Source organism: Phallusia mammillata, chromosome 1 (genome assembly GCF_965637545.1).
Source record: "Phallusia mammillata chromosome 1, kaPhaMamm4.hap1.1, whole genome shotgun sequence".
NCBI lineage: Eukaryota > Metazoa > Chordata > Ascidiacea > Phlebobranchia > Ascidiidae > Phallusia > Phallusia mammillata.
In genome coordinates this window covers 21,492,102-21,610,083 of record NC_137252.1, presented here as the reverse complement: position 1 = coordinate 21,610,083, position 117,982 = coordinate 21,492,102, and the positions used below count along the sequence as shown (strand labels likewise).

The 117,982-nt window shown below is 36.6% G+C and overlaps 12 protein-coding genes, 2 long non-coding RNA genes and 1 pseudogene across 21 annotated transcripts; 10 read left to right on the top strand and 5 right to left on the bottom strand.

Moving 5' to 3' along the window:
* Positions 1 to 3,184: 3,184 nt before the first annotated feature.
* LOC145204835 (galactokinase-like) lies at positions 3,185 to 9,352 on the top strand. Its single transcript, XM_080077433.1, has 8 exons — positions 3,185 to 3,589; positions 3,848 to 4,037; positions 4,280 to 4,399; positions 4,623 to 4,761; positions 5,020 to 5,201; positions 8,279 to 8,429; positions 8,784 to 8,946; positions 9,036 to 9,352. The coding sequence occupies exons 1-8, from the start codon at positions 3,422 to 3,424 to the stop codon at positions 9,099 to 9,101; spliced, it is 1,179 nt and encodes a 392-aa protein (XP_079933559.1). The 5' UTR covers positions 3,185 to 3,421; the 3' UTR covers positions 9,102 to 9,352.
* A 3,014-nt stretch (positions 9,353 to 12,366) lies between these two features.
* LOC145209307 (uncharacterized) lies at positions 12,367 to 14,890 on the top strand. Its single transcript, XM_080079573.1, has 8 exons — positions 12,367 to 12,411; positions 12,845 to 12,931; positions 13,002 to 13,140; positions 13,471 to 13,625; positions 13,815 to 13,919; positions 13,999 to 14,218; positions 14,439 to 14,537; positions 14,775 to 14,890. Coding segments are annotated over exons 3-8 (624 nt in total). The 5' UTR covers positions 12,367 to 12,411; positions 12,845 to 12,931; positions 13,002 to 13,138; the 3' UTR covers positions 14,818 to 14,890.
* Positions 14,891 to 20,001: 5,111 nt separating this feature from the next.
* On the top strand, positions 20,002 to 20,647 carry LOC145237263 (uncharacterized). The gene is made up of 2 exons (XR_013861970.1): positions 20,002 to 20,054; positions 20,330 to 20,647. It is a non-coding gene; the product is annotated as an uncharacterized LOC145237263 (long non-coding RNA).
* A 1,575-nt stretch (positions 20,648 to 22,222) lies between these two features.
* LOC145229995 (uncharacterized) lies at positions 22,223 to 38,898 on the top strand. Its single transcript, XM_080095349.1, has 20 exons — positions 22,223 to 22,465; positions 23,448 to 23,532; positions 23,608 to 23,748; positions 24,220 to 24,307; positions 24,594 to 24,742; positions 27,702 to 27,860; positions 33,159 to 33,198; positions 34,591 to 34,650; positions 34,863 to 34,974; positions 35,034 to 35,095; positions 35,467 to 35,616; positions 35,689 to 35,746; positions 36,432 to 36,472; positions 36,579 to 36,631; positions 36,689 to 36,889; positions 37,106 to 37,323; positions 37,444 to 37,567; positions 37,811 to 37,891; positions 37,957 to 38,106; positions 38,587 to 38,898. The coding sequence occupies exons 1-20, from the start codon at positions 22,272 to 22,274 to the stop codon at positions 38,683 to 38,685; spliced, it is 2,265 nt and encodes a 754-aa protein (XP_079951475.1). The 5' UTR covers positions 22,223 to 22,271; the 3' UTR covers positions 38,686 to 38,898.
* An 853-nt stretch (positions 38,899 to 39,751) lies between these two features.
* LOC145230006 (uncharacterized) lies at positions 39,752 to 48,226 on the top strand. Of its 2 annotated transcripts, none has more exons than XM_080095364.1 (8): positions 39,752 to 39,856; positions 41,381 to 41,653; positions 43,616 to 43,799; positions 44,032 to 44,106; positions 44,179 to 44,258; positions 44,458 to 45,052; positions 46,083 to 46,211; positions 46,948 to 48,226. In XM_080095364.1, the coding sequence occupies exons 2-8, from the start codon at positions 41,396 to 41,398 to the stop codon at positions 47,589 to 47,591; spliced, it is 1,965 nt and encodes a 654-aa protein (XP_079951490.1). In that variant the 5' UTR covers positions 39,752 to 39,856; positions 41,381 to 41,395; the 3' UTR covers positions 47,592 to 48,226. The 2 variants fall into 2 exon arrangements, with proteins under 2 accessions (XP_079951490.1, XP_079951486.1); XM_080095360.1 differs by lacking the exon at positions 39,752 to 39,856 and adding an exon at positions 40,931 to 41,158.
* Positions 48,227 to 49,390: 1,164 nt separating this feature from the next.
* On the top strand, positions 49,391 to 51,648 carry LOC145207549 (PITH domain-containing protein 1-like). Its single transcript, XM_080078703.1, has 5 exons — positions 49,391 to 50,178; positions 50,399 to 50,524; positions 50,817 to 50,999; positions 51,061 to 51,169; positions 51,233 to 51,648. The coding sequence occupies exons 1-5, from the start codon at positions 50,087 to 50,089 to the stop codon at positions 51,332 to 51,334; spliced, it is 612 nt and encodes a 203-aa protein (XP_079934829.1). The 5' UTR covers positions 49,391 to 50,086; the 3' UTR covers positions 51,335 to 51,648.
* LOC145207528 (putative 3-methyladenine DNA glycosylase) lies at positions 51,121 to 52,364 on the bottom strand. Of its 2 annotated transcripts, none has more exons than XM_080078692.1 (3): positions 51,931 to 52,364; positions 51,726 to 51,868; positions 51,121 to 51,671 (listed from the first exon to the last, which is right to left on the bottom strand). In XM_080078692.1, the coding sequence occupies exons 1-3, from the start codon at positions 52,253 to 52,255 to the stop codon at positions 51,438 to 51,440; spliced, it is 702 nt and encodes a 233-aa protein (XP_079934818.1). In that variant the 5' UTR covers positions 52,256 to 52,364; the 3' UTR covers positions 51,121 to 51,437. The 2 variants fall into 2 exon arrangements, with proteins under 2 accessions (XP_079934818.1, XP_079934814.1); XM_080078688.1 differs by having other exon boundaries at positions 51,925 to 52,361.
* An 8,938-nt stretch (positions 52,365 to 61,302) lies between these two features.
* On the bottom strand, positions 61,303 to 62,883 carry LOC145215171 (uncharacterized; annotated as a pseudogene).
* Positions 62,884 to 65,140: 2,257 nt separating this feature from the next.
* LOC145215181 (splicing factor 3B subunit 6-like) lies at positions 65,141 to 66,322 on the top strand. The gene is made up of 4 exons (XM_080083838.1): positions 65,141 to 65,291; positions 65,378 to 65,496; positions 65,818 to 65,956; positions 66,049 to 66,322. Exons 1-4 carry the CDS (start codon positions 65,262 to 65,264, stop codon positions 66,136 to 66,138), a joined length of 378 nt encoding a protein of 125 aa, XP_079939964.1. The 5' UTR covers positions 65,141 to 65,261; the 3' UTR covers positions 66,139 to 66,322.
* A 56-nt stretch (positions 66,323 to 66,378) lies between these two features.
* LOC145215155 (membrane-bound acylglycerophosphatidylinositol O-acyltransferase MBOAT7-like) lies at positions 66,379 to 73,797 on the bottom strand. 2 transcript variants are annotated; one of them, XM_080083813.1, is made up of 9 exons: positions 73,453 to 73,797; positions 72,974 to 73,208; positions 72,774 to 72,903; positions 70,743 to 70,902; positions 70,366 to 70,552; positions 70,143 to 70,301; positions 69,908 to 70,078; positions 69,613 to 69,771; positions 66,379 to 66,783 (listed from the first exon to the last, which is right to left on the bottom strand). In XM_080083813.1, the coding sequence occupies exons 2-9, from the start codon at positions 73,186 to 73,188 to the stop codon at positions 66,585 to 66,587; spliced, it is 1,380 nt and encodes a 459-aa protein (XP_079939939.1). In that variant the 5' UTR covers positions 73,189 to 73,208; positions 73,453 to 73,797; the 3' UTR covers positions 66,379 to 66,584. The 2 variants fall into 2 exon arrangements, with proteins under 2 accessions (XP_079939939.1, XP_079939948.1); XM_080083822.1 differs by lacking the exons at positions 72,774 to 72,903; positions 72,974 to 73,208; positions 73,453 to 73,797 and adding an exon at positions 72,432 to 72,639.
* A 5,011-nt stretch (positions 73,798 to 78,808) lies between these two features.
* LOC145215145 (membrane-bound acylglycerophosphatidylinositol O-acyltransferase mboat7-like) lies at positions 78,809 to 86,096 on the bottom strand. Its single transcript, XM_080083803.1, has 8 exons — positions 85,015 to 86,096; positions 84,147 to 84,276; positions 83,832 to 83,988; positions 80,700 to 80,886; positions 80,465 to 80,620; positions 80,115 to 80,312; positions 79,443 to 79,604; positions 78,809 to 79,311 (listed from the first exon to the last, which is right to left on the bottom strand). The coding sequence occupies exons 1-8, from the start codon at positions 85,227 to 85,229 to the stop codon at positions 79,107 to 79,109; spliced, it is 1,410 nt and encodes a 469-aa protein (XP_079939929.1). The 5' UTR covers positions 85,230 to 86,096; the 3' UTR covers positions 78,809 to 79,106.
* A 482-nt stretch (positions 86,097 to 86,578) lies between these two features.
* On the top strand, positions 86,579 to 89,260 carry LOC145208898 (uncharacterized). Of its 2 annotated transcripts, XR_013854958.1 has the most exons (4): positions 86,579 to 87,221; positions 88,152 to 88,212; positions 88,300 to 88,341; positions 88,502 to 89,260. It is a non-coding gene; the product is annotated as an uncharacterized LOC145208898 (long non-coding RNA). The 2 variants fall into 2 exon arrangements; XR_013854957.1 differs by lacking the exon at positions 86,579 to 87,221 and having other exon boundaries at positions 87,228 to 88,212.
* A 9,157-nt stretch (positions 89,261 to 98,417) lies between these two features.
* LOC145204323 (uncharacterized) lies at positions 98,418 to 102,159 on the bottom strand. Of its 4 annotated transcripts, XM_080076831.1 has the most exons (10): positions 101,900 to 102,159; positions 101,474 to 101,666; positions 101,307 to 101,412; positions 100,392 to 100,559; positions 100,161 to 100,322; positions 99,998 to 100,089; positions 99,825 to 99,935; positions 99,624 to 99,747; positions 99,196 to 99,352; positions 98,418 to 99,107 (listed from the first exon to the last, which is right to left on the bottom strand). In XM_080076831.1, exons 1-10 carry the CDS (start codon positions 102,124 to 102,126, stop codon positions 98,960 to 98,962), a joined length of 1,488 nt encoding a protein of 495 aa, XP_079932957.1. In that variant the 5' UTR covers positions 102,127 to 102,159; the 3' UTR covers positions 98,418 to 98,959. The 4 variants fall into 4 exon arrangements, with proteins under 4 accessions (XP_079932957.1, XP_079932948.1, XP_079932975.1 ...); XM_080076822.1 differs by having other exon boundaries at positions 100,161 to 100,559; XM_080076849.1 differs by lacking the exon at positions 100,392 to 100,559.
* A 3,886-nt stretch (positions 102,160 to 106,045) lies between these two features.
* Positions 106,046 to 106,948, top strand: LOC145212263 (rRNA-processing protein FCF1 homolog). The gene is made up of 2 exons (XM_080080342.1): positions 106,046 to 106,125; positions 106,261 to 106,948. Exon 2 carries the CDS (start codon positions 106,282 to 106,284, stop codon positions 106,882 to 106,884), a length of 603 nt encoding a protein of 200 aa, XP_079936468.1. The 5' UTR covers positions 106,046 to 106,125; positions 106,261 to 106,281; the 3' UTR covers positions 106,885 to 106,948.
* Positions 106,735 to 107,973, top strand: LOC145212255 (phosphatidylinositol N-acetylglucosaminyltransferase subunit C-like). The gene is made up of 2 exons (XM_080080315.1): positions 106,735 to 106,798; positions 106,948 to 107,973. The coding sequence occupies exon 2, from the start codon at positions 106,982 to 106,984 to the stop codon at positions 107,828 to 107,830; it is 849 nt and encodes a 282-aa protein (XP_079936441.1). The 5' UTR covers positions 106,735 to 106,798; positions 106,948 to 106,981; the 3' UTR covers positions 107,831 to 107,973.
* Positions 107,974 to 117,982: the final 10,009 nt, after the last annotated feature.

The following is a 117,982-nucleotide window of genomic DNA, read 5'->3' as shown; positions in this document are numbered from 1 at the left end:
TAAATGGGAAAAATTTGATGTCGTATAACGCAGTGCTTATTTCTTTTCTTCTATTTATCGCAATGTGTACATAAATTCGCCATATACAAATAGATAGGGTCAGCTTGCAAAAATAGCCAATTGTGGCTCCAGCTGCACCCTTTTTGTTTCAACGCTTGTTTTATATGTTTAACCGTATGTTATTCGTCTTTATTATTGTACGTGGGCGCTGAAACAAATAAACTAAATTGATTGATTGATTGATTGTCAAGTTAGTTCCGAACGTTGGAAAAAGTCACTTCAACACTGATAAGTTGCGAAAAAGAAGGCTTTGCGCGCACAGAGCCACGTTGCCAATATTCTTGTAAACTACGCATATGTCGCCCAGAAATTGTTGATGCACTAAAAGTCAAGGCAATCTCTGATGCGAAATTAAGAACAAATAAAAAATGTACTGCCGACTATATAGCACAGGGGTGGGGAACCTTTTAGCTTATAAAGGCCACGACACGGTTTATCGATACTCGTTTAGGCCGCATAGACTATTTCTTAGGCCAAGGGCAGAGGTGTTCAAACTTTTTCATTGAGTTGTAGGACTTACGGCCCAAGCTGAATAAAATTCCTCACTACATTTCCACCTTTACTACAACATTCAGGATTTATTTTACCTGTAAACTCGCTTGTTTACGAATAATAATTATCTAAGCAGGTTCTGACATCACAGACAAGTTTAAGACAAACGATAATGCGCAAACAATTGTTCCTTTGAAACACAAATAAGATTGTAGAAGTTGGGCTCTTAGTAGTCCTGCGGAAATCGCTTTGTCGACCACTGGGACCATTGGCTCCTGTTTGAAAATGCCCTAGAACTAATCAAATAGTAATGTGGAATAAAGGTCAAAAAACACGTTTTTGTCTATATTTCAGCGCCTGGTGCAGTCCGTATTATCAACATCCCGAAATGTATTTTGACATCAAAGGCCGCACTTGGTGCCCTAAAAGGCCGCAGGTTCCCCACCCCTGATATAGCACAAGCGGTCACCAAACTATGGCCCGCGAGGTCATTTCATCCCGCTCGCGACCCAATTTCTGGTTTAAATTTGTTACATTCAAAAATGAATCTACTACTTGCGAAAGTTTACTGTCACGACATGTAGAATTAATATTACCTTACCTACTTTCATGAGATTGCAACGGCCAGATGGAGCAGTTTTGTCACGTCACAGACAAGACACAAAGTGTTAATTGTGCGCAAACGATTGCCTTATTTTGTTACTTGTGACGTAATATACATGCATTGCTTGTAAGATGAGACTAACTATGCAATTTAACAGATTTTAAATGGATTTTTAGAACGACCATATCTTGGCGCCCATATAAAAATCGCCTCGTGGGCTGGACATTCATTTCACAGTAATGAAGAGTCTACTTTAATTTCCAAACAATAAGTTCGAAATCAGCGCCGACATAATTCCTATGCATTCATTTACAATTGATTGAAGGTGAAAACGTTGCAGTCAGATTGTGCTGCGCCCCCCTTGCGAACCCCTCACGCCGCCCTAGTGGGGCGAGCCCCCCAGTTTCAGAACCCCTGATTTAGAGCTATTAGCTTACTGTGCAAATCGTTGGATCCTTATGTTGTTATTTAAAATTTAATCTTGGAAAAAAAGAAAGATCGGTGGTGAAGCTAGTGTGTCCCAGAAAGAATTGATAAACTCCTTTTTTATAGAAATGAGGGAAAAACCTGTATGCCTTGTTTGTTGCAGATGTAGCAGCAAATACAAATAAAATCAGGAGCGTTGAAATATAAAACCACTTGAGTGCTCTCGGTATTTGATACGGAATTAAAAAAAAAATTGGCCCGCCCCAAATGTTGTGCAATTCATGCGGCCCGCAGTACTAAGTAGGTTCCCCACCCCTGGGCTATATCTCTTAAAACTGGGTAGAACTACTAACACTGTAATTTGGCTGGCCCCTGGTTAAACGCCACGCTGTTGCACCATTCCTTGCCTGATGCACCGACTGCTGGTACTAGCGATGCATCACAGCATTCCATCCGGGCTGTTCTCCAGCAATTTATCAATAATACCTGGCGCCCATTGGCATTTAGGCTATAGCAAACGCCTGCGCCCACCGGAGCTGAAATACAGCGCGTTTGATAGGGAACTGCTCGCTTTGCATCTCGCCATTCGTCATTTTCGCTATTTTTTTTAAGGTCGCGTGTTTACCGCCTACACCAGTGGTTCTCAATCTTTTCCAGGTCGCGTACCACCTGACAATTTTTTGTGTCGCTGCGTACCACCTAATGTCCTAAATCCTGTTTGAATGGGTATACCAAGAAATAAAACCCATTTTCTCAACCTGGTTGCGCTAGCATATTTAGTAATTTAAAAAATGTCAAAAATACGATTTTCGCCCAAACCAGGGCTGATCAGTTGGGTCAGTTGAGTTGCAATTTTAGATTTGACTTAAATTAGGTATCGCAGAACTAGCGTACCACCTGAAAAGTTCCGACGTACCACTAGTGGTACGCGTAGCCTACCACAGTTTGAGAACCACTGGCCTACACCGATCAAGCCTCTGACCTTTGCTTTTAACAAAGTGTCCGCTCCGTGGTCAGCACGCCAACAAAGTCATTTAAACGCATTTCTGAGTTTACCACGGATGTGCGGCACATCGAAGGTAAACAAAACCACGTGGCCGACGCGCTCTCCCGCGGTCCATTGATGCTGTTCGACTTCGACTCCCACTTGACTTGGATTATTCGCCACTGGCAGCTACTCAGGTCGCCCCGGAGGTTCAAGCATATTTGCCTCATTTACGTTTTTTAAAGGTCGTCACATTTTCTTTGTTTCCATGCTGTTGTGTAGCCTGATACGATATATCCCTGCAATTGTGTATTTGTCATAATTTGACCCCCCCTGGAAAAATCCTCTGTCAGACGCGATTTTTGTCTTCAACAATACATAGATTGTCAATAAATGTTATGTTTTTGCAGTGCAACTACAAGCTAATTGCACATAACAAAGAGCTGCATCTCAAGCGAAATGAAATAAAAAGCGTTATAATAAAATAATATGCCTAAACACACAACACAATAAAAAATATTTCGCTTGTGCTTTTGCAAGGACGCAGCAAAGAGAAGTCACTGGTTGCAGCTTGCGGGCAGTGGTGGGATTAAAATTTTTTGTCAGCCGATTCGATGATCTCATGAAATCAGTGGTGGGATTCAAATTTCCATTGGTGAGATTCACATTTTTGTCATGCTAATTGCTAACTAACCGATTGGCTGATCTCATAAAATTTCGTGAGACGGTTCTATAGAACTGGTGCGAACCGACTGAATCCCACCACTGTTTGCAGGCAACACCCAGTGAAATGCACCTATGGTCTAAATTCGAACTGATTTTGCCCACAGACTATATTGCCTCTTGACCTTAATATGGCTGTAGCACAAGTTTTTAGTGTATCTGAACTGACAATTCAGGCAGAAGAAATCTTTGCTAAACACTTTGTAGGATTTCAGCCAACTGCTAAAGCATGTGCACCTGGACGGGTCAATCTCATTGGGGAACACACAGATTACAATCGTGGATATGTATTACCCATGGTAACATTGTAAAAAAAATAGTTTTAGACCTGTTTGTGTTCTGCTTGTACCAAGTTTAGGTCCTAATGATTATATTTCATAAAACAGTTTGTGTCCGCAAACTTAACATTCTATGTGTTGAACCATTATATCTTTTACTATGAGTTAGTTTATTTTGTAGTGTATTTAAATTACTGTTACGGATTTCCAAAAAAGCTATTGGAGCCATGTTTGTAAACTATTTACTACATGTTAAAGTCCTAAATTGAAGTTTTTTAGGCCCTCCCCCTTGTGACTGTGGTTGTTGGATGCAGAACAGATACCCAGGTTATTGAAATAGTCACCACAGCGGAATCAGCTGATGAACCTAAAACAGTGCAATTTCCTGTCCCTACTGAAAACAACCCTCTTACTCCAGGAAAACCAGCATGGGCTAATTATGCCAAAGGAGTTGTTCAAACTTTTAAAGGCATGTATACAGAGATTAAATCGCAATCATAATAATGACACAATTTATAAAACTAACTCCAACTCAACTCAATTTACCTTGGTAGTCAAATTATTCACAATCCACTGAACTAAAAATTGAGCCTTTAAATCATTGAAAATCAGACATTATCTCATAGCTTTGTTATACCATTTTAGATTGTTGCTTTCAGCAGAAATTTATGCTGTGGAATCAATTGGTAAAATATAAAAACGTTTTTGCAGGTGCAGCCATACCAGGTTTTAAGGCAGTAATAGTGAGCAGTGTTCCCCTTGGTGGTGGTCTTTCCAGCTCAGCTTCAATAGAAGTTGCACTACATACATTTTTGGAGTCAATTACTGGCGGTACATTAATTCAGCTGGAAACTTCAGTGATGTTGCTTGTGTGCCTTCAATATTTTCAATAAAAACTCCAAGTTGTAACTAGTTTGCTACTCTCATGTAATGATTTGAAAATGAGCAACTTTTCCAATTTTGTATCTGGCCAAAAAAATTGCTGGTTAGACATAATGTGATACTGATCACTTTTACATGTATTGTGTATGTATTTATATATATTTTATTTCAGAAAAGTCAATTGATCTAAAGGTTAAGGCGCTTTCATGCCAAGAAGCAGAACATAAGTTTCCAGGCATGCCATGCGGAATTATGGATCAGTTTATATCTGTCATGGGAAACAAAGGCTATGCTCTTTTAATTGACTGTCGGTAAGAAATTCTACTGTGTTTCTAAAAACATCTTCCTTGTCTTGATTAATTTGCTTTCTGAAAGTGAATGGTCTTAGATTCTAAAAAAACATGTACAGTATTTTTAATGTTCCTAGTTTGCCTTTAACACTTGTTTTTGCCAAATTCAGACAAGACATGAGGCACTTTTTTAAATCTCTTTGTAAAATATTTTCGTATTTCACAAACCTGCTTTACAAAAATTGTTTATTTCAAAAAATATTTTCGATTAAAATTCAGTTCAATGGAGTCTACACTTGTTCCAGTGAATGATCCTAATGTTACTGTGCTGATTGCAAATTCCAATGTTCGACATGAACTTACTGGAACAGAATACCCCTCTCGCAGAAAACAGTGCTTTGAAGCTGCATCCATTTTAAGTGTTAAAACGTTACGAGAAGCAACCCTAAAAAGTTTAGAAGGTAAGTGCTGTTGATGGTGCTTATTGTGAGACGTTTTAGTAAAACTGGTACTTGTCACAATGGCTGTGTTGTTCTTAACAAACCTATATAATGTACACAAAACTTGCATGTATTTCAACTTTACAATTTTTGAAAGTCAACCATTTTTGTGGGGTATGTATCTACATAAACTTTATGTTAGGATGGAAAATTTATTTATTAAGCTTGGGGGACCCATGTTGTTTTTGTAAATATAGTTTTATTCTGCACAGATGAAAAAAATATAGTTCTGATTAATCACAAATATATTTGCTGTACTGGATACCTACTTAGGTACAATATTCACAGTTTTGAATAATCTGGGCACAAAAATCAGAGGCAATATTTGTGTATAAAACAAGACTACGTTTTGTTCGTAATTTAGTACGTATTATTTTCTGTCTAACACTGTTTTGTCCCATGTGTTTGATCAGAAACCAAACTTTTTTTAAATTTATGCACATGTTAGTTAGATATCCATACTTGATACCAAAGTTTTACCCCATCAGTTCATCCACAGGTCCCTAAAACACACAAAAATAAAAATGGCTATATATATATACTTATTAAAGAACATAATCCAAGAGACCCAAATTCTGAACAGTTTTTGCTATGTTGCTCATTTTTTGAATATAATTGCTGCAAATGTGTGTGAGTTTGCTTAACTTTTTTCGTCAAAGACTTGCCATCGTATAAGACCAGTGAAAGTATTTGTTGATAGCTTTATACTTCACTGGTAAGATTTTTGCTTCACACATCAGAGCAATTGCATCTCGACAATGTTCTCACTGTTTCAAATGAACTATGTTGTTAGTTGTGCTCAGTACACTGACCAAACTTAGCCTATTTTCTCACTATTTAACCCATTTTTCTCAGATAGAACATAAAATAGAAAAACCTTGAAATATGTATGAATGAAATGAATTTGAACAGCTTGTACTCCATATATCATACATATTTATACCCAGTACCGATCACTGTGTTTGACAATGCAATATCGAACTTTCTCATAGTTGTCCCATTCGTTTCTGCTTGCTTAAACAACCAAGGTTATAAAAGACAGTAGATGATAAAATAAGTGTAGGAAATATATTAATGTTTTAATATAGGTTATAGTTAGGGATGTTCAAAGTGGAATATCGAATCCTTTGGATTCGAATCCATCTTTGCCGTTTAGTTCAGGTAATTGGAATCGATATAAAAGTGTGCTCTCGCCGTTGGTAAAAATGTAAACACATGCGTTACGTTTTTACGTCGACGCCCGGATCCAAACCAGTAAGCGCTATTACAACGCCCAACTCCAGGTCACGAGGCACTATTACAACGCTATAACGACGGTGGTGCATTTGAGGCATATTGAACAATTGGCGCACTTGTTTTTGCGCATCTGATGACGTGACTACGCTTATGTCATTTTGACCTGCACATTTTGGCACCTGCACATTTCGACCTTCACATTTTGGCGCACATTGTGCAAATTCTTACCGTAAGCCCTGTTGATTTCTTGACCTCAGATAAACATAAAAATGTAGTGGGTAAACGCTGCAAATTTCACGTTTTGTGTTGTAAAAGGTAGTTTAATTGGGATTTGAAAATTAATCACCCAATGTCCCAACTTTGTTTGCTAGGGTGCCTGTTTTTGCAGTTGTTATGGGTTCCCTTCTATGAAGGGGACACATATCGTTTTTGTCCGTATTTTTTTTGTCTAACGCTGGTTTGTGATACGCGTTTGGTTAATTTGGTTAAGAAAGAGTGCTTTAAATTTATTGAAATTCGCACAGATGTTAGTTATTAACCCGAATTTGATCCTCCTGAAGTTTGACCCCGAATGACCCAGCAGTTCACCCACAGGCCCCCTAAACGTATTTTTTTAAATGGCTATACTGACTAAAGTACAGCATCTCGGAGTTATATGCTTTGTTGGTTGGTGCAATGTAAGGTTTTTTAAAGAATTTTGTATCTTTTTTTCGGATTCACCCCTTAAACCCAAAATATTCTTTTCTGTCTACTGCTGGTTTGTTGTACGCGTTTGGTCAAGAAAGAGTAAACAACAACAACAATCCAATGTACACGGTAACCGTGTCAATCATGCATAAATTGAGCAATACGGTATTGTTAAACATTACGGACTGCGTGCTACTGAAAACGGCGTCTAAAAAACCAGTTGTTTTGTATACCTTTGTAGCAAATGGCTTGTTAATTTATAGTGTCTGTAATACAGTGGTTAAGGCTTTCTAGGAAAATTTGTGTTAAAAAACTGACCGAAAATATTAAGTTCAAAAAAAGAGATTAATAGAAAGTACTTTTCCCGTTCTATATTGCTGTTTTTTCTAATGATATGACAATAATGATACAAAAAGAATACGGAAAAAACTTTTAAAGTTGGCTTAATGCTTTCCAAAAAAAATCCTCGGGAATCTAACCATAACTGCAACATTTGTTTACCGCAAATATGCACAAACACGCATTCGTTTTTGTTGTAAAAACAATCATATGTGTAGATCAAATTATGTGTAGGCCTATAGTAAATTGGTAATCAGAAAGCCACCTTTCTAGTTTTAAGTTAACAAACATTATATATTTGTACACTAGGGAGTCTTTGTCAGTCCTCTACCATCAGATAAATCAAATTACCTCAGCATACTTATAACATAGTTACTCTTACTGAAGGCAATAAAAATCACTAAATAAAATTGTTACTGTTAATTTTTAATGTTATGCTAATTCTTCTGTCTTAGTGGATTTTGGGGCATTTAGTTTCAATGCAGTTGTGCAAGAATTTATCCCAGTGGTTTTCTTTATTTTGGTTGGTTCCTTTTTTGCATTATAAATGAAAAATATGTTTTATAATGTATTAAACTGGTCTACTTTCGTTGTTGTCAAGATTAATGATTGCACAGTCAAAAATAATATAAGAACTGGATTCAATATTCTAGATTTGAAACCATTATTCTAGAATAACCAGTTATTCTACTTTGAACATCCCTAGTTATAGTGTATACACAAGAGCAATATGTGCTAAGCCACCCCTCTAGTTACATAGGATGTTGTATTTACAGGACTTACCAGTCAGATGGACCAAGTAGTTTATAAACGGGCAAGGCATGTCATATCTGAAATTGACAGAACAACAAAAGGAGCTGAGGCATTGAAGATGGGAGATTACAATACATTTGGAAAGCTCATGGTCTTAAGCCACAATTCACTTCGGTATTTCAATTTTATAGATTATATTTCCTTAATTGCTTCCTTTATTACTTTTTTTCTGAGCCATAAGGGAAATTAATATTTTTCTTATTTGAATTTAAGGTTATGTCAATAACTTTAAAAAATCTAAGCAGAATAAAATTTGTTTTGTGGTAGCATAAGATTAAAACTTGCAGCTTGGATTAAAGACTATATAAACCATTAGCAAATTATTAAACATTTGGTGCTCAGTCAATTGTTTGAAAAAAAAAATTACACAAACAGTCAGCAATCTTACACAAACAGTGTGTGTTAGGACCTAAGTGGTTTCTTTGTCTTAAAAAAGTTATTTTGATTTTTCCTACTCTTATGTTTTAGTGATGACTATGAGGTAAGCTGCAAAGAACTGGATGAATTGGTGGAACTAGCTTTGCAGTGCGATGGTGTGTATGGAAGCAGAATGACGGGTGGGGGTTTTGGTGGTTGCACTGTAACATTGCTACAAGCTGACCAAATACAAAACGTTGTGTCCCATATACAGGTGCGAAAAATAAAAGTTTTATGTTTTGTTGCTTTGTTATACAACTCTTGAATTAAAACAAAACTTGCTAAACGCACGTTTTTGTTTAGGCAAAGTACCAAGGAAAAGCAACGTTTTATGTTGCCTCGCCATCAGATGGAGCCAGAGAGTTGTAATCCCATTTTGAGCAAAAGTTCGCATTGCAATTAGATTTAAATCGACATTTTTTTTATAATTACACGGCCACGCAACGAAATATTAAGCATATTGTGTTTCCTTCAAAAGCGTTTTTACTAAAAATTACTATATTCAAGCCGTTATTTTAATGATGTTATGTGCAATTGCCTTTTATCTTCAATTAGCCGCAGTATGATTGCAAAATTCGGTGCTAGGCGACTTTACCTCAATAAACAATTCGAAATAGTAATCGATGTATTTAATGCTGACATCAACTGTGTCGTTGAAGCAGGGCTACAGTGAGCATAAAAAATGAAATAATTTTTTAGGAAACACGTCGCCACTCGGTTGGCACATTTCATCACAATGGCTGTAACACAGACAAGGGGTCGATTTCACAAATCATTTTTTTAAATCGTACTTTTTAGGTGCAAGCAATTAGAATAAAGCGAAGCAAGTATTCGGAAATTTGAGCAGCATTCGAATCAAACTAATGAAACTTACGAAAAATTACGTTTTAAGATCCAGCAATTTGAAATAATACCTTAAATCAATAGTTCTCAAACTGTGCGTCGCGACGCCCTGGTGCGTCGTTTCAATTTTCCAAAGGCGTCGCAAAATAATTCCGTTTCGTGGCTTTTTGTTGTTGTATCAATAAACACAACTTAAATAATAAGTTTCCTCATCGCAAGTCCAGAAAACTTTTCCAGGGGCGTCGCAACAAAAAAAGTTCTAGAACCACTGCCTTAAATGATCGAAAATCAACTGTGCATTAAGGTCAAAAACCCACGAACATTCCAACGAAACCTAACATTAGTGTTGGTAAATTTATAATTTATTGATAAAATGCGAACAAGTGAGAACGACTTGATACAGCCTATAAATAAATACAGAGCAGTTTCGTTTTACTTGCAACTAACATTATCATCCCTATGTTTTGGCTAGCCAAGATGTTTACATTTCGAACATGACACACTTGCCCTCACAAACATTAAATGTCTGGGAACAACTTGATACTTCCTACTGGCACTGCAATTGCGTTGCGTCACAGTTAAAACTCTCCCCTGTAACGTTTCGCAACAACAAGATCTTATTGTTTATTTATGAGTTAGTACAACTATAACATTATTTCAAAGGCGTGTAAATACGAAATATAAATTGCGGGAGGTTTCTGGCTGAGGGTTTACGGACCAGATTTGGAAATTCCAGGGCCATATGGTAGGCCAGGGGTCGGCAACCTTTTAGGCGACGCGTGCCAATTTACTTGTTATTTCGATGTGTTAATGACTCCGCGTGCCAACGTTTTTCTAAATAATAGTGGTTCGTGCTAGCAGGTATCAATAAATAGAGAAAGCAGAGTGTTTTGTGCGTGTAAGGCCAATTTTAAGACAATGGCATGATAAAAACTGCAAACAGGCAGTGTACCAGGTTAAACCGTTACTTCAATATAAGCACGCAAATCGGTTGGCGTGCCATGAAAAACAACTTCGCGTGCCAACCTTAGCACGCGTGCCAGGGGTTGCCGACCCCTGTGGTAGGCTATGGATTTTTGTGTTGACCTACATCCGGTGGATCTTTGTTTAGATCAGTGGTTCTTAACCTTTTTACAACGGCCGAACCCCTGCGATATTCTTCAGCCTTTGGTCGAACCCCAAAGTTACATCCTAGGTTTTTATCCCATTTTGTTTTGTAGGTCATTATTAGTTTTTGTTCAAACGTAGTGGTAACAGTTACTGTTTGTCATTTTGTTAAATTCTGACATCCTAATACAAGCAATTTGTTTCATGATTGCGTTAATTCCAGCAACTTTTAGTTTTTACCAAAATGAAGCATTGTGTTTTTAGCATCTGTACACAAACATGAAAAATATAAAGTAACAAGTTTTTGCTGCCAACAAAATTTCGTTGTTGTTTTGCTTATACGAACAACGCGAACAAAGCTCTTTCTTACGTGCAAAAAAGAAAATAAAACCTTAGTGCAGGGGTGCACAATCATTTTGCTAGGACGGTCGCATCGCAGATTCTTATTTCACCAACGGCCGCCATTTACCTGCTTATTTTTGTTTTAAAATACTTGGTTTATATCATGTAACCATCTAATAGCGCCCAAAAAGCCCAAATTAATTTCTAGCTCGGTGCACAGATTGAGCTGCACAGCGAGGACATCAGTCTTACGTCTATGATGTCATCATCTATATTGTGATGCTTGTGGTACCTGTTTTGTTCGCATTGTTGGCACACAATAGGTGTACAAAAAGTCTGACACATATTGTTATTAGGCTAGTAATACTCTTTTTAGTACCACAAAAACTGGTTAGAGCAGTTTAAAAAAAAACCTGCCTAAGTTTAGCCTTCCAGTGTTTTGATATTGAGCAACTACAAATTGCCGTTTTAAGCGACTATAGACACTAAAGTTTGACAAAAACAAGTATTTGTATTGTACTTCAAAAAGACCTTCGTCGAACCCCTGATTTGGCGTTGCCGAACTCCTGGGGTTCGATCGAACCCCGGTTAAGAACCACTGGTTTAGATATGTGTGCGAAATTGATTACTTCAAAAAACTATAAATTTTGTACACAATTTGTCAATTACTGGCAATCAAATGTAACATTTGCCGTTTTCTGTTGACCAGTCTCAATATGAGAGTCACGTGACTTTTTGCTAAAAAATAAACGCGTAGCATAAAAATAATGGCGTAGATCTTAATACGTGTATCAAGTTAATTACAACACCATCAAGTTGTGTGAAACGTATTATTGAGCACAAAATCTGTCACGATGCAACACTCGTGACAAAAATTATTCGAGGCGTGTTGTGTTGGCAAATTTTACTGTCGGCTCCCAAATTGTTTTTGTTTATGCGTTATATTACACGCACACCTTTTCTTATAGTTACAGCTACGTCGCATCAGAAAAACTACATTATACTAAAAATTCGCACTAATTTATCGTTTTGATGCTTTATTAAATCCGGTGCTTTAACGCCGAAAATAATGACTCGTTATAATTGCCCTACAATTGCGCGCACGAGTGGCGAGGCTCCATGACGGATGCGAAGGCGTATAATTACCACTTATGTGCTTGATAATATGCGAGTCGCCTACTTTTTGTGTTCCATATACTTCAACGCCTGACATTTACCGTAAGCCTTTTACAATAATGTACACAAGGGTGTTGGGGAAAACTTGTTGTTGCTTTTGTTATCCAGCTGTGGCATACTGCTCATTTAAGTCTTATTTTAAAAGTCTCTTACTGATGAATTGCACCACTCAAGATTCACAAGATTCCGTCGAGTGACCTATGCTTGAATGGTAAGTGTTACTTTTGCTTATGACGCTTCCATATTCAATGACCCAAAGTAAGTTTACCTGAAAAAACACCAGAGCAAATTATAGTTGAAAATATACTGTGACAAAGTAAAAGGTCTGTTACGCATGGGTTTTCCAAAACAGAATCTAGGCAGTCAGCAGGCACCATACAAACATGTTGACATTGAAAGTATTGTCACTGCTGACGCTTGCATCGCTTTTTTTCGCCACGATGTGCATAGCAGGTAATAAACACAAAATATGACTGTGATGTATTGCTGATTGGTACGATCCAGCCGGTCGACATCTGCAAGTAGTGATTAAACTTTAGCGGAACTGTAGCCTCTTGACTCTGGCAAACATTGAACAAGCAGTCACTAGCAATTATACACAACACAGAGAGGCTGCTTCAATTAGCGAGTTTCTTGTTGTACAGGGCCACCAGCACTTAACAGTGATCCCAAGGCAAGAGCAGTTTCAAGTACAAATTCGTGCGGAGGAGTAATAGACGATCGCGTGCGGGGTAAGCTTCTGTAAATGTTTACTGCTTTGACAATGTCCACAAGTTCATGTAAGACCTATTTGTATCGAAGGCATCATTGAATCTCCAAACTATCCGTTGAGGTACCCGGCAAACCTACATTGCAGTTGGATTATAAAGGCACAGCACTCTACTGATGAGATTCAACTGACGTTCGTGGACGTACAACTCGAAGAATCTAACAGTTGCATGTAATTGCTTAGTTTGTTTAAAGCTGATGTACATGACAATTAAAATTATTTTCAAATAGTACGCGTAAACAACCAAAATTAGTAGTAGGTTTAACAAAATAGCCTGTTACGCCTAAAGCTAGTTACTATTCGATTTAATATTTTGCCCAAGGTACTGTTGAACAACTCACTTTAGGGTAAAAAAATATGTACCGATCCAAACTTTAGTTGTGGAATAGCTGTTTATGTCAAACGGAGGCTGTGTTTGTCACCTGCTTTGATCGTGACAAACATGCTTTGACCGTGACAAACAAATTCAAGGCCACAGAAACTTTTCTTTTTATTAAACAGGTTTGATTACATCGAGATTGTCTTATCTAGAAACAAGACAAAATACCGCATTTGTCAAGATAGTGATACAATTTGGAAGTTTAAAGGATTTGCAAAAGTTCAATTTCGAAGTGACAGCACCAGCGAAGACGCCGGATTTCGATTGGCTTATCGTAGTAAGTTTTCATGTATGTTATTAGGCTATTCCATATTTTGACTAGATATGTCGACAGGCAGTTTAACTGCTTGTTGGCATCGTTAGCGGTTTGAAGAAGCCACAGGTATCGGTTGACAGCAAGAGAGATTAGCTGTGGATTAATTCGATGTGACGTAGTTAATCCCCACACAACCATCCTTTGTTTTAGTCACGCGAAAAAGTGAACTCATTCAGTCCAATCCATCATTGACAACAAGGTACCTCACGGCGAAACCAGCAACAGTACAATCGACGGCGAAGACTCAAAATACAGGTACAGTTGTGCAGTCGTTTATGACAAAGTATATGCATATCGAAACATTGTTGATGAGTTGAACTTGCAAAATTTGAAGTCAAGCGTTTTGATGGGAAGCAGCGGCACTGGACTAAACCTGATGAAAAACTAAATCATCAGGAATTTACTGCAATTCAAAACGCAACACGGACTACCAGCATTCCAAAAACAATAACTGGTTTTGATAATTCGGATGAGAATCAACCATTTTCGGCAAGCAAACAGGCGACCAATCTACCTAGCGAAAACCCACCGGAGATCAGTGAATCAGAGAAAATGTTAGTTACATTGTAAAGATTTTACTGATTTTTGTGCTGTTTTTGGTAAATTTTATTTTATACCACTTCATTGAAAATGATTTTTGGAATCCCACAGACGTATTGAAAACAGTTTAAAAGTAACCCACATACTATTTGTAACACGACATCGTTAATTCCTTTCCAGGTCCATAGAATTGTATAGTCAAGGGCTACGATAAAATTAACTGAACATTTACAGATCAAGGCTTAGCATTTGGCAGTCGGCGATCATTGCATTTACCGGCACATGTTGTGGAATTCTGATTGTTTTCTCGGTAAACATCTGGTGCAACGAAAGGCAAGTAAACTGCATGTATACAAAGCAAATATGCATAACTTGTGAAAGATTATAGTGTCTGTAGCATTTTGTCGCGATATGCATCAACAATGCCAATAAAATATACCTCTGTCTTGCTCTTTCACGTATCGTGTACGACGCTAATGTATCTGAGTGTAAAGTTTCAATCCAGCAGTAGTTAAAGTCCATGTTTAGTTTTTAATTGATAATGTTTTAATTTTTGTGCACATTGTTTAGGAAAGAAAAACTTGATCAATCGATTCCACTCGACGGCGTTTAGAATGGAAGCCTCTCAGACACGGACCGCAGCCCAAAACCTCATGCTGAATGGATTAAAAGACCCAAAACAGTTTTCAGCGATGACGCCTATAACTGCGACAGTCACCTATGTGTGCATTGCTTTAGGTGTCGTTTTAATCGGATTGTTGGTCCTATGGGCGGTAAGTGCATGCTGCGAACATAAAAAGCCCAAGAGGAGGCGGATACTCAGGTCTCCTATGTCAAATATAAATGGTCATTGCGACCACCACTTATACGGAAGCACTGCTTGCCTATCCACGGCTACCACAACCTCGTTTGGTAATGAATCGGAATGCCAACTTGTGGGGAACAGACCTATCGGGCGAAACATAAAGCTGGGTGCTCACCCCATGTCAAATGGTTTCACAACGTTAAGCAAAGATGAGCCACATTGTCACAGCGATTTTAGTCTTGTATATTGTTCATCGCACTGCACAAGGTGCGACAAAAAGCTACGCTCACTGAAAACGGTTGAATCGAAACGACTCAAATCCGGCCGTAAACCGCTTAAACGGCATTCCTCCGAAAAGTCGAAGCTCCTGCGAAACACCAGTCTGTACTATCACACCGATCCGAGAAACAAAGAACTCAAGCGCACTGCATCACAGTACAACAATTACTATCCAAAAAATTACAAGCATCATCATTTACCCACGTCAGGAGGGCGAACTGATTACTTCAGCGAAAGTTTGGATGAACGTTCGTTTCCACGTATGCAAATGATTCCTCGTGCAAAACTTGACAGCAACACATTGGAAAACACAGCAACAGTCTCCAACAACAGTTATCCAACTATAAACACTATATCGCAACCGAACGACAGTTTGCCATCAACATACGCTGCCAAATCAACAGCACAGAACTCAGTCACAGCAAATGCTGCAACGCCCACTAGCGAACAAACACCAGGAACTTCTCCTTACCCCTGTACAGTGCCAACCTTGCAATAATAGTATCCGTCTCGCCAGTACAGCGCCCTACAAATGCCGAAAAGTCTTATGTTGTATATCACCGCACATTACAATAAATCAAGTAAACGAAGTGTAAGTGTGTCATGTCACGAGACAAAGTGAAAGGATAAATGTATTGCGATTTAGACAAATTAAAAATGTTAAAGCTTGAAATCTGCACCCAAACTCGAAATAAGTATCTGAAAAGTGAACTCTAATAAACATACCCTCCTTTTAAAAGATATGTAGCCTAATATACATAAATTGAAACACTGAAAGTAGCCAGTCAAACGAAATACAGCAAAAACATTGGCCCACTTAACTTAAGTGCAGCAAAGAATACTGCCATGACATTGCTGTCTTAAATTGTGCATATAGCTCGTTTGGCAACTGTATAATTAGCCACAAACCGCTGAGCATTCTCACACAAGTATAAGACTGCCAAAGGATGGGCGTTCTCACACAAGTAGAAGACTAACAAGGGATGTCATCTGTAGCAGAGGTGGCCAGACCTGCATCATGCTCGAGCCGCATATCACAAAACGTAGTTTAAAAAGAGCCGCAACACAAAAAATCGAATTTATTCACACTCAAAGAAGTGATACTGTAAGTCTCCATGTGGGCTGCAAGGTGTTTGAAATTAGGCTGATATGATGGGAAAGTTTTTGTGTTTAGATTCGTAATGTCGCTTTAAGTTACTAGTTTTGTGATGGTTGAGAGAAGCTGGACAAATAAGACACACAGGTTTACCTCCATTATCAATGAATGCAAACTGCTCCTCACATTCTGTTTTAAAAGTTATATTTTCCTGTTATGTTTCTTTTTTTTGCAATTATTTCTCAACGACCTATTTGGCAAAACTTTGCTGTGAATGCTGGTATAAGGCGCAATGCAAATGTAAAAAGCTTTTAATGTCAGCCCTGACTTATAGCCTCAATCTGACAAGAAATTTGACTACAATGCACAAGCTAGCACGCTTCTGTTTCATAATATTCTTTGCGTTTTCGGAATAATATTAATAACTTATTACAAACAGTCAGTCTTTTGTTAACACGTGATAGAATACATTGTTTTATAATCAGTTTAAACCAGGGAGTCGAACCGGAACTGAACCCGAACCCGCGAACCGGTTTGAGCGGTTAATTTCTTTAAACCCGAACCGCTAATTACGATTTTCTAAAAACCTGAACCGGAGTTGAACTCCATTATTTGTTTGGCGTTGGACCCAAACCGGAACCGAACCATTAAAAATACAGTCTGTTATATATTTTGTAATTTTTTTTCAAAACAGCGGACTGAAGAATACGGGAGATAAAGGGCGTGTCAAAAATAACAGCGCAGAGGCAAAATTATTTTGGAGTTTGATAGAGTTTGATAAGGCCAGATAGATGATGGGTAGAATTAAATTGAAACGAATAAAGATTTGAACCGGTTTAAAAACCGCAAACCGGTTCAGCCTGGATAATTTGCCCAAACCGGAACAAAACCCGAACCCGAAAAAAAAAAAAAAACGGACCTGAACCCGAACCCTTAAAAACAAAACCAAGTGAACCCGAACCGAACCTGAACCCATATGACAAGCGGTTCGACTCTCTGGTTTAAACAACTTGGCAATGGGGAAATTGCATGTGCAACATTAAAGAGTCGCAATCAAAGGCTCAAAGAGCTACATGCGGCTCGGGAGCCGCAGTTTGGGAACCCCTGATCTGTAGTGCTTTTCGAATCATAGTTTAGGGTTGCCATATTTTATGATACACAATCCCTGACAAAATTTGGTGGTTCTCAACTTCTTCGTTATTTTCTCTAAACGGCCCCTTTTGCCGTTATTTCGAGGGCTCGCGGTCCTTAAGCCTGAATGTGTTTTTTAGAAAAAGGTAAATTGATTGCAGGATTTTAGCTAGTTATGTAAAATTCTACATAACAATGATCCAAATCTGACATTACAGACAAGACAAAAGACAACTAGTAACAGGTATTGTTACGCGCGCATACACACTGCGTGTCGCCAGTTCACCTCTTTACGTTTCATGGTATAGACGCGGTTGTAGCTAACTACTAGAAATTTTCTCTGTTGGTACATTAATTTCAAATGTTTGTGTATATTTTCTTAAATTCATGAAGTTTAAGCACATTTTCACATTTCTCCCTGACGCAGATTTAAACACTAAATTCCCTGACATGTCAGGGAAAATCCTGACGTATGGCAACCCTATCATAGTACATGATAACTTTCAGGTGGCCAGCACAAAGACCACGCAATCTGTGGCCCGGTCTGGTCTCACACTAGGTAATTGCACCACAACGGATTTGACGTCACAAAGTCAATGTTGCGTCAATAGCAATGCCAGGACGATATTCCCGGCACCCGAACATAACAGCTCGGCGCCACCAGAGGCAAGAAATCTTATACCATGCCTAAAAACTATGTTAGGGTTGCCATACGTCAGGATTTTCCCTGACATGTCAGGGAATTTAGTGTTTAAATCTGCGTCAGGGAGAAATGTGAAAATGTACTTAAATATCAGGAATTTAAGAATACATATATATACATACTATGAAATTAATCTACCAACGGAGAAGGTTTCTAGTATTAGCTACAACCGCAAGTGGGGTCGCCTAAACTTTTTCTGGGATCGCTATTAATTCAATCTATCGGCTTTTAAGTTCTTTACCAAAAAAATGGCACGTTTTGTCCCAGTTCGCAACCTTTGCTCATGTTTTGCAGTACATCTTAGTACCCGTGTCACAATCTAATCATTGTGATGCAATAGTCTATATAACAAAAACGTTATCCAACCCATTGTTACGCGATAAAGACTCATGAATGGCTTGTTGTGTCCAAAATAGTACAGCGGGTATATAGGGAAAAATACATAAATTAACTGATTTCTGCAAACTGGTAAGGCCAAATTTAATAAAACTTTTGGGTTCTAACATTTGAGCGTAATAATGCACACTGAATGCTAATATTTGAAGTCTACTTGAAAATTAAGCGGGCATATTTACATTAAAAATAGTTTCAGTTTCGGCATTACCCCCATCGGAAAAAATGGGGTCGCGTGTAAATGCTGTTTCAATTTTCTTTTAAATTGGGGTCGCTTTCAAAAAAGGTTGAAGACCACTGCTTTAGGGCATTTTGCGGGGACCGCGAAAAGGTGGAAGTATTTCTATATTTATATTTGGCGTCAGTTTGTGCAACTGAATAAGTTTAAATCAAAGTGAAAGTGAGAATCGACCGTCTTCATTACTAAACAATACACTCTAAAAAAACTTCATTCATTTTTGTGAATCTTTTGAAAGATACAAGTCTTTTTCAATCTTTCACGGCGTCGTTGTGTGATGTTTTCATTCACACTGCCGAAATTGCGAGAAAACAGTATTTTAGTGGGTGCGAGATTCCCTTTTTTACTACTATGAATTTGCGCGCCAATCGTGGAGAAATGAGAAGGCGCTCCGATTGGCCAGTTCGTTGGTGAGGTCATAATTGAATTATGGCTAACAATGCATTCCATCCTCACGAACTCCCCTCGCTCAAAAGTTGCCCAGCATGCCTTAGAATCTGGCAGCCATTATATCGCGAAAAGTGCGCGAATATGCTGCTAAACGGTTTTCGGAATTGAAATAGGCTATTGCTGCCAGGCATAAAGTTTAACCGAGTATTGCTCTTCCAGCAGTTTTATTGTAAAAAAACGTCGATTATTTACAATAAAACTGCTGGAAGAGCAATACTCGGTAACTCAGTAATTCGGTATTGTTGGTGTTATAGTCGGTAAAATGAGAATGGTTACATCTAAGTCAGGGGTCACCAAACTTTTTTGACTGCGGGCCGGATAAGTCTAAAAATAATTCGCGCGGGCCACATAGTTTACATGTCTTAGCGCCGCCTTTCAAAACTTAGCCCGCGAGGCGATTTTTCTAGGTGCGCCAAGATTTGGTCTTGCTACAATCCCATTTAAAATCTGGTGATGCGACTGTTAAATTGTATAGGTCGTCTCTTACAAGCAATGCTTGTATGTTACGTCACAAGTAAAGGCATTTGTTTGCGCACAATTGACATTAGTAGTCATGTCTGTGACGTAACAAACTGACTTTGGATCAATCCTGGGCGTTGTAATCCTATTAAACTAGGTAATATTATTACATTTTTCGTAAGAAGTAGATTATTTTTTGAATGATACAAAGTTATCAATACGATTTGGCAAACCAAAAAATGTGGTCGCGGGCCGGATCCGGTCAATTGACATGGCAATTGAAGAAGAGATGAAAAGTAAGATACTTTTTGTTTGAAGTTTTGGCACTAGTGTTCTGTGTGTATTGATAAATAGATGTCTAACCTAATATCTACCTGTTTTAAGCGTTGATTTAGCAATGATGGAAAAGGGTTATGAAAACATCTACAAAATAAGCACTGCGATAAACTTTAGCATAAAATGTTGATTTGTACATTGTTATAACAATATGTGTTGTGGGTTTGTGACAAACTATTGTTTGAAATATGGGAGCATTTAGCACTAACCAACTGCTAATATTTTGCTTTTACAGAGAATCTATCAGCATTATACCTATTCAAATGCGACCCCTAAACATGAAACGACAAGATGATACTTTTCTGCGATTTGTTTTGGTATCGTTGGGCCAAAGGTTTAACCTGACGAGTTCTTTCTTAATTTGAAATCACCAGTGACATTTGGCCAGAAGGGTCAGACTTGTTGTGTGCATTTGAAAAAATGTTTGCTTCCTCTTGATGTGCACTGTTTCAAGTTTTAACACAATGTGCTGTGATCACTGCCTCTCTGATGTGTCAGTGTACACGTGGTGTGATTTATGCATTTCGTTTCACAATAAAAAGACACCACTGAAGATTTCAGTAATTAAAAGATTTTTTATGTGAGGTTTCAACTATTCTAATCATTCAAAAATCTCAATAAAACAAATCATTCAAAAAAAGATTAAAAACTGCCGAATTCAATCTTTCCATTCATTTAAAAAAATGAATCAAGTGAATTATTCAAATCGGTTCAATCTTTGAAAGGTTGGCAGGAAATTTCATTCAAACTTCATTCATTTTTTTAGAGTGTAGGCTTTATTGCGTGACAACCAACAAAAATGCAATTGTTCGCGCACAATTGTAATGCTTTTGTCTTGTCTGTGATGTCAGATTTGGATCATTGTTATGCGCAATTTTGCATAACTAGCAAAATGCCTGCAATCAACTTTCGTTTTTCTGAAATACACAGTCAGGTTTGGGGACCGCGAACCCTCGAAATAATGGTAAAGGAACCGTTTAGAAAAAATAACGAAAATGTTTGAGAACAACTGGGTTAACGCAACCGAGATAAATTTTGTCAGGGATTGTGTATCGTAAAATATGGCAACCCCACTCTAATATCAAAATCACAATTGTGAAGATAGGCCTACAGATGAGCAAGGTGTTTAAAAAACAAATCTTGCAAACTGTGCAAGTTTAGGATAGCCTGCGTCGAAAAAATGGACGGTTGGAATAAATATCTTACTAATTGTGTTTAATAACTTACCGTACATGAATAGGCCACATTTGGATTCAAGTGAAATAAATGAAGAGCATTGTGGTGGCGATACGAATAAAATGATATACTGCTGGTCGATTTTTTTATTGGTTGATTCAATTCACGATCAGGAAGATCGAAGTCAAAAATAAGACGAGGCTAAACTGCGTTTAAATATAACTTCAGATCAATAAATGCCAAAAAAGTACCGGAGCAGTAAAAAACAGAAATAAATATTTTGTGTATCATTGGGATGGCTCACAAGCTACATCAAGTATAGGAACAAACTGGATTGAAAAATGAAATATTTTTGTGGCCATTTTTACAACCTGAAGTATTACAGCTCCAAGAGGCAATATAAAATTGTACAAGTTGACAAACACTCTGATCTCTATCAGTGGACAAACAAACAGGGGCACTGTGTTCGTTTTTATTTTGGGGAATTCCCCAAAATCTAAATCAATATTTTTTTGTCATGTGTCGATTTCGTTTCATACAACCCTGAGAACTGAGATATATTGTTTTCAACATTTTTTTAGATCGCAGGCCCCTCAAAAAGATATGTGGCTGAAAATGGTAGTAGGGTTCGCAAAGCTACGTTGCATTGTTATAAACATGCGCATATTTGGCCCAGAAATCATTTGAATTCCTCGCTAAACGCAATGGTGCTTCAATTCCGTTTTTCAATTTCCCCCACACACATTTCATAAATATGAGCTACCATATTTCTTTACCAACAAGCTCTGTCAGATGAGATTTCAGTGCCTGTAGAATGCTGTAAAAAACTTGTAAATGTGCCACAATTGGATGCATGCATTTGATCATATTTAAGTTGATAATATTTTGTTGGGTTTAAAATGCCACCTAAATTCCATCGCTTGCTATCTAAACATTTTTTTTAACTTTTCATTTCTTCATGTAAATATGCAGACACACAATTTTACATTTGCAAAAGGGAAATGAGCAAAATGACAGAAAATCATCACCTAGTAATTTTAAGTCAAATGTGTCGAGTTTGTGGTTGTATCAACCGTGATATTAGTTGCCGGAGGCCTGTAAAAGAAACAAAAACATTTGCACAAGACCTTTTGCAGTTTGGTATAGATGCTGTGAAAGATGATCCAAATGTGCACCCTCAAGGCATTTGCAAAAGGTTGGCCATGAAAGCTAGAAACTGTATTACAAATGTTTTTTGTTCTAGTATTGGTTGTGTTAGCTGTAGTTTGTGTAATGTTTAATAGCCTAAATCAAAACACTTACGTGTTTAGTAAATATTTGCAATATTGATCTATGCCAGGGGTGGGGAACCTTTATTTTTATAAAGGCCACCAAACGGTTTGTCAACATTCGTTTGGGCCGCATAAACTATTTCCCAGGCCAACGACACAGGTGTTGAAACTTTTAGACTTACAGAATGGTCTATTCCCTTGTAGAGTTATAGGACTTACGGTCCAAGCTAAATAAAATGCCTTACTACATTCCTGTCTTTACTACAACATTTAGGATTTTTTAACCAAGAAACTCGCTTGTTTACAAATGTCATTGATCTAAGAGCAGCTTATGACATCATAGACGAGTTTAAGACATTCGATTATGTGCAAACAATTGTTCTTTTGCAAAGTAAGATTGTAACCTTGGGCTTTTAATAGTCCTATGGTATTTGCTTTGTGTACCACTACGAGACCATTTGGCTCTAGTTTGAAAACTATTGCCCTAGAACTAATCAAATAGTAATGTGGAATAAAGGTCAAAAAATACGTTTCTGTCTGTTTTACAACGCCTGGTGCAGTCTGTAATATCAGCATCCTAAAATGTATTTTGACATCGAAGGCCGCACTCAGTGCCCTAAAAGGCCGCATGCGCCCTTTAGGCCGCAGGTTCCCCACCCCTGATCTATGCCAAGAGCGAGAAACTGTTTATTGCAACAGGCCCCAATTTTTATTTATAATGATTTAGGCAATAAACCAACACTTACAGGTTGATAAAAACATATATTTACTGCACTGGTTCCCAATCGGTAGTTCACGCCCTCCTTAAGGGTCCATGGGTTGGTTCCAGGGGTCTGTGAAGGCAAAACTCATATAGTTGTAGCTGTTAGCTAACAGTATCAAAAATGTTTTTGTTGCAAAATTTAGCTGCAATGCAATAGCGAAGATGTCATCTATTGAAGAAAATGCCAGGAAATTGGACTTTTATAACTTTCAACCACACTCTTCCATGGTAGGGGCTACTTTGATTATTACACTATTCATTTGAAAAACCCAATTAAAAATTTGTGAATTATATTTTTTGCAGGATATTTGTCATATTTGTATGCACCCATGTCCTGCTTGCCTTCTTGTCCCAACTAAATCACTGCCTACAGATGGGTACTTGCGAAAACCCCTTGCAAATAAGGAAGCAAACAGTGTTCGACACAAGGCATTGTTAAAATCAGTGAGTTGTTTTGAACACTTTTTTTCAATCTTGCAATTTCAAAAAGGTGGGAAATAGTTCAAGTCAAGTCATTATCAAGAACTTCTTTTGAATTAATGCTTAATCCAGCTTTAAAATTAACCTTCGGACACAAACCTAAAGTTGGAAAACAGTTGTACTGTTTTTATTTGTTATCTGCATTCCATTGTCCTTTTTAAAACATCAGTGTGTTGTATTTCATTTTAACCACCAGCCAATAATATTAAAAAGTGTTATAAAATGAACAAAGCCAATTCAGAGGTGCACAACCTTTTCACTATTGAAAGTAGCATCAGATTCCTATTGAGCTATAGTTAAAAAGTATCACATTTATTGCACCAAGAAAGTTTTTTCAACTTGTATACAACATGGCCTAAAAACAAAAATAGGTTAAATTGCAAATTCAACTGAAGGCAAAAAACAGATCATTAAAAATAAATATGTTTATTACAGTGTAGTCATGTCTGTGAAAGGAACAAGCATACCCCTCCAACACTTTCACAGAAATGTTTGTGTATTGATGTATTAATGAAATACCCTGGTAAGTGCAAATTTATCAACAAACGGTTGTAATAAAGTACAAAATTAGTAATTTTTATGATGACAAACATAAAACCATGTGGTTTTATTTGAATCTATGGACTTGGAGCAGGGTTGAAGAAAATATTTGCTTGATAAATGTTTTGACATGCCATTTTGGTCTCTCAACACCCCTATGTGTTGCAAATTACAAAATTTAGACAATTCATAGCTCGTAGTTGTTTGTTGTTTAGTTTTTGACTACTTAAAAATTTGTTATAAATCTTATTGTTTTTTGATTTTTACAGAGCATGGTGAGAACTGTGGACTTTGTTCATCAGCCTGTCATCTGTGTGGTGAATGTTTATCTTCTAAAGCAAGTCGTATTTTCTCCATACAGTATGTTGAAACTCCTATTGAGGAGCCCAAAATTGGCAAGTGGGCAATGAAAAGAAAGGTATGTTGTAGTACGTTTTATGTTTGGCACAGAAATTTATTTAAAAAAGTGTTCAAATATACACACACACATATAAATGGATATTGGCAGCATTATCAGTATCTTATTAAAATAGAATCTTTCTCTGACACTGGGAGTTTCTGACCCAGACCTGTCCAACTCCATCTAAACCAGTGGTTCTTAACCGGTGGGTAATTACCCACTAGTGGGGAATTTGAGGATTTCAAGTGGGTAATTTGAAGTTGGGTTTGTTGTTCCATGTGTACTCCACTGGTTCTTAACCGCTGGGAAATTTCCCACCAGTGGGAAATTTAATGTTTTCAGAGGGAAATTATGTGAGTCGGGGGTCACCAAACTCGGGCCAGCGGGTCGAATCCGGCCTTGAATTAACCATTAAAAGTTAATTTAATCCAATTTTTTTCCACAACAACATGTAAGATTAATATCACCTAGTTCTACAAGACGCAGAAAATCAGAAATTTGATTGTTACGTCACAGACATTACTAAAAGTATCAATGACTGTGTTGTTGTTCACGAATAAATGCCTTTCCTCTGTTGATTGTGATGGAGTAAATGACTAATGCAAGCACATGAGACTCTCCAATATTTCACACAAATTTACTTCCTCACGAAAGCACAATTCAAACTTAATTAGATTGCAGTGTACCTGTAACGTCCCGACCAAATTGCTTCAAAATTATTTCAATCGAAGAATACTGTTTTGTTAATGTAGATCACAGTACGCCAGGCCCATTGAAGGCGCTATACCGAAGCTTCAGGGCTGATCCCAGTTATGAATTTATGTTCATCTTAATTGTTAATGTAGGACACAAAATATCAGCATAAAAATAACAGGGGGGAAATTTGAACTTGATGATTGACTTTAGTGGGAAACCACACCAAAAAGGTTAAGAACCACTGATCTAAACCCAAAAAAAGATTGTGGGTTCTAATCCTGTCTTTACTACTCTGTTCCTGAGCAAGAAACTTAATTCCCATTGTTCTGACACAGAGCAAACAATAGGGTTGACTAAAATGAAATCACCAACTCCCTAAAAATTAAAACACAACCATGGTAAACTGGCAGTTTGGTATAGTACTTATTGTAAGCATAATGCTGTTGGGTATTGCCTGTTTACCAATAATTTACATTAAGGTAAAAGCAGGGTTTGCATGTAAAATTGCAGTCAATCACTTAAATAAAATCTAAGAAGGTTGAATGAGTGGGTGGCTTCACCATATTGTATTGTCATTTCAGCAGTGTAAATTTTAAACAAGGGCAGTGCTGGGGTTGACCATTTTATTATGGGTCTCCTTCCCTGAAGGGGATACATATTGTTTTTGTCTATATATTTTTTTTCTTTTTTTCCGTCTAACGCGGATTTGTTCCCAAGTTTTGATCAAGAAAGAATGGTTCAAACTTTTTTAAATTTACACACATTGTAGATATTGGTCTAAAGATCCATGTGAATTTTAACAAATTTTGGTCCATGTGAATTTTGACCCTGTTTGATCCCTCAGTTCACCCACAGCCCCTCAAAACGTGTATTTTTTTTAAAACGGCTATACTTGCTAAAGCAGATGATTCTGGAGTTTCAGACTTTTTTGATTGGTACATTGCAGCATATTTTAAAGTATTTTGTAACTAGAAGTTATATATATCCATTTTCACCCCTTTACCACCTAATATTTGTTTGTTCACATGTTAATGAGGTCAGAAATACAAGACTTAACCTGCTGAAATTTTAAACAGCCGTGAATAGGGTGCTCCTTGTTGGCTGTTAAAAATTTCAGTGCAATCGGCTCAGTGATAACTAATAACTCTTACAGGCCTAAATATGTTTTAACATGCTGTCTTTTGTCAAATTTGTGCTCGCTCAGTGCCCAGCTGACGCAATGGGAGTGATTGACGATAGTGGTGCATGGAAAAAAATGCCTCTGCTTCACGCATGAATGCAGTCGTCACTTGACCATTTTCTCACTGGCTGGAATTAAGATGTTACGATGTTAGATATATTGCGCTGTAAACGTTAATGTAGGTCAACTTATTCGTGATTCGAAGCGCAGAGCGACAACGCAGCACGATTTGTTACACCTGTGTAATGTTACTTCTCAAACTGAAAGCATTAATAAAACTGTTTCAGAACAGGTTTTGGACATAAAAAGCCCAGCTAAGCAATTGTATTGTTGGTATGTAAAAAAAAATTGGTATGTAAAAACTTAACGGTGCCAGGGAACGCTATGTGTGGATTAAAAATCATAATTCAACAAACAAATGGCTATTAAGGAAAAAAAATGTTGAAACTTTGTTAAAAGTTTGAATAGTTGGACTCCATTTTCAACCTCATGAAAACAACGCGCAACTCCATGTCGAAAAAAAGCCCAATTAGGCGCGAAAAGCGCAAACCTGCCCACTGAAAAGCGAATATCTCGGCCTCGCGCATAACTGGACGTGCTATCAGGCAGTCTTTTTGCACTCTGCAATTAAGATATGTTTGTAGATCATTTAAAAACGTTAGTTATGCAATTGTTGTATCACGCAGTTTTGCGTCTTATGGCGGTTAACGGCAGGCCCCTCCTGCTGCGATCGGCGCCATATCTTTATCTAACAACATTTGCACGTCGCGAGACAATGATCGCTGATGGAAATGAAACCGTGAAAAATCGACGCTAACCTGTGTTGTCTGGAGCTTTTACCAAATCATGTGTGGGGACCCATTAGATTATGCTTGCAGAAACAATTATGTTATAAAGTGCCAGGAAAAAATAGGGACCCAATAAAATGTAGGTGCCAAATATATATCCATTATAAATATAGTAAATGGTATATGTGATACATCGTTAAATATGTTGTAGTATATATATACTGGCAAATATAGGAAAACCACTATTCTAGTTTTTTTCACTGTTTGATTAAAAGCCTCCACAGTGCTAAATTATAATTACCCAATTTTGCAGATGGCAGAAAGAAGAAACATGTGGAACAAAACTATTAAAATTCAATCTGGGAACCGTGGAATACTTGCTGTTCAAACAACTGCTGCTTCAAACATCATTGCCCAGGCAACTGCATCAAATAAAAAAGTTCTCACAAGTATTGTCTACCAACCAAATGCAGTAAGTATATTATGGGCCCCCTTCCCTGAACGGGACACATATTGATTTTACTCAAATTGTTTGTTTTTTTCTGTTTTTTTCTTGTTTTTTCTTTCATTTTTCTTCTCCCCAAAGTTTGTCCGACTCGTTTTTCCATCAAATGTTTGATGGATTTGGCTGAAATTTGCACAGATGGTAGATATAATTATATAGATGTGCATCCCACTTTGTTTTTGTTGATAACCCCAGTATTTACCCCGCTAGCCCCCTAAAATGGGTTATTTTCTTCCCAAAATTTGTCCGACTCGTTTTTCCATCAAATGTTTGATGGATTTGGCTGAAATTTACACAGATGGTAGATATAGTTATGTAGATGTGCATCCCACTTTGTTTTTGTTGATAACCCCAGTATTTACCCCGCTACCCCCCTAAAACGGGTTATTTTCTTCCCAAAGTTTGTCAGACTTGTTTTTCCATCAAATGTTTGATGAATTTGGCTGAAACTTATACAGATGGTAGATAAAGTTATGTAGATGTGCATCCCACTTTGTTTGTCCAAATAACCCTAGTATTTACTCCGCTACCCCCTAAAATGGGTGAGTTAGTAAACAGTGTCAGAATTGGCTGAAATTTGGATAGCTTATAGAGCAGTGGTTCTCAAACTGTGGTACGCGTACCACTAGTGGTACGACGGAACTTTTTAAGTGGTACGCGAGTACATTTCTGTGATACCCAATTTAAGTCCAATTTAAAATTGCACCTCAACTGGCCCAACTGCTCAGCCCTGGTTTGGGCGATACTCGTGTTTTGGACAGTCTCTTGAAATTGCTAAATATGCTAGTCGGGTCGAGAAAATAGGCCTATTTCCAGTGGCGTAGGCAGCTGAAAATTTTAGGGGGGCCAAATATTTTGTGACTTTTAACAAGTTAAAGAACATCCAACGAAAACAAAAAGCGACATAGTTGTGCCCACAAACATGATAGCGAACAGTTCACCCAGCAATGTTTTTGAGGCAAATTACACAAAAAAGTTATCATCATTGCTTTAGCTGCACACAACGTTATGATTAAAAGTCCATTCTTCGCCTACTACCAGCCATATTTGTCACAATCTGATTGATCTTCTCCTCGCTGATTCTTTCATGATGACAATGTAGCACACATATATCTGAAAGGCGATTGGAAGTCATCGTTGAGCGCAACCATGTCTTGACCCGCTTCATACACCAAAAAGAACGTTCAGCTTCAACAGTTGTTGCCGGCAACGCCATTATGATCTGGACTAAGTTGCGAACGCTTGGATAATCGTTTGCGCTCAGAAGAAGTTCATGAAAACATTCGGGTTTGAGTTGAGAGCTTATAGAGAAGATCTCCACAGAATAACTTCGCTCTCAAGGTTATCTAAACAATGCAAGCGCTCAATCTCATCTAACTTGGTTGGTTTGTTGGGTGGAATGATCGATAGCAAATTAAAAAATGAGGAATTGTCACTAAATCGTTCGTGAAGCGAATTACTCAGACCTTCGATGTAAGGAATATACACTGTACGATAAAAATACTGCGGTCCAGATTCTGCGTTGACGTTGTCGCCATAAACTTGTTTCTCAGCTATTCTGGGTGTAGTCACTAGTCAGCTGTTGTACATTTAATACTTCGCAAGCTTCTTTGTAAATATCCAACGCAGTGTCCGAGTTTATGCGGTTTTGCGATAGAACGTTCTGAAGAGAAGTGACCAAGTTTTTCACATCTGACACACATACTCCGACAGCCTGAAGCTTCCGCGCCAATGGTATAATCACCAGTTCAACATCATATTTGTTAAATATGCAACCTGGTGGACGAAAACGCCTGTTCAGCAGGTTCAATGAGTGCCGAAAATCGCCCAATCAAACACACGGCGTAAGTAACTTCCAGACTTTTCCAGAGCACATTTTAACGAAAATGCTTTTGCTCTTGTATCACCGCTGGAATCACGCTCCAAGGTGCCAAGTGATTCGAGTATACGTTTAAAATTACATTTGAAGATTCGGATGCTTTTGTATTTTTCAGACCATCTGGTAGGGCAGAACAACGGGATGTTAAGTCCTAAACATGTGCGTCTTTTAGGACTTTCTCTAAAAAAACGGATAGTCTCTCTAATAATATCGCAGGTGTTTCTAATGGTTGGAACTTTACTTTGATCATTTATAGCCAAGTTTAAACAGTGCGCAGCACAGTGAACAAATAATGCACGCGGGTACTTGTCGCGAATTCGCTTCTGCACACCACTCACGTGACCTGCCATTGTTGACGCTCCATCATAGCCCTGTCCGACAAGTTTCTGTAAATCCAATCCTGTGCTGGTAAGGTGAGACAAAATACTTGTAGAAATCGATTCTGCTGAAACCGAGTTCATTTCAACAAAACCGATGAAACTCTCATACACTTCTGTAGCTTTCGTGTATCTCAACACAATACTTAGCTGTTCCTTTCCTGATATATCACAAGACTCATCGGCTTTTAGACCTTTTGCTAAACCCAGAATTTCATTTTGTATGGTCGGGCTAGTGTATTTAGAATTACCAGCCATGTGAGTAAAATGCCTTTTTAAAGTTTGGTCCCCGGCGTCGATGCGAAATTTAAGAAAGGTTCATAAAGTTTCCGTTGTCTACCGAATGGCCTCGCAAAGATATGTTATTTGAAGCACAGAACATCACCGTTTTAACGATGGAAGCCATTATGTTTCGATTTTCCTTTATTTGTCTGGAATATACTGAATCCAGGCTCGCAGATACATTTTGGTTAGTTTCCATGCTTCTAAGAAAACTTTTTGCTTCTAAATTTGCTTGTCGATGGTAACTAGCATCTCGATGAGCAACAGCCTTTTCGATGAATTTTTTGAAGTGAGTGCAAGGTTTGTTAACAAAAGCAGCGTTGGTGAGATTGCCATGTTTTAAAAGTACTTGCATTAGAACACATATCTTGCACAAACCTCCCCCATCAGAACATTGAGTGTAGACCAACCAATCCGAAAACCTATCATCATCGAGCCAAACTTTGAGAAACTTGCGCCGACCTTGCCTAATAGTATCAAGAAGCGGGACGTTTTTTATACCATCAGATGTTAGAAGTCTGTACCTCTCATCATCGGCTAACCGCGAATGGTGTTTCATAATAAATCCAAGATCGTCTGTTGTTCTTATTTCCTGAGTAACTCTAACACTGCTAACACTGGGCGTAACAGATGTTTCCTCTAAGGACTGCTGATCTTTATTTTTGGAAGAAAAAGATGCATCCAATCTTGCTTGTTTTGGTTTAGACATCGCAATATACTATAATACTTGGTATTTACTATTAATACTATCTTGCTATTTCTCGTATGTTTTGCGAAATTACTTCAACAAGACTATCACCAAAGCCAAAAACTGTTTGGAACTAAATACAAGTCACTACTACACTCATTAATGCCAAAGCCAATGTGTAAATGACCATTGTTGTTCGATAATAACCATTGTTTGGCAATTTAGTTAATATTCCCTCGGTTATTCAGTCATAAACAAACAATCAAAAAATCGAAATAGCACATTTATTTTTGAAGAGTACAATTTCAAAAAAATTTGGGGGGGCCATGGCCCCTTAATTGGGCCAAGAACACTGAACAGTTACTTTTTGTGATTGTTTTTTCCATTGTGACATCATAACACACGTGGACAAAAGACTTTATAGGACAAGTGTTGTGTCAAGTTAAATAAATATACCAGAAAGTGTATCAATTTGTTGTGTTGGCCGCTGAAATTAAAGGACTGTGAAGATGGAATGAAAATGCTTCAAAAGCATAATAACGTATTATGCAAGAAACGAGAATCATAAAAAGACCTGTTTGAAATTACATTGGAGGTCCGCAGGCTTTAAATTTATAAAATGGGTCCGTCACTACAAAATGGTTAGGAAACACTGGTTTAGGTGGTACGTTGCGATAGAAAAAGTTTTCAGGTGGTACGCGATCCATACACGTTTGAGAAACACTGTTATAGAGTATGCCATTTATAGATGTCGATTGGTGTGTTCAACCCTGTAGCCCCAACATTTACCCCACAAGCCCCCAAAGTGTAAAACGTTTGTATGTTACTGGGCACCACAAATGAAAGATTTCTGTTGCTCAATAGTATTACAAGGGCAAGCAGTTGTATGTTACTCGTTTGTGACTTTGTGGATTGCTTGGTGAACATTTTTGTGCCATGGCAGTTAGGGGGTTGTTAACAGCCCTATGATGTAAGAAACATTAACAATTGTTGCTGCTCAAAACACCTCTAGTGGTCGAAATGTTAAACATTGGCGGATTGGGCCGAAATTTTGCAGTACTATTGATTAAGTCATTGAGGTTTTTTTTTTTAGTTTGTGTGTTGGACCCCATTAGTTACCCTACTAGCCCCCTAAAATGGGTCAGTTTTTTAAACAGTGTCGGGATTGGATAAAATTTGGGTAGTATGTGGACTATGCTATTTGTAGGTTTCAATTGATGTGTTTTATCTTGTAGCCCCAACATTTACTTAACTAGACCCCTAAAATAAATGAATTTTTGAAAAACTACCTAATTATATGAAATTCGCAAAGTTTATTAAACATACTAAGTCCTCAAATGTTATGTTTTGCCCTGTAGCACCACAACTTAACCAAGTAATCTCTAAAATGTGTAACCCTTTTCACAATGTTCGAATTGAATGAAAATTGGACAGCTTGTAGAATTTGCTATTCATTTTTTGTTTTACCCCATTATGCCACTACTTATTCCTTCGTTTCTTTGAAAAAGATTGTTAAATAGGACATACTTCAAACAATACCTGGGGTAAATCTAAATTTGTATAGTTTGTTCTCTACATAGTATTAATATTTAAGCCCAGTCCCGATCACTGTGTTTTACCTTACAACACTAAACTTTCACATGGTTATCTCTTGAATGCATTATCTACAACTTTGCATGTATGGGGACCCATGAGTTTCTGCTTGCAGAAACAACTAAAGTTATAAAAGACAGTGGATGGTATGGGACCCAATATAAAATAAGCATAGGAAATATATCAATGTTATAAAATAGGTTATAGTGTATATGCAAGGGCAATATGTGCTAAGCCACCCTTCTAGTTTTAAACAGCATTGCTTTTTTAGGTTGTTGAAAATGTACAATACATCCAAAAAAATTTTGGGGAAATAAAAGTGGCACAACAGTTTTTTTGTTTATCTTTGAAATTTATACAAGTGTTTACAGCAGTGGATTTTAACAAACTGTTCGTTTTCATGAATTTGTATTAGTAACGAATAAAAAACATTTTTTAATTTGCAGACTGTTGCTGGTAATTCTGAAGGCATTGTACCAACTTCAAGTAAGTTCAACTTATAGTAAACTTCCAAGTTTTTTTTCTATTGATTCTGGTAAATCAATTTGTAAACCGATGAGGGCCAATTTGCAAAAGAATGGTAGGCATTTATTTTTTTTTTACTTTAATTTGACTTTCCCATCAAAGGTATTTGGGGTCAGAAATTCAAATGTGCTAAAAATTTGTTAGCTCAAATGATAACTTCAACATGGTTAGCCCAAATGATATAAAAAATTGTTTGGCAAGAAGCTTTAAAAGATTTTGTTAAATGTACACCTAATGGATTATAACAAAGTTTACATTTACTTTGCTTTGTCAGTGTGGACAAATGTTTTTTTATTTCACTGCAATCAGCTAATTTGCCTCACAGGCAATTCTACACTTGTAAATACAAGGAAATTTGTTAGACGTATTTCACATGGACTACATTATAGCTGTGTCGCCTCTTAGGTTTGGTTTAATGCAGTGCTGCTCTTCATCTTTTTTTCCTGTTAAGTCTGTGCCTTGCCATATGGAAATGCCTGGCAGACCAGCTTGAATCGGTATGGCACCTTCAGTGGGCCTGGCATACAATGATTTTTTTCTTGTTGTACACCTTTTATGATTTTCCAGCAACTTTGTATACCTGGACACACAAGGCATTTTTTTAGTTGTACATAGAAGGTCACAAAAGTCAACTAATATAATCAGTTGGTTGGTGAGATTATATTACACTAAAAAAAATCACAGAAAATTTAGCACTCAAATGTCGGAAAAACGTTAAAAGTTGAATTTATCGCTAGCTTGTTGCTGCATTGTTTTGGCAATTTAGACATAACTTAGCATTTACTTGTTATGAATAGCGTCCCTCATTAAACAATCAATGTCTAGCATTGATTTTTTTGTGGGGATCTCAAAAAGACTGAAAAATCCTCACCCAAGATACCAATGACCCTTTTATGTTCTGAAAAAAAATCTTAAGGAAACTAGCAATATTTTGAGGCTGAAAATATCGAAACAAGCAATATCTCAAGTACAAACAAAAATGTAAGAAGAACAAACAGTTGCTCCTGTCATGTGCTTATTGCTTCATAACCATATTTTCGTTTATACTTCATAATGCACATTTCTGATGTACAATTCCAAATTCCCACAACAAGCAAGTCAAAATTACATTGGTTAGTGCCTTCCTCAAGGCATTCACAAAAACACAATTGTGACCTTCAGTAACACTGACTTGGGCTGTATTCCCTTCATACACCATTTTAGTTGTATACCCTAGTTTTGATATGGTCAAAAATTGGGTATACAGTAACACAGTATACCTGGTTAAAGAGCCATGATTTAATGTTAACTGTAATTGTACTAATATAATGTTGAAGGAAAGACGAAGTTTATGGACATTTGTTTTATGTTTAGCTCATTCAGTTCCATCCCCATCAAGTCCTATGAGCTCTTCTTCAGTTGACATCAGCAATGGTATGTTGTGCTAAAATGGCAAATCAACAGACAGTTTTGTAGAATCTCATCAAAAAAAGCATTACAAGTCTGTGAAAGAACAAGACTTTAATAACATGAAAATATTTTAAATTATCAACAGTGATCTGTAATAAATCTTTGGGTGCATGCTATGTTTCCCATTGTTGTGTGTCTACTCACATAGTTGCATTATGAGTTAATGTTTTTTACAGACTTGATGCCTATTGAGTTTGGTTCTGCACCCCCAAGTGTTGCTAAATATTTTCTTGAAAGAGTGGCTCGGTTTGGTTCTCTTGCTAAATGCATTGCAAATTTATTGGAAAAGTATTGCATTGGTTAATAGCTTTGTTTCAAAACTCAACTATAATCCACATTATTTTTAGGACTACCACCCTCTTTTTTAAGTACAAGTTCACTGAATCACACAACAAATGTGTTTTGTTGGGTAAGCTATTTAGTGAAAGAGCTGTTAGCAAACAAACAATTATTTATTTTGAAATTAAGTACTTATCTCAGTTTAAAAAGCAAAAGTTGAAATTTAAACAGAACAATTGCAGCATGTCTCCACTGTTTTATCACAAGTTAAAATGTGATGTTAAAGAGCATAATTTAACATATTCCTTGTTTGACCATTTACAAAGCCATTTTTTGACAAAAATCTGCAGTCAGGATCGTCGCAAATACATTATTATTTAAGTCATTGATTTGTTCAAAACCCCAATATTATTTGCTAATTTTGGAAAGATTTGATAATAATTTGTGCTTTAATGTGGTACAAATATATCCTGCATTTTAAAACTATTCATTCTGTAATAGGTGTTCCCACAAGAAATGATGACACTCAAGAAATACAACATCAATTAAAAAAGTTGGATGAGTTTGTGACAAACAACAACTTGGCCTCAAGAGCTGCTGCTCTGGAGGAATTGATGTTCTCAACTGACCAAAATGAATCTCATGTTAATGGTAAATAACTACTGCTGTTACTTATACTGTATTGTATAATATATATAACAATGACAACTTGTTGTATTCTAGCCATTCTTCATGAGGCAAAAGTTTTACAGCCCAAAACAGTTTCTATGAGCAATCAAAGGTATCAACACATACTAGTTTAAAGTTTGAACATTTATTGTTTGTGATAAAATTCGTGTAAGTTTTTCCTTGATTTTGTTCACTATGTTATGTGATTCTTTAAAAATAAACACAGAAACAACTAGGGATGGGCCAAAACTGCAAATGTTCTGTTTGGCCGAGCACCGAACATCTCACTTTAATGCTCGGTGCTCGGCCGAGCACGCTCGGTGCATTATGACGTCACAAAAAATCCCCTTTCTACGTTCTTGCTCTACAAGGTCTCTTACGTCACCAGCGGTGTATTATAAGCTGTACATGCCCATGAAGTACGCGTTTTTCCACCATCTAATACATTTGAAAAATCATTTGTTTTTGTTCATAGACACCCTTTCGAACACTAGTTACGTATGTTAGCAGGGCATGAATGTGCAAATTTAATGCTCGGGTCAGTTTGTGCAACTGCTCGGCCGAGCACCGAGCATCAAAAACAGCGATGCTCGGTACCGAGTACTCGGGTTCTGGCTCGGCTCGGCCCATCCCTAGAAACAACCCTTGCTTGAAATACTGCTTTTCTCGTTTTTATTCTCACAGCTCAAGGGATCAATGAAAGTTGATAATTCTTAATCCATATCTTTTTTGTTGTTGTTAAAGCTGGTTTGAATAACTTCAAACTATATATGTGTTTGCCTACTTGTGTTTTACAGTGATTCTATTGAACAGACAGGCATTGATGAAAAAATTATGTGTAAGTACTTCTGTAAAGTAGATAACTGTCAGTTGTGTAAAAGTAGTTTAAAATACATTTTGATTTTTGCACACACTAATTCAACTGTTTTGGCTTTACCTTTTAGTTATAGGCAACAGAGAAGATTTTGTTCATCACTTGTACCAGTCATTTCAGTTGGTAGGAGCAATTTATTAGCAATCCAAAATTCTATGCTAATCTCGTTTTGGCTTGTAGACATATGATGTTAACAGCAAAGAGCCAGTTAGAAAATGTTACCTTTGTCACAAGACTTTCCCCAATCAGAAACAAATTGTACAACATTGCTGGAAACACTGCCAGTACTTTGACTTTACTTGTGCATGCTGTAAATTTCATTTTCAGTCACCTTCTGACATGTACCAACATGTCATGAAACAAGTTTGTGTAAAAGAAAAGGTGTGTTAATTTTTATTTATTGTGTCTATGAACAATCGTGTCAAAAGTATGCACTTAGATAGAAATTACATACATTGTAACCAAACGCCTAAAAGAAAACTGTTTGGAGATATGAAATATGATTGTAGATTTTCTGGGTTTTCCTTAAAATTTGCTTTCTGATATAGTCATAAATTTGTATGTGTTTAAAGTATTACTAATACCTAACACTTATAGGTCATTGAACTGCCAACAGAAAAAACATGTGAGGGGCCTGTGTTGCACCCACTACCCTACAAATACACTGGCATCATTCCCCAGCATTACCGCCCCTTTACTGTCACAAAAAATGTAACTGGTTCAGTCAAAGCCTCATGCATGTTATGCAAATTTACAAGTAGTGTGAATGGATTATTATATCATGCCAGGCAACATATTGGTGACTTTCCATACAGGTCAGTTTCATGTAATATTTTGTCCTATGGTGCTGTATGATCTCATTTCTCTTGATAAAGTTTTTGTCAGAATCTTTAAAACTGTGAATTCTTTACCTAACAAACGTATATTTGTTTAAGATGTTCAGAGTGCAAGTTTTTATCAGTTTCTCCTACTTATTTATTCAAACATCAAACTTTTACTGGACATACAGAGTATACATTGCTCTGCAGGAAAGAACCATTATCTGGACAAGAAAAGCAGGTATAAAAAAAGTTTTTTTCAAACATAGATGCACAATGGTGTTTAGTTAGACAAACAAGTAAACATGCAAGTCAGCATATTTGAGCGCATATGTGTTATTTTTTAATGAAAACAGGAAAGTGGTTTGACGATTTGTTATATGTTTTGGTTTAATTAATATACATATAAATTAATCTATTTAATAATTTGCCCATCCCATGTTCTGGGGGTGTTATTTGAATTTTATTGAAAACACATGTTTAGGAGGTAATGGCAAACCTTCAAAATGAGTTGGAAGGAATTTTTCTAAAAGGCTATGTCGATACCCAGCAGAATGTGGAACAGGTAACAGGAAAACAAATTAATATGTTCTTCATTACAGTTGAACATGTCTAATCATATTTCTCTAGTTGCAAGAAGTTAATGAGTTAGGTACTGAAACTGTTCAAGATCACATCAAGTCAACCATGTGGATGTTTTGTCAAAATTGCAATTCAGCATTTTATGATGATTCTGCATATGAAGTGCATGTTAAAAATTGCGGAATGCCAACCATCTTGGTAAACAAAAGTTTTTACCTAACATTTAAGTACCACGCATCAAACAAAAAATTATCACTGTGATGTATTTGTTTTAAATTGTATCATTTTGTCTGAGAAGGGTAAGTTTTCTAAACCTTTCACCAAAGCTGTGGGTCCATATACTAGTTAATCACACGTTAGCTAACTGGCAAATCTGTGGTACACACTTCAAGCCTTTTCAAAGTGTAGAAAGAAGACTTTGTTGTGGTAGCCTGTTTTTGTTAGTTATCACCAGTGGTTGGATTCAGCCAGTTCGCACCGGGTCTATAGAACCATCTCACGAAATTTTATGAGATCAGTGAACCAGTTAGCATTACTGGTTTCTGTCAATGGATTTACTGCCAATGAACCGGCTGAAAAATATGACTTTTGTAATAGAACCGGCTGTCAAAAAAATTTAATTCCACCACTGGTTATCACCCATGAATTTATTATATACTGATAGTTTATAATGAACAGGAAACGGATCGGAGAGATGACACTTCATCAAAGGAACTAATGCATCTTTTGGTTAAAACTGAAATAACAGAGGGCAGATGGAAAAACTGTAATTCATAACACCGTTATTGCAACTTCATTCAAAAATTGTGCTCATTATTTGGTTGTTAAGTGATCGTTCTGGAGCAAGTTTTCAGAGGAAAGGAATTAAAAGAAACAGAGGAACCCTAATGCGCTTCAAAAACTAAACTGTATGTCTGCTAATTACTACTTAAATCACACCATGAAAGCATTCTCCCAGCGCAAACACCAATAAACGAAGCAAGTAAAACATTTTGTGTGTTACATTATATACAAACAATAACATGGTAAAATGGTCTAATGTGCAAAGCACTTGATAAGGAAGCGGTTGATGGCGCGGTTTGTTTTGTACCACGGCGTTCTTGCAAAGTGTGTCGCACATACCCGTGTACATTTGAAAACAAGCAAAATGTATTGGCCCCGAAGCTTTCTTGTAAATTTAGTACCTACTTATAAGTGCTAGTACATCTTTACACACAGAATACGTACTGTCAACGCCAAGTGGGATATGTCACTATTAGGGAAAAATATATCCAGGCATTTAGTGCTCCGTGTTGTATATGGCGGTTCAAGAAAGACATGTTGGATTTATTTTTTTGTTATCCAAGAACAATGTTTGCAACTTAGTACGCCAAACCAACTCTTCAAAAATAAACTTAACAAAAAATCCTCATGTTATCAAGCAAAACATATTTTTCAACCCCTAAAATAAATAATTTGTCGAAATTCTTGATCGACGTTGTTTGTTTCGACCAATCAGAAACGCGCTAGAGAAAGCCTACATTACTACAAGTAGGGAATGCCCCAAAATGGAAACGGTGTCGATCGAGCAAATTTCTTGTGCCTGTTTGAAAATCGGTCGATACATTGGCGTTTTATTTTCAGTTGGTACATTTAATTTGCTTAATTTTCTCAGAAATATGGAAAGACGCAATTTAATTGTAAAATTTCCTTGGTTTTCTGAAGGTGTAAACGCTATGTACAATTGGACTCAGATTTATGTTGAAATAGTCTTAAAGGCAGATTTGGAGAGAAATGTTTGTGATTCATGTATTTTTTGACTTATATTGATTTATTTATTTCTTACTTTCATCTTTGTTACAGTAATGTTTCAAAAAATGTTTTTGACATTTTTTTTCTGATGAGTAGACTTTTATACATGTTCTAAAGGTGCTGATGAAACAAGGAAATCAAAAACACATGAACTTTAGTAAATGCAATTATTAGTCCTTACTATTTCCTTATCCTGCTTTATCTTTTAAGTTAAAGGGGTGTATTCTGTATACTTAATCAAATGGCAATATTTTTGAGTGTCAAAGTTACATTCTTTGCAATACACACTACTAGTCTGAATGATAACTGAAAACTATTTTTGTACAGTTTGTAAATTCAACTATATCTCATCATTTAATTGTCATGGAAAAGAATTCTGCTCTAAAGTAGTAATTCTGTAAATCATAAAGTATATTCAAAGGATGGCCGATAACAATAGTTACATAAACTATTTTTCATTCCAAATTGCTACACAACTCGTTTGTTGGTAAGGTAGAAACTAAATGACAAACTCACAAGTATTGTGGTATTACAATCGTAAAATCCTAATATGCCAGAATGTTTATCTTATCTCTCGTAAAACATGAAGTTTGAAGAACTTTTTACTTACTGAGTTTAATTACATATTTACAGTCACGTTTTCACTATAATTTTTTTAATCGCCGTTAACAGGTTATTTCCTTTTTTTAGTGCTGTGTGTTAATCTGAAAATTTAAGGTGTTTAACGAGTGATGTACTTTATATTCAATTTGTCAGATCAGCGATCTTTAAAAGATTCAATTTTATCTAAAAGTTTATTTTAATGCGCCCAAAACCTACATTTTACAAACCTTAAAATAACATATTTGAAAACCAACACTAGTGTCCATGCATTAATGCTTTGGCACATAATTATTCTGTGTGCCTACTTACGGCAACAATATTGTTAATTAACTTAACAAGAGACATGGTATAAGTATTTTTGGGATGCTCCTTTGTTGAATTGTTACTTAAAAGAAAAACACAAAGGTCTTAAAGTTTAGATTAGTTTTGTTGTTACACCTGCCCATTGTGTCAACTATTGTTTATCAAAGCATTTCATCCATAACTTCATCCACTGACGGCAAAATGTTAGTAACTTATTTTGAAGCTGGCAGCAATGACCAAGCCAACCTTAAAACTAGAGATAAACCGGCATTGTTTTTTTTAAGGCTGATACTGATCATTGGTATTTTGTTTGCAAAAGTAAAAAGCCTATGTTTATACCTTCTCTAGGGAAAAAAAACTGCGCTGTTGTTTAAAATGTGAACCTTGGGTGATTGTGCAACAGAGTAACAAAAAATTGTAGTGCAAAGGTTGTGCTTTGATATATCAAAAAACAAAACTAACGAATCAGAGCATCAAAGCTTAATAATATGCCGAACCTAGCTGAACCTACAGACAAACACAATAATACTAAGCTGTTGTAAGCAAAACGTGTGTAAGTATGTTAAAATCATAACATGCAGGTTATCATGACATTTCAACTTGTTCTGTAATTCAGTTAAATTTGTTTGTGAATAGCTGCCAAATTTTCTGTTTTATTTCTAACTTGCTTTGGAAAATTCGATACATCACTACAACGACAACGAAAATGCCCAAAACAAGATTTTGAAACAAAAATTAATAGTAAATCCAAAATTTTGTTTCTTGTTTAACACAGTTAGCTTAAAAGACCATGACATCTGAGACAATATCCTGCATTGTGGAAGTGGGAAGTGCTAAACCTGATGAATCAGATGAAGAGGAAGAACAGGAACATAATTCTGAGTTCAAGCCTCTACATCTTCAATTTTGCCCCTGGTTAATTCAACAAATCTCCAGTGGAAATTATCTTGACCTTGAATGGTTAGATGCTGAGGAAAAGAGCTTATTTAAAATTCCCTGGACTAAAAAGTTTTATCCACATTGGGAAGAGCATCATGAAATATTCCGGGTAAATATTATGTTTTACTAATTGTTAAGTGGCTAAATCTACATAAAGAAGGCCTTCACATACCTTTGATGCAGCTTACCTGATAAACCTACATCTACATGTGTATTGGCACAAAACTAGCACATGTTTAATCACATCTATGCTTGTGATTTCATACTGAAACTCCTTTTCAGTGCAATGGTTGAAATGTACAGTGGCTGGAACTGAGTAAAAAAAGTTGGTAGTTGGTTTTCAGCATTTAACAACCTGATACTAAGCAGAAAATACCTATTCTTGCATTTGCTATTGGTACATCAGTTGATTTTTACATCTACACTAGTGCTCCAATGGATCCCTTTTGTCCAGTTTTAGTGCGTTGATTCTTAACCTGTGTGCCACTGCACTCCTTTGCACTGCAGGATGTACCTTAATATATTAGGTTTTTATAGTGCTCATGTTCCAAGTTTTGGAGCTTGGATGGTTTTACGGTATACATGACAAAATTTTAACCTTACTAAAATCATTGCAAGTCATGTTGTTTCAGCCAAAAAGCTTATGCCCAGAAAAAAAACACAAATTGCTAATGTGCCACTGATCTGGTGTATTAGTGTGACAATCCATATTACCATGTACCATTTACTTCACCAGCCTTACTTGCCCCAAACAGTGGAAATGTTAGCGTTGTTAGATTTTGTGTGTTACAGATTGGTTTTATTGTGTTTTGATTTGGTATATATATGAATTTGAGGTTTAAATGTTTCTGATTTATAAAACCAAGAATAATATTTTACTAAAGAAGGTTGTAATTTGGAGTATACTGTCACAGCTTGTTGCTTGTGTGTATTTGATCTAAGGGTGGATATTTGAGGTCAATTAAAATCTGGTCAATTGACAGGTCAAATACTATGTACACTATTAGAATGTATTTTTCATTAATATATCTCAGTTGTAAATTGGAGTATCAAAATATTTTTTTACTTTATATTAGCATCTAGTTTTAACCTGAGATTTATGTCTACTTGGCATGTAGAAAACATCTCGGAAACCAAAAAATCCTTTGAGAGCAGTTGTAAGCAGTGGTGGGATTCAAAGTTTTTGTCAGCCGGTTCTGTTACAAAAAGTAATATGTCCATTGACAGTAACCAGTAATGCTAACCCGTTCACTGAGCTCATTAAATTTCGTGAGACGGTTCTATACAACCGGTGCGAACCGGCTGAATCCCACCACTGGTTGTAAGCCAAATATCTGCAAAGATTTTTTAATGAATTACAGACTATAGTGCTATAGGCCTATCTACATAAACTTTTTACACTGTAACTGTATTTACTTATTTTTTTATCTGTTAGTTAGAACATGCAACTTTTGTCAAAAATGTCAATCCTACAGGTAAACAAATAATAACTTGTTACCTTATCCATTCCCTAATTTACAAATCAAACTAATCTTATGTACTTAATCCTATACATATCTACAATGAAGAGTAAGTAAAAAGTTCATTAACAAATGGGCTACATATGTTATAGCACACAAAAACAAACACTGCTAGATGTTTTCTACATTGTTGTAAATGTGCTGCAAACCAGTTTGCCTGAACTTAAATCAGATCTTAACTGCAAATGAAGAGTGGGCCCCGATTGTTTTGGGCATATATTTCAAATGAACAAAATAAATCTATATTGACTTTCTAAACAGTTTGACACTAAATAATGCGTTATAATTTTTTACCTAATTGCTACTTTTACTCTTTACAACAAACACAAGCCCCGAAAATAAAAATATTTAAAAAAAGTTTAAATAGTATATAACCGCTCAATTCACAGGTTTACCAATCTTAATTTTAAGTATGGGACATTTTAAAGGAAAAAGCTCCACACAAAAATACATATATTCTACCCTGCAGCAGTAGTGTAGTATTTTTGTAGCATTATGTACGTTTTTATTTATGTCCAAAATCAAAATGCATACAACATACTTGATTACAGGCATGGGCTGCATATAGAGGAAAACATGCTGTTGAAACTCTTAGTTTGTGTCAAATGAAAAGCAACTTTCGGACTATTCTTCGAAAATGTGGTGTAATTGAAGAAGTTCCTAATGCTCACCAGCTTGGTTTGCAAACAGGCAATTACAAGGTTTATAAAGTGTTAAATCCACAGGAAGCACAAGGTATGCAGTTCATATACATGTAACAATTTAAATTATTCTCATGCTAGTTTAATAGCACATGTGCAGCTATGTATAGACTTAACAATCCAGATGCATGTATACTCTGCCCCCTGTTTGCATGTGTCAGCGTATAAGTGAAGACGAATTGGAGTTGGTGGGGTTATTGAACTACTTTTTACAAATATCTGATATGTACAGTACGAAAACATTTTGAAATATATTTAATTTTTAGAGAAAAAAATTCAGATGAAGGAGGAATTGAAAACAAGAAAACCACCGAAAAAGCGTAAACGAAGAAACCAAACTGGTATATTTATTGCTTATGTATACATACTCGCATTAAGAGATAATAATTCTATTGTTTTAATTGCTGTTGCAGCATTGTCAGAAGTAAAAAATAAAAAATCTTCGCAAAAAAATCAACCAATAAATTTGGAAGATGATAACCAAAGAGCAACTGTAAGTAAATTTAGGCATAGAAATTGAATCATGGAGATTAAACAATAAGTGTGTAATTTTGTTATGTTATACCTAACTTCCGCATCTACATTTAGTACCAATTATAGATATTTATTGGCTGAATAGAATTTTTTTTGAAGCAAATAAAAAATATTTAACATTCGCAGTTAGTAAATTGCATAACCATTTTTTAATATAGCAAAAACTTCCAAAAAAGATAATGGAAAGAGAATTTTTGGAAGACAAAGTGCAGAACAATGACAATGCAATAAGCCCACTTACAGAGAAATTTGGCAATACAAACCCAAATGTTTCTGTCTCTACAAAATCTACTCCAGCAGAGAAGGATGACATGAAGAAAAATGACATTTCAATTATAGAAGACACATCTGGAATGGTACAATTGCACAAAACCGTACTAACAAAAGAAACATTTATGAAACCAAAAAAACCTCAAGCATTCCATGATCCCATACAAATTATTTCCAGTATAAAAAGCATACTTCCCACAGAAAATAAACGAAAAACCCTGTCTGACAGTGAACCCACGCCTCCACAACTTGGGGCTTTTGTTGAGGCAATTTCTGTAGAACTTGAAAATGATCCTATAAATCATCAAAAACATCCAAAAGCACCACCTTTGTATTACCTTCCTCCAATACCTCAAAGTGAAGAAAAAAAGACTCTAGAAGATGAAAAGTACAAATATGATTTAATAAGAATTCCTTTACCAAACCCGGGTGGACCTGTTCATGGATTTCAGATGCTTCTTGATGCAGCTCAAATAGCTGAAGGTTAGTACAATACTGCTGTTGTGCAAATATACATTACTTTCTTTCACCCTATGTCTCCTTTTTTAATTTACAGTATTTATTTAATGGTGCTGTACGGTATCCATTTGAATAGAATACTTCTTTTTGGCACAAGAAAAATATGTAAAAAAAAGAAAAAAATGCTTGGTTCTAGTTTTATTAAAAAAACTTAGGCAGAATAGTTTTCTCACATTTGTGTGAAACGCTTCTTTAACTTGTAAAAGTAGCTTTCAATACTTCACATAACATAGTCTCATTGTTAATGACAAAATATTCAGAAATACAAAAACATCATGCAATAAAAAGAATTGGGTAATAAATTTAAATTAACACAGAAAATGCTTTTGTAATATTGAGTGAGAGTAAAAAAGTTGATCCTCAAACTTCACTGCACTAAAATTTAGTGTTAAATGAAATTCTCCCAGTTTGTTGGTAAAATTTTAGCCTTAAAAATGTGTTGAAATGCTAGTGTTTGTCGTTGTTTTCTTTAAGATCTTTCAGCTAGGAAAGATTTGTTGCACCTGTGTGTGAGGATGTAAATCAAATTAACAAAAAGTAACAACAACTTTTTAAAGCTGGGGTTAAGTTTTGTAAAGGCATACCATGTTTTTTTTATCCAGTTGGCTTACCAACCTTTTAAATGATTGCATCTGTACTAATACCAATACTAAGTTGTAGGTACATGTGTGTGGGGACCCATTCGTTTCTGATTGGAGGAACAACTATGTTTTAAATGTTGTGTAATGGCAGGGACCAACTTAAATATGGCCACAAATTGCAACCTGTAGTAGTATGTGTGGCAAAATGTTGTATCTGGTTAACCTAAATATGGAACACCCAATGTGTAGAAAATCCACCTTATTAATTTACATGTCATTGTAATTTCTAAATTGTGTGTTTTGAGCAATGTATTAGGCATACAATATCAAAGTATGTTTTGGTGTCTAAAACAACTTTTACTGAAAAATTGTTTGGCTGTTCAAATATTATGTCAAAGTAATGTTAATTGCAGAAAACTCCAACCAAGCTGCAACGGATAAAGAAAAGTATTTCTCGGATGCAGAATCAGTTGTGCATTACCAACCAAAGCGGACATCTGAGCCCTCAATTGTGGACATACTTTTAGAGTTGAAAATCCCTCGTAAGTAAACATACCTTTGCATTTAAATTTTGTGAGTTTGGGTCTGGAAGCAGTTTTGCACAACTCAAATTAGGCTCTCGGGCCAAATGTCTTGTCAATACTGGTCCGTTATAACACCATGTTCAAGTAAATACTTGCATGATAACTTATGTATTGTTCATACCACCATATAATTATCATGGTTTAGTTATAATTGTAGACTTGCAAACAAAATTTCTGTGATAATTGTACTATTGGCATGTGCACCTATATGATTTACAGCAAATTTTGACAAACATAACAAAAGCAGTTTGATTGCAATCCAACATGTTTACAACAAATTCCAATGACATTACACTGCATAACGACACTACAAATAACAGTTACTATAGCATATAAATTACAATACCAAAAGCTATATTATTACCGTATAAAACTTATGTTGGTGGGTATATGGATATTCAATGTACATCCCTAATTTAAACAATGATGCTAATTTTACTATATAAAGCACTTTGAACTTAGCTGATGCAAATAGTAATGTGTCCAGACACCTTGTGTACAAAATAATGTAATATTGGTGATTAAGCAGAATATATATGCAACTAGTGGTAAAATAATTAATAGATACACTTTTTATAAGGAAACCTATTGAAGTATTAAAGTAAAACAAACAATTTTGTACTGCACATACCTTGTATAGATTAGAGATATGATTGATGGTATGATTTTAACATTTACCAAACTATTTGAAAAGCTGAAGAACTTTTTGCGTACGAGCTACATGTGAAGTATGAAACCAAGCACATTTTGGACAGCAGCTTAGATGACATGAGTCATGGGTATAGGATTTTTTACGGAAACACCCAGGAGTTTATTAAGCAAAATGGAAACAGTAATATGGCTGATGACTTTTCTTGCACACCAATTAAACTACCAGAATCTCAAGTGCCACCAGGAAACTCATTATACACTGTTCTAAAGAACATGCATCCTGGTTTGATTGTTAAATCAGATAAAACACACACCTTGTATGGTAAACGATTATGCCAGTCCCGTATTTTTACCTTTACTTCATATGGTGATGTTGATGCTGATAAAGAACCAATGAACATGACCAATGGACAAAATATGGTACTCTTTTCGTACAAAAGCTTTATGAATGACTGGAGGCAATTTCTCATTGAAGGCCATCCTTATCCAAACATTGAAGTAAACTGTTCATTTGGAAAGAAGCCTAAACAGCGACACAGTCGTGTTTTTGTCTCCATAACAATCATTCCCAAAGCTGCAAAAACTATGATGCAGCGAATATCTTCTGTAGAGGAAAAAGGTGATTTGGAATCCAACTCCCAGGACTCAACATTCGATAATATTCTAAAAATGTTTTTTAACAGTTAAACATCTGCTTGTGTGTGTTATGTTACTCTGTTCCGACAACTTCATGTCCAATTTTCATAAAACTTTCTATATGAATTTTATACATATAAAATGTTATTTTATTCATGGTGCAAATTAGGCTAATAATCTGCATGCCCTCAAAGTTTAATAAAAATTTAAAAAAAATGTTTGGACACCTCATATTTGAATGGGTATGGTAGAGTAGGCATTTTTTATGTTACACACGAAAAGCGATGTGCATACAGATGTGAAAAAATAGAAATGCTTTTTTTAAACTTATTGTTGTACTATTTTTTAAGTAGATGCATCATTTTTTTTGCATACAATGTGGTAATTGTGTATTAAGCATATGTAATGCACTGGCATTCTACTATATCACACTGCACAAACCTTTTTTTGCAAATACCAGTGTAGTCATTTGTGAATGAATTTAGCATACCTGGACATTACAAATAAATATAATACTTTGCTTATGTAATGTTATTATTTTATGTTGGGTGTACAAATCTGATATTTGTTTAGTTTTTAATAAAACTGCTCATTGTACAAACAAAATAGATCTTTGTGCATGAAGGTGTATACTGTGACATACTCTTTAGTGGTTGGTAATATAGTTCATCATCAATATGTCTGCACGTTTTTGTGAACAAAGTTTTACAAGACAAAGACAGTCGCAGCGGACAGGGGTAATGTATGCATTAAAACGATTTTGATGTGACCACTGGGTCGTCACACCATCATCATTTCGCCGAAATGGTAAGTGCGAAAACTGTTAATAAGCGTTACGCACCACTGCGTACAGTTTCCAAAATTTGTTTTTCATTTTTATTTTTTTTAAACCATAGAGAGTGGTCAAGGTACGTACAAATCGACATTTTGAGGTATGAGAGAAAACGTTTCAGCTTGTAAAGTCACATTTCTTGTTTCAAACAGTATTTGCCAATGAAATGACTTTAACCGATACTTGTTTACGTAGGTCGCACATATACAAATGCATACATCGCTAAGCCAATGTTACGAAAGAAATAAAAAGGCATACTGTTTGAGACCAGAAATGTGACTCTACGAGGTGAAACTTCTTGCTCTAACGTACATCTATGCCAATTTATAGAAAAATATTAGGCTCGGAATGTCTTTTTATTTGTTTCGTAACATTGGACTATGTACTGTGTATGCATTTGTATATGGGCGACTTATGTAAACGGTTAAAGACATTTCATTGGAAAATACTGTTTGAAACAAGAAATGTGACTTTACAAGCTGAAACGTTTTCTCCCATACCTCAAAATGTCGATTTGTACGTACCTTGACCACTCTCTATGGTTTAAAAAAAATAAAAATGAAAAACAAATTTTGGAAACTGTACGCAGTGGTGCGTAACGCTTATTAACAATTTTCGCACTTACCATTTCGGCGAAATGATGATGGTGTCGTCACCTGTGAAAAAAATCCAAATACTTGTCCAAAAAAACTTTTAATTTAAAGGCGCAATAAAAGAATAGGTAAATAAAACGGGACCCGTGTAAAGGTAATTATAGTTAGAATGTTGTAACATGATACGAACGAAAGAAATTTAAAAGCCATTTAAATTAAAAGTTGAAAACCTCCCAGCGGACATATCTCAGAGACGTAAAACTGGGGCATTACCGGATAAGAGAGTGTTTTCGAAAAATGGGATTTAAAATTTTAAACAATATTCACTAATTGCGTCAAACATTTTCACCTGAAACAAGAGTCATTTGTAGGCAAAAACCATGGATTACTTACTAATTAGTTATCTATTCAAAAACCGAACGAAATTTTGTGCTGCACTGGTAAATGTTCGCCAGCATTCAGTTGGACAATGTAACAAACACAATACACATGCATTTTAGGATTTAGGCTTTTAGCTTTTGTTTGGGACTTGGGTGTCGGGGTGGGCAAGATGAACATGCCGAATGTTGCTTCAGACTTAGGCCATCTAGAGTGTGACGACTGACGGTTCTGCTCTGCTTACTCAGTCACGACTGTATATGCAATTAAGCGTGTCTTGGAAAACGCCGAAATAAACAAAGTTTCGTATCTCATCTCCAGTATGTTTACTGGTCCGATACCAACGCTAACTCCTAAGTGTTTACACTTTACAGTGGTTTTTGATTCATTGTGTCGGTGTGCTCAACGTGATATACATTTTATTTAAAAAAAAGATTGTTTAGGACAAAAATACCTAGTTAATTTTTTTAGATTTAAATGCTATAGTGTTATATGACTGACTACTGATTTGAGTGCTGCTGTTTGTTGTTGCTTTGTATTAAAATATATTTTAAGAAAAGGAGTAAAATAATATTATTCTGTTAAAACAACATGGTGACATAGCTCATTAGCTCCAATGTTAATTTTTTTTCTTGTAATAAAACTGTTTGCCTACTTTTAAACATTACAGTACAGATAATTCTACCTACAGATATTTTATAACTGAGTGAAAATTGTCCGTTTGGAGCAGTACAATTGAAAACATGTGTGACCATGACCACAATCATGATCACTCTCATGAGCAAGAAGATCAATCTGCTCAGTTTAGCTTGTACATTAAAATCAATTTATCCAGGTATATATAATAGTTGTGCCCAAGAGCACTAAAACTATATAATAATAATATTAATAATGCTTTCAAAGGTTGAGGGCAGAAGAAAAATTTACAATCATTTGCTGGCAAATGTTTGCACTGCCACTGGCAAACATCTAATATAGCCATGATTACAAGTTCTTCCTGATACTGCTTATTGAAGAGTTGTTGTTTTTGGTGGTAAAGCACATATATTTTTTAGAGTTGAATGCTTAAATGAACTTGAAGAAAACTCTGGAAAATCTGTGTTTAAGCCATGGGATGAACGTTTAAATCATGACAAGTTTGTAGAAAGTGATGCTGATCCAGAACTCTTATTTAATATACCGTAAGTTGGCCTAAATATTTTTTAGGTTCTATAGCAAAATATTGTTTTAAAGATATTTCTGTTATTGAGGCTTTTATCTCACAAAAAAATTGCGTTTTCATATACAGAAGCAAATTTTAGGGAGATTTAAACAAAAAACAGTATGCAGACAACATATATAATTGGCCCAGAAGTTAAACTGGATTACACAGCATGTCATCCACTAACTTTAAACTAGTCCAGTTTGTTGGTCAAGTTGCCAACAAAAAGTTTAAACTTTCCATTTCCAAACCTGGGTGTTTTTGTTTTAAAGATTTACTGGAAATGTGAAACTCAAGTCAGTGGCTCTACTCGGAGGTGAAAACAACACTCATCCCAAAAGCATGAAGCTTTTTAAAAACATCCCAAATATGAATATGGACCAAACATCAAAATCACCAGACCAAACTTTTGAATTACCACAAACCTACAATGATGTGTTGCAACTCCCAGTAAAGTAAGACAAATGTACAGTTACAGTTGCATCATCGTTCATCTTTATAACTTTCTTTTCATAGAATTGCCCGCTTTTCAAATGTGAATTGTTTATCAATTTTCTTTCCGGAAAACTATGGCAGTGATTCAACTAAAATTTATTACATTGGGTTAACTGGTGATTTCACACAGGTAATTGCAAAATAAGGTTGATTTAAAAACAAAAACAAAGTTGTTCCCAATACTGCTTTGCAGGCTCAAAGACAGGAAATCATGATCACAAACTATGAACTTGCTGCCAATCCAGCAGACCACAAACAAGACCTTTATCAGACATCTGGACACATGATACAGTAAACTCCCATTCCCCACACACTAGAAGCAAGAAAAGCTTTGACTCTTGTTATTCAATAGCTTTAAAAATGCACTGTTTGAAAATAATAATGTGGCATAACAAACATTATTTTACTGCCATTTCTTTCTCTGCATTGTAGTCTTTTTTGCTGACAAACCCATTTCCTAAAATGTAGAAGCGCAGTGGTTTCATTGCCCACTCTCCCACTCTTTTCACATTTAACCCGATGCGTTTTGTGTGTACAATTGTGTCTTCTGGTATTCTTTCAAATTCCTCTAACCACAATTCAGAACTATTGCAGAGATTTAGCTTGTTTTGTTTCAAACCGATATCCAATGCCTGAAAATAACTACTTTTAGATTGATGTCTAAACAATTGCAAAAAAGTGACTACCTGACAAAGCTTTGAGGGACCATTGCACAAAACCCCTTTGTCAAAAAGTTTGTTGGACTTAGAAAGTCTTTGCCTATTTTGTAGCATTAAATCTACTCCTTCCATGGGTTCGGCGGCCCTTATAAGAACAGCATCTCCATCACCTAGAAACAAAAAAGTTACAAAAGTGAAAAGTTTACCTGTAGCAAAATCAGATCACCTTTACTGGAAATGTTCATGCAGTGATACATGCCATATGTCAAATACACATACAACGTCCCAGGTTTCATAAACATTGCCTCATTTCGCTTGGTCTTTTTGTGCTGATAAGAATGCGATGATTTGTCATCATTGGCTAAATAGGATTCAACTTCCACAATCTTACATGCCAACCTTCTATCGTTCACTTTTCGAACTATCTTTTTTCCAAGTAGACTACGGGCAAGTTTAAAACAATCATGGTCGTAATACGCATCTGATAGATGAGAAGTAGTCAAGTTCGTTTTTGTTTTCTTTTGCACCGCAACAACATCTAGACTTCTACGTTTCATTGGACAATGATATTAACTTGACAAACAAAAGTAACTTGCAAACGAGTGAATTGTTTTTTCTGCAAACCCGGTGTTTTCCCTAAATTGAGATATAACAAAACGCAAAAAAACATAATCTTCACAAAATTTCAAGTTGTTGAGCCAAAGTTTGGGTCTAACCGCTGTAATTAGAGTAACTCTCTTTCCATAATTTTGCTATGTTTTATATAATCACTACTACCTTTCTGTCTTTGTCAGATGCGATTATTTAAATCAGGGGTGTCCAACACGTGGCACGCGTGCCAAAAGTGGCCCGCAGAGCATTTAAAAATGGCACGCGAGCTTTTGCACATTCAGATAGTAAACATTTGTCACGCAATTAAATTTGTTTCTATTGATTCTTCTTGGCCTTTATTCTAACCTCTGTAAAGATTACCAGTGGTAAATTGTTCGTTTTTGACAAAATTTAAAGCCTCCTTGCCATAGGCGTAGAGCTTCAAAAAATGCCAGGGGTGCGACTTTTGATCAATAGCGCCGATACCTTCTGTGTTTTAGGCTGTAGTTTCTGTCACATTATATTGTAAATAGTCACTTGATACATTTCTTTGTGTGGTTGGGGTGTTGGCTGTGCGTCCAATAACGTATGCACATACCGAAAGGACGATTTGCCGAATCAGTCATTTTAACAACGATTTAGTTTTTAAAGAACTTGTTACGCAGGAAATAAAAGTAAAACCAATTCACGTTTTAAATATAGCTGACCGAAACTTAGGTCATCTTGAATCAAGTTTGGGCCGTTGCAGTGCTTGGCAAACGGACATTGAACACGGCTTAGGAATCGGTAATGCAAACGTACATAGCAACATCTAAAAGCGGCTATAAACCCCTTGCATTGTTTAATGTTGGCCCATGGAATTTATTAACAAAAAAATTATACATATTTTTATTTCAGAAAGTTTTTGCGCCACATAATACTAAAACGTTAGTGAACGTGCCATGTTTATGTCGCAATAAAATGCCCGTTTACTTCGAAACAATTGTAATTGTTGCGTTTTAACCGATGCCTGTTCAATTAATTACGTGACTACAAACGCATTTGTGTTTAGTTGGAAAAACATTTTAAACCGACGTAACTTGAACAAAGATAAGTTTTTGACGCACACAAAGTACTCCAGTGCCCCATTTTTTTCTAACCGTTTAGTAGGGTTCTACATGTTGGCCCAATATTTGGATTGAGTCCGTGCCGTTAAGACGTTTAAGACATGGTTTGGAAAAAGTACCAAAGGCTGGCACGCGAGTATATTTTGAAATATATTTTGAAACCAAAATTGGCACGGCGGTGTGTTCGAGTTGGACACCCCTGATTTAAATCTTTCGTAAACCGCAGCGGAGGGCACACAAGGAAGATTGTTTTCAGTAGTAAATAATCGCTACATCTATATTTCTTGGTTTCTTGGGTCGTTCATCAAAAAATTAGTGTTCGATGGCAACAAAATCGTTAAAATAGCTTATCGAAAAACTAAACCATTCTTTTCTGGTTCTGTCAATCGCGTTTAGTTCGTAACAGTTTTGCTATCGATATGGATTGTCAAAAAACGGCACTTAAGCGCCAAACTTGCTAAATTGTTATTTAAGAAGCAAATCGAAATTAATGCCTTGATTGAAATTAGATAGCAGCACGCGAGTCGATCACCTCTGAAGTAAAAAATATTTTTTTTTGAAACATTTCCAGCTCGAGCTTGCTGGTCATACATTTACGCAAATTGATTCTGGAAATTAGTCCGTATTCTGTTCCAATTCCCGTAACGATTTCTACCTCTCATATAGCTAGCCTGCCATACCACAATCATGGAAACGTTTGTTTCCAAGTAAAAATCTAACTTATAACTTTCTTACTACAGATATATTTCTATTTCGGAAGCAAAGCATCGTTAATGTCTGTAATAAAATCACAAATGGTATTCATTAAAATCAGTGAAAAATTGCGTTGCGCCTGTAATCTTGTGTCAAATTTTGCTCTTGTTTCACGGTGACAGTACCAGCAACTTATTTGCGTGGACAATAACGAATTGTTCTTGTATATTAAACACGTGGCTTTCGAAAGTATAATATAAACGGAAACGTGGTGGGCGGATGATGTAATAATTCATGTAAAATTAATTGGTTGTAGCTGATTGGCTTTGTATATGTAACAAATCTGTGAAAATGCAAAGGCGTTTTTCCGTGAAGCACGTCCAGAAATTCAATTCAATGTAATGTTTCTGTACTGTTACGTACCATTTTAATATCACGTTTCAAAATTAATACAATAAGCTTACAAACAATATCTTCTGCGGTAGAGCTACTAACGTAATGCCGGATGTACACAAGAAAACAAAAGCGGCTACGGCAGGGGAAATCCCGGACAGTCTTTTTTTCGTATTTGGGCTCAAGGATCTTTAGCAATGAATAAATTTTCTTTACTCATCCCAAAATACTGTTGGCATTTGTCAGGGTCTCCACCTGCAAGAAGTTCTTCAGCAAGAATGAATTGAGATTTGCTGTTTTTTTCTTTTAAGATTCAATGCACCCAAACGTTTCTTCATAAAAAAGTTACCTCAATAAAGACCTAAATAAGATAAAATAATTCCACTCCAGAATTACCTTTTACAACTAGATAGAATTTCATACATCAAATATGCTTTAATTGTGCTGTGTAAATTACCAAAACTTTCTAGGCAAACCTCATCCATTGTAGCAACACCCTGGTTATAAACTAAAAATACATACTAAACATAACTTATTTAATATACTGGAATGCTTACAAAAATCATTTCAATCAAATTGTGGCACATTGGATCATTTGAAGTAATGTGCCACTCTGCGGCCAAGTAGAACATTTTCTACTTTGTCGTAGAGGCCGCAAGACCTAGTCGCTGCGGATGCACATCGTCGCACGCACCGTGCTGTCGTCGCAATGTGCATCAGCCGCTGCAAGCTCAAATGCAAGCCGCACCCAGTGGCGTAGCCAGGGAGGGGCCAAAGGGGCCATGGCCCCTCCCAAATTTTCAAAGTTGTAAATTGATAAACTTTAATTTAGTGTAGTTTCGTCCCTCATCATTGTGGTTTCGTCTCTCAACTATCAAAGGAATTAAATTAATTACCAAAAATGACTTTTGTCACCAAGTTGTTAGGCGAAATCCATGCTTTTTTGATTTATGCAGACATGGAATAAATCAATAAAGCGTTTGGCTGTCCAGTCGAACCACAGTTTGGCAAGTCACGTGTTTGGTAAAAGCACGCCGATGAGCAAAAAGGCGTTAGCAAAAAGTTGTATTAGACAACAAATCATTTGGCCCCTCCCAAAATTTTTGGCTGCCTACGCCACTGGCCGCACCGCAAACACCGCAAACACCGTAAACCCATCAGGGCGTTTGTTGGTCTTAATTGCAAGTAGGAATTCCGAAAAATCAGGGCGTTTGTTGGTATTAATTGCAAGTAGGAATTCTGAGTGTTTTAGCGTTTTTAGGGAATAAATAAATCTTTGCAAAGTTGGTTTACTTTGCGCGTATTTGCTCTGAAAAATAACATATCGCGCACACAGAAGGATGCAGTTCAGTAACAGTTCTTGGTCATCAGTTCCAAACAAACATAAGATAGCACGAGGTCTAACATCAATTAACAGTTTGCTGGAAATCCACGCAGTAACATTTTCCCAATACTTTGCAGTTACAGTGCATGAGTAAAGTAGATGTAAAAGGGTTTCTGGAAAATCTTTACAGAAAACGCACTGTTGTGACGGTACCAGGGTTGGGTCCCAAGTCAAGTCAAGTCAGAGGGGGTTCGAGTCTCAAGTCGAGTCGAGTCAAATGAGGTTCGAGTTTTAAGTCAAGTCAAGTCATTAGTGCAGGGGTGCACAACCTTTTTGCTAAGACGGCCGCATCGCAGATTCTTATTTCACCAACGGCCGCCAATTACCTGCTTGTTTTTGTTTTTAAATTTATCATGTGAAAATAGGCTTGTCCCACACATACATAAACCATTTAATGGCGTTCAAAAAGCCCGGATAATTTAAAACTTGATCCACAGATTGAGCTAAACAGTCTGACGACCAGTCTGAGTTATTTATGACGTCATAATCTATATTGTGACGCAAGAGGTGACTGCTTATTTGCATTGTTTGCACACAATAGGCGTATATAAAGTGCGATGCACAGGGTCATTAGGCTGGTAATATTCTTTACAGTCTTACAAAATCTATTTAATGCAGTTTGAAAGTCAAAATATTTAGCAAAAGAGGTTTTTACGTCACGGCCGCCAGTGCATATATTTTAATAAACATGTTCACGGCCGTACAAAATCGTCTACTCGTCCGCATGCTGCCGTACGGCCGCAGGTTGTGCACCCCTGCATTAGTGGTTCGAGTCAAGATAAGGCCCCAAAAGTTTTTGCAAGGAAAGGTTAAAGGTTTGGATAATTAATCTATTTGAATGGTTCATCGCTACTTTTTTACGGACCCCACTTTATTACAGTGAACAAATCCCATCAACGTCCCTTTATTAGAGTATAGCAGGGCTACTCAAATGGCGGACCGCGGTCCATATCCGGACCTTTGAGGCGTTCGACGTGGACCTCGACGGTCTTTTGATTACGGCAACATTTGTGTGTTAATTAACTAAACAATGCTATGTAGAGGCACTTTTTAAACTGGGGTCGGCATAACGATTGATCGGCAGTCTGCGAGGAGCCTAAAGTCCCGCCAAAATCTTATGTGAGTTCAGATTGTCCAACTATGACGAAAAAATGGTCGATTATTTCACTATACATTTAACAAAGAGGCGGTTGTTTGCGCATAATTGTATCTGTGATTTAATAAACTGAATTTTAAATCATTACCTTACGAAGCAATCCTGTAAAACCAGATAAAATGTATTCTGTATGACGTTGTACCAATACACTCTCGCAAGGATAAAATCACGTTTGGTGCATGTCAGTTCAAGATTTCAATTTTGACCGCGATTGTCCACATTAGCTATAACCAAATAGGCTAAGACACGTTGCATTGGCATTTCTGACAGAAGTGTCCGGACCTTTGGTAATTTTTACCTTTTTTATCTGGACTTTTGACGAAACTAATTGAGTAGCCCTGGAGTATAGGGGCAACTTTAATGAAACACGTTAATTGACACTCATTAAACAGCTTGGACAAGAACGTCAATTTTTAAAACACAAAAATATTTTTACTGCATGCGCTAGCTAGAGCGTTTGTACAGTAATATAAGCGCTTAAAAGCGAATACTTGGCCTTGCCGTGTATTGCATTCGCATACCTCAAAACAAGCAATAAGTACAATGCTTAAATGCCGTTAAAAAGTTTGTGCATGTAGCAGCGACTTCGTTATGTTAAAATTAAGCAAAAATAGCTTCACATCGCACATTAAAGTGCTGTTGTTGCTTGGTTGAAGCCGACTCAACAGGTTATCCATTATAAGAAAATTCCGTTTTGTTGGTGAAATAACGAGTCCGAGTCCGAGTCGAGTCTCTACTAAGACGAGTCCAAGTCACGTCGAGTCTTTTCACAGCTGAGACTCGAGTCAAGTCAAGTCTTTGAAAAAAGTGATTCGAGTCGGACTCGAGTCTCCCCAACACTGGACAGTACTATGCCAACTGTATATAATTTATCATTAGTCATGATGGCTCTTAAATTCAATTTCATTTGAAAGGCTCGTAATTTTTTATATTATTTATGTATATGTGTCCCCAGTTTGGTATGTTCGTTCCCGTATCCAAATCCCTTTCCCACATTTCTTGTTGGTGAAGGGGTGATTCTGTTTTGTAATCTCTTACGTGTAGGTAGGCTTGTTTTACCTCGCTAAATTTGGCGATTGTGTTGAACCAAAATGGGGTCTTTTGAACGTTTTCTTTGCAGGATGTTTGTCTCGTACATCCCAATTCGCTGGGATGGCAGAAACCAATCTAATAAATTCAATGAATCCGTGATTGGTTGGTGTAAAGTTAAATCTTAATGCGAGGTTGTCGTAAGTCATATAGTGGCCTTCTTTGTTAATTAGATCGTAGTGACTAAGTATACCGGCGCGAATAAGAGTTGGGATGTAGAGCGCATTGGAGCGATATTTGAGTCCTTTGTTTAGCCAAAGGGGCCTAGAGATGTTTGTGGGTAACCCAGTTAGTTTAGCAAAAAGTTTGCAACCTAAGACTGCTTTTCGTAGCGTGCGAAGTGGTATCGATTTTATGTAAGCTTTTGAGATGGGCGAAATGTTACTGCTTAACTATGAATTGAATTCCCTTGAATTGGCAAGTGAGGTTTCGATGGTTTTCCAGGGAGACGCATACGAATCATCAAACAGCCGGTTGACCCATTTAACACCGAGTGACACTAAGTACGCGTCGAGGTCCAGCATATTAATGCCCCCAGCCTCAATTTTTCCACACAACTTAGTGCGCTTGACCTTTTCCCACTTTGAGTTCCAGATAAACTTGAACATTGTCCTTTTGAGGTCTTTTAGAAATGCGCCTGGCAGTGCGATAGGCACGACGTTAACTTTGTAGGTCAGGGTGGGAATAACCAAATTTTTTAGTATGCAGACCCGTCCAATCAGGGTAATTAGTCCCCTAGATTTAGAAGACCAAATATTTAGTATTGTTTTGGGTTTTTTAATAAGACAAGCAAAGTTTAAGTCGAAAAGGTCTTTTGGCGACCCGTTGATAGGAAATTCGATTCAGAGATAACGAAATGACGTCTCTGGCCATGTTAGACCTTTATCTAGGTAGGTTTAATCAGCGATGATCGTTTGGACCCAATGTAGAACGCAAACGATTTTTTGATGTTTATTTTACAGCCCGACATAAGGCCAAACTAATTAAGAATCGCAAAGGCTCGATCAAAATTGTTTGGTTCCCCTTTCAAATAAACCAGCGTATCGTCTGCCAGGAGCGAGTCATTGCCCAATATATGAATTCCTACTTCGTCATCTTTTCGCATCGGAGCAGCTAGGCATTCAATGGCAAGTACAAATAGAGTTGGAGATAAAGGGTCTCCCTGTCTTACCCCCCTTTTGATTCTAATTTGCCATGACAAAAAATTATTGTTAATTATATGGTGCTTGTGGGATTCGAGTAACAGCATTGTACCCAATGCAGAACATTATTTCCGAAACCAAATGTTTTTAATGCGGCGTAAATGAACCTCCACTCGATTGTATCAAAAGCTTTGTACATATCAAGAGACAGTTTAGCCCCTGGATATTGTTGATTATCAGCAAGGTCAATCACATCGAACAGTAAACGAATATTATCCCCGATGAACCTCCCTTTAATGAACCCGTTCTGGTCTCGATTGACGAGGTGATCCAGGTTGGATTTTATGCGGTTGACTATTTTGTAGTCAGCGTTTAACAGTGTTATAGGTCTATAATTGGTGAAACTGTTTGACTTTATTGGGTTTTGGTATGAGGGTCACCACTCCTTGGCACTGCGTTGGACTGAAGTGACCTACTTGCGCGGAATAAGCCCATGCGTCCTTAAACATGCCCTTAAGGTCATTCCAAAATGTTTCATAGAACTCGACAGGGTATCCGTCGTGGCCCGGCGATTTATTTCAGGGCATAGATTTAAGCGATGCGTATAACTCGTTTTCGGAAATCGGCAACTCCCTATTTTCAAACTGAGATTGATTTAACGTTGGCAAATTAAGTTTTGAAAGGCGTGGTGTCAGTGGTGGGATTCAAATTTTTTGTCAGCCGGTTTTATCACAAAAGTTATATTTTTCAGCCGGTTCTGTTACAAAAAGTCCATTGACAGAAACCAGTAATGCTAACCGGTTCGCTGATCTCATAAAACTTCGTAATGCGGTTCTATAGAACTCACCTCCGATGTTGTATAATGGGAATCGGGCTTTTGGTAAAGATGTTCAAAAAATTTTACCAACTCATCTAAGATCACAATTTGGTCTGAGCAAGCGTAATTGTCTATTTTCAACTGATCGATCGATTTTTTAACGCATGGCGTTTTCCAGGTTTAATAAATACTTCGAATTTCTTTTGCCCTTTTCTGCCCACTCGACTTCTTACCATCGCACCCTTTGTTTGGGCCTCTATTAGAATGTCCAATTCAATTTTTAATTTGGTTGGTTTTTCTATTAAATCAGGACTACCTTGGTTTATTTCCTGTTCCAGTTTTTCAATTTTGCTCTCCAACTTCCGCTGTTTAGCAAAGTTTTTTCGTTTGACTTTTATGCTGTATTTTATGGTTTCTCCACGAATTACGGCTTTCAAAGCATCCCACCGTATATGCGGATTTGTGTCACATTGAGCGTTGTTCATGTTATAATCCTATCCTGAATTGTTTTTTGGATGATGGAAATAATCCTCTTATCCGATAGTAAATTTGTATTTAATTTCCAATATCCTTTACCTCTAGGAGTTTTGCGAGAATTTCAGAGAGAATGATACGATCTTATGGTCTGATTTTACCCCCTGTACAATATCGGCTATCGTTACTTTGTTATTTAGGTATTCCGAAAGCAGGAAGAAATCGATGTGGGTAGCTACCAAAGGGTTAAGTTGTACTCGCCAAAATCTTTTGGTGGTCGGATGCATCTTACGAAAAACGTCGCATAAATTAAAAGTTTCCATATGTGAGAGGATACTCTTTCGTGAATTACGATTGGGATTAGGGGGCCCGTGGCTCTTGTCCAAATTATCCTGCAGCGTTACATTAAAGTCACCGCCTATGATGAGATTTGAGATATCCTCCTCGCCTAGTTTGGCAAAAAGCGTGTCGAAAAAAACTGGGTTATCATTGTTTGGCGCGTATAGATTGCAAAGTTTCAATTCGCAGATATTCGAGGTCGATGAAAACGTACCTCCCTTCGGGGTCTATTTCTACGACTTTGGGTGAGTGCAAAAATTTTTTTGTGAGCAGGATTGCCACACCTATACTGCGGGTAGAGCCATGTGCCCAAACTATTTTGTTTCCCCATTTTAATTCCCATAATTTTTCCTCATTAATTGAACAATGCATTTCCTGGAGAAAAATGATACGAAATGCCTTCCTTTTAAGAAAGTGAAATATAGTTTTCCGTTTTTTTATGATTTCTAACACCCACCAAATTAAAAGAGGCAACATTTAATACAGACATCACAGAAAGAGAAAAGTTAAAAAGCAAAAAAAAAACTATTGATATTTCTGAACACTTTCTTCTATATCCCACTCTTACTCAAACCCACAGCTACAATTGTAAGCGTTTTTTTCCCACAACTGCTAATTTTTCTTCTACAGGCGGGATTGGAACATTCTTTGCTCATAGCTATTTCAGGCAGAGCGTTAACTGTATTATATTCACAAGCAATAGCATACTTTTGGCATCGGATGCATTCGAACATGTTTCCGTCCATTATATATTCTGGTTGCATTTCATTGCAGCATGGCATCAGTCTCATCGGTGCTTGACATTTTGTTTCTGTTTCGAATTATGGCAAAAGGAACAAGGTTGCCTCATCGCAGCATGTCTTGGCCACTATATATTCTTTTTTGCATTTACAGCAGAAGAAATTCCTGCAGTCTGGGTCCACTAAGCTTCGGGTGTTGCAGCTTGGGCATTTTACTGGGATTGTGTATTCGCATAGACTACGAGATTTACTTTCCGGAAATTCTGTTGGGCTATTACGCGGTCGTTTGCGCGTCACTGCCGGGGCAATAATTGCCGAGATTTCCTGTTCTCCTTGGTTGATTTGTTCAATCTCATGTAATGCCTCTGGGACAGGGTCACTATCATACTGGAGGCGTTGAGTCGTCACCTCCTTATCTGAGATCAGGGTTTGCAAGCGTGACCCAGTTTCCTTGTCTTGTGGCGCTGCTTGGGTTTTGTTTTGTTTCTGCCGGTTTTCTAACAAAGGAAAATCTTCTTTTCTTTTGGCACAAGCAGGCTGTTTGTGTCCTGTTTCTCCACAATATTTACAGGTTATTGCTTGTCCATAATATGTTACATAAAATTCATTGCCATGTACTCGAATGTAGCTGGGTATGGTTTTTTTTTTCTAGATCAACTTTGTTCATTGTAAGTATCCTCATACCAGAAAAAGTCCTTCTTTGTTTTTTCTATGCACTATTTTATTCACTTTGCCATAGTGCTCCTCCATGTTTTTAACAATTAAGGCATTTGGAAACGGTATCGGGACCCATCCAACGCCTACATTAATCGTATCGCTTTCATACGGCCTCGAGTTTTGAACATACGATACCTCCAGTAATTTCTTGTGAAGGTCCAAAACGTTTTCTCTTGTTGTGCAGGTTACATCCACAAGGGTGCCCTTCATTTCAGCTATTTCTACGATTTTTCTTAAAGGGAAGTTGATTTCCTTCATAAGGTTCCATAATTCTTCTCTTTTAAGCTGTTTCGTTGCTTTAAAACTCAAGCAGTTTGGTCTTTTTAGTGCACTCATTGCACTGTCGGTTGCCGCCTGCGCATAACTTGGCTTTTTGCTCATAGCTCCTTCCTCCATGAGCACCAGACATGTCTCAACCGTCAACATTTTACGCAAATTGCAATTAAAATATTTGCATGCGCCACTTATCGGAAATTAGAAAACCTGGCTACTGTGTAAGAGCTACTAATACAGAAACTCACAGACAGGCCTGCTAATTTCCAAAAGGTGGCACAACGGCGCATAGGCTTTTACCATTTTACATTTTTGTAATAATTGCTGACTCAGCACATTGATGACTTATCTTATGTTATGGCAATAATTGCTGACTGAGCAATTATTGCCATATAAAAGCCTATGCTCCGTTGCCACACCTTTGGAAATTAGCAGGCCTGTCTGTGAGTTCCTGTGTTAGTAGATTTTCCTAAGTTCGTACGTTAGTAGCTCCACCATCTTCTGCGTGGCCCCGGTGGCGCATTTCTGGGGTTCAAGTCCCGTTTTCTGCTACTTTGCAAGTTTCTCAAATTCCAACGTGTACGAACATTCGGGTTGGATGCAGGTTTAAAATTAGCAGTAACGTTAACACATACCATATGAATATGAGAAATTTAAGTTTATGAAGATTTTGTGGAAAAATATATACCACCTCTAGCGGAAAAAATGCAGTAGATAAACGAGACATCCAATTCCAATGGTTGTTCTTGCTGGTGCTAGTCCTTGTCATCCTTGATGGCTTTGTTGATGTTACCAGAGACCAGGGACTACGTTAGTAATAGTTGCTTGTCCTTGTTAATGTTACCAGAGACAACGTTAGTAATAGTAGTTCATTTTTTGTCTTTGATAAGCTCTGCCTTTACCTTGTTTTATTGGCTTCATTTAGATCAGGCCACAGGGTATGGGAGTAAGGAGTTTTGTTTCAATTTTTTATTTGTTTGTCTGTTTTTTGTTTCTATTTGTTTCAATGTTTTTTCAAATGATGTTTTCATTACTATTTCAAGTGGTTTAATTTTATTATACTTATTTACTGTAGTGTAAATGATTCAATCACCACCAAAAACTTTGTTAAATAAAGTGAATTTTTCCTGTAGAGTAAGATTCTTCAACGGGGCTGATTTTACTTCACGGGGGTTGATTTAAACATTACGTATTGTGTAAATATATGCAAGTACTGTGTGACTCCGCTAACTGTAACTTACAAGCAGATTTTATTTGTCTTGCTAACAAACCCCAGAGACAAGGGGCACACTAGTTTAAACATGCTGCTATTTGAATACATTGTGTTTACTGGCGATTGTTTGTACTTTCTGTTATACAACGGTAACGAGCTTTCCCTTAAACTTGTTTCGCTTTCATGCTATGTATAGGCTAACTTGCGTTTCCCAGACTGCAAAGTATACAGATCCATATATAGTGCAATTTGATGTAGGATATATAGGGGTGATGAAGGCGTCTTGTATAGGACGTCAAAACGTCGATTGTTTACAATAAAACTGCTGGATGAGCAATACTTGGTCATATAGGGGTCTCCTCTACCAAGCAATGCCTCATTGTTTTCGACAAAAGAAGGCGATCATTGATGCATAATCATAATATTTTTTGTCTATGATGTAACAAATGTTTCTTAGGAGCGCTCGAAAAATTACGTGAAATAGAGCCTGCATGCTGTAGTATTTTGAGCCAGTACCTTTAAAAAGGACGATTTCCCCAAACAGACCCTTGCTGTTTCATTCCTCATGTGTATGCATTTGCTCATCCTACCAGCTCTTGAAACCATGTGGTCAGGTTTCTTTTTCTGTCGAACCCCACCCTCTTTCCTAACACGGGTGGTTAGATTCTAGGGCTCCCTCAACTGGTCCCCATCCCCTAAGTGTAGAACATTTTTGTTTGTTGGTTTCTTGGGTGTAATAGTGTAGTAAAGGTAACATAACATATGTTACTTGTGTTTGTACATTGCTTTTTGGATGTTTTTGCAGATGACAGTTGTGATAACAGTCTTATGACATCGGAATGGTTATTAAGTGCTGTTCAAAACACCTGTAGTGGTCAAAATTTTAAAGATTAGTCAAACTGAATAAATTTTCAGAACTGTAGTTTGGGTCATTGTGCTTTAGTTATTTATTAGTTTTCCATCAGTCAACCAACTAGCAGAAATGAATGAAATTTGGACAATTTATAGAATACACCATTTCAAGGTGTAGATTAATGGGTTTTACCTTGTAGCCCCACCAATAACCCCTAAAATAGGGGCAATTTGTAAACAACAGCAGGTTCGATAAAATTTGTAAAGTTTGTAGAATATGCCATTTTTGGTGTCAATGGTTAAGTTTTACCTTATATTCCCATCATTTATTTACCCAACTAATTAAGTTAGTAGGGCAAATGGTGTAAAGTAAATCATCAAATAGGGTATAGAAGTTATAAATTGGTAATAAATAGCAAATCCACTTTTCTAGTTTTGAAGATTTTCTTCCAAAAATTTTAATTCAAAAATATTATATTATTCAGAATTCAGACTATAGCTCTCCTCACCGAAAATTTGTTAAACTTTTAGTTTTTGTAAAATTAGTACTTTTATAATATAATATCATCACCCAAAACAGCACAATGGCAATGCAAGCAGCCAGACGTGCAAATGTAAGTATTATCATCATTTTATGGTTGCTTTCTGCAAAATCTTTTTTAATTTTCTAAAACCTTAACACATGTGTGAAAACTTACAGGTTCGACTTCCACCTGAAGTAAATCGAACATTGTATATTAGAAATCTTCCATACAAAATTACAGCAGAAGAAATGTATGACATTTTTGGAAAATATGGAGCCATACGACAGATAAGATTGTAAGTTCTCCTGTTCAGAATGTAGTTTATAAAAAATCATTCAAGCTGCACTTGGATGGATCATTTAATGTGTTCATAAACTTAAATATACTGCAATAGACTTCTTGGTCTTTATTTACTAAACAGCAAATTGGTTGATTCTATCTTTTAGTTTAAATATAAATATTCCAGATCAGAGTATTTGTTTTCGAAGTTTTAGGAGTCTTTCTAAATTTGTAGGTTTTAGTGGTGTGGCAAAATAAGAAAAAAACAATACTTGGTTTTTAGTAAATATTAAAAAAACAATACCAGGTTTTAGTAAATATTTGCACTCTGTTACAGGGGTACTACATCAGATACAAAGGGGACAGCATATGTGGTGTATGAAGATATTTTTGATGCAAAAAATGCCTGTGACCATCTATCTGGTTTTAATGTTTGCAATCGCTACCTCGTTGTTTTGTATTATAATCCAAACAGGGTAAGACAGATGTTTACAAATTTAAATTGCCTACAAATTGTTCAACCTCAATTTAAAGACTGTGTCAACAAATCTATTTTGTGTTTAATTAGCAATTCAAAAAGAGGGATGCAGACAAAAAGCAGCAACAACTTGAAACAATGAAGGCAACATTTGGAGTAAACACAGATGCAAGCAAATGAAACCAGGCAATGTTTACTCTCAACAATCATTGAATCTATGGTGAATGCGATAAACAGCGTCCCTTCCATTTAGTTGATAAAAATGGGTTATCAAAATGTGTATTCACTCCATTTCCATACTGGGCAACCTATTGTGGTTGTAATTTTTTTATTGGTTGTACAAAAATAAATGCATTTTCCAGTATTTCATAATGCAAGCTTGATTTCACAAAGCAACTGACTGCTTTATTGACAAACATAGACTCTTTATTGCACTTTTATTCCACTGAAAGTTGGTACAAACACTTAAAATAAAAATAAATGTTAACTATTGCAATATCCAAGTTCAGATATAAAAGCAAAACGATATCAGATATATATATTTAAAATTGCACACAAGATAAGGAAAGTAGTTTTTGAAGGAAGTTGTGTAACAATGCACAATAGTATCAAGGGGTAGATGTACATTATTCACGTTTTTGTTTTTCCTCTGGGCTTTTAAGAAACAACTTGCATAATTCACATAAACACATCATAATCACAGGACTGATTAGACAAGCAAAATTGGTTGCAACAAGAAAATTCCAGATGAGTTTGAGGTCCAGCATGTAGAAGCATATAAAAAAGCTTTCTGTGCATAACAAGGTAACAAAAAGCCAGTGGATTCTAAAAAACACATTTTGTTAGGTTGTGCACCTCTGATATAAACCGAACATCCAAAAACTGCTGTAAACGCAATTTACACCTCAACTGGCTTAGGTTGCCAAGTAAGTCGCCTGAAAGTTGGTGAAAATGTGGCAAAATTGTTGCCTAGTGTAAAGCCAGGCATGAATTGACCCGTTTATTTAACAAAAAAAGTGCAAACCCAACCTAGAAAGCCTGGCACAACTCTATTGCGAAAAAAGGGCTTTATGAAATAAGTACCTTGCAGGTTGAAATCTCTAAAGAAAAAATTTCCAAAACCAAAAACAGTGTTTGTGTGTTGTCACTTGTCAGTTAGATTAATGAATGCGAATTACCAAGGTTAACTCTGTTCATAAAATATAAATTTAGGATTTCACAACAAACCAGCGACCAACAAACAATGTCACATTCAAACCCAAACCCGCGATAAATGGCAATGAAACGGTCATTGTCAGATTGGCTGCCGCATGTCAAGGGGTCATTGAAGGTCACGTTATTATTTTACTATTCGTTTTTCGTACTTTAGTAAATATATGACAATTTAATGATGCAAAAAGAATACGGACAAAACTTGTTATGGGTCCCCTTCCCTGAAGGGGACACATATTGTGGTTTGTTAAGACGCGTTTGGTCAAGAAAGAGTGCTTCAAATTTATTCAAATTTACAGAGATGTTAGTTATTAATCCAAATTTGATCGTCCTGAAGTTTGACCCCGTTTGACCCAGCGGTTCACCCACAGGCCCCCGAAACGTAAAATTTTTAACGCTAGTTTGTAACGCTCGTTTGGTAAAGAAAAAGTGATTTAAATTTATTCAAATTTGGACATATGTTAGTTATCAATCTGAACTTGATTCTCTAGAAGTTTGACCCCGAATGACCCAGCAGTTCACCCACAGGCCCCCGAAACGTAAATTTTTTTACGCTGGTTTTTATCGCTTGTGTGGCAAAGAAGGAGTGCTTCAAATTTATTCAAATTTGGACATATGTTAGTTATCAATCTGAACTTAAACCTATAGAAGTTTGACCCCGAATGACCCAGAGGTTCACCCACAGGCCCCCGAAACGTAAATGTGTCTAACGCTCGTTTGGTCAAGAAAGACACTGTAGGCAGAAGTACCAAGAGAGTAACTCACTGGTTTACGATAGCGGGAGGGCTCAGCTTGACGTCGGACAGACGTTTTACGAGACGTCGTTTCAGTGATTAGAAATCAGCTGTTTTGCACAGCAATGCTATGTCGTTTCATTAAGTTATCACTCACATTTTTAGTTTTGGCGAAGGTTTTACACCTATGACGTGATTTAAACCTATTAACCGTGCTTCGGTTTTGTATATGTCAAGAAAAACTTTGTTAATCAAAGAAAAGATGAAAAAATTAACTTGACTTTTTTGCCAAATAAATGTTTTTTTAAATGCTCGTTGTCAGGTTGGCCGCCGCATGATCACGGGTTACTTAAGGTCAACTAGTCGGTATTACAAACACAGTTCAGAACTTTCTTCATAACGTAGCGTTTTTTGACAATCAATTTATCAGTCAATACTCAAGGCATGTATAAATTAGGCTTAACAGTATTGTTGAACACTAAGGACGGCATGCTATTGAAAATGGTGTCAAAAGGTCAAACAGTCATTTGGCGTGTGCACCCTGAGAGGTTACTACAGGTCAATGGTACTCGTTTTGCGAAACAAAGTTAAATGAAAAACAATTTGTTATGTATACACTTGTAGCAAATTGCTTTTTAATTGAAAGTGTCTGTAACACAACTGTTACAGCTTTCTAAAAAAAATTGTGTTCAAAACCCGACCTTGGACGACAATATCTGGGTCAAAGCAAGAGATTAGATTAAAGTATTTATTACGTTTTATTAATGTTTTTGTAATGACAATAATAGTGCAAAAAGAATACGAACAAATTTTTTTTATTGTTGGGTTAATGCTTTCTAAAGATTTGTCCTTAAGAATCTAAAAATCACCGCAACATTTGTTTACTGTAAATCCGCACAAATGCGTGTGTGGGGACCCATTTGTTTTTGTTTACAAAAACAATCATATGTGTAAATCAAATGATGTGTTATGTTATGTAAATTGGTAAATATCGTACAGAATATATAAAATGGAAGTATATCAGAAAGCCACTCTTCTAGTTTAAGTTGGGGTTGATGCTTTTACTAATTTGTCCTTACAAATCTAAAAATAATCGCACCATTTGTATACAGTAACTGATTCGCATCAACACATGTGTGGGACCCATTTGTTTTTATCTGTAAAAACAATCATGCAAGTAGGCAAATTGATGTGTATAGTCAATCAGTAAAGGAATATATAAAATGAAAATATATAAGCAAGTCCCCCTTTTTAGTTAATACATCGCACGTTTCACTAAATTCAGCCATTTTTCCAGCACAAGTTGTTATAATGCCAGTTCTTGTAAGCTAAGTGACATATGTACATGGGATGCATCTTTGCTATTGTTGTAAGAAAAAAATAAGCTAAGAATATGCTGTCTTAAGTTTGTTGGTTATGTTAGATCTAAATAGCTTTATTGTTGCATACGTTAATGACATCTATGAATTGTGTTGTGACATACCACTTTCATAAAGCATTTTGATGATGTCCATGTTTACAACGGTATGTTTCTACATTTATCCTGTTCTAAAATGTTTTCATCAGCTACATTGTTTTTTTGTTGTTATTGGTTCAAACTTTTGTATGCTAGATAGATTTGGATTTTCAATGTTTTCAATTAAATTTATTTACAAGCCTATGTTTAAGCATACTGCCTTTCTTAAAATTGTACTTTTTTACAACTTACTTGAGATAAATTTTCTGTGAAAGTTGTGATTGCAAGTAATGATTTTTAAAAGATATACATCTTCTCTCAAAAAATGCCACATATGGAAACAACAAATATGTTAAATATCCCGGTTTTACTCCATGCCAAAGACCACTCATGAAAAGCGTTACTAAAGCCCTGAAAAGACATTGAACAAGATATAAATAACATACCTAGCAAAACCAGTTTATTTATTAAAACTACATGTTAACCATGTTCACCGTTGTACAGCCAGTCCATGTAACATTTTTTTTATTTTTGTATATTGCTTTACCTTATAGCTTTCAATCGGCGAGGAAAAATGTTGCTTTGGTAAACAAAATGTGCCAACCACCACTGAACGCAACAATTCCAATCTCTTACTGCTTTCCACATGACAGGTTGTAAAACACCATAAAGTTTGCTGTTCATTATGGTATCAAAGTTGTAATCTGGCATTTTTGACCTAAAACACAAAAAATTAAATCAAAGGCTAGAGTAGAAAAGAAACTCCAAAATGAAATACATACTTTTCATCAAAAATATGAGTCGGTCCTTGGCCTGGCACCGGTTTGCTTTTCACTGGATACATTCCTAATCCTATTAGCACACAACCACATTCTGCTAAAATCCAAATGATGTTAAATCGAACTTGGAGTGCCAATCCAATAGGGTAAATATGGAGAATTCTAAAACAGACAGACCCGTTCTGCATTCAACTTACCTTAATAACACTCAAACACAATCCAGTACCTGATAATCAAAGAGTCGGAATAAGCATTTATACCTTCAAAGTAGTTTATATTTAAATTGTAAAATACAAGGGAACATAACCCTGCAACCAAAAGTGCTTCTTTCATTTTCCTCATCACTATCTTTGTAACCGGTTGGTAAGTTGAAACCAGCATATCATGGTAGGTACGATACTTATAAATTGGACCTGTGTAAATTGAAACACAAAGTTTTAAAATTCGAATAAAATCAATAGTTGTAAAGAGAACTTTTTGGCCATATGTGCACCTTTGTTGTGCTCAAGCCTAAGATGACTAACAACATGTTACAGGAAGCAATTAAGAGCTAGGTTATTATTCAGACAAGATGTGCACATCCTTTTTTAACATATGGCATGCCTGTGAATAATCCACAATAGCAAGTCATGTAGCAGTAGATGTCTAGTGTGCTTGGTTCCTTTGCAAGAATCAAAACACCAAGTGTTCTGTAGGACTCCTTAGTTTCACCATTTCTAGATACTGTTCGAAAATCCATCACTTCATAGGCCACAACTATCATCTGTGAAAGAAATTAACAATAGATAAAAACTAGAATAGTGGTTTTCCTATATACTGCCAGTTTATATATACTACATCATATTTAACGATGTACCACATATACCATTTACTATATTTATAATGGATATATATTTAGCACCTACATTTCATTGGGTCCCTATCTGTTTCCTTACAACGTAATTGTGTCTGCAAGCATAATCTAACGGGTCCCCACACATATGCATATGCGATTTGGTAACAGTAAAAATAGGCCACAATCATTGTTAAACTGAAATAGTAGTTTTCCTATCAATATTTCATTTTACAGAAACTGTGCCATATTTATGCACCATCCATAATTGTAAGGGATATATATTTGATGGATACATTCAGCATGGTACCAATATTTTTGTGGCCTGTTATAACATCATTATTTCTGCAAGCAAAAACCAATCGGTCCCCACACACATATATATTCTGAATTCGTAACAGGATGAATGGCACATGCATATGGTAGGTAAGAATTTGGGGTCAATGCAAAGCTCCAGACAACAGAGGTTAGCGTCGATTTTTAACGGTTTCATTTCTGTCAGCGATCATTGTCTCGCGGCATGCTAATGTTGTTAGATAAAGATATGGTGCCGATCGCGGCAGGAGGGGCCTGTCGTTAACCGCCATAAGACGCAAAACTGCGTGATATCACAATTGATATAACAATTATAACAATATAACAAGTTATGCATGAGGCCGAGATATTCGCTTTTCAGTGGGCATGTTTGTGCATTTTGTGCCCAATTGGGCTTTTTTTTACATAGAGTTGCGCGTTGTTTTCATGAGGTGGAAAATGGATGAGTCTAACTATTTAAACTTTTAACAAAGTTTCAACATTTTTTTCCCCTTAATAGCCCTTTGTTTGTTGAATTATGATTTTTAATCCGCACATAGCGTTCCCTGGCGCCATTAAGTTTCTACATACCAACAATACGATTGCTTAGCTGGGCTTTTTATGTCCAAAACCTGTTCTGAAACAGTTTTATTAACGCTTTTAGTTTGAGAAGTCACGTTACACAGGTGTAACAAATCGTGCAGCGCTGTCGCTCTGCGTTTTGAAACACCAATAAGTTGACCTACATTAACGTTTGCAGCACAATATAACTAACATCGTAACATCTTAATTCCAACCAGTGAGAAAATGGTCAAGTGACGACTGCGTTCATGCGTGAAGCAGAGGCTATTTTTTCCGTGCGCCACTATCATCAATCACTCCCATTGCGTCAGCTGTGCACTGAGCAAGCACAAATTTGACAAAAGACAGCATTTAAAAACATATTTGGGGCTGTAAGAGTAATTACTGAGCCGTTTGCACTGAAATTTTTAACAGCCAACAAGGAGCACCCTATCCACAGTTGTTTAAAATTTCAGCAGGTTAAGTCTTGTTTTTCTGACCTCATTAACATGTGAACAAACAAACAAATATTTGGGGGTAACGGGGTGAAAATGGATATATATAACTTCAAGTTACAAAATTCTTAAAAATACGCTGCAATGTACCAATCAAAAAAGTATGAAACTCCAGAATCATCTGCTTTAGCAAGTATCGCCGTTTTAAAAATTTCACGTTTTGGGGGGCTGTGGGTGAACCGAGGGATCAAACAGGGTCAAAATTCACATGGATCATCTTTAGACCAATATCTATAATGTGTGTAAATTTGAAAAAGTTTGAACCATTCTTTCTTGACCAAAACATGGGAACGAATCCGCGTTAGACGGAAGAAAAAAACATAGACAAAAACAATATGTGTCCCCTTCAGGAAAGGGGACCCACAATAAATTAAATGATTTGCCAATTAAAATATTTTTCCCATAAAAAAATACATCCTTCAAGCAACTTACTTTTAAAGTAGCAACAAGCATCAGTCCATTAGCAAGATTGTTCTCATTTCTTGGCAAGCCAATATATATGAATGATGAAAAAAATACTCGATATCCAAAACAAAACACAAAAACAATACGTGGATTTTTGCTTGAGTACAAAATATATATCAAGGTTATATGTAATATGTAAAATAACACTATTCAAACAATATACTTACAAAAAATTACTTTTTATCATCCATGTTGCAACAACTACCATCACAACAAAATGCAAGCCTTCCACACCACAAAAACATATGATCTGGAACATTCCAATGAGTGAAAATACATATTTTTTGTTATGCTTCACTTTTGCAAAACGAAAGAGCAATCCAAGTATTAGAGAGAAAAAAATATGCAAGGAATATGCTGCTTCACGTCTACTGACTATCATTGCAAAATTCACAAGAGAACCTGGCAACAACACCTGGTAATTAGATTTTAAGTGGTGTATGCCCATGTACATGAAATAACATTTTGTAAATTCAGTACCAATACATTTATCTATCATTGCAATAGCTATGTCCTATGTCTAATCGCTAACTTTTGCCTAGTATATTGGTTCAGCATATACCCTACTGTTCCACTGAAATGCAGCAAAATCAAATAAAGTTTTGAAACTAACAACCTATCCAAATTCAACAGAAATATCCTTTACCTGCTTAGTTCACAAAAACGTTTGGAAGCTGAAGCATGTGTCTTTTCACGGAAAAATCGCATTTCTTACGCAGCAGCATACTTAAGCAACTATATTTAGAACCCCTTCAATTATTATTTATTTGTCTTGTAATTAATATAGCTCATGCCTTCACTTTCTTGGGTCGAAAAACATGCCACATACAAAACAGAGTAACTTGCTGGTTTGCACTCGCTTCGCAGCCAACCACATGGCCGTTTTCTTTTCAGGGAAATTTCCCTAAAGGCAATGAACGACGTCATTGCTCACTGCATTTAGGAAAATTTACGAGTTTTTTGGAGAGAATGTTTGATATAGATCAGTTGCTACGAATGACAATGTAGCCACTGTATTGCACTGACGTCAGTCTAATCCAGCGGTTCTCAACCAGTGGGCCATGGAAGCATTTTGATTGGGCCACAGACCAATCAAATAGAAAGCTTTTTATAAGAATTTTCATTTGTGTCCCTACACTCAATTTTACAAGAATAATGGCTTGGGGAGGAATTGAGAAGGAATGTAAATTAATGGTGAAAATAACGGCCCAAATAGACGTTAAAAGCGACATGCTTTATTGTTCAAACGTTTCGGCAAATGCTCATGCCATCATCAGTGATATGAAGGCCACATCAATTGCACCCAGTTATATACACTTTAGTCGCATAAAAGAATGATAAAAAGGTGCGAAACAAGCGTCGCGTAAAAACGATAGATAAAAAGGTGCGCAGAAGCGAGGTGTAAGCCACCTGCAAATGTGTGCGTCTGACCATTCTTTTATGCGACTAAAGTGTATATAACTGGGTGCAATTGATGTGGCCTTCATATCACTGATGATGGCATGAGCATTTGCCGAAACGTTTGAACAATAAAGCATGTCGCTTTTAACGTCTATTTGGGCCGTTATTTTCACCATTAAACTTATGAACAGATCCGTATATAGTGTTCCAAATGTAAATTAATTTGAATATACTTTGAGTTTCTGCAACCCCATATGTTTATGATGTAATAAACTACTTTGTGATTCCAATAAAGACAGAAAATAGCAGCGTATCAATTGTCCAATTATTCGGTCATAACTTAAAGTGCTTGATTAAAGAAGGGAAAGTGCTGTTTTATGATTTTTTTGTATTAACTTATTTTGAACTTATTATCTGTTAGAAATATGTCCTGCAGTTTTTGTTTGTTCTGAACCTATTGTATAGTTGTTTCTTTCTTTCACAAAAATTTACTGGGCCACAGGATTTTTGTGCAATAAAAGTGGGCCACGAAAGAAAAAAGGTTGAGAACCACTGGTCTAATCATACCGGTAGTCGTGTCATATGTTTGTTATAAATCTCCGCTGAGACCTGAGAGCCAATCTATTGACGTGCGCTCTTTACAATCACCTTTTTCTTTTAAAGATGACATTATCTCAAGTTCTCAACTAAAATCTCAAATTGAGAAAGCTAGAGTTAATATTTTTGCAAACCTCACTAGTGCGATGAAAATGCCCACATAAACCTGTAATAAAATTGTAAGTGTTTTTCAACAGTTTTTCCAGTTTTCCAATTTGTTTAGCAATTTTAATTCGAATTTAGCTGCTTATTTAAAATCGGAAATAAAAAACGAAACACATGTGGCTACAACCAAACTACCTTTGCGTGAACAGCAGGTCTGCGATTACTTTGGCGGAAAGTGTTCCTCGGATCGTATTACCAACCCAACGACTACTGCGCTCTAATGGTGTGGCAGCTCGCAGCTGTTTCGCCATAATTATCGCTTCCCGAAAGGAGAGAGTTTTTGTTTCAGTCCGTCTTTTTTCTGTCTACCGCTGGTTTGTGCCAGCTGTTTGGTCAAGAGAGAGAGTAACTTAAAATACTTTCACATTCATACACATATGTTATAGTTATAGGCTATAGTTAATTATCTATAGGCCTAGTTAGTTGTCCAAAATCGAAAGCTGTTTATACCAACTTAAGTACAGGATCAATGAGTTTTATACTTTGTTGGTTGGTGCATTGTCAAGAATTGTAAATCATCTTGTATTTTTTTGTTGGATTTACTCATTTTCACACCCGAACGCTGAATTAATCGTTTTTAAGTTTATTGATGGTCCTGTAGGCCTATGTCAGTTAGGTTATAGCCTAGCCAAGTACTCAAACTGTGCGTCGCGACGCCCTGGTGCGTCGTTTCAATTTTCCAAGGGCGTCGCAGAATAGTTCTGTTTCGTGGCTTTTTGTTTCCTCATTAACTTTTATTTGCTGGTGCGTCGCAAGTCCAGAAAACTTTTCCAGAGGCGTCGCAACCAAAAAAAGTTTGAGAACCACTGGCCTAGCCTATAAACCTGTTTAATGATAATTAGGTTTCGTGTAAGTCGGGCAAAACGTTGTTGGTGAACTTAATAGTTTAACGATTAACTAATGTCTCCAAAAAACCTCGTTGGTGGTCAATAAACGGTCATTTCAGCTTGGCCCGCCGCACGACCGGTGGTTACTGTCTATGTCTGTTAACTTATATGTATGAATTCGAATGGTATGTTTGCCAGTTTTTTATTATCATGGGGTTTCCTGAAGGGGACACATATTGTTTTTGTCCGTATTTTTTTCGTCTGATGCTGGTTTGTAACGCTCGTCTGGTCAGGGTTCTTGATCCTCTTGAAGTTTGTAGCAGTCACATGCTTTTAAACCATCATTTTGGCATTTTGGTTTGGCTGAAGCATTAAGTAATGGAAAATTTTAACTGTGCAAGCATGACTTTTCGTTCCATGGAAATTATATGTTGCTTTTGTGACATATGGTTTTGAGTGGTGTAACTTTACTGTTCCATGCTTTATCATAATTCAGTAACTATTAGAAGTACGTAATCAGTGTCGTTGTTCCCACACTGTTACATGTTCCCGGTTTCCAGTTATGTTCCAACAGCCTGACCATGAGATAGGCTGTTGCGTAAACCGGGTGTTTCGAAATAGTTGTGCAATCCATTGCAGTAGCCTACGGCATATCTTACCAAGCGTTTAACTTAAAACAAACTAATAACTGATGTGAGTAAAAAAAGGTACTATTTTGCATTAATCGCAAGAAAAACGAGTAGCAGTTTAAAAGCCAATGTTTTATCGTTGATCTTTCTCTTTTTCCATCGTATCCTTTCCTTGAGATAATGAGATTTGATGTGTGTTGCGTAACCAGAATAAAAGACAAGAACTAAATAGATCAGTGGTTCTTAACCGGTGTTCGATCGAAAAAAAAGGAAAGGCTAAGAACCACTGAAATAGATCTTTTGTGGATCATGTCGGCCCGATTCAGCAAGCGTTCAGAATCGTAATAATGAACTTATTTTTTTTACTCGCTGCTGCACACGACCGATACGAACCACGAGAAGCAGAAGAAACAATAAGCTTCCGAGTAAAGCAGTGGTTCTTAACCTTTTTATAACGGCCGAACCCCTACGATATTCTTCAGCATTTGGTCGAACCCCTAAGTTACATCCTAGGTTTTTAACCCATTTTGTTAGGTGAGTCATAATTAGTTTTTCTTAAACGTAGTGGCAACAGTTACTGTTTGACATTTTGTTAAATTCTGACATAATAATAATACAAGCAACTTGTTTCAGGATTGCTTTAATTCCAGCAATTTTTAGTTTTTACCAAAATGAAGCATTGTACTTTTAGCATCTGTACATAAACATGAAAAAGATATGTTTTTGCTGCCAACAATTTTTTTTGTTTTTCTGCTTCCTAACAACGCACACAATGCTCTTTGTTACGTCAAAAAAAGAAATTAAAACCTTAGTGCAGGGGTGCACAACCTTTTTGCTAGGACGGCCGCATCGCAGATTCTTATTTCACAAACGACCGCCATTTACCTTCTTTTTTTTGTTTTAAAATACTTAATTGGTTTATATTATATTTGCCATCTAATGGCGTCCAACAAACCCAGATTAATTTCTGCATAGATTGAACTGCACAGCGTAGAGATCAGTCCTAAGTGTTTATGATGTCGTAATCTACATTGTGATGCTTGTGGTACCTGCTTTGTTCGCATTGTTTGCACACAATAGGCGTACAAAAAGTCTGACGCATTTGGTTATTAGGCTGGTAAGACTCTTTTTAGCATCACAAAAACTGTTTAGAGCAGTTTAAAAATCAAAATATTTAGCAAAAGAGTTTTATTTACGTCACGGCCGCCAGTACATATGCCGATATATTTTAATAAACATGTTCACCGCCGCACAAAATCGACTCTGCGGCCGTCTGGCCGCAGGTTGTGTACCCCTGCCTTAGTGTAACCTTCCAGTGTTTTGATAGTTGACAAACACAAATTGCCATTTTTAGCGAATATAGACTCTAAAGTTCGACGAATACAAGTATTTGTCTTGTTCTTCAAAAAGACCTTTGTCGAACCCCTGATTAGGCGTTGCCGAACCCCTGGGGTTCGATCGAACACCGGTTAAGAACCACTGGAGTAAAGAATGACATAGCCCAAGAACCCCAGCTGACGCAGGAGAACATTTCCAAACTAATAGTCAGTCCCGGGTCCAGTTATTCATTGCGGGAACCGCGCACACGAGCCCCCGCAAATTGGTGGAGGTCCTTTTTAATGAAGACATACGAAAGTGGAAACTAGCGCCGGCAAGTTTGATCCCGAGCGACCCAGCGGTTCACCTACTTGCCCCAAAACGTACTTGGTTTGAAAAGGCTGTACTTACTAAACTACATCATCTAGGAGTTATATGCTTTGTTGGTTAGTGCAATGCATCGCTGTCTAAAGAATTTTGTAACTTTTAATATTCGTTTCCGCTGGTTTGTTATACGCGTTCGGTTCAAATTTACACATATGTTAGCTATGCATGCAAATTTGATAGTCGGTAAATAGGACATGGAATATATTAAATGGAAATATATCGGAAAGCCACCGTTTTAGTCAATGTTTGCTATTATATGTGAATAACCAGTACACTGGCTATCTTTGGTGAAATAAGGGCATTGTGACGGCCAATGACAAAAAGTTGCATTTTTGTTTAAGTCCATATGTTTTTCCTCAAAGTGAAATAAATTCAACTTAACTTAGCCTGAAGATAATTTTTATACTGTTTTGTCTACAAGTGGCACTAATTTTACAACTAATATGTCACACATTTTATCAAGAACGAATTGTTGTGGTTTTGTTTTTAATTCACTTTCCTGCTTTTGAAAACCCTTAAAAAGAAAGTATGTTTGATTCCATCATGAAACGATCAAATAAGCCCTGGCTCACTGTAAAACCAAACATGATTAGGACATTAAACCCAGCGAGGCATGCCCTGGATTCATTTCCAACACTGTTTTCCTTTATGTCTTGAAAAAATGCACACAGAAAAAATATTTCATGTTTTAAAATTTGTGCATTGTTTCTTTAAGAGACATATTCAAATTTGAACCAGATAAGGTAATTTTTAGTTAGAAGCAAATTACAATAAGTTTTAGTCTGCAGACTTGTGCCAGTATGGCATGTGCAAAACACAATTGATTGCATAAAATATAAAATGGCATAGAAACAATACGCAAATTTTCCTAGAGCATACACAACAGTGGACAAAAACGTTTGGTTCTGTCTTTTTCACCAACTTTTTTAATTAATAATTTTAAGCATGTGTTAAAAACCATAAACATGCAAATTGTTTTATGGTGCCACACTTTTATGGCCTTTTGAAAATAGGTAAGAACAAATAACAAGCAGTGCATTAATAAATAACATAGCAATTGGCATTAGGTAACATGCAAAGTATGTGTCCTGAAGAAACTTCCAAATGAGGCGATAATCCAGCAACATAAAGGAAACAAAAAAGCTTGCATAGCAGAAAATTTTCACAAACAACCAATGAAGTCTACAAACCAAAAAGTAGACAAATGTAAGTTACTCAACCAACTGAAAAAAATTCTATAGTATATTTTCTTCTCCATTAGAAAGCTGCAAAACAATAAACAGCACAAGCCTTATATACTTTACAATACTTACCCGCAAAGAACACTTCTGGTTTTTTCATGTCTTATGTATTTACGCTGAAGATAAAAGCATGATTCTTCAAGTGCAGCGAAAAAGGGAAGTGGCAACAGACACATAAAATAGCCAGGTTTTATTCCATGCCAAAGTGCACTGAAGCAAAGTGTTAAAAATACCCTGTGCAAAAAAACAAATTTGGAGTTAAGTTTTTCATTTGAGTAAAACACATCATTTTCACAGAATGTACTTTGGGCAAAAAAAAAAACACAAGCAAATACATATCTGAAACACAAAGGTGGCTTTTCTATATGCTACAAATTACCTCAAAAAGTTTAGATAAAAATCAAATATTCAGCCTTGGGACTAAAAATACTGACCAAACCTAAAACACTTGAGATAGGTGCTTTCAACTGGACCTTGTGTTGTTGCTGCAGGTATTTATTTATGACCCTCCAAAACAACCCTACAATATGTAGGCTAAACAAAACACCTAATATTTTGCAGACACCATAGCTGGTGTTTTCCAGATATATACAATAATAAGTTCAATTATTTTGTTTCAGATTGATGATATTGAAAGTTGGACATTACTTTCATATGAAAAAACACCATATCTGACCAAACTGCTTTGGTCAACCAAAACTTAGGTACAGACTCACATTAGACAAAAATAAACAAGAGGTATACCTTGCTCCTCTCATGGATTTGGGAAGTACATTGCTACGGTAAATAAATTGAGAAAGCCACCACTGTACACAACAATTCCAATGGTGCAAAGTTTTCCAGAACGAAATTTCCACAATGCCAGTCAATGGTTGAATGTTTTCCACAGTTTTGAAATTGTGTTCAAAGGTTAGTTTTTCTTGATTTTCACCAAACTTTAAACTTTAAAAACACAAAATACCCCATTGCTGAAAAATATGTTATATATATTCACTAAAATTATGCATAAAAATATGTCAACATTGTTTGCTAATACATGCTCTGTATTTTTAAACAGCCCTTTACTTTAAAAAAGGATAACCTATACCACTAACTTTTGAGGATGTTGAGTTGGCCCTTTGCCTGGTTGAGGATTAGTTGTGTTTGGGTACATTCCCAATCCAACTAGGATACATATTCCTTCCCCCAATAACCAAGCAACAATATATCTCATTTGATATATAAATCCTACAGGATATACATGAAGTAATCTAAACAAATGTTATGGTTTACTTTAAACACAGGTTGATCAGGAAGATGCAAACCTCGTAATTTTTTATATTTACTGACCTTGCAACAAGAGTATCTGTCAGTAAATTTTCACTTGTAAAATATTTCATATCAAACAGAAAAAGTCCAATAAGGAAAACAACAGTGGCTCCCAAAATACTTCTAATGTGTTTCCACAAAGTTTGTGAAATGGGGCGATACGGTGACATGATCATGTCATAAAATGTGCGATATTTGTAGATAGGTCCTAAAAAAAACATTTGAACCACAAAGTAAGTGTGCTGTAAATTTAATTGAACAAAATCATATTTGCACCATTTTTTTCCCTATTAAAATTATTTTTTATTGTTTTACCTAGAAAGATGGCTTTCTAATATATATACTTACATTTTATATATTCTATATCCTATTTTACAAATTTACTATTCATTTGATCTACACATAGGATTGTTTTTGCAAACAAAAACGAATGGGTCCCCAAATGCAGGTTTGTGCGGATTTCCGAAAAACAAATGTTGCTGTTATTTTTAGATTCTTCAGGACAAATTAATAGAAAGCATTACCTAATAATAAAAAAAAATTGTCGGTATTCATTTTGCATCATTATTGTCGTATAATTACAAATACAGTAAAAAAGACTGAAAAAAATACGTTCAATTCAATCTCTTGCTTTGACCTAGATATTGTGGTCCACAGTCAGGTTTGAAACACAAATTTTCCTACAAAGCCTTAACCAGTTATATTACAGACATTAAAAAATTAAAAACCAATTTGCTACAAAGGTATACAAAACAAATTGTTTTTCACTTAACTTTGTTTCGCAAAACGAGTACCATTTCTTAGTGTTCAACAATACCGTTTTGCCTAATTTATACATGACATAAGTATTAACTAGAAGGGTGGCTTAGCACATATTGACCTTGCATATACACTATAACCTATTTTAAAACATTGATATATTTCCTATGCTTATTTGAAATTGGGTCCCATACCATCTACTGTCTTTTATAACCTTAGTTGTTTCTGCAAGCAGAAACTCATGGGTCCCCATACATGCAAAGTTGTAGATAATGCATTTCAAGAGATAACCATGTGAACGTTTAGTGTTGTAAGGTAAAACGCAGTGATCAGCACTGGGCTTAAATAATAAATAATAATACTATGTAGAGCTATATAAATTTAGATTCACCCCAGATATTGTTTGAAGTATGTCCTATTTAACGTTCCTTTTCAAATAACGAAGGAGTAAGTAGTGGCATATTGGGGTAAAAAAATAAATAAATAGCAAATTCGACAAGCTATCCGGTTTTCATTCAATTCGAACATTGTGAAAAGGGTCACCTATTTTAGGAATTAGTTGGTTAAGTTGTGGTGCTACAGGGCAAAACATAACATTTGAGGACTAAGTATGTTCAATACACTTTGCAAAATTTCATATAATTAGGACGTTTTTTAAAAAGTTTCAGCCACATCCATCAAACATTTGATAAAAAAATGAGTCGGACAAACTTTGGGAAGAAAAATATCCATTTTAGGGGGCTAGCGGGGTAAATACTGGGGTTATCAACAAAAACAAAGTGGGATGCACATCTACATAACTATATCTACCATCTGTGTAAATTTCATCCAAATCCATCAAACATTTGATGGAAAAACGAGTCGGACAAACTTTGGGAAGAAAAATACCCATTTTAGGGGGCGAGCGGGGTAAATACTGGGGTTATCAACAAAAACAAAGTGGGATGCACATCTACATAACTATATCTACCATCTGTGTAAATTTCAGCCAAATCCATCAACCATTTGATGGAAAAACGAGTCGGACAAACTTTGGGAAGAAAAACAAAGAAAAAAAACAAAAACAATTTGAGTAAAATCATAATTATTGAATTGATACTCGTAATTGAAACTTAAAGCTCGAATCACCCAGTCCGTTGCTTGGTGGGTGAAGACTAAAAATCCTTATAGCAATAGATGTAAGTTCCGAAAATTCACTTAGTCGTTCACCCATTGGTTTTAAAGATATATATATTTCGCTATAGATTTTTCGGAACTTACATTTATTGAATTGATTTGTCAAAAATATAGACTTTACACAATGACAAAAAATCATTCTTAACTGTGTTTGTAATGTCTACAAGTTGACCTTTAGTGAACCGTGGTCATGCGGTGGCCAAGCTTACAACGAGGATTTAATGACCATCTATCTTTTAAAAAAGTCAAGTTTTTTTTTTCATCTTTATGTTGATCAACAATGTTTTGCCTGACACATACTAAACCGAAGCATGTTTATCGAGTTTAAATCATGTCATAGGTGTGAAACCTTCACCAAAACTGAAAATGTTTGTGATAACCTAATAAAACGACATAGCACTGCTGCGCAAAACAGCTGATTTCTAATTACCGAAAAAACTGTCCCATCAAAACTTCTGTCCGAACATCAAGCTGAGCCCTCCCGCCTTAATTGTAAACCTGTGAGTTACTCCCTTGGTCTGACTCTGACTGACAGTGCACCACATATTATAAACTTTAAAAGTAACCATTTGGCCGATTAAGGCAAAATTTTAAATACTAAATGAGTAACCTACTGCAAACAACTGTTTAAAATTTCAGGGCTTGAAATTCTGGCCTAAAACTAAAACCAATTATTTCAGGGTTTAAGGGATGAAAAATGGGTGAATCCAAAAAAAGTTTGAAAATTCTTTACAATGCGGGTGAACCACTGGGTTACTCGGGATCAAACTGGCTCAATAGCTAACATCTTTGGAAATTTGAATAAATTTAAAGCACTCTTTCTTGACCAAACGTGTTCAACAAACCAACATTAGACAGAAATGAATATTTTGGCGTTTAAGGGGTGAATCCTATTCAAAATTACAAAATTCTTTAGAAAACTTTACATTGCAGCAAACAACAAAGCATGAAACTCCTAGCTCATGGACTTCAGTCAGTACAGCTCTTGTAAAAAAATTACGTTTTGGGGGCCTGTGGGTGAACCGCTGGGTCATTCAAGGGAAAACTTTAAAAGGATCAAATTTGGATCAATAGCTAACAACTGTGTAAATTTAAAGCACTTTTTCTTGCCCAAACGCGTTTAACAAACCAGCATTAGAGAGAAAAATAAAGAAAAAACGGACAAAAACAATATTATGGTCCCTTTAGGGATGGGGACCCATAAAAATGTTAACAAACCTGTAAACAGCCCAACAAAACAAGTCATGTAACAAAATATGTCTAACTGGGTTGGTTCTTTTTCCAGTTGTAGAACACCAAAGGTATAGCTCTTTGGTTGATTGTTTTTTTCATCTCTGTCACGATAATCGAAAACCTCATAGGCTACCAAAATCATCTTGAATTTAAACCAACAGATTAAGTGAGCTTGTAAAACACATAAGTTTTTGCTTAATCAGAAATATTCATGTAGTTGTACAGAGCATGACAATTAATATAAAAAAAACTATTTTTTTGTGCCAAAGTAGCCCATTATTGCAATGATTTCTGCAATACCTTTATTGTTGCAACAAGCATGAGACTATTTGCCAAATTTTGTTCATCTCTGTAAAATCCCAAATACTTGGATGAAGAAAAGAAAACACGGTATCCCAAACAAAATCCAAAAATCAGTTTTGGATTTTTTCTGCAACAATAAAGCATGAATTAATCATACAATTAACTTTACCAAGCCTTTACATGGCCAAGACACCTCTTGCATTCTGGATTTAGGCAAGAATTTGGATTTAAAAATAACAAGATTATGAAACATGAAAGAGTGAATAACAATAAAGTGGCTCTATTGTGCTGATTCTCAACTGTGAGAGAGTTCCAGAAATTCAGCAAACACTTTCTATACGTTTTGAGCTTGGTGACAAAGTCCTTATTGGCATGTGTTGGAATGCCAGAATTTTGTTTTAATCTAATTTGTATCCAAAAGCAATAACTGATCTCAAAATGTTAATTTTTGTAAATTTTTTAACTATAAACTTCAGTCCAAATTTTAGCTTGTAGTTTAGCACAAAACAATTGTTTGTTGTGCTGTAAGATTAAACAGAAAACCACTGTTAGATAAAATGACAAAATATGCAGCATAAATTTTGGTAAATTGTTATGGCAACAACCAGTGTTTTTTTTACCGAAATTTGACAAATTTCTCCAGCGGTTTCCCAAAATTTGGACTTATGGCTATTTTTTGCAAATATGGCTATTTTTGGTATTTAAATGAACACTTGCGGTCTCTTAAAACTACTTAGCGGTCACCCAAACCAAACCTTAAAAAAAACCTGGTAACAACCAAAGTCCTGATTAGCAGTGACTCTGTGTTAAATGTTAAATTGTACATTTAGAAAAAATAAGTAAATTTATAAAGTCATTTACTTACATCATAGAGCTAGTTACCATCCATGTTGCACCAAAGACCATAATTACAAAATGCAATGAGTCAAAGCCACAAAATGCAGTGATTTGGAAAATACCCACCAACGAATACACATATTTTGAGTAGCTTTTTATTTTAAACAAACGAAAAAGGGTACCAATTGAAGCAGAAGATATAATGCACAATGCAAAAGAAATTTCTATTGTTGACAAAGCCATTTTAGCCTGTAAATTTCAAAATATAAAAAAGCTTAAGACAAGTTTTAATGCAGTCTTGCAACAGAGCTTCATAAACATGGTGGCAACTCATAAACAAATAGCTTTAGTTGTCAGCAAAGAGGAAGCCTCTAATGGGAAAGAATGAATTATTATTCACCCTTTTTGAGTCCAAGGTAAACAAAAATTGTTTTTCACACTTACATATTTATATAAATACAAACAAGAACAGTTCACAAGCAACATACTAACAAACCCAGGATTCATACTTCTTATCTGATTAACAACAAAATAAACAACCAACAAACATTTTTTAATCTGTTTTGAACATTTTTATAGATGTACATGGACTTTTTTGGTTCGGGGATGGACATACATGATGGTTAAGGGCTAAGTTTTACTATACCAGTATGAGCAAAGTTTTTGTACTATTATGAGAAGAAACAATTCATACCCTGCAGAATATCTGGTGTCTTTTGGTATTTCTATTTATTTGTCTATTATGGCAATTAAACACTTGAAAAACAAAGTTAACCTTTTTATATGTCGTTTGGTTTTTGTTGGTAGGCTGGTAGCAATAAATTTTACCTTCATAATAAAATAATTTCATAACCAATGTTTACCAAAAAACGTCAACGCCTTTGTAAATCTCAATTAAAAATATTCATTGCCATTAAAAAATACAGAAAATCTAGTCTGGCCATAATTTGCAATGTTGGAGGAAACAGCAATTTCCTCACATGGCGTTGTGTGACTCAGCGATTTGTTGACGTTGCTATGGGAGACTACTGCTCCGGTTCAAAGTATACATAAAACACAAGTAGTCCAACCCAAAGTCTATATAAAACACTTTTATGTTTTTTTATTTTATGTGTTTTATGTATACTTTGGTCCAACCCATTGTCACGCGATAGAGCCGCATGGACGCCATTTTGTGTCCAAATTAATACAGCAGGTATGGGAAAAACACATAAATTGTCTGATTTTTACAAACTGGTGGGCTTTAACCACTGATCTCTATAAACCCTGGATTGCGCTACTCCGTTGAACGGTTGGGTGGTTTTTGAAGCAAATTGAAGCGTAATGCAACAGGGGTTGTGACTTTTTCGTGACACTTGTCACAGTTTGTGACAGGCGTCAATGACAGGGCTGGGGTGTCACCAAATCAGTGACAGGGCGTCATTAAATCAGTGACAGGGCATTACTAAATCAGTGACAGGGCGATTTTGCTATAGTTAAGTGTGCAAAACGAGCCATGTGTTTGTAATTTTCGTCGTATGTTCCGAATTTAGTGCGAAAGGCAGAAAAAAATCGTCCGTAGTAGTATGATGTTACTTTAAGTTTAGTTTATTCGCGCTCTTCTACGGAAGGTAGAGTGAAACACCTTGATTTAAGGGCTACCACTCTAGATATTTTATAGCTAGATCTAGAAAGTTTGGGTTAAGCCTAGATGTAAAATTTAGGATCTAGATGATGGCTATAAATTCTAGATAGTTTTTGTAACGTTTGTAAAGATCATGGGAACAGTACAAGCTCACAAATGTTCCACCCAGACCACATTATAACTGTAACAGAAAAATAGAGTGATGAAAAGGAAGAAGTAAGCTTCTTTAGCATCAAATATAGATCAATTTATATTAAAAACCTTCATATGCGTTGTTGTTTGGCTAATATATTACATTAAATTGGATTATTTTATGTTTAGTTAGATATATTTTTGGATGTTTTGTTTTTCAATCTAAATGATTCTAGATATATATTTAAAACTGGATTATTTCATTCAAACCAAAGTGGCAGCCCTGCTTGATTTCAATTAGTCAGCCACTACTGCAAACCATACTAAGAAGCAACAGGACTAAATCCATGGATAATTATAAAAAATACTTTCCAAACATAAGCAATTACATCTTAAAATTGTAAAATGTCGTGCAATATTTCGTGCTTATGACTTTAATAAGGCATTTGTTAAATCTTGAAAAATTGCAAGCAGCAAAGGTAAGTGTGTTTTTTACAATTTTTGAACTTTCATTGTCTGCCAGGCAGTCTGACGAGCTCTAACAGGGCGAAAAAGTTCAATCACTTATTTTTAGTCACTTTGTTTATTATTTAAATATGTCTAAGCTCTGTGGTGTGTCACATTGTGATATCTGATTGCCATATTTAATTAACAGTATGAATGTTACTTGCAAAAAAAGAGGAGCTCATCTGAGTTTCCAAACAATACAATACTTTTTACACATGTAGATTGGACCAACACATTTAGCTGTTTGAAACCAGTAGATTCATGAAATTCCTAGCTGCCAGACACTGTTACAACTTAGTATTTTTTTTTAACCAGCTGATTTGGCCATATTTACATGAAAATTGTTCATGTTTTTTGGTTTATTTCTTGGGAGAAAGCCATCAACATTTAAAGATTGGAAACCTATTAACAGTAAACAATATTAAGAAAGTATTAGGCAACTACCAGCACAAAAAGAAAGCGATTCAATACTGGTTCTAACAGACTTGGAGGAGTAAAACATTTGTTTTGTTTGGTGTTTTAACTAATTTCTTAGTTATCCTTTTTTTGGGATTCATCTTTGCTTATACACTTTATCCACCTTGCTTTTTATTTCATTTTTGTAACTGACTCCACACAATGTTTAAACTGATCTTATTTAGATCTGATTGATTCAACAACAAGCAACAGAAGTATCTGTAAAATAGTAAAAAAATGACACAGTATTACCATTGTATATTTTTGTTACAAAACATTGGTCAGAAAACAACCAGCCACTCTTGTGATTGTTTTCATTAATTAAAAGTATTTGCTAATCGGTTGTTTGAAGGGTTACAAGAAAAACATAAGAATAATCCTTAAAGGTTGCTGAACTTGTTAAACACAACCTTAAAAAATCGTACCCTAATAGTATTGTTTTCTAGTTCGAGAAGAGCACTGCTTCATTACAGGAATAAAATTTGTCAAAAAAGTTAGATGAATCCGGTAAGACCATTAAATATTTTTCATTTTTAAGCTTTAAAAGCAATTCTAGTGATGCTGCTAATCATTCATAATATCATTTTATTTTAGACAGTCTTCTTTAGCTATGTAGCCAATGTGATTAGAAAATAGGTAAGTTTTTGTTTTGTTTTAGACAGCATGACCCACTTCATACATAATTAATTTTGATATAGTGCACAAAATGTTAAAACAATGGTAAAAGCATAATTTTTTTTTATCACGTGTACATAAAAACTGTGTGCTTATCTACATGTAAAACTTTTGTGAGCAGATTGGATGTGACAGTTGCAGATCATGTCATCACATCAAATGTGTGGGAATCAACACCTCTAAGCTTGGAATAATTCAGTCTTGGCAATGTCCTGTTTGCTTAAAATTTGTGATATTATGCGTCCCCTAAAGGAGGCACATTTTGATTTTACTCAATTTGTGTTTTTTCCCTGAAGTTTTTTCGCAGCAGATTGTGGATATGGTCATGTAGATAGCCATTTGTCTTGACAGCTCCAGTATTTAACCCACAGGCCACTAAAGTTTAAAAACATTTCTCATAATCCGACGCACCACAAACAACGAGTTTCTGTGATGTTATAGGGATATAAAGGCAACCAAAAATGTGTTGCAAGTGTTCTTGCATTCATTTGGGCTGGTTCGTTTGGCAGTTTTAACAGCCTTAAACAATAACCAATTGGGGTTTAATTTTAAAGGACTGTTGATTGGCTGATTGTGGTTTGATATTTTATTATTATGCACATAGTAACCCGTTACTAACCTGCTTCCCCCAAAGATGGGTGTTTTTTTTACATTTTGACGTGTCAATTGTTGTGTTTTACCCAATGCTCTCACTATTTCCCTTTTCTTTTCTTATTTACTTATAATGCATTGTCACATGAGTATTAATCGATACACTGACAGCTAGAGAATATGGTGCGCTTGCTTAGATTTTTAAGTTCTTTATCACATCTAGTCTTTATGTTAGGCATTCATAAATTTGTTGTTTTTTGTTTAATAATAAAAGTTGTCTGAAATATTTTTTCATGCTTTATGATTACTGAAGAAGTTTTTGTAACAACAATATTGCCCTAACATTTTTAATAAGTTCCTGAATATCATTGTAGTCCTGGGACCGTTGGCGCATTTTCTCTATCTATCTTAATCCTCTGCCAGTCCTATGCAGTTCGTTCTGGGTCTCCCCCGTGTCTTCTCATGACCTTTAACAGTCCTGTGCATGATTCCATATCACATGGCCGAACCGTTGCAACTTTCGTCTCCATGTCACTTCTTCATTGAGACTGCTTCCAGTTGTTCACCTTCCATTGTAATGTCTATGTCGCTCTCTTTATCATTTTGCCTTGACCTTACCATGATCTTGCTTTTTTCACTTCTTATCTCCATTCCATACCTTCTCATTGTATTGTCCAATGTCAGTAAGTTTCTTACCACTCTGTAATGAATTTGTCCTGCCACTGACACTGTTTCCTCAAAATCTTCCATTGGTTCCATCATTATGTGCTCTAATAATATATTGAACAAGATAAGCGACAGCATACACTCTTGACATACTGCAACCAAAGTGCACTTCTGTGGGTTGTCACACATTTCTGGCCGTATTATACAGTGCTTTGATCAGAAAGATCAGGTGGAGCCTGATACCATGTTTCACCTTCATACTCTACAGAGCTTTTCTCCAAACTCTGCTGGTGGTGATGAAGTTCTTGATGTTGGTCCAAATTTTTCACCCAGTATTCAAACTGTTAGGTTGTGCTGGGTCGTCCACAGAAACTGGTATGAAGAAAACCTAGTATTCAAACTGTTAGGTCTTATATGAAGAAGCTTGTTCTTCATATAAGAAGTTTCTATCATATGTATTCATGATCTCTTGTGTTTTCCAGGGTGCTTTCTGGTTCTATAGCTATTCCCAAAGTTTCCTCTGTGGTCGCATTCATGCTTTTAGAGAACGCAGATGTTAGTTCTGGCAACAATGCTTAAAATCTGCCTTTAATCTTTATTTCAAACCTCTCACTGCAACCTGGCTCTTTCAGACGACAAAGCAAAAAGACTGTTTTTTCGAAAATTATAAATCAGTGACAAGGCGTCATTTAATCATTGACAGGACGCCAGTGAATCAGTGACAGGGTGTCAAAATCCATGACAGGGCGTCAGTGAATCTGTGACAGGGTGTCAATAAATCTGTGACAGGGTGTCAGTAAATCTGTGACAGGGCGTCATTCAATCAGTGACAGGGTGTCAATAAATCTGTGACAGGGTGTCAGTAAATCTGTGACAGGGTGTCAGTGTGTACCTGACACCCTGTCATTGACAGGCGATAGGTGGCAGCCTGTCACTAAATTGTCACAACCCCGTCTCGCGTAATGGCGGCTGAAAAGGAAGCCCCAAAAATGCATTGCGGGCAATGGGGAGAGAGTGGAAAAATGTCGATAAATTTTGTTTTAGGCATTTTTGTGGCAAGTTTTTCAGATATGATCAGCAGTTTAATAGGGCGCATGTATTCCAGTGTGTAATAACCTATAAATATGCGTAGATTGACTGTGAGGTGTAAGTATGTGTACTGGGAATTAAAACGTTTTTAAGTTAGTGTTGAAATAAACATTTACTGAGTTGTAATAAATGTTTTTTTGGTTCAATATGAGTAGTTTACATGCGTTCCTCTATATTTAAGACATAAATCCAACATGAATGGCTCTTTCCTTCACACATGATGATGTGATACTTCATTTAACATCATCTTGTGCTGATCCAAACTGCTGTTTTTGATTGTCACCAAAGTCTTGGAATTAAAATGTGACTTTAAAGTTTTTTGCAGTAGGTTTAACATTTTTACTTGTATGCTACAAACTGTAAACTTAGTATGCTTAATTTTTTAGCTTATTTAATGTAACCTTTTCAGTTTTCAACCAACATGTGTAGAATAAATTTTTGGTAAAATGTTTTGAATTCTCAAACTTAACTAAACTCCAAAAAGAGATACATGTACATAAATGCATTTAAGACCTCACACCCAAATGAGATGCCTATTTATGTACTATTTTAGTCAGAATCATGACATATTGTTTTATTTCCATTTCATTTCCATTCAATATGCAATTTCCTGCAAAAAAACATGCCTGCACACCACTCCAACACTTAAATTCTTTCTTGCAAAACAAGAATGAAGGCAACGATTACAAATGCACTATATAGCCAAGTTCATACAGATATCCTGCATTTATTGTCAGATGCATCACCAGTGTTTTTTTAAGGTGTTTTGGGGGACCGAAACGGTCCCCCAAATTTCTCCAGCGGTTTCCCAAAATTTGCCAGTAGCCTAATAAATAATTCGTTTAAGCAAATATGGCTATTTTTTGGTATTTACATGAAACACTTGCGGTCTCTTAAAACTACTTAGCGGTCACCCAAACCAAACCTTAAAAAAAAACCTAGGTGCATCACTATTATTGGTGATCCCATTATAACAGATAGTGCATTCACCAGATAAAAAACCCCTCAAAGTTGTTAATTAAGTTTAAAATGTGCAGCATATCATGTTACAGGTTATGTTTCAGAGATGATTACAAGACATACTTAGTCCTAGTAAAAGAGTATACACACAAAAAATATTTAATGTAATTCCAATTCCTTCATAGTGTATTTGTTGTAGAAAAAAGGCTGTATTGTAATCTTGCAGTGTCGTGAAGCTTGAGGGTGTGGGAAGAGACTAAAACATTTCCAGTGGACTTTACCTAAGGCAATTAATGTTGCTTATTGGAGAAACATAAACCCGATTGTGTCTGAAATGTTTAGAAACAACTTCATGAGAATTTTTAAATCTTATAATAACACCAATTTTATGTTAGATAATAAACAACCAAATCAAATGCACTCAATCAAGAAAAAAAGTCAAATACTGTTAAAAATATTTTGAGCAAAATAGTTGAAATATTGTATTATTATTTTGTGTTTTTAATTAAAACGTTCCAACCACTTGTTCCTCAAAATTTCCTGGATTTTGATGACAGTCAAAAACAGCAGTTTGGATAAGCAAGGTAATGTCACACAAAGTATCACATCACCTTGTGTGAAAAAATAGCCGTCTTGTTGGATTTAAGTCCTAAATACTTAAAAAAACACGGAAATTGCTTATATTGCACAAGAAACATTGATTACTGTAAAGATTAGATTTTAACACTCAGTAAAGATTTATTTCAACACTAACTTAAAAACGTTTTAATTTCCAGTAGACATACATACACCTCACAGTCAATCTACGCATATTTATTGGTTATTACACACTGGAAGACATTGTGTGTAATAATTACACACAAAGGCGTCCTATTAAACTACTGATCATATCTGAAAAAATCGCTATAAAAATGCCTAAAACAAAATTTATCGACATTTTTCCACTCTCTCCCCATTGCCCGCAATGCATTTTTGGGGCTTCCTTTTGCAGCCGCCATTACGCTTCAATTTGCTTCAACCGTGACGGCCAGTAGCGCAATCCAGGGTTTATAGAGATCAGTGGCTTTTTAACGCGAATTTGATCGGCCGAATAATCGAATAAAATGTTTGGGTTCTAACATTTAAGCGTGATCATGCTGGCTGAACGCAAATATTTAAAGTTGACATGAAAATTAAGCGGCCAAATTTACATGAAAAACAGCAATTTAGCTTGTAATATTGCGTTGAAATGTTATAGAACCCGAAATTTTCATTCAATTTGGCGGATCAAATTCGCGTCTCCAGTTTGTAAAAATGAGACAATTTATGTGTTATTTTTCTTTCCTTGCTGTCTCATTTTGGACACAAAATGGCTCCATACGCTTTATTGCGTAACAACAGGTTGGACAACTTGTGTATTATATAGACTTTGCTCCGGTTTGATCAAAGCCACTATTTTTTCATTACCGCTGAGCCGTGAGGTAGCCTAAATCTCAAAAGTTATAATGTCTTAAGAGTAGTCGGGTTCGCGAGCTTAAAACTGCATAGACGTCACCCGCTGCACTTTCAGCAGAGGCAGAGCCAAGGTCAATGCAAAACGTTGGCTTTGCTCTCAGGAGGTTACTAAAACATCCGACAGGTGGCTCAAACTTCAAAGCACTGTGACTCGGCAACGGTGCACAATGTTAAAAAAAAACTGATCGGGATTCGTCCCCGGGAGTGTTTTGGCTTCGAACACCGTGAAAAAAATAATAGTGATAAAAATGTTGTCAATACGAATACCCCCAGCATTCTAAGTCAGACACTCGTAGTGTGCACGGCTAAAACTTTTAGCCTAAAAGGAGAAGGCGGGTACGAGGTATGCCAAGCTACTGGAAAAAGCGCGGGGAGTGCGCTGAGAAGGTCAAACTGTTTAAGTTTTAAAGCGTATAGAATGCTTAAACGAAACAAAAGATAGAAATTATTGGAGATAAATTTTTCTATCAAAAAAGTTCTGGGAATCGCGGAAATGAAAGGGACTAGTAATTAATGTGACCAGCACAACTAGACAGAACGTCTTAAAACTACAAAGCAAGCTCGCAGAAGTAGAGTACATAAAAGTATTCGACTTTACGAAAGTTGTATTATCAACGTTTAAATTGGATGACCCACCGAAAGGACTACTATCAGGGATGAGAATAGCATCTATGTATAATTTAGACAGAAAACCCGCTCCCACAAGCTATATCAGAATTCATGGCTACGAGTTTTACCAAACTTATCCTGGACAACAATTTTCGTGTAAATATTGTGGTGAGACTTGGCACAAGCAAGCAAATTGCCCTAAACGAAAAAAACGGTTATCCAGAACTACAAAACAAAACCAATGCACAGAAAAGAAAACATGGAAGTGAAACTAGGTCAAACCTTATTATCAGGGCCAGTTCACCTGCGTCACTCGAACCCGCGTGGACCCAGCTCCTGATGAAAACTTCCCAAGCGATGGATTACAGGCGGAGAAAGATAAAGAAACACAAGACAAGTTAAATCTCAATCTACCACAGGGCATCTTTCGGGATACCCGAGGTTTGAAGACAACAACCCGAGCCTACAGATTACCAATCTTAAAAAGAGAGGTACTAGAACAAAGTACTGAAATCTTGCCTAACAGCAAGTCGCAAAGTTTATGCGAAACCCTGATCCCGCTCATATGCACTGAATGTCACATCGAGAGTTTCTTGGCGCCAGATTCAATTCATTTCTTTTGCTACAAATGCAAGAATGATTTCGATACCGTAAAGGCGTATTGGGACGAAGTTACCTCTGTTTTGGTTCCCATCAGAGAAAAAAAATGACTGCCCAAAGCGCCAAGCGATCATGCGATGGATGCCGTGCTGCCAACAGTTCCAGCCGGAGTTTACGACGGAGAAAAATCAATTCGAATGCGTACAATGCGAAAGGTTCGATTGCATATGTGTGTAAGACTTTCAATCCCGTCCCATATCTTACAATGAGCAAAGAGAGCTCAATTATCAATTATCTGTGCAAATAAAAATTTATTTACTGTAGTTGCGGTCAATCGGCTGAACGCATCGAACCGAGCAAATCATATATATCAGGGGTGGGCAACCTGCGGCCCTTCTTTAAAGGTTGTGCGGCCCGCAGAGACGCTTGGATTTCAAAAGTACTGGCAAACGAATCCAATTATTACATATTTTGGAGCTGATTAATGCGCCTGATGCTAGTTTTCTGCGGCCTGGCAAAATGTGGCTAGAATCAAATACGAATTATACTTGTAATTTAGCATATTTGGTAAGCAACAAAGGAAAATCACTTTGTGTTATACACAGGTGCGGCCCACGATCCAACTTTGACATTTGTAATTGGCCCCAGTACAGTAACAAAGGTTGCCCACCCCTGATATAGATTCTCATGCGGGTTCGGGTATGAATGGGACATGGACCTAGGGGTGGAACGGATATGAGAGCTGGAATGTTTGTGTAGTTAATTTGTGTGATTTTTTTTCTGGTGTTTGTCACTATCGCTTCTTTTAACGTTGCTGGAATCCGTGACCCACCTAAACGACAATCAATCATGAAGTTCATTAGAGATAAAAAATATCATATCCCCTTAATACAGGAAACTTATTGTTCTCATAACGATGATAAACTTTGGCAGATGAAATAGAGTGGAGAAATCGTGTGGTCAAATGGTACAAATCGTAACAAAGATGTGGCCATATTAATATCGAAAAATCTATCTAATGACTGAACAGAGAGCTGATCCGAACGTGAGGTATTTGATTACATCGGTCAAAATCGGCAATAGAAAAAAATTAACTATAGCAAATATTTACGGACCGAACAACGACAATCCAGAGATTTTTAATAGATTTGTGATGACATATGAGTACACTTGAGTTATATGATGCCGTTCGACGTCTGCAGGCGGCGCGAGAAAGTACTCGAGGATTCAAACAAATCCAATAGGGGCGACACGCATTGACTTTTTTTAACTTCAAAATCGTTTTCAACCAATATTACGGACGCTAATAATTATCACAGGTTTTATGTCTGATCACAAATAACCAACCCGGCTAATCACGTCAATCCCTAGGTGGGATGTCCTTAAGGCTGTACTTCGCGGCTTTTCGTTTTCAGTGCGAGACTTAAAAACTGCTCGCCAGAATGAACTGGAGCGAAATATAAAAGCACTCGAGGAAAAAATAAGTCGAACCAATGGTTCTCTTCTTGATCCAAATGCTACAGTAAAATTAAGACAATTATAAAGTAGTTTGTATCAACGCGTAAGTTAGAAAACAAAACAAACGAGGCGATAATCAGAAGTAGGACTCTTCGGGCAGAAAAAGGTGAAAAAACACAAAATATATTCTTAATTTAGAAAAAAACGCCACGTTATAAAAATCGATCAACGGCCTTAAAAACGGTGACCAGGTCGGACCAAAAATCAGTATTAGTAGAGCTATCCCGTTTTTTTTGAAGACCTATACCAGGACTACTCAATTAGTTTTGTCAAAGGTCCAGATAGAAAAGGTAAAATTTCCAAAGGTCCGGATGCTACTGTCAGATATACATATGCAACGTGTCTTAGCCTATTTTGGTTGTAGGTAATGTGGAGAATCGCGGTCAAAAACGAAATCTTGCACTGGGCACTAAACGTGATTTTACTCCTTGCGAGAGTATATTGGTACAGATGTCACACAGAATGCATTTTATCTGGTTTTGCAGGATTGCATCGTAAGGTAATGATTTAAAATCCAGCTTATTAAATCACAGACACAACTGTGCGCAATCAATCGCTGCTTTGTTTTAATCTACCATTTTTTCGTCACAGTTTGACAAACTAAACCCCTAAGGGGTGCGAGAACTGTTCCTAGGGGGTGCGGGTATGCTAAATCATTAAAGCTGGTTAGGTATATTCTATATCAGCGGTTCCCAAACTGGGGTCCGCGGTCCTTTAGGGGTCCGTGAGGCAATTTTGGGGGGACCGCGAAGCGGTTTAAGTAATTCTATAATCTTATTTGGCGTCCGTTTGTGTCACTAAATAAGTTTAAATCAAAGTAGAATTGAGAATCAACTGTCTCCATTGCTTAACAATAGCCTTTATGAATCAAAAATGCTATCAAAAATGTAATTGTTCGCGCACAATTGTAGTGCATTTGTCTTGTCTGTGATGTCACAAGCTGTGTTTGGATGATTTTTATGCGAAATTTTGCATAACTAGCTAAAATCCTGAAATCAACTTTCGTTTTTATGAAATACATATTTAGGCTCAAGGACCGCGAGCCCTCAAAATAATGGCAAAGGGACCGTTTTGAAAAAAATATGAAAAAGTTTGGGAACCGCTGTTCTATATAAATACAATTACAGAAAGGGGTGCGAAAATTGATTGGAGATTTGAAAGGGGTGCAGCAAGGAAAAAGGTCAAGAACCACTGATCTAAACTCACATAAGATGTTGGCAGGACTTTGGGCTCCTTGCAGCCTGCTGATCAATCGCTATGCGGACTCTATCGTTATACGCTATATATCCCCAGTTTAAAAAACGGCCTCTGCATAGCAATGTTTAAGTAATTAACAGACAAATAATAGTCTATATGTTGCCGTAATTAAAATATCGTCGAGGTCCAGATCCAACACCTCTAAGGTCCAGATATGAACCGCGGTCCGCCATTTGCCACATACAACAGGCGATAAAAATAGCTTCCGGTACGACGTAGAATATACGCTGCTCTCGCGCAGTATGCGCCAAGTAGGCGGTGGCGGGGTGGTACCGTCACATTGGGTTTGTAAAGTACGGTGGCGGCCACCGTGGATATTTTGGTTAGTTTGCAGCGGTATCGTACGAAATATCGTCAAATCTGAGGAAAATTAGAAACAAATTTGCTTTAAAAACAAGCGTGCTGCCAAAGAAGTAACAATACGTACCTTAAAACAAAAACCTGTTTTGATTAGTACTCCCAATTGTTTAGTAGTACATGTTTGGTCATTATTGTGTACAATGCTAATGTTTTGTCATAAATGGTTACCTCGGGTGATACAAAGCAACAACCACTTGACGAAACATTTTTTGAACGTTGCTAAACCAACTATAAACGTTACAGCAACGTGTTGCAAAATAAATATTATTTTAAATATTTCGTTTTGACGAACGTTGCATTCTATTGAAAGTTTGTTGGGCTTTGAACTTGTCCTGCACGTATTGGTGACGTCCCATTTAATGTGACGTCATATTTTTCGTCGCAACCTTGCATTTTCGTAAAACTCGGCGCCTATGCGCCAAGGTCATCCTGGCCAATCATTATGCACTTGACCGACCACATCAGTGGGAATTCCTCTCACACACTAGTATATATGCCGCAATTTTTGCAAACAAAGACAATTTTGTGTCAACGTTTGGATGCGAAGGAGCTAAAGAGATAGCCAGCCTGCGTCAGTTTACTCTAGGCTAAAAAAATGACAAAGTGTTTGAGTTTAACTAGAAGCGCGTGGACCGATTTTAACTGAAATCTGGGCGCAGGTCAGCGGCCCTTGATTGCCGCCCAAACCAAAATTGGCGCCCTGACCTCGAGCTCTAGCGCCGCCATAAGGCATACTGGCCGATAGAAAAATTAATTAGCCGGCAAAAATAGGTCGGACTTATTAGAGGTGAGACTTACCGTTTTTGTGAATCGTTATCTATTCTATACCTTTAAACACTAACTTTTAGTTTTTGATTCTTTTGTACTTTTGTGTTAATTGCGAATTACTGTTTCTCTTTAATTACGGTTTATTTGAATAAGAAATATTTCTGTCGCTGATAACCAAATAAACCAACAGTGTATTCAACAGATTTATACAAGTGGTGTTTTCTTAAGTTTATCATCAAGGAATCTTGAGGTAGCAGGTTGAACTACAAACTTTAGTGAGGCTCATAATCAGTGGTGGGTTTCAAATTTTTTGTCAGCCGGTTCTATCACAAAAGTCATATTTTTCAGCCGGTTCTGTTACAGTAAATCCATTGACAGTAACCAGTAATGCTAACCGGTTCGCTGATCTCATAAAATTTCGTCAGACGGTTTTATAGAACCGGTGCGAACCGGCTGAATCCCACCACTGCTCATAACGCAAACCTATCACGTTGTTAGTTTGTGGGAGTAGCTGTACCTTGAAAAACACCTCGAACGAGTTACAGAAGTGCTGGTTGCTGGATTTCAAATGTAATTAAAAGTTATTACTAAGAACTTTTCATGTATGATGACAAGCACAAACTGTATTATGTGGGGATAGATTCTCAAAATTTGGTATCCAGTAAATTCAATCCAGTAAACAGCAGAAATAATTTCCTTTCCAATGTTCGATATCAGGTGATAGACCCCAAGGTGGGGCTGACCAGATGCTGTTGTGTTTGTTTCCCAACTGCGGATGATCTGTTCCAACTTGGACCCAGTCATTGTAAGAATCTCTTAAATAAACAACAATTACAGGTACAGGATACAAAATGACTATTACATAACAGGTTGCGACCAAACATTAAATGGGAGGGTGTTTACCTTATTGGTATCCACGTGTCACCAGTATAAAACTCAATTGCAGTATTGTTTCCATACGGAAAAATTTCGGCGGCAGAACACATCTGTCGATATCTTTCCTCGCAGAAATCGTATGCATATTGCCAGGTGACCTCAGCCAGGAAGTGATTTTGTACTTCTGCGCATGAAAACAAAGTTGACCAAATACGAAAATAAATAAAAGCGCGAACCCGAAGAAACCTACATGTTAGTTTTCAAGGTTTTAAGTTTGTTTTATTCACAGGCCTATTACTAAACTTGTCCAAAAACAGACCACAAAAAAAGCTTTTATACTTACCTCTTCAACGCTGTATTTAAAGTTTTCGGCGAAAACGGAATGTTTCAGCCTTTTAACTTAATTTATTAGTTTTAGGTAAATTTGTGTAACAAAATAAAATAAGACAACTAACGCTTTTCTCCTGTACATTGTACTTGCAGTAGCTCCGCACAATCCTGGTAACTTTGCCATTTTTCGTGGTTACACTGAACAAGAAATGGTTCCTCCTTTGAGCAGTTTCGAACTTTTAAATATATCTAAGATGAAAGTTAAGTGGAAAAAGGTTACGCTGTGGATCATTGTTTGTAAACTAATTTGTATTTTATGTCGTTACGGTTTCAATAATTGAACTGTCATCTGCATTATCTGGGTGATCCATATACATTCCCAACTGTTTGCAAACTTTGTTTAAAACTTCATGTAAGTCTTCGTCCGATATTAAATCCTTTGAAAATATGTTAAGGCGTTTTTTAAACCAAACCATAGACTTAAGTTAAGTCATCTAACCTTGCAGACGCCAGTCCATTGCGGTGAAAATGGAACACTGTCGTCGTACACCAAAACATGTCCATAATTTCCGTTCGTCAGTTTTAGAGGTGCTACATAAACAAATTGCTTTTATGCCACTTTTTTAGAGTTGTATATTATCTTTCAGCATTCAATTTCATACTTGTACAAGAAGGAGCTTGACAAGTTACATTTTGGTGTTCGGAACCAGGACAAACGGATGGATTAAGAGTATTAGGAATACAAGATCTTTTCCGTCTTTTGAACCCTTCACCACATATTGCCTGTGTTGAGCAAGTTGACCACTCACCCCACCCTGACCAATCTGTGAAACATGGCTGTTTTGTAATGTGAGCTAGATAATTACTTTTAAGATATCTATGTTGATGTTTACGTGGACATTTGAGATTTAATTCACAAATAACTTTCTCAGTGTCCGATCCCTGGCACATCCACGGCTGAGCTGGGGGACCGCATGATCTTGTGCGAGTTTGAACAGCATTGCCACAAGTTGCACTGCACGGACTCCAATAAGACCATTCAGACCATGGCAAGAGAAAATCTTAAAAAATGACAATCAAACAAACAATAATTCCAATTCTGGTCCGATAATTCCAAAATTTCTATCACTTAAAAGTGAAACAGAAAAATTTTTTCGTAGTTGCTTAAACAGTCATGTTCCTGTATGTGTTTTACACAATTATTACGTCAAACATGCTTAATTGCCTCCCAGTTTTTCGTGCTGTAAGCTGCGATGGTGGTGCACGTGTAATCGTGGTTATGGTGCTTGTGAAGGACAGACGTGTTTTACCGGTCGGATTTTCTATGCTGGTCTTTACTAAAAATTGCAGCAACTGAAAACTACAGGTCTACACCGGTCTGCAAAGGCGTGTGGACAAGTCTTTAATCGGTGTAGTATGTTTCTACCATAGAGGAAACAAAATGTTAGACAAAAACTGACAACAACAAAATAACCGTATACAATCGTACATTACATTAGTCTTGACTTTTGTTGCGCCGAACGCATGGATTGGCCTGTTTTTTTCCAGCACGAAGACCATCAACAAGCAAACCAAGACCTTTTCCAATGCGTGGCGCATGTTTTATAAATTGTGTTTGCCAATCGATATATTTTATCCTAATGCTTTTGTTTTCATGTAAATAAAAAAATAGCTTTTTTCCCTAAATCGGTACAAAAGACTTAAAAGTCCATAAATTTACTACACGTAGGCGAAATTGACATTTTTTATAAACACACAAAAGTCACTAATTATTTCCTTATGGTCGCCTACCCACCATTCTGTCTTACCGGTAATTTCAAACTTAGTCTTTAGGCAAGTAGTATCACCATGTGGCATCGATAAGGTGCAAATCTCGTCAGGATTGCATTTTGGATCGCAAGAAATTGTTAAAATCTAAAAAAATTATCGTTGACAAAACTCAAGTATTTCTGACAACACACTTTTAATTCAGCACCTCCGGCAAATTGTTTTCAAAACATTCGCGATTGCAGTATGCTGAACTTTTTCTTTGCACAAATCCTTGTTCTTGCAACAGCCACTGATTGTCAAAAAACACCCAGGTTGATTCGGCCTCAAGAAATGCAGATCTATCTTCCAAATTTAATTCACATTTTCCAACGTCCGAGAGATAGTTAAACGATTTGCATCTGAGTAAAAAAAATGCAAATTAAAAATATTGTAATACAAATTCAGAATTGCGAATACGGTTTAATCCGCTGCTAACAATTTTAAACCCATTTTTAGTCAAGGTAAAGCAGTAAAGAAACAATACCAAAATCACCAAGTTAAACAATTGAAATGATAAACTCAATTCGAATTATGTATCATCCTAAATACGCGGTATAAATGCTATCTTGTAACAGTCAAATCCGCGACCTACCTGCTGTCCTTTACACAAAACAGAGAACATTGATGAAAACTGAAACAATTTAAAGATCGGAATGAATTTCCGACAAAGTAATATCCCTCATCGCCTCTGTCTGAATTTGCACTTTCACGCCACTTCCTTGACACATCGAAGTTAGTTTGCTGATTACAACCGCAAAACACTATTTGCAATAAGTTACAAAGAATTATCCAAACCCTCGGATTGAACAGAGACTTCATTTTGGCTTTGACGAGTAGTCCAAACCGCGCTCGATACCTCAAAATAAGATTAAATATTAATGGGAAAACTATTGTAATTGCGCCAAGCTTCTTCACACTTGGTTAGGTCAGTATAATGATAGTTATACCTTTACATAACCATAAGGATTAAAATGAAACACAAAGCAACGTACGTCTGCGAAAAAGCAATAAAACTTAAAATTCCTTTCACGGCAATCGCGCAATCATTATCCATTGTATAAAAAAGTATGCTCAAGCAAAAACTTTTCTGTAGCTGTATTTTGAAATGTGCATTGGCACTGACTTTCTGCAAAAGCCTACAGAAGTCAAAACGGATTTTACCTATTCTGCTCGTCACTTTACTTCATCGCTTTACACACAACGAATGTTGCCCCATGGTTTATTTATAACCGTATTTGTTGATAACGGTTTACTAACAATTGCCAGTTGTAATATTTGAGTCTCAAAATATAAAGTCGTTTCCGAGCAGCATATTTAATTCTTTGAAACAAAGGAGTGTTTCCTAAAAATTTCCCCCCAGAAAATTGAAACTATCTTACTTTGAGAACCACTGCGTTAGACGAAATAGCATTGACCTTTTGTGTGAAAATTGTCACCACAAATTGAAACAAATCCAATCATGACCCATATCCACGGAAACGGGATACAGTCAGTGGTGGGATTTAGTCAGTGGTGGGTTAATTTTTTGTGAGTTGGTTCTATCACAAAAGTCATATTTTTCAGCTGGTTCTGTTACAAAAAGTTCATTGACAGTCAGTAACCAGTAATGCTAACCGGTTCTCTGATCTCACAACATTTTGTAAGACGGTTCTATGGAACCGGTGCGAACCGGCTGAACCCCGCCACTGGATATAGTTGGTTTCGGGCTTTGTTCCTTTTTGTAAACAAAAAAATGACATTGTTTAAACTAGCAATCGAACTTGTATTGCCAAAAATTTTCAGGACGTATTTATTTTAGATCAGGGCTCTTCAACCGGGGTTCCGCGGAACCCTAGGGTTCCGTACTAACCTTACAGGGGTCCCGTGATCTTTAAAGGTTGCTCGGGGGGTTCGCAGCGGTTTGTTGTACAAATATGAATCATAACAATATCACTGTTGCGAACAGCAATGCTCGCCGGTACAATCTAGTAGTTAACCTTGGTTGCACCATTGATCAATTGTGACGTAATAAACACAGCCCTATACACTCTGGCAAATTTGCGAGATAAATGTAGAAACGACGGTTACAAGTAACGTGGCAATGCGTTTCAGTGAATCGTTTAATTGAAGTCAACTTATATTTTGTGCTTGGGGTGTGTTAAGTAAAAATACATGTTTTTCTTTGGTGTAGCCCAGTGGTTCCCAAACTGTGGGCCATGGCCCAGTAGTGGGCCACCAAGACATTTTCAATGGGCCACAGAGCCATTTGAATAGATTCTACTGTTTTGTAATACTGTAGATGTTATGCGCTTTGTTTTGAAAAACGTAATTTTTGCAAAGAATTCTAAATCTTGTAGCCAAATGTCAGGAGCATGCATCTCATTAAAAGTAAGTTGCTGGAAAATTTCGCCTGTTTTTGAGTTATTTTTTTGTTTGTGCCCAAATTTACAGCACGTGGTGGGCCACGAATCGCTATTAAATAGACATTTGGGCCACAGACCAAAAAAGTTTGGGAACCCCTGATGTAGCCTATTACATTGGTTGAAATTATTTTATGGGGGTTCCGCAAAGTTTGACAAAACACCTTGAGGGTTCCATGCCACTAAAAAGTTTGAAGAGCACTGTTGTTAAATACGCTGTGAAAGTGGAAAGGAACTGTTAGGCCTGTTCGTTAAAAATTATTTTTTCTTGAATATGAAATTAGGCAATGGAGAAACTAAGGATTTGCCTAAAAATGATATTTAATTATTCCTATCGAAATATAGATCGCTACAACATGCGCTCTTTGGCTGTAGCTACGTCATTCGTTTCTGGTAAACACTGAAATGTATCCATTTTAAATAAACGCTGCTCTCTTCATTGGATTTAAGTGCAAGCTGTTATTAGTACCACAATAATATTAAACATGGTATCGATTAAATTTTGTGAATGTTATGAAGTTTTACATTTATTCAACAAAAAATAAAACATAACGAAATGATAACACATCAGCCCTACATTTTGAATATGCCAGTTTTGTTGTGAAGCAGCTTGTTTAAACACCGCTTACTTACGTGTTAATTGGTTTATAAAAGCAAGTTAATTGGTTTATAAAAAAACATCTACTTTCGCGAATATAGCGCCATTGGGTACCGTGTTGCGGTAAATTCGAGTTAACAGTGGTGCACTCAACGCAGTAAGTATCGCCATCCTTACATATATCATATTTACCAGTTTACTATACACATAATTTGATCTACACATATGACTGTTTTTGCAAGCAAAAACGAATGGGTCCCCACACGCGTGTTTATGCAGATTTACGGTAAACAAATGTTGCGGTTATTTTTAGAATTTAAGGACACTCACAAAGCATTAACTAAACTTTAAAAGTTTTGTCCGTAGTATTTTTGCATCATTATCGTCATATAATTACAAAAAAGTAAAAAAGAACGGGAAAAATACTTTCAATTTAATCTCTTGCTTTGACCTTGATATTGTCGTTCAAGTTCAGTTTTTAAACACAAATTTTCCTAGGAAGTCTGTTGTATTATACACTATAAATTAAAAAGTCGTTTGCTACAAAGGCAAGCTATACATAATAACTTGTTTTTCACTTAACTTTGTTTCGCAAAAACGACCGATTAATGACCTTTTGACACCGTTTTTAACGGCATGCAGTCCTTAGTGTTCAACAATACCGCTTTGCCTAATTTATACATGACTTGAGTATTGATTCTTGAATTGATTTGTCAAACATAAAGAAGCTACGTTATGACGAAAAATTCCGTGTTGTAATGCCTACAAGTTGATCTTTAGTGACCTGTGGTTATGCGGCAAGCTGACAACGAGAATTTAAAGACCATTTAACGCGGCTTTCGAAAAAGTCAAGTACATTTTTTCACCTTTATGTTGATCAACAACGTTTTACCTGACATAAACGAAACCGAATAACGTTTATCGAGTTTAAATTACGTCTTTAGGTGTGAAACCTTCGCCAAAACTGAAAATGCGCGTGATAACTTAATAAAACGACACAGCATTGCTGCACAAAAAAACAGCTGATTTCTAATCACCCAAACGTCTGTCTCGTAAAACGTCTGTCCGGACGTCAAACTGAGCACTCCCGCTCTGCCACCTTAATCGTAAACCAGTGAATTACTCCCTTGGGACTTACATCTGACTGATAGTGTACACATATTATGGGCTGTAAAGGTAACTGGCAAAATTGTAAATACTTAACGAATACCCTGCTCAAACAATCGTTAAAATTTTCAAAAATTTCTGCACCATAGGGCTTGTATTTCTGGCCTAAAACTAAAACCGATTATTACGGGGTTTAAAGTGTGAAAATGGGTGAATCCAATAAAAAGTTACAAAATTCTTAAGTATACCTTACATTGCACCACCAACAAAGCATGAAACTTCCAGATTATGTACTTTAGTCAGTACAGCCGTTTAAAAAATCGTTTCGGGGGCCTGTGGGTGAACCACTGTGTCGTTCGGGGTCAAACTTCAGGAGGATCAAATACGGATCAATAACTAACATCTGTACAAATATGAATAAATTTGAAGCACTTTTTCTTGACCAAACGCGTTTAACAAACCAGCGTTAGACAAAAAAAAGTGGGGGACCTATAAAAAAGCGAAAGTAGCTCTATCCACTGGCATATATTTAAAGGGAAATTTTGTAAAGAATTTGAAATTTATGAATATTTAGGCTGGGGTGAGGTTTGTAAAAATCCTAAACTTACTTCCTAACAGTGAAACTTGGTTCATAATCTTGTTGTGTTCAATCACCAATTTAATAACTGTGCTCTTTACCTCACCTATCGGCACTTACACTTTCTATCTCTCGTGGTGAGTTCGGTACTTCGGAAGTTTAACAGATGTATTGTAAATGCTTGTGTTTTGCTATAAATTTCATTAACATAAATATGCATAAAGGTGTGCTAGCATGTTTTGTGGTGTATAATACTTAAGTGTTTATTTCAGTTGAATTTCTCATACAACACCATGGGCAAAGACAAACGTACCAGGAAATTTGCTGAAATGAAGCGGATGATATCTTTGAAAGACAAAAGAATCAGCAAAGACAAACGCAAAATCAAAAAGAAAATAAAATCATCCACTTCTGGGGAACTGTCCAAACGAAATCTACCACAAGAATCTTCAGCATTGTTTTTTAAATATAATGATCAGCTGGGACCTCCATACCATGTTTTAATGGACACTAATTTTATTAACTTTTCAATCAAAAACAAGTTAGACATCATGAAATCTATGATGGATTGCCTTTATGCTAAATGTACACCATGCATTACAGACTGTGTTATGGCTGAACTTGAAAAACTTGGTCCAAAATATCATGTTGCACTAAGGATTGCAAAAGATGCAAGATTTGATCGCTTGCCATGTATGCATAAAGGGACATATGCTGATGACTGCTTGGTGCAAAGAGTAACTCAGCACAAATGCTATATTGTTGCTACATGTGATAGAGATTTAAAGCGAAGGATTAGAAAAATTCCGGGTATACCAATTATGTATTTGTCACAACATAAATATACTATAGAACGAATGCCAGATGCCTTTGGGGCACCGAAATCAGACCAGTAATTACCATGTGCTTGTGGTGGAATACTTGTACTACTGACTTTATTGTGTTGCCTTTAATTTCAGATTTGTTTAAACAATGAAAGTGTAACAAACTCAAATGAACCTGCGCAACAAATTTAGGTGGAAAAGAGTGCTATATGAGGATCAAAGTGTTCCAGACAATTATGTGGACGATTCTTTTCTGAAAAGTCGAAAGACCAGTGCTCAAACATATCATTTTCAAACTTTGTTTGTTTCATCATTAGCCATTTTGCAGCAGCTGTGTGTAGTATGCTGCTTTGTGCTGGTATGGTTCCACATGAGGGAAGGCAACTTAACACCAATGGTTGTGTTAACCATGTGCATATCTGTAACCTTAGTATGCTGCTTTGTATTTACAATGTACTCTAATGAACAAAAATACATAAGGTTTTTTATCATCACCGATGGATTAAAAACTGCACTTTTGTTGTTAATTTACACAGGTTTGGCTTCTCCCATCCTACAAACACTGACACACACAATTAGCACTGATACTCTATACACAATGACCTCTATGATGTTATTGGGTCATTTAATATTTCATGATTATGGTTCTTCTGGAATTTTGGTTTCTCAATCAGTGTCGTTAAACATGGCTATTTTTGCTGCTGTATGTTTGTCATCGCGATTTGAAACAGCTTTTCATACCTTTGCTACAATTATGATGGCATTACAGCTGTTTGGTTTATGGCCAATGGTACGGCGACGAATTGCAGCTAAAAATCAAGTTGTACTTCCAGTTATTACATTTGTTCTGTTTATGATAATAGTTGCTGTTCTTGTACACTACAGTGTAGTGTGTGCTGTGGCATTTGGATGTATTGGCTTGTTGATAAATTTTATTTTTCCATTTATTTTAGTTAAGCTCCAACCGCAAAAGGATAACATATATGGGCCCTGGGATGAAGCAGTTTTGTCAGAATAACTGTAAGCATCTTTTGGGTAAACCAGGAACAATTCATGTCACAGTATTGTATGCTATTTGTTGTTGTTATTTTAGATGTAAGTGCTGTGACTTATGTTTGGTTTGGCAAATCCGTTTACATTATAATTAAGCACACAGTTTAATACGTTTGTTGCATGAGGATAAATTTGAAGGGTTTCCAATGATCTGGACTATTACTGGTGGAGCATTGGTGTACTCCTACCTTAACTGAAGACATTTTTTCTAGGCTACGAAACCAGGATGCCCGGGTACAAGGATTTTGTATGTCAGTATATAGGTCAGGTACGCTGGACCATTCGGCCAAGTTACCGTCATTTTTATCACGGAGTTCGAACCCAGGACACTCCCGGGGACGAATTCCGATCAGTTTTTTTATGTATGTACATGGGTCGGGAGCGCCGGACCATTCGGCCAAGTTCCTGCCCCGTCATTTGCTCAATACTGTTGCACTTGTCAACCTGTCACCTAGCGGTTGATGAAAATGCTGCCATATCCACTAGGTGTAGCTAGATACCATGCACGAAATATTTTGGAAGCGCGAATATTGACATAATGTTTCATGCTGCCAATGTCATAAAACATGATTAGCCGTATTGCGTTAAACCCTGCTACCAGCGTCATGCGATTCACAAATTGTTTTGTACCACATTGCCTTATAGATCAGTGTCTCATTAGATAAGAGCGTTGGTAATTATTGCTGTAGCAAATGCGATTAAAAGCAATCATCCAATCAGTTTTAAGGCGGATGACGCTGCTAAACGTCATGCAGTCCAATAGGAATTCTGTTTGTTTTAAAGCTTACATTACTTAACGGCCATGACAAATTGAAGCCAGGGTCACACATATAGCTATGCGATTTAAATCGAGATTGCTGCAATACTTGATAATTTAAATCTTGTAATTTAAATGCTCAGCATGTTGGTTTCGACAAGAATTTGATTTTGACGCGCCATTCTACGAAATGTGGATTGGTAGATTGATTATGATAAATAACCCAGGAAACGAAGGTCAACTTTTCGTAGAGTGAAGAGCTTTATCGGCGTGGCATCTTGTACTAGCCCGTACCATCCGATAACTTGTGGCCTTGCATTAACACGCGCGTACGATTTGCCGCGCGGCTAAAGTTGATTGTATCATTGCTTCGACAAACAGGCATTGTGATCTGTTTCGTAAACATGACGAATCTAATTACAAAGCGACGAAGATCTGCTGACTCGTAAGCAGATTAGCGCTTGTTTATCTCAATATTTCACTGACTTCCTCAACATGGCTTCTGACGCACATAAACACATCTTTAATTAATATTGCGCATTTGTGTAACCGTTTTTTTAAACCAACGAGTGCATATTTCGGTGCAATGTGTTTTTACTAGTCCAGTTTTTCCAAGGTGTATTTTTAAGCAGTGTTATGTGGTTTGCCACATAAACTTGGATTGCCTAAATCTAAAAAGTTTTTGGCATCGCCTTTAGTTTTTCCAGGATACGAATTTAATTTTAATTTTAACTAAACCTTAAATTTTAAAAAGCTCGCTTTACAGAGAAATAAATGTAACAAAAATTAAGGGGTAACGTGGGTCGTAGAATATATTGATTCCTTAAAAAAGTTTAAAAGCAATGCATCAGTTTTATTCTTGCGATGCCAATCTCATGTTCAACCACCAGGCGAGTAATCTCAAAATTTTCTGTTTATTTGGGTGTTTATGCAGATGGGGCTTCCACACGTGTTGCGTCTGTCGTGATAACATCGCGATCTTTACTCTTCTCTGTTATGCGTTTACTTCCGGGGAGGGTGCTCACTGGAAAGAACGAAGTCTTTGTTGAGTTATTTTTGCACCGTTCGCTGATGGAATGCGCGAGTTCACCAGGGTTCCAAACTACATACGATTTACAACATCACGGCATATTTTCCAGGTGTAAACTACCAGAAAAGCGCTTTTTGGAAATGGTAAGCCTATAAACGTTTTTATTATCAAAACGAAACTCTGAAGCTTTTTGTTGAAACTTGTCGCTTTGTAAGAAATTATTTTACAAATTTTAAATTAAAAAAGTGTGTAAATTACAAACAACCATAAAAAGTATGTCAAATACATTGTTATCAAAGAATCCCTTCAGAGGAAGCACACACGACTTTGATGGTCGTATATGGTGGTAGCTTGTGACTGAAGATTTCGATGTAGCACAAAGTGAGCCTGAAAACTGAACGTATATGCTGTTGTACTGTTGCATTATTTGCGTTCATAGAAGACCACTCAGTCTATTAACTGAAAATTTTCGACTTGTCAGTACAATAAAATATTGAGACGCTAATGAAAATTCAATTATAATGTGCTTACTTTGATTAATGATTAATCTAGCCCGGGCCAGAAGCATTAAATGCAATTCGAAAGCATCATTGCATGAGTAGCCTACATTTATCATAAAGGGTTGGCATTGTGTTAAAGGCGATAAGTGCATACAAGACATTATTGCTTTTCGTGTTGATAAATGTTAATCATGTTAAGCTGCTTAAAGTGTTTTGTAAATGTTTAAGATAAGAACTAAATCTTACACAATTAAACAACATAATTATGTTATTGGGCAATTTATTAAAGGCAATATATTAGGTTTTTAGGCAATTTATTAACAACCTTAATTCCAAATAACAGCTGAAGAAGTGAACTGTTTGTGACGTCACGCGCCTTCTAGTCGTAGGAATTACTTCTTAAGTAGACAAATATTATCTTGTCGGTAATCGAAGTTATATTCACAGCGTGACAGGTTACGCCCGGGACGTTTGTTTTCACAACGTTTCCTACAAACCGCCAAACGTGTGACGTATACTTTATCACATCGTATATCTGACGAAACCACATATCTCAGCTTGAGCCAGAAAAACTTTGCATGTAAGATACAACTTGTCCAGCTTTTAGTTTATCTTCAATTGATTGATTTATAATTACGTTTTTCAACGTACTTTGTGTTCTGTGAGTGGCTGTTTGTGCCACGTGTCTAGCAACATCGAAATGTAGACATTAAATTATCGCATAAATGTGATAGAATGGAAATTCGAAGCCTGTCCCACAGTCTGCAGGCTTCGGCCCGATTAACAACTGAAAGGTACCTGTAACATAAAGGAACTACGGCGTTTTTTAGAAAGCAAAGACAGACAAAAAATGTTTGCCTGTATTGCAGCGATGATACGCATAGATTGTTCAAAACAAACCGAAATTAATATTTCGTAAATACAAAAAAACTTGTGATTGGTAGGTTAATTAATTTAAAAACACCAATACTGAAAAGCACCACTTTATCAGATTCGTATGGAACCCAACCATAAAATGGGGAATAGTAAACTGTGAGAAAACAGTTATATATACTATTAGAGATTAGAAACAACTTAAATGTTTGCAGTTTGTTGCAGTTAACAGCGCAACATGTTTTAACGAAAAAAAAATATTGTTATGCATTAACAATGCATAGAAGACTATTCACCGAGTTGTTTGTATTAGATTTCAAAATATCTGCGTTTAAAATGAACCAATTTTCTAGTTGACGCACCCAATTTTGCTGTCGAAAATAAGCCTAATCTGATAGGCAAATGAAATGCGAAAGCATCGGGTTTCCGAGCCAAACAGGCTGATGAGCGTCGTGTAGATTCATAGATCGTTTATGTAATCAGTTCTGTTCACACATGACCTCAAGGTATAGGGAGCAAATTGTTAAAACAACCTACGGTTATCGTTGGCCAAATCTCCGTCATCAAATCACCCGCATTCATCGCGTCTCTCCCAGGAAGACGTGTGCCGCACTTACAACATTTCGGTTCAAGTTACCGATCTGATTTCTATCTCGCCTCAATCGGCTTGTGTATGGTCATTATAGTAATAGACCTATTACATAAATGGTTGTGTTGACTTCCCGAACCCCAGTGGTATGTGCTTATAATGGGCGTTGTACAATTGAAGATCAATTTCAACACGCCTGGAGCAGTTGATCTACATCACCATGTAAAGGCCGACATTCATCTTTTTGCTGTAAAGTGTTTTACTTTCATGTTTCACGTTCGTTCCAAAATTGTTCCTTATCCAAGTGGAGTCGGAATTTCTTTTTGATAGGTGTGACGATAATTTTCTGACGTAACAGAAAAATGGTGTTACGATTTATTAAAATCAAACAAGATATGGTTATAAAGTAAAAGCCTTATAACACTTTTTTTCGATTTTTGCATTGGCACATTCTAACTAAAACGAAACACGTTTTTCTTTGGAGCATATATGCTATGTTTCTGTGCACTTATATCGAGTTCGGTTGGGCGGGTCTTGTTGTTCTGGCAATGCTACGTCAGAGAAAGCGGTAATGATGATAAGCAACCACTGAAATAAGAATCAGTCACGATCAGGTATGACTTTCAACCTGATGCAACGAGATTAGATGCTTCGCTCTCAGGAGAACGCTTGAGGTCAAACCAAACACTTCAATGAAGAGATTACATCGCAAAACACTACTGACAACCCTACCTAAACCTTCGCAGAAGGTTCCTTTGTTAAAATAAAACCTATGCAACAAATCGATATTTAAGGGGTGGCGTAACAGCTCAATGGGTCACTGCATTTTTTCACAGTCTTTGTTTATTGATTTTGACGTATTTAAACAGAAATGACTTGCCTTTCTTTTTGTCCTTACACTGGTGTGTTTTGAAGAGTTTACCGACTTGTCATCACAATGTTTTAAGAGAGTTTACACGCACAGAAGCACGTTCATTTTCACGGTTAATTAAATCTAGTTGGCCAAAAGTGGTTGTGGTCACGCATCAAAAGAGATGATTTTTTTCTTTTGACGACAGATGCACCCATTTTCTTGTCTCCAATACATCCCTTTCAGTGATAAAACGATTCCAACATTATCTGATAGCAAATATCAATACCGACTAACGGGGATTGATGTGGTGGCTCAAAGAAGTAGAAAAACGCTCGGAAATTCGCCACGTTGTACGTAAATCCGTTGTATGTCAAATCATTATCCTTCATAAAGTTTTATAAGTGGCCATATTGTACGAGGGGTTGATTTTTCGAGTACCCCTCGAGTATTTGAATTTTTGTGTGCTTAAGAATAATCGATGCCAGCGTCAGGAATAACAATGTGCACCAGTTGAAGGAATTTTGCCGTCAGCACCTGGTAAAAGACCGAGCGTTCCGGCAAAAGTGTTATTACAACCGAGAACGCAAGTGTCTTACAAGAAGATCCTCAATTGGTCTTTGATATTACCAAAAAGGTATAAATTGCTAAAACAACGGCAACATGCTTGAGCGCCGAATTCCCGCTACACTTGCGTTTTCGTGTTTTTTAATTGTTTTCTTTTATTTGCTTATGATTACAAAACGAAGGTAGCGCTTATGGATGTTTGGCTGAATGTTATAACAGGTGTTCGAGATAAGTTAAGTCTCTTTCAATATGGACACCTGGGATTTATACCAATATGAGAGTTATGACATTACCGATAATTTTACCTCTGCAAAAAATATTGATGTTGTAAGTCAGTGGTCAACACACTGCGTGTAAGGTGTCGCATGTAACTCAAGACACTTGTGCGAGTTCAGACGGGGGACAACTACCTTCAAATCCATCAAAAACTCTTTTTTGAATTTAGATTTTTGTTGTGCGATTATTGCTACATATTTTAAATTACTAGGTCTTTGTTGGACCATTATAGGCGCCAGGTCTTCGACATGTAAATAGCTGCTCGAAGTACACGTGTAAGTGCATATTAATTATTAAAGTGACTACACATGAGCGATTACAACATACCTACATGCAAGACTGTGTAGCCTACATATATAGCACAACACATTAAATTAATATGACGCGGTTAATTATCAAGTGTCCTTAACTTGAATATTTTCATTTTTACACCAGTGGGCAGTAAAGAGTCGTGTGATCCATCGCTAAAAGGTGATTTGAAGACGAAGGTGAATGATCGAAGTTAGTGGTGGAAAAACATGTCAGAGTGACATGATTTGTTGGGTTTATCTTGCAATTACTAATACGGCGGTTGCTTGCTGTTATTTTGTGCATAGTCACAACATAACCTTGATACGTCTACGCGCGGAAGTGTCCGATTCGGGGCCTGACGCCGTTAGTCTGTAAACAGCTTATTTACAACTCATACCATGACAAAATAACACAATGCAAGGGGGGCAAAGCGACCTTTTTACAGGCAAAGCACACACATTTTGTCGCCTTTACCAAGTTTCTGGGACAAATGTTTTCATCGAAGGGTGACCACAGTTGCTCTGGTGTGTCGGCTACTATAGCTGCGAGCAGATGGACCTGTCACTTATGCTGGTAGGTATTTGTTGTCAAGAAGCAACAACGATGTACCCGGCGCGATCACTCGAGTAAATACTCTCAATCACAACGAGGCAACGATGGACAAAGCACCTATAATCTCATTCGTATCAACACTAGCCATTGTTAACACGAGGGAGTTTGTTTTTTTCGTACGAACGTCAATATTTGCCAACGAAACAACCAACATTGTGGTTAAAAGTACGCGTTTGTGTTACCCTAAAACGCTTTATTACCCCTAACCGATTAAACAACCTGTCGCTTCTGTTGTCACTGCCGCTAACAACAGCCAATGTCAGGTGCTTACCGCGTTCAACAAGCGCGTGGCAACCATCGAATAACGAACCTCAATGCCATTGTCTTCGTTTTGTGGCGCCTTTGCACTAAACAAAGGCCGTTAAAATCTCAACTGGTATTGTTAAGCTGTCTCAAAGGGGATGGCATCGCCAAGTTACGATTTGTAAAAAAATATTGACCGTTCTTGGATTTTCAGCCATTGGGCGTGCAGCAGAATAGTTGTCAAAACAACCCTGTTTATTTTGAGCCGTTTGGATTTGAGTACCGACAAGCTTGGCTAAATATTATTTCGGCAACAGTTGATAGATCAATCAGTTCTAAACACTTCGTGCAATGACAAACGGCTTTACCGCTCTCTGCCCAAATCTCAACAACTTTGCCCCTTACTACAGAATATGCCAAGAATTCTCTGGTTGGAACACTTGAACAAAATACAAATGCGATGTAATGACGCGTCCCCAATGCCGTCTTATTTCATCTCGCTGTAATTTGTCGGTTCTCTGTTTAACCTGCAGTTGATTGAAATCGTTCAAGTGGTTTTATTATTCTCGCCAGGGGGGTATTTTAAAACAACATATGCAATCATGCTTTTATTTCGCCATGACTGAAGTCCCCGCGAAGATGGTGACAAGTATCATCGGAAAGTGCCATCGGCATAACTTTTTTAAATGACCAGATAACTAAATTAACTCCAAACAAAGTTCTTGGGTTTATCATGATTACTTACCACAATAAAGTTAACTTCGTAGGAAACATATGTTTCCTGTTAAAATTTTTGTGCATTTTGCACATACTTTCCAAACCAACATTATTGTGCTACATTTAACTGTGACTGGCAGATTATTTTATGACGTAAGTATGACGTTGCTTTGTTGCACAACATCTTAATCTGCTTGTCCCTTTGCTGACCCTGATACCGAGCGTAAACATAAGCGAACACGTGTTGGCAATCTTAATCCGACATAAGCTACAGCTTATACTAAACACTGCGTGGTACAACGCTTCTTGGTAATTCGGAAGACACGGCCCGACACCTGTTCGACAGCATTACCAGATATTACGCGATTTCTAGCCGGATTAAACTTCATTGTTGTCAAAATACACAGCCTGCACGAAGCACGGCAGAAGGTTTAACTGGCTGTTCCGACAAGAGATGAACTAGGATTTAAAATGTCAAATTGCGACCGCTACTATACGAGTTTGTGTGCATGAAACACAGTCGACGTATTTGTTTGCGCCGAAAATGTGATTCGGAGAACAAACTCTCGCTATTGACGTTGTCAACCCTGTTTCAACCTCGATCGAAATTACAAATATGTATTTCAAAATCTGCTTGTCCACACTGTTGTAAACTCCAGGAACTACGTTTCACAAGATTGTGTACATAACAGCAATATGTTGTGACCGTTATTTGTCAATTTCAATTTTTACTATTAAATTTTTTTTTAATTTAATATTTATAACACGTCGCTTCGACAAAACATTTGTTTTAAGTCAAAAAGTTGCACGTTACTACATATCCATTGAATCTGCTACCGGCCCAGAGGATTACCATTCCATGAGTTGAAAACTGCTTCAGGGTGGTCAAACATTTTCAACACTTTGTCGCAAATGTCGCAGGTGAATCAAAACGTTGTTGTTATTTTTCGCGCTGGGACGCCGCTAGTTTGTGCTAGTTTGCATGCAACAACAAGTCTAAATCAGTGAGGGAAAAGTGAAAAATTGGCGGAAGGTTGTCCGCTGCCTTGTGCTTATAGTCCAGACGAAACAGCGGAACAAAACAACAACATAAATGTGGTGGATTGATTTGGTTCTGCACCATTACCGACGCCCGCGAACAAGCAAAAGGTGTTCTTGCCTGCCTGATCGACGTTTTACCTGAAAGGTGCAAAAGCGTGACATAGCTAGACATACGGCTTGTACGCTTTTAAAATATTGCAAACATAAACTGTTTGCGAGGTTTGAACCTTTGTTGTAAGTTTTTACCTAAAGGTCATTAGGCACATAAATGCGTCCCGGAACGTGTTTGAATGCTTGATAAGAGATCTCTTCATGACAGACAAGCTCTGGAAAACGTGTTTTTAACGATGGTCCACGATAAAAGTTTTGTAATTGACCCACAAGTCGTCAGTGAAGCGATACCTTCCTTGATGTTGTATTTTTTTACTATGGCACTTATATGAAATACAAAAACACAGTTTAAATCATCAAAATGAGGACAATTTGCCCAAACACTTTTTATTCATTATGGTTGTTATCTTACCGTATATTTTAATGTTTTTGCCGTGTAATGATCTTCAAAGGAACAGCGATGATTGAATCAATAGGCCAGGCACAGCTGAATTTATTTTACCCCCAGTTAGAGCATTGTTAACTGTGATATTTTACAACGGACAAATGTTTGATTTTGCAATAAGCGCCTACCGTGCGACAACTGTCTATGATCTATCAAATTTTGTGCAAACATCGCGACAATAGGCAGGGCGTGAAAAGCAAGTAATACGCACATTTCTCTTCAAAGCCGTGTTTTACGAGGTGGCCTACCTCGAACATTTTCGTGTTTGCACACCGATACAAAAGCTTGTTGCGGAAAATTAAAAATGACCGCCAGCCGTGCCTGCTATATTGGTACAACTTGTTGTACAATGTGGGAATATTCACTGCATGGGGCCAAACCAACAGGGCCTTTTCACTCGCGGCTGTCATGAGGTGTACCCTGTCCACACAACAATATAGTGCAGGAGAGGCAGGGACAGTCTGTGTTTGCGATCCGACCATCGATCACTCATGCGTGTCGTGAGGAATTATCGCCTGCCTTAAGCGTTTTCTCACCTGAAACGGCTTTACGCATATTTGCATAAGACAGAAGCCGAAATGACTAATGCTTATGACTAACGTAAAGCTAGAATCTAAGTTTTAGTGTTCAAAGTTGAATGTCAACAAGATTTTATTTCCGATATTTGTCAATTTTTCTATGGATGCAGTAGACAAATTATTAGATCTGGGTAATTTTTTGCTTTTTATATTCAAATTATGTAAATATTATCGATTTAACGTGATACAAATGAACTGATATTTTCTGTTATTTATATCCATAACAACAACAGCATTCCCACAATAAAGTGTTTGTTGCTGTTTACTTACACAACAGTTAAGTGATCCACCAGTTGTCCCGTGAAAAACGAATATTTGTATTGTGTCATTCTTCCCACGGTGGCTGAGACATGTCGACTGCTGATCAAGTCGTGTTTCTTATCAAATCACCCCGCACCGTTCCCTGATACCACAGAAAATGCTCAGTAAAAGCGTGACCCGTAACCTTAGGATTGTCCCAGTCGGTCATGTTCCATGTGAATCTACTTGCTATCTATTCCAGACATGCAGTAGGACAATTGGGGCGCTTAGAATGTCATTTTCATTTCCACTGTTAGTCTGAAAAGGTCTGGCACGAGGATCGAGTTTTGAGACATAAATATTCGAGTCCAAATTGAAAACAATAGATTGCCGTTTT

Coding starts and splice junctions, on each gene's coding strand:
- LOC145204835 (XM_080077433.1), top strand. CDS start 3,422: ATGGCTGTAGCACAAGTTTTTAGTGTATCTGAACTGACAATTCAGGCA. Junction 8,430..8,783: donor TTAAGCCACAATTCACTTCG/GTATTTCAATTT, acceptor CTTATGTTTTAG/TGATGACTATGAGGTAAGCT. Junction 8,947..9,035: donor ACGTTGTGTCCCATATACAG/GTGCGAAAAATA, acceptor GTTTTTGTTTAG/GCAAAGTACCAAGGAAAAGC.
- LOC145209307 (XM_080079573.1), top strand. Junction 13,626..13,814: donor ATTTCGATTGGCTTATCGTA/GTAAGTTTTCAT, acceptor CCTTTGTTTTAG/TCACGCGAAAAAGTGAACTC. Junction 14,538..14,774: donor AACATCTGGTGCAACGAAAG/GCAAGTAAACTG, acceptor CACATTGTTTAG/GAAAGAAAAACTTGATCAAT.
- LOC145229995 (XM_080095349.1), top strand. CDS start 22,272: ATGAGCAAAATGACAGAAAATCATCACCTAGTAATTTTAAGTCAAATG. Junction 22,466..23,447: donor CCTCAAGGCATTTGCAAAAG/GTTGGCCATGAA, acceptor TGCAAAATTTAG/CTGCAATGCAATAGCGAAGA. Junction 27,861..33,158: donor TTGTCTACCAACCAAATGCA/GTAAGTATATTA, acceptor TTTAATTTGCAG/ACTGTTGCTGGTAATTCTGA.
- LOC145230006 (XM_080095364.1), top strand. CDS start 41,396: ATGACATCTGAGACAATATCCTGCATTGTGGAAGTGGGAAGTGCTAAA. Junction 44,107..44,178: donor TAAACGAAGAAACCAAACTG/GTATATTTATTG, acceptor TTGCTGTTGCAG/CATTGTCAGAAGTAAAAAAT. Junction 44,259..44,457: donor ATGATAACCAAAGAGCAACT/GTAAGTAAATTT, acceptor TTTTTAATATAG/CAAAAACTTCCAAAAAAGAT.
- LOC145207549 (XM_080078703.1), top strand. CDS start 50,087: ATGTGTGACCATGACCACAATCATGATCACTCTCATGAGCAAGAAGAT. Junction 50,179..50,398: donor ATTAAAATCAATTTATCCAG/GTATATATAATA, acceptor TATATTTTTTAG/AGTTGAATGCTTAAATGAAC. Junction 51,170..51,232: donor TAACTGGTGATTTCACACAG/GTAATTGCAAAA, acceptor ACTGCTTTGCAG/GCTCAAAGACAGGAAATCAT.
- LOC145207528 (XM_080078688.1), bottom strand. CDS start 52,255: ATGAAACGTAGAAGTCTAGATGTTGTTGCGGTGCAAAAGAAAACAAAA. Junction 51,869..51,924: donor CATGAACATTTCCAGTAAAG/GTGATCTGATTT, acceptor TTTTGTTTCTAG/GTGATGGAGATGCTGTTCTT. Junction 51,672..51,725: donor GTCCCTCAAAGCTTTGTCAG/GTAGTCACTTTT, acceptor AGTTATTTTCAG/GCATTGGATATCGGTTTGAA.
- LOC145215181 (XM_080083838.1), top strand. CDS start 65,262: ATGGCAATGCAAGCAGCCAGACGTGCAAAT. Junction 65,497..65,817: donor GCCATACGACAGATAAGATT/GTAAGTTCTCCT, acceptor ACTCTGTTACAG/GGGTACTACATCAGATACAA. Junction 65,957..66,048: donor TGTATTATAATCCAAACAGG/GTAAGACAGATG, acceptor GTGTTTAATTAG/CAATTCAAAAAGAGGGATGC.
- LOC145215155 (XM_080083813.1), bottom strand. CDS start 73,188: ATGATAGTCAGTAGACGTGAAGCAGCATATTCCTTGCATATTTTTTTC. Junction 70,302..70,365: donor TCCGACTCTTTGATTATCAG/GTACTGGATTGT, acceptor TGTCTGTTTTAG/AATTCTCCATATTTACCCTA. Junction 66,784..69,612: donor TCACAGAAAATTTATCTCAA/GTAAGTTGTAAA, acceptor TGTGTTTTTTAG/AATCCACTGGCTTTTTGTTA.
- LOC145215145 (XM_080083803.1), bottom strand. CDS start 85,229: ATGGCTTTGTCAACAATAGAAATTTCTTTTGCATTGTGCATTATATCT. Junction 80,313..80,464: donor CCAACTCAACATCCTCAAAA/GTTAGTGGTATA, acceptor GTGTTTTTAAAG/TTTAAAGTTTGGTGAAAATC. Junction 79,605..80,114: donor AAATCCATGAGAGGAGCAAG/GTATACCTCTTG, acceptor TTTTTTGCACAG/GGTATTTTTAACACTTTGCT.
- LOC145204323 (XM_080076822.1), bottom strand. CDS start 102,126: ATGAAGTCTCTGTTCAATCCGAGGGTTTGGATAATTCTTTGTAACTTA. Junction 101,413..101,473: donor TTGAAAACAATTTGCCGGAG/GTGCTGAATTAA, acceptor TAATTTTTTTAG/ATTTTAACAATTTCTTGCGA. Junction 99,108..99,195: donor GACACGTGGATACCAATAAG/GTAAACACCCTC, acceptor TGTTTATTTAAG/AGATTCTTACAATGACTGGG.
- LOC145212263 (XM_080080342.1), top strand. CDS start 106,282: ATGGGCAAAGACAAACGTACCAGGAAATTTGCTGAAATGAAGCGGATG.
- LOC145212255 (XM_080080315.1), top strand. CDS start 106,982: ATGAACCTGCGCAACAAATTTAGGTGGAAAAGAGTGCTATATGAGGAT.